A 144,179-nucleotide genomic window follows, 5' to 3' on the forward strand; every position below is an offset into this window, starting at 1 on the left:
ATTAAAAAATGTTTCAATTAATGTTTCAATATTAAAAAAATAAAACCTGCAATTATTTTAGACTTTAATATGGATGTATAGAGCAATTTCATTACTAAGGAACGTTAAGAAATAGATGTCGCGTGCTATGCAGCCAGCACTTTTAGGGAACGGCGCGTTTCCAGGCGGGAGGGTCGGGCCGTGCGTGCGGGGCTGCCGGGGCGGGGGCGGCAGGGAGGCGGCCGGGGGCGGGGGCCGCGGGCGGGGCGGGGCGGCGGCGGCAGCGCCCGCCCGGGGCTTTGCCCGCTCTCTCTCGGCGCTGCCATGGCTCCGCTCCGCTCTGGCCCGGCGTGGTGGCGCGTCCTGTCCCTGGCCGTGCTCGGCCCCGTGCTCTGCGGCCGCCCGGCGCGGGCCGAGCCGGAGCCGGGGCCGGGCCCGGCGGCGGGGGACCCGCACGGGCGGCACCTCTACAGCGCGGAGATGCTGCGGCACGGCGCCGCCGCCGCCCCCCACTTCGTCATGTTCTTCGCCCCGTGGTGGGTACCGAGCGCGGCGCGGCCCGGCCCGGCCCGCGCCCTCCGCCCGCCTCTTCCCCGCTGACGTGGCGGCGGGAGGCGGCGGGCCCGGCCGGCGGGGAGGCCGCGGGGTCGCGCTGCCCCGAGCCCGGCGGGGGGACTGGCGGGGAAGGGCAGCCCCGGGGGCCGGGAAGGGCTGGGACGGGGAGCGGGACCCCCGCGTGTGCCCGGCCGGGCCTCGGCGGCCGCCCCGGGCTCAGTTAGGTTGGAAAAGAGCTCTGAGATCATCAGGTCCGAGCTATCGGCCGGGGCTGCGGGGGAGTCGCTCCGGCGTGCCTCAAAGGAGCGAGAGCAGCCGCGGCTTGGCCGCCGTCACTTACTCGCCCTGGGCCCCCCAGCCCAAGCTCGCAGATGCTTTCGTTGCAGAATCTGTGTTCCCTTTGCATACACGAAATCTAAGGGTAAATGTGCTGTGTTAACCACCGTGCTGTGTCCCCGAGGCCACAGGTTCCGTTGGGGAGCTGGAGAGTTATTAGGTTTGCAAGAGACCCACTGGGCTTTGGTCCTGGACTGGTACTTTTGGCTTGAGAATGGTTGTTGAGATGAATGAGGTGAACAGTGCTTTACTAGATATTCGTAGTCAAGAGCACACACTTCTCATCTCTGTGTCTTTCTCATGGTTGTTCATATTCTTCTCTTTTCTTTGCCTCTTCCCCTACCCTTTTTTATCTTACTGATATCCAGTAGATGTTATTGGGAGTTCTATTGTTAGGATTGTTAGGTTTCTTTTTCTACTTTTTTTTTTTTCCTCCCAAGTTTTCTTTAATCTAGATAAAATAAAGGGAACAATGTGCAAAAGTTATGTTTTGATCCAAAGTTATTCATTGCTATGTGGTGCCATTTAGGCATATGAGAGTCTTTGAAATCCATAGCAGGAAAGCATTTCCTTTGAAAACTTTTTTTGTTATTAATATTGACTTATTTATGCCATGTGAAAATGTTAAGCCAAAGCTTGAAAGGGCAGATGCCTTTGTTCTCTGAAGATCACAACAGCGGAGGACGCCTGACTTGCTGGTGAAGGACTTTTGCCTGAGAGTGCAGTAAGGCCTAAGAAATGCCCGTGCAGAGCAGGAGTGCTTCTGTTCTCTTCTGTGCTCAGGTGATGATATCTGTGTCTGTCCACACTTTGACTGACTCTTTCACAGGCATCCCTAAAACCAGATGAGCTTTCCCTTATCCCACGACACTGTTTTGTAGGAGACCCTCTGCCAGAAGGGCTGTTGCAGAATCCAAAATATGCTGCACATCCTCAGTACAGATCAAAGGGAGCACTGGCCTGGCAGACTTGGATCACACTGTGCCCTTGGGAGGGCTGAGGATCTCTGCCCAACTTAAGTGTGAGGGAACTCTGTTGTGTACCAGATTTGTTGCAGCTCCTCTGGATGTTCTCCTCATCCTTAGCAAATCTCCTCCAGATCTCTGGTTCTTGGCCTCGGGGCCCTTGGTCTGGATGTCTGGCTCCTGACAGGCAGCAATGGGGCAGGTTTCAGGTCCAAGGGAAGAGCAGAACAAAGGGAACATCCAGGTACCTAAGAGAGGTGCTTACACCACTTACACCACTAGTTTAATTGTCAATGGGATCGGGGTGGGCTGCCTGACAGTCCTGGAGTCTATGTTAGAGCCTCTTGCCCTGTTCTGAGGTGATGTGCTAATCTAATGCTTCCCACAGGCTGTGTACCAAGGCAAACAGCAAACAGCCTAACGTTCAGCTGAGATTGTCTTTCAGATTTGTGTGGGTGCTGCTGATGTTGCATCATCAATGCTGCCAGTAAGAGCTGGGTTAGAGCCAGCACCACCCTTCTCTTCAGATTCTTGAAACAAATGTAGCTGAGGGCCTCACTCAGAAACAGTGGTGGTACACATAAGGTCCCGTATTTGTATCAAAGATGACAGGATACTCCAAGCAGAGAGCATTCCAAGTCACTTGCCATCAGATGTCATAAGATTTTTGTTCAGAAGGCTGTCCCACTTGGTAGGTACACCTGGTGACAGAACAGGTTACTCTCTTGGTGGCACTAAGTATTCTTGTTTGCCGTATCAGTTCCATTTCTACAGAGGAGGGAGGTTCCCCGGGTTCCTTAGCAGGAAATCATCTCAACTGAGCAGTTTTACTTCATTATTTTGACTCTTACAGGTCTTTTCAACATATGTTCTTACTTGGTAAACCTGGCAAGTCCACTGAGCTGCAGCAGAATTGATCACCAGGGTTTGTTGCTGTCGAATAGAACTCTGTTGGCTGGATTTTACTTCAGTTAATTTCTTCTGTGCAGAGCAAGAATAGTCCTGGGCTGCTTATACCATGTCTGTGCTTTTAACTGGATAAGGATTTGAGCTGTACCTTACTGTGGAGCTGCTCTTGATAGTTGCAGAGCTCAAGTTCTACTAGTGGCCCCCAGAAATGTCTGTGTTAGTCTCTTTTGGATCTTCATTTGTGCTTGCCAGTGGAGGCTGTGGATGCTTACAACTTTCTAGCCCATGTAGGGATAAAAGAGCAGAACTCATCATTGACACCCAGGTCTCCACTGTCCCCAGCAGCTCCTCCAGCCCCACTGATGTGTTGTAAAGTGGCAGCAGTGAAGGACTGTGTAGGTGCATGGGGTTGAGGGAAGCCTGTGATATTGCTTGGTCTTGCTCTTTGAGTTCACCTTCCTTGATTTTATATATATTTCCTTGAAAACTTCAGAAAAGGTGCTTTCAGGAATGTCATGTATTTCCTTCTACATAACACTGTTTTGGTTTTTTTCAGACTGGGAATGACTAACTAGTCAATGACTGATTCAAATAGAACCATTTTCCTGGTTTATTCTCACTTTTAGCTTCCATAATCCAAAGAAGGAAGGAAAGGGGTGTGTATAGCAGAGATCACAGTGTGAAGTAGGGACAAGGCAGCTGTTGTGCTTAAAAAACAGGAGGTTAATTAATTGGGATTCCCTTACCTAGTTTTCCATGCTCTGTTCTCTAACACCAGCCAATATTCATTTGGTGTTTTGAATCACTGCATCTGCTAGAGGAAGGGATCAGGGTATCCAAAATCCTCCTCTTAATTCAAGCTTTGTTAAGGAGTTGACTATGGAGGGACTTCAATCAGAAGTTAAATATTTAAGGAATATTTGATTTTAATAATAACACATTGTATCCCTTCACCAGGACAATTCAGAATAAGATCACATAGGAGGTTGTATTCAGTTCCATCGTGGGAGCAGGTGTGACCCACTGTGCCTGGCTGTTACAGGACCTTATTAAGATCAGAAAAAATTCTTTATCTCCAAGCAAATCTCGAGGTTTTTGGGGTGTTTTTTGTTGTGGATTTTTGGTTTCCCCCCCTTACATGATCTCAGGATGGAAAGGTGTGAATCCATGCAACATTTCTACAAGTATACTCAAAATCATTTGTATGAGTAAAACTATTCTAAGTCAGAGCAAAGTTCTCTAAAGTCCTAATGGTGATTTAATGGTTACTTACAAAGTAGACGTTGTAGGTGGTGCAATATCTGCTTTCATACTGTCAGTCTGAAAATGTTTTCTGTTACTCCAACTTTGTATTTCTTACATGTCTTGGAGGGTTGGCAAAAGCAGCCATTAAAGAGAAATGAAAATCCATTCCTTAAAACTTTCCATGGTACTTTGAGGAATAGAGTATTGCTATAATGATTTGAAAGACTAGGAAAACAGTGAGAAGGATAATAGCTATTTTTTTGCTTCTGGGGAGGTGCTGTTGTAGGAACTGTATGAGGCCAGTTTTCTGTGTGTATGCAGATATCAAGAGTTGATGGTGTCCTGCTGGGGCAGAGCATAGAATGGGAGGATTTTCACAGAATATTCTGAGCTGGAAGGGACCCACAAGGGTCTTCAAACTTCAGGAAACTGTATTGTGAAATTGGATGTGATGTTTCTTGTGTGTTACAATTCCTCTGAAGCATGGAAATGCAAGTGGCATTACAAAGAGGCTAGAAACTATTATCTTCTTACCTACTTGCTAAAAAAAAAAAAAAAAAAGGAATTTTGAAATATTAGAATGTAAAGAAAGCTGGGTAACCTTGCAGGATTTTTCTAGAAAGCTGGAAGACTGACAGTGTTTTGATTAAAAACCTTACTAAGTTTGGGGGGTATTCATAGGATTTGTACTGTAAAAGGAGAATAGCAACAGGTTTTCAAATCTTTATGATTTTTTACATGAGATGTGTTTGCAGCATGCTGCAGTTCTTAATACCATTTGCTGTTGCTTAGTGTACCAGTGCTTGAGTATGGAAGATTTCTGATGTAACTGATTCAACTTTGGATTTAAATATTTGTTTAAATTTATCAAAATCACCATTCTGCATATGACTTTTCTAAGGGCTCATTCCCCCCTAAGTGTGAGCAGCTATTAAACAGTATCTTGTCCCTTCTGTCACAGGTGTGGACATTGTCAGCGCCTCCAGCCAACTTGGAATGATTTGGGAGATAAATACAACAACATGGAAAACCCACAGGTCTATGTTGTTAAAGTGGATTGTACTGTAGATATTCCACTGTGCTCTGAATTTGGCGTGCGAGGATACCCTACGTAAGTATAGAAAGAAGTCTGCTCCCATTTTTCTTTTTTAGTTTCCATGATCCTCTGCCAATTTCTTGAAGCTGACTTCTAAGATATATTTTTTGCTGGGTTTCTTTGTAGCCCTTTGGATCTGCTATATTCATTTTAAGCCTTTTTGCAATGTTGCCAAGTATCATGTGATACATAGCACTCTTAGGCTTTTTTTTTTCTTTCAAGAAGCTGTTTTGTGTCTTAGAAGGTGGCTGTGTTTAACTGAAGTCCAGAATTTTCCTAGTCTTTTGTGTGGGAGTACCTCTTTCTGAAGCTGCAGTACATTGTGCAGCTGTGATATGCATAACAGAGCTGGTTTTAACTAAAAGTTACTTTTGAAAGTAACTTGCTACAAGTTTGTCAGTACACTGCACCCTTCATAATTGCATTTCAGGTGGTCTCTTAGATTTTTAGTGATCTAAGTGCTAATAAAGCAATAAATGAACAGTATCACTTAGCATAGCAGTGGTGATATTGTGTTGATTTTTTTCTAGATAAATTTGCTTATATTAGTCTAGTATTTTAAGGTTGCTATGTTTATGCTGTTATCAAGGATGTATGTCTTACTACCTCAGCTTTCATAGGCAGAGAATGGTCTAGAGTATATATGAGAAGTCAGTGCCTTTGGTTTAGATGTGTGTCCCCTTTTAGACTGACAGAAAAGGAGCAAAAGGATTTATTTTTCACTCATGTCTTCTTTAAAACTTCTTACAAATATGGATGGGATTCTTTTAACTGCTTTATTAATTATTCATCTTAGTGGAGATTGTATCGATGATTATCTACAGCCCTTCCACAGCCTGTATTTTTCAGTTTCCTTCCCCTTGCTCACTTTGTCTGGTGTTTTTGCCAACCCCAGCAACAGCCTGAACTTTTCATTTGCTCCTGGCTGCACCCACTTGGACGCAGATGAGTGTGACTGAGTAGAAGTTGAGAGTTATAAATAGCATAGTCCTTGATGAGATAGGAATTGTCCTTAAGGGCAGTGTGTGTCTTGCTTCCACTACAAATACCAAGAAAGAATGAATATTACAGTTCTGTTTTCATATCTCCAGAAGTAAGCATTGGTTGTCATTGCCTGTTTGCATAGATTATATTGTGGTGCTCTTCCTCTTAAAATATAATGGCAGAGATTATTGAATAGGAAAAAATCAATGGATGTGTAATTGCTGGAGGGCTTTTTCCCCTCCCTCCTCTTTAAGGTCATTGAATATATAGGAATAGTTAGTGCTTGCTTTTATCTATTTGAAAAGATAAAAATAATATAAGGCAGTCATCTGCTAGGTATAGAAATATAGAAATGAAGTGGAATTCATGGTATCAGTTCTCTTCCTATTTGAGTCAGGTTTGAACTAGCTTGTTTCTAAAAACCTCCAGCAAGGGAAATTTCACAGTTTCCTCAGGCAGAGGTATTGTTGCAAGTCCAGGTTATACTGATCCCTACACTGCTTTCCTAAACACCTGTCAAAGGAAAGGCTGCATCCCCTTTTCATCCCCTCAGAGAAAAAGTGGCAGGTCCCTGCACTTCCTATCACGGTTGTCTCAGGGTTATTTGGTGGTGCAAAATAAATACTTTCTCAATTGAAATAGAGAAAATTTACCCTTGTTTGCAGAAAATAAAGGTGCAGCTAGCTTTTTTTAAGATGTTACTTAAATTTGTTTTGTTATTTTCAAAAAGTATTGCCAGGATGTGTTTTAGATATTCTTCTTTTTTTATTTTTTCCCCTTTCTTATTATTCCGACTTTCTGTCATCGCAAGGAGCATTCAAGAGTACCTTGAAAAGAAAAAACAGTGTGAGCTTCTATCTCTTTTGAATGTATTTGCATTATGTGGTTTTTGAACACTTTCATATGTTTATTTCTTCCAACTGTGGAGCAAGAAGAGAGAGAAAAACATTTCAAGAAATTAAAGAAGCAGTATGAAATGACAGCTTGTCAAGGGGAACTGAGGGCTAGGTGACAGTAGTAATTGAAACTCTGATTTGCTTTAAAAAAATAAGACTAGGTCAGAATGCAGTATCACTGCTTTATTAAATACTTCCAATTTTAATTTAAAATTTAGTTGTAGAAACTTTATGTAGTCTATGAAAAAGTTTTGATGACAATTAATGAATGTTGCAATCATGAAGTCTTGATGCCTACAAGAAGTCACTTATCCTTTTGTCCTATTGACTTGTCTCAATGTGTTTTTAATCAGTTTAATACCACATGACAAACTCTACACTACAACAGCAGTCAGGGAACAAAAGGTGAGAAAGAAATTTCTGGGAAAATAAGTGCTAGATATTTTTCCTTTGGTGACAGAGAGAGGTGAACAAAACAAAATCGATGCTCTTTGACAAACTGAAATAGGATTCATAGAACTGAATGCTGCAATTTTTAAATTGTTTTTTCTGATTTATCAGAATAATATTACACTATGCTGATTTTTAACTTGGTATGTCTTATTTTCTCTTTTAAAAATCTCCTTAAAGCTTACATGGGAAAGAAAAAGGATCCTAAGTTCTAGCCATGACACTTCAGTCTGAAAGGGGTGCCTGATGCTGATGTTAAGTCAAGAGATCTGTTACTGCAGCCTGAGATGCATTGCCATGGATTTGCAAAGCACATTATCTTTCTGAAAATGTTTCCTGTGTGAAAATTTTTGCCTCATCTTCTCTACATTTTGACCCTTTAGGCTAAAGTTGCTTAAACCGGGACAAGAACCTCTGAAATACCAAGGCCCTAGGGACTTCCAGGCACTGGAAAACTGGATGTTGGAGAAACTAAATGAGGAACCATCTGTAAGTGAAAAGGAAATAATCTTTTCTGCAGGCTTACTTATCTATCATTTCTCTAAGTTAGGTTTCAATTTCCAGGAGGAAATCTGCTCCTGAGAATAAAAGTCAGGTTGCAGTATCAATCTGGAGCAGCTTACCTGTAAGTCAGAGTAGTAATTAAAACTGTCATCCTGTGACCTGCTCTCTGTTTCCAGCTTTTAAAATTACAGTACATAATGCAATTTTAATGCTTATGCATTTGACATTTTAGAATACAATCCTTGCTGTCAATTCATTTGACACCTGTAGGCCATAATGTTTCTACAGTAAGAAATAAAATGTAGCTCTAATACATTATAAATTGCATTTTAAATGGATGCCATCTTTAGCTGAGTTACTTTGTAATAATATTGTGGCCTAAAGAAAAGGTTTAAAATTATCAGTTAAATAAGATATGCTAATACCATCACTAGGAAAATCCTTAAGTTTAGGGGTATCATTCACATACAGGAGCCAAGCCTTGCCGAAAATTAAATTTTTGATTGCTGTTTCTAATCGAGAGAAAGCTTCAATGATTTCTGAACCACAGTTAGAATGTGATTATATTTAAACAAACAATGGCCTTTTTAATAATTGAACATTAAATGCTAAATTATTTTAAGAAATACACTTTGAGGTTCTTAAAAAATTCTTTCCAGCTCTAGGGTTAGAGTCTAGAAAGCATTCACTTGCTTTTGCTGAAATGATCATGAGTTTCTAGCAAATTACATGTATTAAGTGTTTGCTCTATTTCCATTGTTGCTGTTTTCATGGAGCCATTAGGCAGACAGCATTCCTTCTGGCACTAGGGGAGCAGAAAACAGCTTTTGCACTATTTTTAAATAGCCCAGAGATCACTGAAATGGGTGTGATGGCAGTTGTGGCTGATGTGTGATGCTCTGGAGGTCCTGTTATATAATTTAAGTGTGTTAATATATGGTGATGCAATGAATGCTACAGCAATTACTGTGCCCTGTGACTGTGCTACAGCACAGTGAAAGACTGCTATTCCACAGACTCTGGTAACTCTCCTTTATGTGGCAGTCCTTTTCACCTTTTGATTTCATGTAGTTGTTTTTTAGGAAACATTAGGTACCTAAATCAAACTAAATAAGGACATTGCTTTAGGAATTTAAAATTTCAGAATCTATGGCACTATTGCACAATGGTGTGATGCAAGAAAAAAAATATTGTGTATTTGATGTAGAAGAGAAATAAAAGTTAATTTTTCTCATTAATAGGACCCTGAATCTGATGTGGAACCACCAAAAGCCCCTGAACCTAAGCAGGGAATGTATGAACTCTCAGCAGACAATTTCAAGATGCACATAGCAGAAGGTAACTGTTTTTCCCAAAGAGAAACTTGGTTACAGAGACATTAGTAGTGGGAAGTCTGCATCAGAAATGCTCGTTTTCAGGATACCTCCTTCCCACTTTTAGTTTCCAGTAATATCTAGTGAAAGAGGTAACTACATAGAAACTATGTAAAAATGCAATGGTTAAATTACATATTGCAGACTATAAGAAAGTTTAAGTACAGCGCTCAGAAGGCAGTAAAGTTATACAGCTCCTAACCCCAGGGAAGAAGCTAGTGGGGCTTGCTCAACTAAACTGTCTCTTTTCCTGAGCTGCTTGCTCAGTCACAGCCTTGCCACTTTGTGTTTTTGCAAGTCCCATTTCCTCCTTCCCTAGGTGCTGGTTTGTTCTTCCTCCCAGGTTGTTATTCTGGATAAGTGTAACCCACCCGCTTCCTCCTTCCAGCCCCCATCCCACTCCAGTCTGGCCCTTTCTTTGATATTGTTTAGCTTCCTTCCTCCAGAATTAATGTGGGCAAAACACTTTGTCTGTTTGGCTATTTTAAAAAATATTTTGTCTGGAAGCTTTAAAATTAATGCCAGGAGGGATACCTAATAAGGGAAATTTCAACGCTCACATGTTTTTTTAGACAATGAGCAAAATCTTAGAATACAAACTTTGGGCTGGCATGACAACAGAGGATCCTACTTTCTCTGTCTGTTATCCAAAAAAGAAAGGCTGGATTAAATTAAATGCTTGCCCATTTGAAATCACTGGGGAGGTCGATCTAGAACTCCTTAAAGTAACCATTAGCTGATTAGAAATATTTTCATGTGTAAAACAACATTTTGTGCAGCTGACTTAAAATTTCCCAGCATGTCTGGCTTAATGTGGAATTCAATTAAAATTCTCAATTAATTTTCCTCTAAGACATCAGTGATATGCTAAGCATTTGTCAGCTTAACTACCTTCTCAGACTGTAAAATTCAGTACATTCTAAATGTTTTAGTGGTTTTATTATGTATCCAGCCTTCATAGAGGAGACATTCTCGTGGTCATATCTGATGGTTAAACAGGTTTATGATCATCTGTAAATCTGTTGTCCTTTCTTGACTTCAGTTATGAGAAGTTCAGTGCTTAAATTTAACATGAGGCCTAGCAGTTACACCAGCAAAGTTGACTTCTGTTCTTAAATAGCCTCCTTTTACCCTTTTGCTGCTCTGGGACAAAAATAAATTATGTTGTCTTCTATTGAGAAAGTATGTCAGAGTACATGGTAAAGAATATGTGATTTTGACTAGTGTTCTTATTAATTCATGGGAAATCTGATTTTGCAGTTTACTTGACCAATACAGAGCATGTCAATCAGTTTGAAAGTCTTCCACATGCAGACCAGTCAAGTTAGAGTACACTATTATTGCAGTTTGTTTCGTGGTTATTTTGTATTGCCTTTCCTCTGACCTTCCTTTGTGGGCAAGCCTTCAAACTAGAAATAATTCAAGTAATACTAGCCCCAAAGCAGTCTTCAAAGGATTATGAATAATTCTGCTAAAAAGAGCTTTTCTCCAGTTGCTGGTGTTTCCTGCAAATTAATTTTTTTGCCTTATTTTAATTAAGTTCATTTTTATTTCATTTAACAGAGCCTTGCCTTGATGTATGCAAAAATGTGCAGCAATTTGAATTAATTAATCTTATTTGAAAGAAATTGCATATTCTGGTACTCTGCAATCAATAATATATCCTTTTAAACTAAACCTTAGTAGGAGATAGTACAGGGACTCTCCCCTGCATAAAATGCCATGAACATCTACTAAAAGCAGAAATTTCTGAGTAGTTGACATTAAAATTCAAAGAGGGCAGAAAAAGAAAAATGGAAAGCTGAACAACATTTTTCAGTTAATTAATGGACTTAATGATTTCTTAGGAAACACCATTGCATGAAGTTGAAGTTTCATACTTCAATTTATGCTGTTATCAACATATGTTTCTTGGTAGTACTTTCTACTCTGTAACAGGGCACCTGGTAAAATTAAACACTAAGGTAAATTGTTAGGTTAAAAGTATCAGTTTTAATACCTCACTTGTTGGCTTGAGATTGTGAAGCTGTTTGAATTTTCAGGAAATTTGGCAACGCTGTGGGACTGCATACAGTATTGAAAATCTAATTGCTGAAGTATTTTGTCCTGGCCTTTGATTCACAGTGTTTCCTATCTTTAACTCAGGAAATACCATGATAAATTTGCAGCCTGAGATTAGTAGCTAGGCTTTAATTGCAGCCAAGTTTATTCCAAATTAGCTAATTTTCTTTTTATTTTTTTCCTTTTTTTAATTTTTTTTATTTTACTTAAAAGGTAATCACTTCATCAAGTTCTTTGCCCCTTGGTGTGGTCACTGCAAGGCTTTGGCCCCAACCTGGGAACAGCTGGCTCAAGCCTTTGAGCATTCGGAAACTGTCAAAATTGGTAAGGTAGGTGAAGCACTCTTACTTTGTAAATATGGTTTGTGTCAACATATGTTTCAGCCAAGAATCATGCCTTTTGTGCTAGGATTTGCCAATCACAATTGTTTTGTTTGTCACCTCTGAAATCCTTTTATAGTCACAGTTTGTATTTTTGTTTTGAGACGGTCATGTTTTTTTCTCACACATCCGCAGTTAACAGGACCTCCCCCATTTTAAGCAAAGCCTTGTTGCAAACAGATCTGCCTCTCTGCATTTCAGAGAGCTGGGAAGAAGTCTGATACTTCAGATGCAGGGAATAATATTTTGAGACTTGTTTTTTATTATTCATTTGCTTTGTCAGAATTTGATAGACTTCAATATTTATTTTGAGTGGGAAAGTGATTCTATTTGTTCTTTGCAGCATTGGATTCTTTAGCAAGTTTTAGCCCTACTGGATATTTATGATGAGTAATTTCTTTGTTGGTTTTGGTTTTTTCCCTCTTTTTCCCCATAAAACTTCTAAAAGGTTTCAGGGGGTCTTACACCTTAGAAATTGATATCTTGTCCTGCTTTACTATTTCCCTTAGGGTTGATAACCAGGTTCTGTGGTGTATTTACCATGGGAGCTTGTTACTTGTACGTGGAGTGACTACTGTGCAGAGGTATGGAGGTGGTCTGGCAATTTACTGGCTTTATTTGCTGACCCATACCTAAGTCCAGGTGGCTCATGATGGGAATCCCTCTGTATCTGCCAACCGTGGAGATCGGACCGGGCTCGACTTCCACATCCCTAAACTTTCACAGTGGTGCCACTTACCTGAAATACTGCATGGCACAGTGTTGTCAGTCCTGCAGAGGGACTCTCTCTCTGCTGTCTCCCCTGCTTCTGCCCTCACACAGCACTTTCAGCTGCAGTAGGAGGGATGAGCTTGACTATTGTTTTTTTTTAATGCTTTTGAAAATCTGTTGATTCAGGTATGCTGTATATGTACAGCACAGGCCAGCAGAGTTGAACTTTAGAAGAGGCAAACATATATATATAAAAGCATAGTTGACCTTCAGAGAAGACACACAAATATATATATATATATATATATATATATATATATATGTTCAGACCTGGTGGATATAAAGTTAGATTCCCTCTGAGAATGGAATGTCAGAAGCTTTTTCTCCTTTGAATCTTTCTGTACTTTTTGGTGACCTTGTTTACTGTCTGATAAAATCATTGCTTAAGTATCTTTATGAAGTTACCGTACTCTGGTACCCAGAGAAAAATAAACAATAAATTTCCAAAATTTCTGTTTTAATCAATTGTCCGTGGTGTTTGCAGTTTGTATTACTGAGAGTTTATTACTGTTTAATACCTCCATTAAGATTTGTCTTAATGCCTAGACAATTTTATGTAACTGTATAGCTTGTGAAGTATCTCTTGAAGCATGTCTTGGCTAAGATTTTAAGTCTGTAAGTAAACAGGAAACACAACTGTTTCTAAGAAGGTTGAACCATGACCTTCATCTAATCTGGGGGAATAGTGTCTTAACACTGTTTAATCTTTAGAATTGATCTTCAGTGAAAAGCTTATAAACAAGTATCTTCACATACTGTATTAGAATTGAATGTTGCTATGCACTTGGAGCTTCCCTTGGAACACAGTTCACTTGCTAACTGTTGACATGCCTTCTGAAGTGGGTGAGCCAGTATGTCTTCACTTTAAAGCTCTCTCACATTAGTGTTTTGTGTCTCGTTGTCCATGTACTGATTTTATTAGCTGAGAATACCAAGTACTTTTTAATTGAAGTATTTAATTATGTCTTCATTGTTCTTTGTAACTGCTACTACTTCCTTCTAGCCATACCTCCCTCCCGGATCCCTCCTTAAAAAATAAATAAATCAAATACACACAGAGCCTCCCAATTATACAACCAAACCACTGTTTGCAATGCAGACATAATAATTCTCAAGACAGTACTTGGTACTGAGTTTTGCCAAGCCTTGTATTGCTTGTTCCTGTATTTTTCTGAGCTTTAAACAAGGGAGGCTGTGGTGCTTGTTTATTTTAGACACTGAATAGTTTTGGGTTTTATTCCCAAAATGTAGGTCGACTGTACCCAGCATTATGAAGTCTGCTCTGAAGCCCAAGTTCGTGGTTACCCCACACTCCTCTGGTTTAGGAATGGTGAAAAGGTGAGTCTGCAAGTTCAACAAAAAATCACATCATTTTTCTCTGAATAATATTTAGACTATGCTTACATTCTGGGGAAAAAAAATCTGTGAGAGAAAAGATGTTGGATGTTCATTTGGGTACTAGAAGAGGTAGACTTTGCCCACAGATAAAGGTTTTTGTTCTCTGTTTTGCACAACAATGTTCATAAATCTGTAAGCAGGATCTCCAGTTATGCTGCTGTGTGAGAGAATTCTGGGTTTACTTTATCATAGTATTTTACTTCATATGGAACACAATAATATAACTGAAATAGAAATAATAATAAAGTATCTAATTTTCACAATGTGTATCAGAAGGTTCTCATCTCTAAGTGGTGCCCGTCTGCTGAGTGATGTCTAGAGTTGCAAATTTTCTTTCTTATATAAACCCAAACATTTCACATGACACTGCAAGTGAGAGTCTTGTGGGCCCAGCTGACATTTTTCCTTGCAGCAATTCAGAGAACTGAAATACTCTGAAATATGGGGAGATAAAATATTTATAAATGCCATATACCTGAACAGCATTAAATAAACATATTATAAGTTGTAGTGTTATTTATACTATATTTACAATTTCACGATTATTTAAATATATTCAATGGATATTCAAAACAGGCCTGCAAGAGAACCCAGAAGCTACACTTCTAGCTCTTACCTGCTAAGTTCTTGGCATGGGGAAGGAAGAGGGGGTTTGCTTCCATTCATCTTGCATTCCTTTTTGAACATTTACAACATTAAGTTTTGTTACTTGAAACAGTTTAGTGGCCACTGCTTGTGGCAATTTTCTGGCACTCTAAAGAGAAAGTGGCTGCAGGTTCATACCATATGAGTTTTGGTATAAGCACCCCTATAAGATCAGACGCTAGGGAATTTAAATGAAGCAGCCCCTGTGTTTTTGAATCCCAGCCAGATTCACGGAAGTGTGCAGCCTTATGACCTCTCAAGCAGCACAACTGGAAGCTGAGGGAGTGCTCAAATCAAGCATGGTGGCATGTCCAAGGCTAGAGGCTTTTAGTTAATTAAACTTTAGTTTAAATGTTGTAATAATTGGAGTTCCTTGGAGTTATTTCAATCAAGAGTGCAGCGAAAGAAAAAACACCATTGCTGTTGTATTTGGTAAAGTTGAACCTTGGCCATTAATCAGAACAAGGTATTTCAGTTGACATCAAACTCTTTCCCCACTGGCAGTGTGGCATTCCTTAGTGGAATACTGCCATCAAAATCACACGTTCCTGCATAGGCTGATACAACATATTTTAAAAAACACTGAACAACCTCAACTATTTTCCAATAATCTGGCCCAGAAATTCCTGAAACTCTCTCTGGCAGCTATGGTACTGATCAGTAAGGGGAAGGAGGAGAACTGATTCAGTCATCCGGCCTTGTCTGCAATACCTTAATCCCCTTTGCCATAACTGAAGTCTGGCATCACGCCACTGCTGTTGGTGAGATGCAGCAGATACCGTGGGAGGAACCCTGACTGCCCTGCTAACAGGGGTACAAACAAACAGGTACTGGCTTCTTGCTCCTTAGGGATTGACTGACACCCAGTGCCAGGAAAGGGGCAGTTGTTACAGGAAACAATTATCAATTACAAAATAAGTTCCAATGATAAAGTTGAAGAGATGTCTGTTCTTCCTTCTAATGTATGGAAGATTCCATGTTGTTTCTTATAGAGTCTTCCTGGTCTGCAAGAGGAAATACATCTTGCAGCCCACACCACATAGGACCACATGTCAATAATTTTATCCAAATTAGATATTTAATGCCTCAAAGATATGATCTCTCTTCTGAAAAGGAAAATTAGTACTAATTTTCACAGACAGCTCTGAGGGCAATCATGTAAAAGCCAAATTGGAGAGGCCGACAGTGGGTTTGAGACTAAAAGCTGCTCACAAGTGCTCTGATTTCTTGTTCTGACAATCTCTTGATTGTCTTGTTCTCTAGATTTGGAAAGTACCTGAAATATGGGGAGGCATCCAAGGTAAACTGTGGCCTGTCAAAGATGTGTCTGGCTGACTGCTTCATGTGCAGGTTAAAAAATAGGATTAAGCTTTTAGGAGAGTGGTGCCATTGGAAATGTCTGCCCTGCAGCAGGCTGCTGTTGTCTCTTGCTCCCAGGTGAACTTAGGTGCCCAGAGTGCAATGCCTTACTTTCTGGGTTTTCCAAGGACTTGTGGCAAGTGTGTAGGCCAGAGGAATAACTGTGTAGCACAAAGACAGGCAATTTAAAGTTTTCAGCTCTGTCAAAGCACTGTGTAGAGCTCACAGGGTAGCAGAGACCACACCCAAAACACAGAGGATATTTTGTTGTTCCTTATAGTAGAGTAGATTAAAAAAAAAGAAAACTTTGAAAAAGCTGACTAGAGTGAGACCAGAAGGTCAAAATGGAAATGTTTAAAAAATTTGCTTCTATGTTTCTAAAATACCTTTCATTTCAAGGGAATGTTAGATTGTTCCCTTTGGGTACTGAAGAATCTATGGCAAAAGCTGAAGGTATGGAGTGAATGGAATGTCATAGAGAAGTTTCAGAACTAGATAATCATATTTATTATTTATTTTCTTATACTTGGCAATCTTATGTTTTGCTAGTAATTATTTATTTGTTATGTCAACTGCATATCAAAGGTTGCACAAACTATTTGCTAATTGTAGGGTGACCAGTACAAAGGGAAGAGGGATTTTGATTCCTTGAAAGAATATGTGGATTCCCAGCTACAGAGCTCTGGGAAAGAGCCACCAGCAGATAAACCTGTTGAAACCCCACAGCCACCTGCAGAGCCCACCCCTGTCGAGGTAAGTGTTCCTGCACTCTGCAGCAATGTAAGGTGTTCAGACTCTTTCAGCTGCCTAAGTCTTCCATGTGTTTCTCTCTCTGATAGCTTGAAAATTTCTGGATGTAAGCTGTAACAAATACTTCCCTGGTTATCTTTTGGGGTAATTCATGAGTGGAATCAGATAATAAATCCTAGAGATACTTTTACTAACCTGATGAATTGGAGAAGGAAATCTGATTTCTGTTTTCTGGTTGCAATAAGTTATTTAGATACAGGCATAAATGTGGTCTTTTTGGCCCATGGAACTGCTGGTACCTGGGTCTGTATGACAGCATATTTCACCACTATAGAGATGAACATTTCTTGCAAGATTATCACTTGAACCCAGGAGTCTCTAAAACAAGCTAGGGTTCTATACTTAGAAATCTATCTGCAGAAACAATGAATAAAGATTATGAAGACCAGTACCAATATGGTAAGGTAATGTGCCCTGTGACAAGAAAACTCCTTGGGGTTTGGAGACTTATTTTTATCTTGGTTGTTGGAGCTACAGGCTTATGTTGTGAAGCAATTGGCAGAAATAACCTTTGTACAATTTTAGTTCATGTAATATAATTTTCTGTCTTTTCTAATCCCTTTGGTGTTTCATCTGCCATTTTTCTTGGAGATGAATGAAAATTTGGTAAGGCTGAGAAATTAGGGATGGATTTCAAACATAATTTTTCATGAAATGTGCAGAATACTTTCTGCCTATAAAATAAGGGACAGGGATTTACACTCCCTGTGATATAGAATGAACTTAAATAATTAGGCAACAATATTCTTAATATAAATACAGTTTCTATGCAGCTTCTTATGGGAAAATATTACCTTTCCCAGCTGACTTTTCCAGCAGCATTACCCATCTTGCATAAAGTGGCTTACCAAACATTACAGACCACATAGATTTGCAATTTTCATAGTCTTCAATTTTTATTTTCTAATTGACCTCATATTTGGAAGATCCCAATGAGCTGGTGTTAGTACAATGCAGAATGTAATTAGTTGTCTTTCTATTTTTATAGAAATAACACAAACCACATGGGACACAAGTTCCCACTTCTGCCTTGCATTCACCAGCACACACACAAGAATTGTTGGGGGATTGTTTTGCCAAATAATAGTAGACATAGTGTAGGACTCAGCTTGTCCATACAACTTTTGTCTTCTGACCCTCTGACTCTTTGTTTTCATGAATTTTGAAACAAGGGGCCAGCCCCTGTAGCCAGCAAACACTGACTGCATTTGCCATCAGTTGACCACAGGCATCAAAACAATGAGTTCCCACTCCAAATTTGTGTCCCAGTGCTGAGTCTCTGCTTGGATTCCCCCATGTCTTATATAGCCCAAGTACTTGCCAGCCCTTTTACAGAAGCTGCACTTTTACATCCATGAGATGTCTCTACTGCCAGACATGGCTAAAATAATTCAAAAAATTATCCTGGTGGATTAAGGCAGTGTGATCAGCAGATGCTCAGGTTATGTGATTGCATTAGATGTCTTTTTTTGAGACACAAAACTAAAATTGAGATTCTGATATTAAATTTATTTTTGTGGTTATATAGTTTACATTGCTATTCTGCTAATAATCTACAGGTCTTTAAAATATATTTTACTGTGCAAATCATGGGGAAGTTGTTACTAATCAGGTTTTCAAATTTTGTATCTTAGATTGTATGTTATGTTTGGAACATCAGTTTTAGATAGCCTTTAGGATATCAGAGTAGAAACATAGTGCTTGCTTTTTGCTTCATTTCATTATTTCTGATCATTTAATAGTTAGAAAGTATAAAAGTATAATTTTTAATTTCTAAATACTTATTTAGAGGTAATAACACTTCAGCATAGTTAAATAAGTCCATGAACTAACAGTAATTTATGGAAATGTTTAAAGGTACTGGATAATTTGGATTTTCAAATTTCTTTTTGGCTTTACAAAACTTACTGGGGTTAATATAGAATTGATAATACTGTCAGCTGTGATCTTGTTTTTCTTTTGCTTTCATTTGATTTTGAAGCTTTTATAGGGATGAGGTACATATATTTGTTTTTAATCCCTCCCACCCTTAAAGGTCTCATGCAAAAAATGAAGTTTCAGCTCCATGCTCTCATGAGAGACTGTAAGCAATGTGCTTTCCTCCCATCATTCCCTTGCTCCTGATATTATCAGGAGTAGAAACATTTCCTGGCATCCATGCAAGTGTGGTGTTGTGATGTCCTCTTCACAGGCAAATCTGTGTTTCTGGTAACAGCTTTTTCTGTGAATGCAGTGCAGGGGAAGAAAGAACAGAGAGAGCAGCTCTTGAGACATCACTTGTGTGCCTTGAATACCTCTAAAATCTCAGATGGCCATTACCTGCTTGAAGCCAACTCCTCTAAGGGCTGTTCCTTGAAACATAGTATATTAAAAGTAAGGTGATTTTTTTACAATTACTGAAAATCTGGATACAGGCAAATCCTTTGAAAATAGGAAAGGTTTGTTTCTCCAGTTATGGATGAGATTCAGTGTAAAACTCTCTTTTCTCTGCATCTCTCTAGGGAAGGAAGGTTGCTGAGAAGTAAAAGGCAGGTCTGCTGCTGCTACTCTTGTTTATATTACTAACAATATTATCTTTTCCAATTCCAGTTTCCCTTTTAGGAATGTAAAAGCTCTGTAGACTGGTGTTGTATATACAAAATGTTTTGACATTTTTTTCTCTTTTTCTTTTTTTCAGGGGCAGGCTGCAGTGCTCTCTCTCTCTGAAAAAGACTTTGATGCAACCATTGCTAGGGGGATCACCTTTATTAAGTTCTACGCTCCATGGTAAGAAAAGAAGTTTGCAGCTGTTGCTGTTCAGGATTATTGCTGGCCTAAGATGTGAGTGCAATAGTTGCTGTAGGTTTTTGAGCTTTAGTACTGTAGTTGTTCTCTTGATCTAAAATGTGAATTAGCTGAAGAATGTGTGTGTTGGCAAGAGTCACAGCAAAAAAAAGCTCAGTCTTGTTTAGCTCCCTTGAGCTGCCTCTCTGTGGAAAGGCTGACACAGAAGCTTTACCGTGTCAACCTCCAGGTACTGCTGGGGTAACAGGGAGAGTGAAGCTTTCTTTGAAGGAGCAACATGCCTGGATTAGGGTAAGATGAGGGGAGTATATCACCATATCTCAGTGCTGAGAAAGGAGAGCATGCTGGCCTTAGGGCACTTTCCAGCCTTCCTTAGAAGCCTCATTGGAGTACCTGAGTTTTCATACAGACTGTTGAGCTATGGATAATTAACTGCTTGTTACTCTTCAAATAACTATCAAAAACCTAATTTGCATAAGTGACAATTTTAAGATGTTTTTAAGAGTGTACGTTCATGCAGTATGTTCTTAGAGGGACCCAAGGTAGAAGTGCCCAGTGCAGATGGTGCAGGTGTAGATATCCAATGGAACATGTTGGAGGGGAAATGAAAGTCACATCTGGCATCTGCCATTCCTACTATATCCAGGGATATCTGGGATCCCAGATGGGTTAAGACCTCAGTATTACAAACTTGTAGAAGTATTTCCTCCTTTTTGTTACTATTCCCTTTCTGAGACAAAAAGAAAGTTTCATGCTTCTCTCTCTGGTTTATAGAATTCATCTTATTTGTGTCTCTACAGAATTTAATGAAACTTGCATGCCATCTTGCTTATCCATTCCTGGTCTTTTAGCCAACAGAAGGAAGCCTAATGTAGGGGGAGACATTAAGCTGTATTCCACTGTGTGAAAGATAACGCATCTCTGATTTAATCACTAGCATTCCATTAACACAGTGTATAAAATATAAAAAGATCTTTTGTTTAGGTTACAAAAGACCCCATTACAAAGAAACACAAGCAAATGCCACCCATATTTAGATGTGCTGAGGCATCTCAAAATATTGCCATTTAACTTCAACAATAGGCATGAATGTGTTTCTTAGTGTAGGCAAGAATTACCTGGGAATGTTTCATTTCACTTAAGCTCAATTCTGCAGGCTTTTCCAGTGTTGTCACCCTTTGCTGCTTGAGAACCACTGCTATGCTCTCTTCCATCTGTAAGATCTGCTTTTGGATGTGAGCAACTATCTACCACCCCTGGGTTAAGAAATGCCCTGCCCATAGCATGCACACCCCTCATTTTTTACTGCTCTTTCCTCACTGCCTTTATCCCCTCTGTACTCTGGAAGGGCCTTAGATTGAATCTGTGCCTGTGCTGCTTCTGCCTCACCTGCAGAACTGGCTGGGAAATTCAGTTCACACCTGTGCTCAAGAGCAGCTTCCCGTCTGATTTCTGAACCCAGGGCTTGTTGGCATATCTACTAGCTCAGTACCTGGGAGACCTGCCTTTTACTTCATCCAACTTTTTCTAGGAGAGTTTGAGATGAAGAAATTCTCCCCTTTTGATTATCTTTTATTAACAATACCATGTCCTCATCTCATGAGATTCTCGTGGGGTGCTGCTGGATGTTACAGATAGGATCAGTGTGGGATGGCAGGCTGAGAAACAGTGGTTTCAGGATGTAGAGTCACAGTGTGTGCTGCCTGGCTGCAATGCTCAGAAAGCCACCATTTAGGAAAATGCTTCCTATATTTATGTAGCTCGTATGCTGGCTTTGGCTCTGAAAGTCAGGCTTGTGACTGCCTGTAGTGCTCTGCATATAAATGACCATATTCTCTTCCAAGTCGACAAACTTATGTAGGGCTCAGCAAACACTATTATGTTGCTTTCTAGTTCTGCCCTTCAGTTAGTTTTGGATAAATATTAATGTTAACTTGCATCGTAAGCACAAAATCGTCCTGTTCTAGTAGTTTTTGTGCATGGTCAGAAATGCTTTTATACTGTCACTGTGTATTAACAAGTTAATTTAAATATACACTGGCTTGCATTAAGAAAGCTTCTGCCGAGACATCTTTCATTATTTTTAAAAATGCCCTGATCCAGCCTCAAGGCAATTATGGGTCTGTTTTAATAACCCAATTAAGGTGCAGCTGGGTTAGAATAGTATGAGCAATGCAGATTTAAAGTCTAAAGTGCTTTGGGAATTCTTCTTAAAGGCAGTAAGAATTTCACATTAGGAACTTGACTAAGCCAAGTTAAAAATATAAACAGAATGAATGCTAATGGTCAAGGAGGCCATTAGGAACTGAAAGAAATTTAATAGGGAAATTAAAATCTCATTTAACTAATTAAAACTCAGGCTATGTAGCTTTAGCAAGACTGGCATATGCTACCTGAAAAATTAATTCATACTACAGACATTTAGTGTCTTCCTAAAAGCATTTTTGTTTCTAAGAGATCTTTTTTTCCCATTTAAATATTCTCTGTGCTTGTCTTTATTTGGCTTCATAATCCTCTGTGGGGTAAAATGTTAATGTACCGAGATCTAGAATACCATTCTAGGCAAAAGTAACAAAGGCCAGAAAGTATTTCAGTGCTTAACTTAAATAAAATCACTTGTTTTCTTAGCTCATTTACTGACATAATAGTGCAAGGGAGTCGAAGAGCCAAATCATTAGGGGATAGGAAAGGCTGCTAGTTAAACTTACAGCAATTGCAGCAAGACAGTAGAGATAAAGTATAAAGTGTATCTGCTAAACAAATCTCCCTCTTTTGTTTCTAGGTGTGGTCACTGTAAGAACTTGGCTCCAACCTGGGAGAACCTTGCCAAAGAGCAATTTCCAGGTTTGACTGATGTCAAAATAGCAGAAGTGGACTGCACTGTGGAACGCAACGTCTGCAACAGATTTTCTGTAAGTGTGAAAGCTCTGAAGTGAAGGGGACAGTATTGTGTACCAGATGCTGGAGGCTCCAGTGTGCAGCCCAACTGGCTGCTGCACTCCAGGTGCCTGGTGACAGTACAGCTGTGGTCTCTGTTAGCCAAGAAGAGGCACCTGGTGACACCATTTCATTCCTGAACTGTTTGTTTGGGCTTGGTCATTTACATTATTGGACAAAGCTGAAGAAGTCCCTACTTAAGGAAACCTCTCTCTCTGAAAGCACTAAAGCTGTCTTGCAGTATCCAATGCCAAATTCTGTTCCTAGGAAAAAAATGGCTTTCAGAGCTGTTAGGCAGACAATTGAAGACAGAGCTGGGGCTGTCATTCCAAGAGCCTAGAGGAACATGTATTACCCCATTCTCTTAAAAATGTTCAGAAATTGCAGGTTGGCATTGAAAGTTCTGCTGTGGAGTTTTTTTTTTTGAGATTAATATGGCTTACTGTTTTAGAGGGGTTTGATGGCTTTTCAGAATCAGGTAAATATAAGTGATGGATACAAGTCTGAAGATTAATAGCAAATTTCTTTTTTTGTGTGTGTCTTTTGAAGGTACGTGGTTATCCTACACTTCTGCTTTTCCGAGGTGGAAAGAAAGTCAGTGAACACAATGGAACGAGAGACCTTGAATCACTGCATAACTTTGTCTTGCGTCAGGCAAGGGATGAACTGTAATAAAAGTCTGGATGCTCTGTCCCTGGCTGTCTCTGTACAGTAGCTGAGGGATTTCTATCTTGGCTAATTTTCAAATAGTGTATTTGGGGGGTGGGGCTTTTTTTGTTTCTTTGTTTCTAGGAAATTGAATGTACTAAACTTTGGTATCTTCCACTTGTGTGTGTGTTAGAGACATGTCTCTGTGTGTGTGAAGGAAAGCTAACAAATAGTTACTGTGCAAATCAAGAGTATTTTCAGCATTGGTAGTTGCACTGCATTTCTGCATTCCTGCAATGAAGTGTAAATGGTTTCCTTTGAGACCAAAATATGTTAAGAAAACCAAATGAAGGGCAGCAGTAGAATATTTTTGTCTTCAGGTTAGATCTGATTAAAAAGTAATCCTTACAAACTGCTTACCATTACTAGAAAGGCAAAAGCAACAGCTGTGTTGAGTCACTTTTGCCTCTGGAATTGTACTTAGTCCTTATTTGTCTTAATATAGCTGCTGAAAGGTTGAAAACACACACACCTTTGGAAGATACCAGGCCACCATGAGCTGGTTGTTTCCTGTAATTCCTCTCAGCATGGGAAGTCTAGCCATAATGAAAGTGATGGTACTGTAACATGTGCCTGAACGTTACTGATGCCATAGTGTACATCTGTCAGGTGCATTTCCATAGGCTGCTGCCATCCAGCTCCAGAGGCACAACTGTGCTCTACTTCTCTAGAGCCAGAGTGAAAAATAGGTGCTGTTATAACTGCCCTGTTCATGGTAAATGATCAGTCAGACTCCAGAGCTAATGATGTGTTTCCTACCCCAGCCTGAATCCAGACATTGTGCTGACCTGCTCCTTAGTCAGAGTACCTAGAACAACAAGTAATGCAATGTTTAATATTTTTTTCTTCCATTCAGCTCTTCTGCAGTAGTGTAAAATAGTTCCCCCCCCCTCTTCTCGAGCCTTAACGTTTTTCCAAGCTGTAAGCATTGATAAGTTTGAATGCTAGGACCACACACTTTGTGGTGTCTTGGATTATAATATGAATCTATTCTTTGGTGCATAAAATGTTCCATGTTAGACTTAACTGAAAGCCAAAGGATTTATATTGCAGAGACTGTCATGATACAAAGGCAACAGCAAATCAAGGACTGAATTCTGCTGTCTCATGTGCACAGAAACTCATGAGGAATGAGGATTGCTACAGGCTAATTTGACTAATGTCAAGATGCTGGGTTTTGTCCATCATATGGAGTAAGTTGGGTTGCTTTTCTTTTTTATTAAAAAAAAAAAGGCAAAACATCAATGAACTTTTAAACCAGTGAATTTCTCCTGGTTCTTCACTTCACTGTCTGTCCAGAACTTTTGATTCTGTTCAGTCTGAAAACGCGTGATGGTGAAAAAGCCACAGTGAAAGCTAAGTGTTGTACTGGCAGATGTATTGGATCAATGTGTGTACTTCTGCCTTTCAGGAAGCCTTTATTATGTTTTTAACAACTTTCTAGTGAAGCACAATCTCATGAGTTTCTTGTATAAAATCAAAGTGGTACAATTGTTTACACTGAGATTTTTTTCTAAATAAAAACTTTTTAAAAAAGCAGTCTTTCTATAAATGATACAGCACAATGAATATACAGTGACAAGTGCAATAAATTATAGCTTGTATTTACAAGAAGCCTTTTAAATGCAAGTAGAGGTAAGTGCATTTAATACAAGTTTAATATTGATCAAAACAATTTGCTATTAGCTTCTGCTAGACAAATCATGGCTCTACGCTGCCTATCCTTTATACCAGTTTGTTAGTTGCATGAGTTGAAAGGGAAAGATTGCAAATGTTGTTGACATTCTGTCTTCCTGTAAACAAACTGTCCAGCTAGAGAATGAATGGCCCCTAAGCTTTTACGTCTGAATTATAGCTGAAAAGTGTCCTGACTTCCTTCCTGGGCAAGTGGTAGTAGATGAGGCAGCTCCACGTGAGAAGTGGAAGGAAGTTGCATAAGAGCAAGTGTATAAATTTGTATTGCTCAGTCAGATGGGAAGACTCAGTCAGGGTCTGAGTTCATGGTAGTGTTTCTAACACAGGGTGCAGCCATGTCATCTTACACTTGGAAGATCAGAGTTAAACAGTGCTGGGAGCATAACAGAACTGAAACATCTGCTTTGGCACAATTTTAGATGCTTACTGTCATGACAGATGGCAGAAGACTAACAGTCTAGGTGCAGTAACTGGTCCTTCTGGCCACAAGGATCTTGCATGAGATGTACACTATATCTGAAGTGCTAACAACACTTTCTTTAGCTTCTCTGCCTCTTCCCCTTATCTTCCCTCCCCACCCCCAAAGAAAGACCTCACTTGTTTTGAGTGTTGAGTCCTCATCTGGTAAAACTGCAGCACATATCCAAGCACCTGCTACAGGTCAAGCTTCTCTGTGAGATTAAGACCATCCCAGCCAAATAAAGTGTGTGGGCATTTTGCTGCTGCTGAGCTGAGCTGGGCAGCCACCGTGGCGTAGGGTCAGTCTGTAAGAAGTCCAGCAGTTTGCTCCCACCCTGGGGGGTGGTCCCCACACCCCTTCCTCCCACAAGGCACATACATGGTGTTCTGAAGGGTGGTTCATCACGTGCTTTTTTTTTTCCCAAGGTGAAAACAGGGAGGGTTGTATCCAAGTTCATGGCAGCATCACAGAGTCCATGTGAAGACTGTTTGTCAGTGACATCCACAAGCTCTTACTACCATATTCCTGTATTTCTTCAAGATTACATTAGAATTATCATCAAAGTAAAGGACAGATATGGCATTTAGTTTGGTAGGTGCACAGCATGGTTTGGGAACGTAATCAGGATTCATTAGATGAACCTGTTGCCAAGAAAGAAAACACAACTGAGACACTGGTATATTGTTCACAAATTCACCTGGTGCTTTGGCATTGAGCTGCCTGGGGACTTACCAGAGTTTGTACAATGGCATGATTGGTTGCGTTCATATGGGCGTTGAGTGGGAACGAGCACTCCCCATCACAGTAGTTGGCTGCGTAGCCTTTTGGAGCGATTATCCAGTCCTTTTTAGGGAAACAAACAGAACGTGGTTCAACAGACAACTGCACACAATTAAGAGCAGCTGAAAATTTTCCACTAACTTCTTCATTGAGGGTGAAAATGTGTTTTCACTGAAACTCCTCGGGTTTTAGTTGGGTTTTTTAAATTTCTTTTTGTGTATCACTTTTCCATGGACACACTGATTTTAATGTCGAAAGAATGATGCACATCTATGTACAGCTCAGCTACCATTAACTAAGAGGGCTTTACCCCCAAAAGTCTCCTTGGGTTGCCTTGTGGGGATAGTGATTTGGAGGCCTTTATTTCCAACATTTCCTGCAGGCCCTCTGGCTGAAATACCTTTCCTAGGTTGAGTCACAGCCACAGCTCATGTTCCTCAGAGACAGCCTAGCTTATACACTCTTATAGAGGGATACTACTCTGTTAAGGACACTGTGGAAATCCTAGCTGCCTAACATCTTCTCCACATCTGCCAGACTCCTAAAGGAGGGGCAGGACAGTCCCCCATGAGCAAGCAGGTAGCCCCACTGGCAATCTGAGTGCCATGCTAGGCAAAAAGGGGACTCTTCACCAAAGGAAGCTTGTCTGCTGCTGACACAAAAGAGCCAAAGGAAAATTAAAAGCAGCACCACGGAACAGGAGACACTTGGCCTCCCTTGGTGTTGGGCTCTGCAGGTCCCCCTTCAGAAGGGTGTACCAGTATGTTTCACGTGCATGTATCTCTTGGGCAATTTCCACTCTACCTGATAATCACCTGAGTTTGCCTGAATTTTGCTTCAGCAGGGCTGAACAGCCACACACATTGTTGCTGTAGCTTTGCTAACCAAATTTGTTCTGAAGGAAACAGCAGTGCCCAACAACTGCAGAGGGCCTGCAGTCCTTGCCTTGTCTTGATCATCTTCCTACAAAAAGTAGGACATGGATTCCAGCTCTTAAAATGAGCCCTGCTGGTCTGTGGCCTTCCTTTGGCATCATCTTACCTTTCTGCAACTAGAATGGTGAAGGCAGAGCCTTCAAGATCATGAACTTCCCAACTGGAATCCACTTCCTATCCAAAAGCAGGGCAAGTAAGATTAAGGAAGAGGTGTAATGTCTCTGTGCAAGGGAAAAGTCACCCATAAGAAATGGGGAATGGAGTCACCACACAAGCACAGCTGCAGCTACTGGGCTGGAGCTGACACAGGAGCTACAAAAAATGCTGCTATCCCATTAGCTGAGAGAGAATTTGCATGTGTTGGGTACAGAAGGAGCAGGGACAGCGCTGGCATCCTGAATTATAACCTGGTAAAAATATTAGCTGATAGAAATGGGACCTCCCTCACGAGTGCTGGATGAAAGAATGAAAAAAAATTTTGAAAAAGAGAAGGTGAGGGCATTCTTTGAAATATGATGTTTGTTTGCACTATAGCCTGGTCCTAAGTAACTTACTCTAAACAACTTTCTGGCCTCATGGTGTTGCAACTAAACTCAGTCTTCAGTCTACCTACCGCAGGCAGTGCTAATTGTGGGCATTGTGGAGGGATTGTGGAGGATTTCAAACAATGGCCAAGGTTAAAATCAGGGTGAACACTAGAAAAAAATTTAGTTAAAATCACTGCTTAACATCAGATTGTTTTCCTTATCATTAGCGGTACATAGATATAAGCCCTTGCCCATACCATGACTCCCATGAGGGACAGAGAATGACTGTATACTTGAATCCCATAAAGTATCAAGCTTTCTCTGGGTCTTATCAAATGTCACAACTATCAATATTTATTTGCCTTCTCTGTGACTGGTTTTAGTGAGGAGGCACAAGGGACATTTTAAAGCATAATGCCAGACTCGAGTGGAATTACCGTGACACTGTTTAGATAACATTTCATAACAAAATGTCTGGTTTACCCAGAGAGAAACATCACACACCTGCCATCCCAAGTCTTGGAAGCTAACGTAAAGCTCATGCTTTCTGCACGCTGTTTTTAAGTCACTGCTGTTGTAATCTGTTAAAAGAAAAAGAGCAAAACAAGAATTTAGAAAGTAAAACAGGCCGAGCATTGCTGGAGGGCACATCTGGCCAGATGTGTGCATGCTGTGGGCTCAGAAGTGAGAAGTGATGAGCTCCCTCAGCAGCTAAAAGGATAAGGGGTGATGAGGGACATCCAAAGCAGGGCTGAAGCTTTTAAGATGCCTGTGGGAATGGAGAAACCCAAATAACAGTGACTCAGTTCTAGTTACTTCAGCTGTCTTGAAAGTACTTGGAAAACACCCCCAGTAAAACAACTTCTTAAAAATAAATCTACTTCAACCCTGCATAGGCTGCATCCCCACCGGTGCTCACACTCATCCCACTTTCTCGGCTCCCATTTCTGACATGTGCTGCCCCAGGTGGGAAGCTCACTGAGAGAGAGAATTACAGCCCCAGGAAGGTTAATCATCACCTTGTGCCCCTGCACCAGTCTGCAGAAGTCCTCAAACAGCTAAGGTGTCCCATAGGCAGGGAAGCCACGTCCTTGTTCCTTTCTGTACCTTACCCCAGCTTGTCCCACACATCTCATGGCACCACCTCTGCCCTTGGACCTTTACAAACCATGCTCTGAAAAACAAATTTCTCCTGTCCATAAACTGCTTATCTGCAGATGACACAGCACTTGACATGCTCTCACCATTCACTTGCTCCTTATTGTCAATAAAGTGGGGACACAGGATGCAAAGCCCTGACCAAGACCTTATCCCTTGCCACGGCACAATGTACGGGGACATTTCAACCATGCAGGAGCTGCTCCTGATGATCCCACAAAGCATAGCTATTGATAGTGAGTGGAATTTCCCATTTATATTTGGAAAGAGAGGCAGCTCTCCATGTGAACACCTGAAACCACAGTGAGCAGAGGAGCTGAGCTGTGACAGAGGGGCCTTTCACCTCCAGGTGGCTGCACAGATCCACCCTGATGGGTGGTTGCTGATTTTGTCACACCTCAGGTGCTGCTGGACCTCAGCAGAGCAGCCACAGAAACCACCCTTGCAGCGAGGTGACTTGGACACCACCTACAGCTGCTGATCTGTGCTTTGCACCCAATGCTAGGCACGAGAGAAAGAGATGGCAACAAATCCAGCCAAGCAGCTTGGGAGCCAGGTCATCATCCATGTTTTCCTCTCATGCCTTTCCACAGGGGCCTTCTCCTCCCTCACAGCTCCCATTTGTGAGTAAAGGCGCTCCTGTCAGCAGGCAGATGCCACAGGCTGATGCCCCTGCCCCCTGCTGCCCTAGATCTTTTTGCTTACCAGCCCCCTGGTGCCCCTAACACGGCTTGAAAGGGCACCCTCCCAGTGCAGCTTTCCCCAGATGCAGCAGCTGGGATAGAAAAATATTTTTAGTGATTTTTTCTTTGGCTCTGAATAAGCCTTTCTTTTTCTTCCCTCCAGCACCATTCCCCCCGCCCCCCCGAAGTTTGGGAACTACAAATGCAAATATTTATTCAGAAGAAAAACTATAATACTAAAAGCACATCCAACTGACATTAAGGGCAGCACAGCAGTACAGCTGGGTACAGTTAACACTGAGGGCTGAAAAAAACTCTACACCTCAAACCCAGCTTCCCAACCACCAAAGATTAGAGAGTTGTTTTTAGAAGCAGTTGGGTTTTAAACTCTGAGGATTGCATTTCAGCCTTTGAATAGCTTCGCTTCAATCACGGATTTAATCAGGTGAGCAGAGCTGGTTAACAGCCTGCTGCAGCATAAACATTCGCTCTTCCAGGAGCACGCGGTAGCAAGAACGGAGGCGAGTCCCTCTATTCAAGCTTTCCATTTTCAAACCAGACATACCCAGCAGAAACCAGGGTGTGGTGGTTTATTTCGGATGAAGCTTCCCAGTCCCTGGCTCAGCCCAGGAGCAAATTTCTAGCATGAGATGTTTCTAAATGATTTTGTCATAATGAAGGGAAAAAAAATATGAGAAGATGCTTTTAGTGATCAACAGCTTTCATTGAAACACCTGAGAACACAACTTCATTGTTCTTCAATGGGATATATAGATTGTTTAGAGGGAAACCGTCTGTGTTTGACAGTGGAGTTGATCTGTTCACAACTGAGTGGGTAAAATGGTGCCATGTTCCAAATCCAGCTACAATTTACCCAGATCTGCTACAGGAAAAGGGAGAAGGCAAGGGAGGCAGAGAAAACAGGAGTGGGAAGGAAGGCTGCAAGCAATCACAAGTTTAAGAAAACACAGGGGTGGAAAAAAAGAGCTGCTTAACAAGGTACACCAAGCAGAACAAGTTATGAACGTGCCCTCTCTCACACTACCTCAAAAACTCGCCTCAGCTCACTGGTCAGTCACCTGATTCACACTCTGCATGGAGCCCTGGCTGCTCTCCATCCAGGGCAGATGCAGACAGCTCTACCTCCTCACTTGCCCAGCCTCAGCCTTTGCTTTTCTAAATGTCAACACATTAAACATCCCCTCTCCCTAGCTTTACACTCTTCGCTGTTTAACCCTCACCCCAAGATCCTCTGCCCTCATTTCTTGTTATGTGTTTGCCTACCATGCTTGCTTTATGGAAGCTATTTTAGTCCAACTTTAGGTAAGCTACAAACCTTTAAGCAACCCTTAGCAGTGGCTTTCTGAATTGGGGAAAAAGATGCAGAGGTACAGATGCATATAACCATGACCCATTCCCCACAGTTAGGGGCTCAGCATATGCCCTTCATGGGGCATACATCCTGAAACCCCATCAGTTATGGGCCTGAAAAGAAGAGGAATACACACAGTCACAGGGTTTTGGCAGTGAGCTAAAGCTCACTGAGCTACTGAAGTTGGCTTCCACAACACATTTTCTGCACAGCCTGGAAAGCAGCATCAGCCACCCCAGGCCAGCGTGCTCAGCTGTTTTAGCCCAAATTGCTACTTGGCGTGGTTTGCATGGCAAGATCCAATTGCCAAGAGGCAACGGGGTTTGTGTCCCTTCCCGCCAGCCTTGCAGCAGGGAGCCAGGAGGGCCACGAGCAGGCAGCCTGCAGAGGGGAGGTGCTGCAAACAGCCACCACAGGGCTGGCCCACACTGCCACGGCACAACTGGCAGGGATTGCTCACCAGGGACCTTCAGCATCTCTGAGAGTTTAGGGAGCTGCTTTGGGAGCTCCTGTAGGCTCATTGTGGGTTTAGCAAAACTGTCTCTATTTTTGCCCCCGAACATACCAATTCAGAAACACTAACTTGGCACTTACAAGGCACTGCATTTAATCACGCTGCAAACAATTTTGTCTAAAACAGAGATTCAAAAAAAGCTCAAACCCCTAGTTCTGCACATAAAAATAACTCCCGGAGCAGCACAGTTAAAACAGCACAGCTAAGATGTCTTGTCTCTCTGGTGTTGTCTGCCTTCACCAGGACCCAAGTCTGACTTTCTGCAGGCACAGATGTTTCTCTTAAGGCTGGACACTGGCATGTGTATTACTGAAAAGGGTGAGAGAACAGCCTGACCCTAATGGTCTTCCTCCTACAGATACTTAGGCACCCACCTTAGATTTCCTATAACCTCTCCCACGTTAAGTGCTGGCAAAGAACATATAAATATTTACTGCGGTCGATCCATCTGAGAACACCCTCGCTGCTCCCAAGGTGCCAGTTTACCAAATTCCACACAGTTATTAATTGCTTCTGTGATTCCAAATACCTTTGACAGAGGTCTCCAAGGCCAGCCCCTTCTTCTTGGTGTTTGACTTTGGTGATTTGTCCGGATAAAGCTGGTGTAAACTGATCACACAGTTAATAACAGCCCACTTCACATGAAAGTGATCTGCCTGGGTGGGAAGAAGGGGAGATGTCGGGCTGACATGAACCCGCATGTGAAGGCACATAGAGAAATGCTGGCCATGCTGCTCCAGTCTGCATCCAAACACTGCACTGAGGGGAAAACTATACTGGAGGGAAGATTGGCTGCCAGATAACAAAGTTTATTAACAAGGACTTTGCCATCACAAAAGCATTTGGCCGTATTTGCCTTCAGTGTTTGTGCATGTTGCCCTTTGCAATATCTGATTCCCGTACACATGGGGAAATCTGCCTGGTGCAGTGCATGTCTGCTGGAAGGAAAGGCCACTTGAAGGGCCTCTCCATTTCTCATAGAGCACCTCACTTCAGTCCAGGGGGCATTAAAGAGAAGGACCTGAAAAGCAACTTGGCTTGAGTTTCATTCTGGGCAGCAAGTGCGGCCCAAAGTCAGGCATTTAAATTCTCTCCATGAGGAGGGGCTGACAGGAACGGATGTGCCTGGAGGCTGACCTGCAGAAGAGAAGGATTATTGCCACTGGAGAAAGAGATAGCCCTGTGCAAAATCCATAAATTATGGAGTTGGCTGAAGGGCAGAGGTTCACCGCCTGTTCTGCTGGACAGTCCCATCTCTTTGGTCAGCTGGAGGGTCAGCATGAGTCTGAGAGCACGACTTCAAGCCACTGCAAGCCAGCTGAGCCAGGGCCTCCTGGCCCTGCAGACAACAGCAAAGAAACACCTACAGGCTCCTCCCTCCCACCATGTCCCTCCATGTCCGGGGCCAGACCTGGCGTGTGACTTCCTGCCTCAGCAGATGAAAATACTCCCTTTTCTTCCTGCTCATCCTCCTTCTGCAGAAGAATTTTGAGGCTCCAGGAATGCATTGACGCAGGACTTAAAGCAGTTTATAACCATGGGGGTTGCTCAGTTCTGCTTTATATAAGCCAGTGATAATTATGTGTTTATAATACATGGAAATAAGCATTCTTGGCAAAAAAAAAAATACAGACTATTGAGAACCTTGCGCCACAGACACAGCCTTAGCATCTGAACTCCTGGTACTGACTGCAGGACAACTGCACACCAAAGGGAGCACAGTGGGGTCCCTTTCCACACAGAGCAGCATGCCCTCACCTAACTCCCTGCCTCCCCAGGTCCAATACCAGCCCCACAGCATACTTCATGCACTCCAAACTGATTGAAACACTTGTCTAGACAGTAATTGGGGCTTTTTAAAACATACTGCCCCCAAACAACTCACAGCATCTTCTGGGAAAGGGGTTCTTTTTTTGGATTGAAAAAATAAAACCCTTTGTATTGATTACCACAAAGGAAGGAAGTTGGAGTCTACAAAAAAACCCCATCAAAACTAAAAACTGTCTTGCTCTGCAGAAGAGAAACTGCTCTCAAGTCCTGGTAGGGAGCTGCAATCCCACCTTGGGGAAGAGCACCAACCAAAAATTTGACAAGACATGAGACACAACAGGTGAGGAGAGGCACAGAAGGGAACTGCAGCATCCCAGTTCTGCACCCACTTTGGGTCCAGATGCATCAGGGCACCCCCAGAAGAGCTAGACAGCCTTCAGGATAATCCCTGGGCTTGCCTTCTGCTTCATCCTGGGGCAAATGCCTCCTCAGCCCCACTATGCATCAGGATTTTTTTATCCTCCCAGGTTAAAAAAAAAAGAAAAAAGCTCTGTGATCTCTAATGCTAAAAACACTTTTTGGTCATTGGTGCCTCTTGGGCTGTTAAATCAACCACTTCTTAAAGAGAACAGAGTCTGAGAGTGTCACACTTACAAAGGAAAATAAGATGATGTAGTCTCTCTTTTCTAAACACAGAAACCAACCAAACATACATCTTAACTTTAAATTCCCCTCCTTTCCCCTGCTTTAAATCCACAGTCTAAACTATACCTTGTTGACTACTGTGCTGCCAAATTCCAGGTTTTAAATTAAAGCTGGCCCAAAAAAAACCCTTGAGACCACAGAATGCCAGCTATTTTCCCTTTTTGTCATTTTAGAATTTTATGACCTGATGTGTGGTGTAGTCAGGAAAGCAGCAAAGTACAAATAGCCCTTTTTGCCCAACATATTTGCTCCCTCTGGGGCTTTGAGTCACATCACCTGATTTAATAGTGTGAAAATTTTGTTTCAGCACTGTGAAGTTTGCAGAGCCAGGGAGAGAAATCTGGAGCTTATCCTGACTCCAAGTGCCACTAGCACCACAAAACAGCAATGCAGCACGTAACTTTCCCAAAGCACCGTGAATGCATTACAAAAATTGGCTCTTGTGAAGGGAGCACAGAAGCTGAGCCTACCTAAGTGGGAGAACTGCCTGCATAACAGCTGGGCTTACAACACCCAGCTGAATAAACCACCTGTGCTCTTGGCAAGCTCATCATGCAGGAAAGTAAGTCAGCAAGCAGCTACGATGCCTAGCTTTAAAACTGCAGCGCAGAAACCTGCAGGAGGACCAAAGGAGGTCTCAGCAACTTAGATCCACAGAAGGTGTTCCTATGGCAGATTAGATGATAACTCCTCCAGAAATGCCACACTGGCATTGGCCAGCCTCCCCCAGAGAGCTTGGGCTGCAGAACCGAGTTGTTCCTCCTGCCCTTAAAATCCACAAAGGATATCTCACACCAAGCTGTGTCTGGCACTAGCATGGCACGGCACTGGAACCCACAGCCACCCTGCAGCGTGCACCACAAGGACATGCAGAGGCCAAATGCTGCTGGCACACACCAGCCCAGAGGGCAAGTCCATCACCACAGGGGGCTGGAGCAATTGAGCTGAGTCAACACACGGCCGTGCACAAACCCTGGCTGCCAGCCCTGGAAGGGCTCCCAGCCTGGCTCTGCTCCCTGCAGCATGGAGCCACCTTGGGTGCAAGCAATGGCTCACCCACAACCCAAGCATGCAAGCGCAGGGAACAGCCTACATATTCCCACCAGCTAAGCACCAGGAATGCTGGCTCATCTCCCTCTGCTGTGTTTGGACATAGACTAAAAAAATACAGCTGCCCCTCTTCCTTGGGGCATAGTCATTTCTAGACATGGGAAAAGCAGGGATCCTATTGGAAACGAAGGGGGCAGCATAAGCAAATTAATCAAGCAACTTGGAATAGGCTGAAATGTTTGAGAGGAAAGAAGGTACTCAATGAATGAAGGGCTTGTAGCACTGTGGTGATGGAAAACAGACAAGACTTAGAAGACAGAAAACTCTCAATTGCTGCCAAAATGTAATTGTTACTCTATTGCACCACCAGCCCACAAAAGCACCAACAAGGCTTCTGTACAAAACCTGCAACATGCAACTTGTCCACAGCAAAAAGGCAAACTTCTTTGCCTGCCTGGAAAGGTACTTCACCATGTGTACACGGATGTTCTCACAAGACTAAAAAAATACAGCATCTCATGCTGTTCTTCCATGTTTTTTCCAAAGAAAACTGAAAGAGGACTCTGTTGGGAATGCATACATGCAACACCATAAATTTCAGTGTATACAGAGATAGGCTTTGAAATACCGGATTTCACAGGGCACAATTCTAGACAAATACTGCATAGCAAACAACCTGCAAGCACAAGAGTTGTGGTTAAAATACCTCACCACCTTGAATTCAATGGATGCTACTTCACATGGGGGTCTGGACTCTATGCTGGATTCAAGAGGACTCCTGTAAGTTTCATTATGTGAGTCCTTCTCTCCTACAATCTTGCAGATGTAACCTATTCCCCCAAGGAAGAGCATCCCACCTCACGACCCCCTTCTTGCTTCTGCCCTCCAAAGCATCCAGAGCCAATACAAGACATCATCCCAGCTCGTGCTGCATGATTGATTGCCCCTGTTCCATGATTACCTGTGACACTGGACACCCTGGAAACGTCCTGAGTCTGGGTGGAGCGGTTCCGGCTCTGCTGCCTGCGCCTGCTGCTCGCTGACCTCGTGGTGCGTAGGTGAACCTCGCTCACTTTGAAGAAGGCCACCATGAAAGGCTGCTTGTCATAGGGGCCATCTCGCCCTACCAGCCCTGCTTCTCTAGGGTTTACACTGAAACCTTCAAGCCAAACAGAAAAGGGAGAAAAGTTAGAGAAACGGTGCAGTTGCATTGCTCCTTTCAGCAACCAGCGTTTCTTCTCTTCTTGCTCATACTCTTCTTTAAACACCAAACATTTCTTTCTTGACACTACGACCTATGGATGTTTTTATGACAGCTCTCCACCCATGCTGGACAAGACTTCACTGCAGCATCTGCTTCCTTGGTGCCCCTTTGGCATCTCTAGTTCCATTTGGTAGTAAAGTTATATAGACAGATATGTAAAACACTAAACTTGATGCGTCATGACATCAGTCCTGCTGCCTGTGAAACACAAGAAGCAGACATGAGATTAGGAGATGTCTAGGGACAGCAGAGGGCAAAGAGATGGTGTGCTTTTGCCAGGAGCACAGTGATGGGTTCTCAGCCCAGCTGGAGAGGTAGAGTTTGGCACTAACATTTCCTCATGGAGAAGTGGACGGGCCCTCCAGTCTAACTTGACATCACAGGTGTACTAAACTGCAGCATGAAGCAATAGAAAAAAAAACAAGGTTGGAGATTGGTTCCTGTAAAGACAGATGTCACTGTCACCTTCTGCTCATTTAGATCCTCTCCACTGCTTATCTTCCAACACTCAATTTCATGCTCTTTTGCAGTCTCTTATTTTCTTTTCTACCCTTCAAAGTTTCTGTAAGTTGTGAAATGCTGCTATTACAGCTGCCCCACACAGCAACCACATAGTTTCTCCAGCAGTGCTCCCACATCATCTTTGATGAGATCAACAGCAGTCACAGCAGCCAGGACAGCTGACATAAACCCACACAGCACATACCTCTGCCTTTTCTTCTCATCCCCAAACCTCAACCCACATGGCATCCCAGTTCCATGCCCCATCCCACCTCCAACCCAGAAACTGAGGCCCTACCCAAACCCACCTCCACCAGCTGGCCTGGTACGGTCTAGGGACAGCCGACCTCACTTATGGGGAAAGACATGTCCATGATGGGACAGCCAGGAACCAACAGCCCACCACCTGTGCCCTCAGACATCTTGCTCGTGGTGTTGGCTGCAGCTGCCTTAGGAATGCAGAGCGCTCAGCCTGCCTCATCCCAGCAGAGTTCTTTTAGCACCTCTTCTAGATCCAAGAGACTGAGGGGTGACCTGTGCTACCTGGCCCATAACCTACCATCCCGGGTCACCACGCTGAGCTGCAGTCCCATGTTGTGCTGGGGGTTCATCACCCACATGTTGCTGGTGGCGGTGACGTCGAACTCCAGCCAGCCCTCCTCCGACGCCCACACCGCCCGCGTGTCCAGCAGAAACAGGTCAGAGGCCCTGCAGAGAAGGGTAGTGACAAGACTGTGAGGTTGGGGATTCTCTCTCCTGGCTTTTGCTATTACAGAAACAAAATCTGAAATAGTTCTAAGTTATGTTAATGTCTAAAACAAAACAATGGCTCAAATCTGCCCACTTGTATCCAGAGTTTTGCCATGAAAGGCATGTACTTCCACATGTGAAATTCAGGATTATAAAGGTTTTCACCATTTTCTAAGACAGAGGAAAGCAATCCTTCTCCTCAGGGCTGTCCATTTCTTCACCAGCAAGGGATTAGTAAGGCACTCTTCTTCCTGAAAAGTGTACTGCTAGCTCTGACATTACTTCATTCATACATTTAGTACATTAATAGCCAGTGGAACCACCAGCATGACCAGGCATTCTATGGCTTTTGCCACAGGGGTATCATGGTTTAAGCTCCCCATACATAAATACAGGCTTACCTTAACTGACCAAAATAAAGACCCAAATAAACAACTGGCCAAGCATCAAAAAGTGAAGGAAAATGAACCTCTAAAGGCCTCTAATGACATTTTTTCTGAGGCTTATTAACAACAATTGCATGCCTTGCTCCAAGGCTGCTGGTCTTGCACCACCTTCATGAGCTTCAGCTTCAAATGCTTTTAAGTCAACAACTTTTTTGTAGCACCAAGTACTCAACCAAACTCTATTCAATGAAATCAGCTGCAGAAACACCCAGAGAAATCCCATGTACATTTTCTTACTGTATTACAGATGTAACTTTCCTGTGCAAGAAAGCTACAATTCCTACCCTCTACCTGTGGCCATCATCACAAAATGGATACCAGGTGTCAATCCCATCTACATCTCTTTTCCCCACTGGATTTTTTTTCCTAACAACGCAAATGAGGAAACGAGGTACCCATCTCTCCTACCCACCAAAGGTTAAATTCAGAAAAAAAAATTGATGGTTTTATTTTTGGCCAACTGCTATGTCATACTGCCCAGCAGCTTGGTTTGCGTGAGATCACACATGGAAAAGTAAGCACTTAAGTGTACTAGAGCTCTAGTGCAGCTATTTTTACAGCATGGAGGCTTTCCTCCACCTCACTGGTAGCTGCACACTGTGGTTGACTCAGCAGCCTTTCCCACAGGAGTCTTTGCCACCATTCCTCCAGCAGGAAGAGGGCTCAGGAGCAACTCTGACCTTCACCTCCAACAGCAGCACGCAGCTACGGCTGGTCAGCTGCTACGTGTTTTTGAAACTCTAAGGTTGAGAGATTTGGGCTTTCCCAGGCAGGGTATTTAAACTGAAATGTTGCTTAAAGGCAACTGCAAACAGCAGCTGCAGCTGTGACCACTCTTTCCCTCTCCAGTTTTAAGAGAGGAATGAACTTCTACATCATTCCCACCTCTGAATATGACTTAAACATCGGGCCTCTCCAATGCCTGAAGTCAAATATATCTGAAAAGGGGTTTTCCTAGCACCTGTTCTGACCTTCCTCCTCACACCAACTGCTTCCTGATCTCTGTAACTCCTCTACACAAGGAACTCTGTCAGAGCAAACCCTCTGAACATTGAAACACACACACAGGAGTAGTCAGGTCTAAAAAAACCACAAAGAGGAGGTCAAAAGTTTACATTTCCACTGTCTTGACCTTTGGGAAGGCACCTGGACACCGGAGAGCTGTAAAGCCAAAATGTTCCACATGGCATCATTTAGCCCACTCCCCTGAACTCCAGGCAGGATCACCTACTACCATGTTGTTCCTGAGAGATGTTTGCCTGACCTGATCTCACATATCTCCAGCCTCAAGAACTCTCTCAACTTTCCAGGAAACTGAATGGGCTTCATGTGACCGTTCTCCCCCTTCTTTTATCTAACTTAAATGCCACAACAATGTCCCCTTTTTATTATAATAATATCTTCAGTCTCTCCTTAACAAGCCCTGTTTCATAGACTTTGACTTCTCTCATTGCTTCTTATTGACCCAGCTCAGATCAAGACCTCACTGATGCTGAGTACAGTGGAAAGATAATCTTGATACATCTCACAGACTGTGTCTCTACTCCCACACCTCAGAATATGATTTTGGCTTCTTCACAAAACTCACACTGTTAACTCATGTGTTCACCTTGTGATCTGCTATAATCCTTGGATTCATGCTGCTGAAGCAAAAAGGACACAGTAATTCCCTAGTCATTCAAATTTCAATGATTTTTCATGTCCAAATACAACTGTCCTTTCCACCAAATCAAATTTTCCCCCATGCCACCTCAGACTGAACCTCCACAATTATTAGATTACTTAAAATACAGACTTGCCCCCCAGTGGGTATCCCTCATTTTAGTATCCTCCACAAATATAGTAAGAAAACTGCCTGACCAAAGAACAATTCTACCAAAGAAGAACGAGCCACTTTATCCCACTGTCACTCTCCCTTTGGGGAAAGATTTTGATTCCTTTGTAAAATGAAGAAAAGTGGACCATTGAGCTTTCCAGTCAAGTCTCTGCAAAAAGTCCCATACAGGACAGGTTTTCAATCAGCTCTGCTATTCAGATGACTTTGCATTGTTCACCGGATGAAGATTCACCCCACAAGTATTTTAGGGCATAGTGGATGTGTAGGCAACACATCTGAGTACCTTTTCTTTAAGCCTCTTTTCAATCAATATTTGTTGCCCAAGCCTCAGCAACTGTGTATCATTACTAGTTTCCATTTTGGCATGAAGGTTTTAAAAAAATATCCAGTCACCTATTTCCAAAGACAAAATTAAGGAGGAAGAAGAGGGAGGGAGGAAATTTACTCACATATAAAACCCTCCCAACTATTTAACTCTGTGCCTTTAACCATGCCTTTATATATAAATATATTTATATGTCACAGAAATCTTACATTCCCCCCCACACACCTTAAGAAAATCAAATTTGGCCAAGCAGTAAGTACTTGAAAATTGCTGCCCACAAAGGCTCAACAGAGATTCAGCTCTCAGCAACAAAATTTTCTGGACTTTTTGCATGCAGGGAACATACATTCCCCTCCTTTCCCCCAAATACCAAACACCATGAATCACCTGAGGGGAATCTGCTCTTTCCTACAGCTGTGTGGCTAAGAGATACCCCTGCTACTCCTGCAAAAAAAGCCATATGATGTCTGATCTTGAAATGGACACTGGGAAATCTCCCAGACTAGCCTCTGGTCAAAGAGAAATAGGAAGGAAGGTTAAAGGAAAAGAACATGCCATCTCAGCCCCTTGTCAAAGAGAAATAATACCTCTGTAGATAGGGAAAGGTGGAGGGTTTTTTATAGTCGTGGGGGATGCAGACATGCAAGGACTAGAGGGAGAGACCTTGGATTAAAAACTGGCAGAGAAAAAGGGATTACAAAGATTTTCATCTGCACAACAAGAATGAGGCCTTATAGCCATGTCCAAAAGAGAAATAGTTCAGGAAGCAGTCAAACACCATGCTGAAGAGCACTACACATAAGTAGCTGCAAACCCACAGTTGAAGCAAAATTTAAGAGTGAACAAGAAATTGAGAAATATACTGAACAAGTGACACAAAATAAAGTATTGAATTTCTAGTCATTAAATGACAGCACTGATCCTGTGCAGTGAGGCAGGCAGTGGCCTTCCAAGAGGAAGCAGCAGCTCTGTATGTGGTCACATTCATGGAAGGGTGTCTGAAAGCTTCAGCTTTTCAGAACAACAGAGGCAAGATGGAACCTGAGTGAAACAGGAAGAGAGTGTGAGGAACAAGAAAAACTAGAAAAATAAAGGTTGGAAGACATTTTTTGAGCCAGCAGCACTGAAGAGAGAGGAAGAAGTATCTGCTCTTAACATTGGCAGAAGAAAGCGGAGTCAGTCCAAATGTTTCATGCCCAAGCAAACCCAGATGTCAAGGACATCAAAGAACCTCTGGCACCTCCTTTAAAATTCAGTATACAGAAGATACATTTCATCACCAAAACAGGCAGCTTCTTCATACTCTCTGTCTAAACCCGCCTCTGGGTTTCTACACAGCTACTGCCACCTCACTGTCACTAATGAGCCCAACTTTCTCATCTTTATTTTCAGTGTGCTTGACCATCTGGATGAGTCCAGTTATTGATTTCCATAGAAAGGCTGCTGCAGGCATATTATGTATTAACCTTTTATTATTATAGGGAAGCAAGTGAATGGGAGAAACTGAGGTGATGAGCTGAAACAACTTTCCTGATAAAAGAGAGGATATTAAATAGGAAGATGCAAATTAGAGACTCCCAGCTCAAAACAGGAGGTCTTTGAGGTCTTTGCTCTTCATCAAGGCCCTGAAATATGGCTCAAGTCTCAAGAAATAAAAGGCAGTGTTTCCATGGCCTTCAGAAGACTTTGGAGAAGGACAGAAAAGCAAAGGTCAACAAAGCAATCACAAGTGGCTGCAATAAACAGAACGGAGTACACAGTTTACTGGAGGAAATATGGCCTGTGTAATTCAGAAGGCAGGATTTAGCTTCAGTGTCCTCAGAGAGCAGATTTGTCAGATATAAATATCAAATATAACTACTATTCTTAATGCCAGCATCCCAACCATGTGCTCAGGGCATTTATAGGAGAAACAGCTTGCATTTAGCTTCAGTGCTTTCCCTCTCTAAGATAAATATTTTTTTAACTGAAACCTCTGTGTAAACCTTTCAACAGAACGTCTCTAGGTGTTAATTCTTTTTAATTGAACACTAATTAAATTAGAATTCAGTCAAATTAGTAACCAGGTCAAGTGGTTTCTCTTAGTTGCTATACTTAGTGAAATGTTCACATTAAAATAATTTCTCTGTTCTGGATACACATTACAACATGGAACTTTGCTACAGGAAAAACACCAAAGCTATAAAAAGCTAAATTTAAAGAAGCATCTGTTGAACTAGTTTTTTTACTTTCCCACCCTCCCTGGCCTTCTTTCCCTGAGCAGACAGAAGGTTTACCAGGGAGACAGTGAGAACAAACAGAAATCTCACCTTCAAAATGACCAAGTTAAAGGTCTTGTATTTTAATTACATGTCTTGGAACAACATTTTTGGCCCAACTTCAAAGCTTGCAATTACCCAGGTGTTTAAAGGATTGTTACGCATCAACAGCCATTTACCAAAACATTAATTACTATAAGTCTCTAAAACTTTCCTCAGCTCAACCTTTTTGTTTACTTTTCTTCAAAGACAAGTTGACATAATAGTCTAGACTGCCTAGCAGCAATTTCTCAAAAGGGAATTTTGCACAGAAGTGTGTGGAATCTACATTTTAATTAATACACTTTCTAAATATTCTTCTGCATACCTCAGGATCAGTGTCTTTAGTTGGTGGTGACATCAACTTTCTGTAAAAATTGTATTCTATTCTATATATAGCAAACCAGCAAGATTATTTGCTCTTATCTACTTGCAATGGGCAAATAACCCTTACCCACAACTGACTTGGTCTTGCAGAGTTGGATGGAGCTCCACATAGATAAAACTTTGAAACTGCAGCCTCTTCAGACCTGTAGATCCCCCATCCTGCAGTAGATGTAAGCACTGCTTCAAATTTAAAAGTGTTTATTACTTATAGAATGGACCTTATGTGGAGCTCCCATGGCACGAGGTACTGCCAAGAGATGCAATACAAAACCTTAACAACTTAGTGTATCTAAATGACCAGCACTCCAAAGACTTAACAGCAGCATTTAACAACAGTGGGACCTAACAACAGCAGGGAATTTAATCTACCAGTGCTCCCCTGTACAGAGAGCCTCAGGCAGGGGAATGCCAGCACCTGGAGTGAGCTGCCATGGAAAGCACAGGCAGTCTCTATTGCTTCATGAGAAGTCAGGCTCAGTTTAACTGTCCTGAAGAAGCAATGCCACCTGTGGGCAGAAGGCCAGGAGAGAGGTACACAGCCTGTAAGAGTTTCGCAGAAACAAGGAAGGAAATATGAAGAAATGTCAACCTACAAATGAAGTTGCTTCCAAGGTGGAAGAGAAGACCAGCAGCTGGGCACTGATTTGCAAGGAATGAGAGCCAACAGAGGAAAAAAGCATGGAATGGAGATTTTGGAACATTCTAGAGGAGGTCTGCAATTCAGCATAGGTAGGAGAAAGCCATCCTGGATGCGTCCAGACATGAAAAAGAACAAGAAGGAATGAACAATCTCAGCGTGGCACCTCCATGGCTCTTGTGTAAAAAATAACACATTGCTGAAAAGGCTGTGCTGTAACACTGTGTCCATTGCCTCTGGCAGTAAAGTCTCCAAGGGCAGAGGGTTAAGTCTTCCAGACCCACCAGAGAGCAGCAAGGTGAAGCCCAGGTTTCAGAGCTGCCTCTGGCAAAGGGTGGAAAATCAGAGCCTAGAACTAGAAGACACCAAGACTATGGCAAGTTCAACCTACAGACCCATGATAATGCTCAGTAAAATCAACACAAATATCTGGGTGCCAACCCATTCAGCTTAAGGTCTTGAGCTTTACAGATATGAGGAATGAATATTTTACCAACTGGAAGTAAAAAAAAAGTTGGTAAAAAAAGACAAGGAAAAAAATCATCCCAAGTCATAGGACTAAGAAATGTATCTAGTTTGTTTTTTTTTTTTACTTTTTACTACAATTCTATAAGGAGAAGGGGCACTCCAGCTGTAGTGACAGCTATAGTACTACAATTCAGAGTTTAAATGCAGTTTGAGGCACGAAGATGGGGGAGAGGACAAAGGGGTAATATTTATCTTTGTCCATTAAGTAAAAAATAAGGCACTGATATGGATATGGCATTCTTCAGTTTAGATAGAAAATGCCAGCTGGTTACGGAACCAGTATGTTTCACCCAGAATAACTCTGACTTTCAAACTACTCTAAACCAACCAGCCTAAAACACAACAAATCACATACCCGCAGTGGGAGCTGAACTGAGATGCGGACAGATGCCTCTCTATAGCATCATGGAAACAGCTCCATCATATACAAATATATGCACACTATATACAAATCTGACCCCAACTTGAAACAGATTGATGCTAGCTTTGTCATTTGTATTACACAACCCATTCCAAAACCCAGTCGAGGAGGATTATTTATTTTGTAAGCTATAAACACTGCAGTTGAATCAATTTGCCCTTTAGATTAGAAGCTCGGATCACATTTGTATAAATATCCTGTTGCAAAGAGGAAGACTTTATTACCACTATAACTGGCAGCTAAAACCAACAAGCGCCTTAACCCTTAAGGAATTGTGTTCAGTGGAACAGGAACATGGTCCCTAGACAGTTGCTCTGCAGGGCACATTAATGTCCACACATGTTTTTTCATGTAGGAGGAATCTTCCTGACCATCAAGTTCCCATATTTCATTCTGGGTGCAAACGAAACTGTTTAATAAACTGACCATTAATGTACCGTATCTTCCTTTGATCACTAACACAGGCCACTGTGTTTTTCATAGATCAGTTGTTTGGACAGTGTGGGAGTGTTTTGAGGTCTGCATTAGCAGGATATTTACACTTGAAAACATACTGATGGTCCAAACCAAGGACTAACATCTTTGATCAACCATAAACTGCCTTCCCTAGTCCTGACCTGACACCTCTCTGGGTGAGGGCATGGAAGTTTCGAGAAAGAAACTGTTTAAATAATGATCGGCTTTCAGGGACAAACTCATTTCTTCCTTCCCCTTGTAAAGGTCTTGTTTACATGGAATTCTGCTCCCAAGAGGTACCAGAAATCACAGAGGGTTTTGCTGGCTCTTCCACCAAATCAGTCCTGCACTTTAGACTCAAGTCCAGGTGCCAGGTTTAGCTGTGCACAAGGCAGGAAACTTGAGGCTGTGTAAAATTAAGCAGTCTGTCAGATACAGCCAAGGTGGGACAAGCATCTGGAAGCTAACACCACTTGCCCTCCTAAACTGGTGCTTTGGCAAACATCCCTGTTTTCTGCATATTCCAAAGTAGGGGAAAAAAAAAAAAAAAAAGAAGAAGAAGAAAAAAAATCCCACCCTAGTGTTGAAACAGCCCAGTCTCTTAAAACTCTGGGGGGTCAGAAGCTGAAGGGCAGCAACATCCGCCAGATGTGTCACCCATTCCCTCTCCCAGCATCAGCCCCTACAGCCCACAGCCTGCTCCAAAACCCAGCCATCCCCCTCAAAGCAAACCAGATGTCACCTCAGCCCTGCCTGGTGAAGCCTCTTCTCCACACAATCCAGAATGCATACCACTGATGGCTGGCCACAAGCTTGACCCATCCATCCTGAGGATTTCATTAATCTCTTCGCAGCATCCCACTGACAGCTCCAGCAGTTTGTGTTATGACAAAACGTGGCTGTTAACCACGGTTTGGTTAAAAAACAAAAGCTTCGTTTCTAGGCACTATTTTTCTTACCTTATGAAAGGGTGGATGGAATGGGGAGATGAAAATATTACTGACACAAGCGAGTCAGTATTAAAAATGTTTTCTTTTTTGAGAGAGAATGTACATAAGACCACATTATCCTCAATGTGAGTTTAACTGCCTGGAGACCCTACAAGTATGTTTTTCACATTTCTGCCCAGAGGTTTTATGCTATTTCAATCAGCACGGATCTCTGATCATTCATGCTCTCTTTCCACACACGTCTGTCTAGAAGACAGCCTCAAATGGGCCCATATAGTCCCTGATATTAGCCTTGTCTACAGTGGCAAAAATCAGTTTGGTAATTCAGTAACTGGCAGAAATTTTAGCCTCAGGCTTGGTTCCATTTTTAGCCATCAGGGAGCAGCCAGCAAGGCCTCCCGAATCCGTGCAGCAGCGCACATCTGGGCTGGAGTCACACGCTCACGCTGTTACTGTCCAGATGAGCTTTTTTTTCCCCTTGCTCAAGTAATACTGAATTAAGCCACTTCATTACACTTAATTGGAGCCAAGGGATACTTCCAGGCTCTGAGCTTTGGTGAAGATCTGTATTTACTGAACATTTCTCTTATCTCCTGCCCTGCCAAAGTTGTTTCTTTGACAGAAGCCGGCAGGATCCTTTTTCTTTATATTTTTCCCCCAGAGGTGCGTGTTGCCTTCCTCTTGTAGACTCCTGGCTTAAATCCATACATGCCAGCTACCCTCTTAAGAATCATTTGTACCCAAAAGTATTTTAGGAGCTACCAATAATTGCCCCAGACAACTGTTAACCTCATAAACACCAAGATTAACATGGTGTCTGAACTTTCTCTGAAGACTGCAAATGTTAACTGAACAGGCACCTTCTGCAGCCCTTAGAGATTAATTGTCTGGACCAGAAGGAATATATGTCAGCACGAAAAGATGAAAAAGATGTGACATCAACTTCTCTCTCTCACCTGCTAGTTCACCAGCTAGACTTCAAGATCTGTACAGACTACTCCTCATGCAATAAAATGTCATAAAATGTCAGGAAATATCAGGCTGTCATTCAAAACCATTAATCTAAAGGAAGTGTGACACAACTTTTTTTAGTAGTTTTTGGTTTTTTAAGTCAAAAGCAGCTGTTATTTTCTGGCTCATAAGATGTTTTCTAAAATTCAATAGAAGCCTTACAAATATTTAACAAGTTCCTTCGAAACCCAGTGCTTTGTTTTCCTTTTAATTTAACCTTCCAGTGCTCTGATCTGGAAAAGAGAACACTGTATTCCAAATTAATGCACTGATACAAGAGGGGAGAAAAAGACATTTTGGACTTTTTTCTCCCCAGTAAAAGCAAGTAAGTGAATGGATGATCAAAACCCATAATCTCTCAAATAGTATAGTTTCTTCAGGCATACCAGAATAATCTGAGGCATTTTCCCTCCTCCATGCAGAGATATTAGCAAACAGCTAAATACAATTTTTTAGTATTTGTTTTCAAGAATGTTTAGAGGCAAAAGTCCACCCAGGTCACCAGTGAGGGTGAATGTTTGAACCTATGGCAGCTGTAGCCAATGGAGTCAAATGTTAACAGACTATAACACTGAATATGCAATATGCAGCTTCTACTATCTTAACTCTTTTAACATCTGCATATTTTTAATATAAAGGGGACAATTAATAAATATATATAAATACTTTTATATACACATAATATACAGAAAATAGAAGCCTATCCATGTATTAATAAAGAAGTACACATTTTCAAATATGATTTTCTATTTCACACATATATGAAAGAGTCCTTTAAGCTGAAAGGAAAAAAGAATAGAAAAGGGCATGTCCTTTCTACAGCTGCAGGAATCTGTGAGCCACATCTTGCCCACCTCTGTGAGGATGATGTGGCAAGTCCCACAGACTCATCTGAACTACAAAATGCTTCAGCCAAACGTCTCCCTCCTTCCCACCAGTAAAAGTAAATAAATAAAGCAGAAAAAGAAACAAAAAGGGAGCCTTGAGGGACTGGATGAGTCAGAGGTTAGTAATGAACTACAGACACTCATCCCTGGGTCAGTGGTTCACGCCTAGCCCCTGTCAGGAGGGACAGGGAATTGCTGGCAGCCGGGGACTGCAGGAAGCTCCGTTAGGATTCCCAGTCCCAGTGGCGGGATCCCCTCAGCATGGCCGCCAGCAGCGGCAGAAGGAACGCGGCAGAAGGGAATGGAAAGACCCAAAATACTCGCCAGCTCTTGGACAGAGACCACCCTGGTGATCCCCACCAGGTGCTCCTGTCTCTGTCTGTAGGGATGCCTCTAGCACCCAGGGATGCCCAGGACACGCAGATGCCAAAGGACATGTCACAGCTTTGCAGTGCAATCCCACTTTGGCATGCTTCTGGTATGGTGTGTGAAACAGAGATGCAAGGTCCCAGCATCATTGTTGCACACTGCCACTTCCAGAACAGAGTTTGTGAATTTGTTAGGAACAGGTTATACTAGGGGCCATATCCCGTACTTTATCCAATACTTTATTCTCTTTCCCACATTGCATTGCTTGCTCAGATTACTCTGAAAAAATGTTATATACACATAAAAGTTGACAGTTCTCCTACTCTGCGCTCTGCTTTGGTGACTGTCACAGAGCAGCGTATCAATTTCTTCCACAAACACTTGGCAGAGGTTTCCTTCCTGCTCCAGAGGTGGGATCTCTACTTCTGGAATATGAAGCAGACCAACACTCGCCATTTTTTCTGTAATGTGTCTCCAAATGAACAATATATCTAACATCTATGAACTCTGCATGACTGTCTGGACCAGTTCTTGAGCTGGGCACTGATGTAACATCCTCACCAGCATGCACATCACCCCAGGAGGCACTCCAACAATCTGCAAGTTCAAGCACAAAGGGAACACTGATCTCCCAAAATCCACACCTTCTTCCCCATCACCTATTTACCCAAGTATTTCTCTCTTTTCCCCAGAAGCCATACCCTGCAGAACAACCACAAGATATTTGATGTTGCCCTAAGACTGCCAATCATCAAAAGCTGATCCCTCCAAATGGTACCAGTGGAAAGGCTGGAGAAAGAAGCAGCAGAAAGGAAAACGCCCATGAAGCCTTCAAAGAGAAAACAAATGGAACTTTTTTAAACACTGCTGGTTTTGATTTCTTTTTTTTTAATGCCTGCAGCAGAGGAACAGTTACAGTCCTGACAAGTTTCGGTAGAAGTAATGAAACACTTTTGTACCACAGCATTACTCTAACATTTAATTGACCATATATTTCCATCTTTTAGCCTTACATGATTCCTCCATCTGAAACATTACTCTTTTAAAATTAATCACTCCATTTACACTTGTTTGGATTTTTGTGTCACAGTTTCTGCCCTGCCTCACTCACTTTTCCTCTCTCATTGCCGCTGAAAGACCAGAAATTATTTTGTACCTGCGGTCAGCATGTTGAATTTTCTTCTGCTTTATTTACTTTAATATAAGTCCAGCTGAGAGCAGATCAAGTCTGAACTAATTACCAGTATTTTTCAAACAGGCTGCTAGTATTAATTTGAAAGAGGATATGTGAATTTCAGTACACAGCAGCAATGCCAGCAGTGCCTTAAAAATCCACTGCTTCTCAGCAGATTCTTTCTTTATTTAAAGACAAAGCTTGCAGCTAAGTCACACCCTCATTCATACCCTACCATGCCCATTTCCCATAAGGAAAGGACCATGCAATAATATAACCCTGCTAACATGAACAAACCTGATATTTATTTTCAGCCTTATCAATATTATTGCATAAGCTCAGCCTTCTCCAGGACAGCAGCTGGTGGCACAGAGCAAGCCTCCTCTTGCATACCTGTTCTGATGTTCCTGCAGCACCTGGTAGATGCTGATAAGGAAGGTTTGGTTTTTAAAGCTTCCCAAAACGCAGTCCTTGTAGATCCGAAACTCAGCAGCTGTGACGGCCTCGCCCTCAGGAATCTGAGACAAATTAAATTTGAATTCCTTGTGGTGCCGCTGGTGAGGCGTGAACTCCTTGTCATACTCAACTGCAGATGGGAAAAGGAAAGAAAAGGGAAAAAAAAGGAACCATGACTAAAATTTAATAACAAAAGGTTGCTACATGCTGCCACCTGTTCCTTCAAAAAAACCAAGAATCTTGTTTTTTTGCTCCAAAGATAACCCTGGTGAGTGTCAGGAAAACTTATGCAATTAAAGTTTTTCAAATACAGTACTAAGTGAGATGAATGTTCCTCCTCTCTAGCCAATTTGTTTTGGATTTCCTACTTTTTAAAGAAAAGCCAGCTTTGGCAGGTGAAATATGACCATGCATTTTGCTCCTGTGTAAAACTCTGCAGTTTGTGATCACTCCCAGCATTTTCCACCTGTGGCTCTCCATGTTCTTTACAGCATTTCCCTAAGTCTCACAGCTCTCTTCCAAACAAGGAGACAAGTAGTTCCATTTTGCTTTAGCACACACAGGCACAGGCAGAACCAAGTGATAGCACCAGGTTAATCAAGTTAATTCCCTAAGTGCCCTAACACATCCTGTTTTCTTGTTCCCAGGTTTGTACTAGCCATTGGATCACATTGTGAGTGAATACAATTAACATGATATTTATTTTGAGGGTTAAAGTCAATCAGAGCTCCCCCTCCTTTGCAGATGCTTATTTTAGAAGGAGAGAGCTGAAGAGTGATCACTTTTGGTTTTTGGTCTTATACCTCCTTGGGTACTCTCAAGAATAGGATTTAAGTCAAGACACAAAGCAGAATTCCTCCTTCTTTAGGTCTCAGGATTTGCATTTTCTCTGTTTGAGGCTCCCTTTGCAAACTCTGCTCCAGTCCCACTCTTGTATTACTTGATTACATCTCAGTTTAGTCTGACTATGATTAATTGTTTGTTATTTTTTCTAATTTTCTAATAGAAATTGCTTAAAACATTAACATTATATAAACATACAAAATTACATCTTTACAAGCCTGAGGGGACAAATAGTAAAAACAAAAAGCCATTCCCACCAATGGAACTGAAGGAGTGTATGTCAGTGATGAATAAGTCACCATTACATTATCATTAGGGACATGATTACATGTGCACAGGCGGCAAAGGAAGAACAGATCCCTTTTAATGTTTGTCTTTGTGGTCACTTTTTGTTGTTCCCCCCCCCCACATTTAATACATCAGACTGCCAAGGCGTCCACGAGCCTACTCTCACAACATCCCCATGAGGTAAGCAGCAATGCCTGTTCTCCAGCTGGGATACTGAGTCACCAGGAGAGTGGCTTGTCCAAGGACAGGCGGCGGAGGCTTGCGGCAGAGCCAGGAATGACAGCCAGCGTGCCTGAGGTTCGGCACTTCACCCACAGGTTACCTCCCTGAAGAACAGACATCTCCCAGCTGCTGGAAACAGCCCATGGAGACTTTCCCCTCTACCTTGCCCAATTGCCTGTTCCTCCTCACTCTCTAGTCACAGTTTCATCCGTCCTCTCCTTTTCTTTTGGCAGCCCTTCCATGTGAGCTGCCTCATCTGGCTGCGTCCACATCCTGGCTCCCTGTGAGACAGTTAGTCAGATCCTTCTCTTTGAAGTTCACCTGGAAATCTTTTCACCTCTGCGTGACTGCTGCCAAGCGTTCTGTGGGACACCACACTGGGGAATGCTGTGTTAAGGGCTGCCACAAGGCAAGCAGGCAAATTCTCAAACTGCTGTCAGAGTCAGCACTGCCGATTTTGTTAGTCTTGCACTGCATCTGTCTGAGCAGCTCATGTCAAACAACAGACGAATGAGGGTGATTGGGCTCTATGGCTTCCAGAAATGAGGTTGTGACACCCAGCATCTTCATCAGAGATTGCACCGAGGCAAATGATGGTAACAGATTCAATTCCAGTGCCACCAGGAATTACCTCTCTGGCTGTTGGTTATGGGTGATCTGGGCTTCCCTTTGGAGCACCTGACCCTGTATTTAATGGGGATCAACTCTGGCAATACTGGACTGGTTGGTGTCACCTGCCTGTGTGCCCTCCGAGACAGGATCTGAGCTGCCCAATCACTCCCCATCCTGAGGAGAGTCCCACAGGATGCACTTCCCAAAAGAGAGGAGACACTTTGAGAAACTTGTAAGCAGCCAACCAATGAGAAACAGCATTGGGCTGCTTGGAGCATGACGTGCCCAGCTTGGCCCGTTTACTTGCTGCTAAAAGATGAGAGGATGCAATTAATGGTGAGGGAATGTCTAAATCCAGGGGTTTGGAGAGGCACACAAATGAAGCAACAGCTCTCAATTTAGAACTCGCTACATCCTCGCTCATGGGTGCAGTGACCAGCTGAAACCCACACCCCCTTCCGGGCTGTCACAGGGATGAGCTGACCTACAGGCGAGGTGCAGTGAGGCGGCTTTTCCCCAGGCTAGTGGCTGAGGATGATAAAAGAGAAGCAGGAAGAGCAAGGGGAAGAACACGACCAGGATAAGCAACAGAACTCCATCAGGGTGTCAGAAAGCTAAAATTACACCAGAGACAGCAAAGGAGTCATTGATGCTTCCTGCCAGCTCTTACCTCACATCAAGATGTGATATGGTCTCCCCTTGTGCACAAGAGAGCCTGAAGTTGTCCTGCACAGCACAGAGCTCAAAATGAGCCCAAACATCGCTTTTTGTTGTCCCTTTCTGACCTCAAGCCAGCTACAGTGGCCTGACATCCACTCATCACCACAAGGTGTGCAGTTTAAAAGTGATATAACCAAACTCTAGTACTTTAAATCAGTATTTTCCCATACTTCTCTCCTAAAACGTCAAACACAAGTCACAAGAGGAAGAAAAGCTCACCAAAACAACTACCACGGAGCATGACAAGTAGCAGCAGGTATGATGCTTGACTCCAATTACCCTTTCCTAGTTTATAACTTGCCTGATATATTCACAATAGTATTTTCCTGTTTTTTTCAAACTTTCTTCCTTTATCCCTGTCCTTGCCCAAATACGCCACACAATCATAGAAGCTGACTAAACTTATTACAGGGGAAACATTCAGACTGATTTCGTTATCAGGCTTGGCAGAATAAACAACCCAAAACACACAAACAAGGAAATCTTTTTTTAATTCTTCAGATTAAGCAATTCAGCTCATTCTGTTATGAGAAAGGCAGGTCTGTGTTACAGGAAAGAAGTAGTGCTAAGCTGATGGCATCCTCCTCCACTGGGATCAGTTCAGAAGCAGCCCAACAACATCACAGGATGGAAAAAAGCCTACATTAAGCTTGTATGAAGCAAGTATAAAAGTTTAATGAGTTGGAAAGTTTTTCTGGCTATGTATCTTCCCATGATACAATGGAGGGTGGATTTTTTTTTCTTTGTGGGAGTGGTGAGATATTTAAGTTCTATATACTCATTGTCACCCCATCAAGCTAATAATCAACTGTTTTCATTCAGCAAGACAGTTTAAAAATATAAAATGCCAACAGTGCTTCTCTGGGGGCTTTTTGCCCCCTGGAAACACTTCATTTTTAACAAAGAAGTCAAGTTTTAGAACAGTAAAATTTGGAAAGGCAAGATTCAAGCTGCTGGTTCCCAGGATTACCCAGTCTGGATTGCTATTGCGTTACAATGCATTGGATGAGCTTGTATTCAAAATACAGACAGTATACACCAAAATGCAAGGCAACAGCAAAAAGCAGAAATCATTTCTCAAACTGCTTTGCCATTATTATTTTTTCCACATGAATACATTTGGGTCAGTCTGACCAGAGATGTGAAATCCAAAGTTAATTTCCATCTGACGATGGACATAAGAATGTCCCAACTGTGCAAAGCCCCTGCAGGGAAAATCAGGCAGCTCACAGCTGGGGCAGGTTGGAAGGTAGAAGCCCTGAGTGGTGTTGGGACCCCATAATCTTTTCCCAGAGTGCTGGCTGGAACGCTAGGACCAAGCCAGGCAGAACCAGTCTTTGTGAGGTCATGGCATGAACGACAGCCTATACAACTCATCTTCATGGTCAGACTGTATTATCCCAAACATTACTATTCTTTTGCTGAAGTAAGTCCTTGGAGGTTACAAATCCAGGCCTGCACACAGCAGGGTGAGTTGGGAAAGGAGATGTCAAATAGATTTTAGCCCATCACGAGCCAGAGGGACTGCCCACTCCACCGTGGGGGTCTGTCCCCATCCTGGCTGGTGGCTGCTCCTTTGCTTGCAATAAAAAAGAAGGTATGAGCTCTGGACATAGGACTCACCCCTGAATTTTCACTAGAGCCCATTTCTGAGCAGACTGCCAGAGTGTGCAGAAAGAGTTAACAGAGAAGCCTGCCAGTAGCTCTTTACATTCCCCTTAACAAATATTTTTAAATACTATACAAACACAGCACCATTGTTGAGCAGTTAAAAAGGCAAGAATGGCAAAATTAGGGTTACTGTGGTTTTGAATTTTGTGTATTCTAATTCTAACCCAGTGTTGCAATGGCCAATTTCAGCACAAAATGTCCCTGGTTTAAAAATAGTGTGCTGCTTACAATACTTGTTACTTTAAAAACACTGCACAGAATTAAAAAAATAATTGAGAAATTAACACATCTATTTTGGCAACTATACCATCCTACTTCCATTTGACTGTGTAGCACACACCTTGGACCAAAGGAAGCATAAGTCTAATGACAGGCATGGAAATAAATTCTCCTTCTGCACTGGAATTTTAAGCATTTCTTTTTGGATCTAAATCAAACCATTATGCAGAAATAACAGGTCAAGAGCCTTTCCTGAGGAAACACAATTTTCACTTAGAACAGCAGCACCAAGTATTATGATATCTGGTGATTTTCTCCAGTTCTCAGCTCCTGAGAAAAGTGTTAGGTCAAGTGCTCAAGTGAGAATTAAAATACTGGCTTAAGAAAGTTTTTAGTTCAAACTCCAATAAAGCAAAGCCAAAAATACTAACCTAGAGCTCCAGAAGTAATTTTTAAAAATAAATTTCCTATATAAATAATTATTATTTCCATGACAATATGCCTTGGAGGGCAGAAGGAAAGAGTGGGGTTGCAAATTAATACGACAGAACTATTTAGGACATTCTGCATCTGTCCTGACCCCAGCAAAGCTGAAACTACTGAAGAATCTTTTGCACATCATGATCTTTAATGGTGGCTTGGTTTTGCAGGGCCACATGCTCCAGGGAAAGTAGCCAGGATTCACAACCTGCTTATGCAAAGTGAGTTTTGCATAAGTGTTCCTGAATTCAGTTTGGGAACAAATCTAAGTAGTTCCTATTTATTTCATCTCAGCCTTCACACGTGACCCACTCCCAAATAAAATGAGAAAACATCTGAAAACTAGAATTGCTAACAGGAGATTCACCACCACATCTACATAATCAGCACAAAGGCAATTCCTCTGTATTACATCACCAATTGCTGCTCTAAGTCAATAGCATTTATCACATCTGGAGCAATGAAGCAGTTTGTTATGCCTCAAATGCTTTAAGCATTACTAAAGCTCCAACAGTCCCCTCTAATAAATGGACCATGTACATATGTGACTGATCTACTGCTGTGAACTTACAGTGGCACCACCAGAATTTCTTCAATACTGGCAGACAATGGCTTGCACAGAACAAAATTCATGTAAGTTTAAATCCTCCCTTCTTGATCTTGGTCCACAGTTGCTAGTTATTTCTTTTGAAGCAAAAGAGAGTAAGAATGTGGGGGTTTGTACACCCAATCTGAGGCATGTCCAGCTTTAGAGCAATACTCAGTCTTCATTTGGGTCTTACAATTTGCCTTCTGTTTCACAGTGGATCCACATGGATGGGGTCTGAGCGCATTCTTTTTACTCTGAAGAGATACCCACAATATGCCTGAAGGCTTGTTTGTGTTTTCCAAATCCATCAGGTCAATCTAAAAAAAGACACCAAGTCTCCCAAACAGTCCCACATCTCTGACAGATGATCACAACTGCAGAAGCATTGTTACTGTTAAATATTGAGGCTGACATTTCTTCCTAAAATAAGCAGCATTTCCTAAACACAGTTTTAAAAACTGCAGAGTACAACCCAAAGAGCACAATGTACCAGTTTAATATTTTCAAATAGGAAGGAGAGAAGACTAAAAGGCTTTACAGGTACTTCCTGCTGTTTAACAAGGAAACAGAAATTACGTTGCCCTAGGTGGACCTGCAGGCTCAAGGCAGGTCAGCAGCAAAAACAGATGACTCCAGAAAGTAGTGAGGATGCCTCAGAAAAGGATCACTGCTGCCTGTTTTTCACACTTCCATACATACAATGTGTGCACTGTCACTTGGGCACCAAGATAAAGAGATTAGTGGTCCATCCCACTGCAGCGACATCCTAAATCCACTCCTGCTTATGGACAGGACTGATCACTTTCTCTTTATTGTAAAGACCCAAAAGAAAGCAAAACCTTCTCCTTCTCAAAACTATGACTTATTAACAAGCCATTTCACAGGTGTTGAAGGACAATTCTTTAAAAGTGAAGAAACTCAGATGAGACATTAAAATACAAGGTCTGAAAGCAAACCCTTCCCTGCCCAACATGCACAAGAGGTGGGGAGATAATTTCTTCCCACCTTGGTCTCAGCCCAGCAACTTCAACTACCTTCTGTGTTCACAGCAGCTCTACACAGCCTTCCAGAATCTCCTGAAAATGACTGTTTCTTTATTTTAGCCCAATCATGATGAGGGATTCATAATCTACATCAAGTCCGCTGCCTAGAGCTCCTGCTGCTGCTCGTCTACATTCCAGATCTTCCCAAATTCCCCACCTCCTTCACCCATTTCTGAAAAGCAGAATGAGCAAAAATAACTAATTCCAAAAAGAAGCAGTCCCTCTAGTCCTTCTGCTTCTCAGACATTTCCCCTGGATTTTCAGTATTGTATCCCAAACAAACTGACCAAGGCTTGCTGTCATGGATAAGAGCATGTAAAAGTTTGCTGGACCTCCCTGATGAACTTGTCCCATATCCACAGGGATAAAAGGCAGTTTTTAAACATATAAAAAAGTCAAGATGCCTATGGTTCAGTGTGGCATTGCACCATTTGCTGATCCTTCTGGGTCCAGCTGAGGTAGGTTAGACACAACAACCAGCTGTGCAACCATAAATTTAATGCAGTTTTAAGTTAATGCCTAGACACTTTTACAATAATACGAAGATTCAAGGCCAACAAACTCCAAAAGGATGCTTTCTTCAAAACAGCTCTGATATCACATCTGGGCCAACACAATATAAAGTGGAATTATTCCATTGGCTTTGGTGGAGTGATACCAGCTTACAGCCGATGAAGACCCAGCATTATGCTCAACAGCTGTGTGTGCCAGAAAATAATGACTCAGAAAATAACCCATCATTAATCCAACCCCAATGTAATTATGGAGATTAAATTTAAACAATAGCAAATCTCTCTCTAAACATAACACTCTACTTTGAAGAGCTTCAAAGGAGGAGGGGTTTTTACTTTTGGATGAAAAATGCAACTGAGCTCTTCTTTGTTTCTTTGTGCTGGGAATCAAGCTGGAATCGGCTTGTAAAATCAGATTGAAATAGTTGCACAACAGCTTCTTTTCAGGATTCTTGAACCAAAGGCAGTCTAAAAATCAAAATAATGCCCTAATGAAATACATAATACCCATGGGACTCCAGAAAGTACTAAAAAGGCATTTTCACATTTTCACAAAGATGCCTACTGTATGGCCAGTAAAGCTTTTCCACTCTGCAGTGGGAAGAGGCAGCACAGGGACAGCCTTGCTCTAGCACGTTATGGGAAAAGCTGAAGCAAAACTGAGGAAAAGGAGAGCCCTTGGCAAAGTGCTCGGGGGGCAGCTAAGCCAGGAGGCTGAGGGCAGGCCACCAGCTCCTCTGCCACCAACACTCACTTTTGGGCTTCCTGGGCTGTCCCCTTGCAATAACAGAGATCGCTTTGCAACTGCTTCCACAGCCGCCTCCTTCGTTCCTTCCCCACAGCTTCCCAACACAAATGTTAACAAAGCGGGTGTTTTCTTTCCATATGCTGGCACATATGGCAGGTCCCTGCACTGCAAACAGTGCTGTATCTTAGGAAAACAAAACATCTTTTTGCTTAAGAGATGCCAAACTGCTTTATCAAAGGCACTACTGTTTGCATTTTTGTGGCAATATTAATGCAGTTCCCACTGAGAAGCTGATAAAGACTCTGACTGCAGAAACACCCCTCTGGAAGAAGTGATCTGAAGCTATTTCTGTATTGCGTTTCCAAATAATTTGTGATTAAAATAATATTATGCTTTTCAAAAAGCATTTCTATTTCACAGCCAGGCTTCATGCGTGCACAGCCAGCTTGCAGGAGGGGAGAAGCCGATGCTGTCAGCCCATGGGCACAGAGACACGATCAGAAGTGCTCTGCAGCTGTGCACACGGTGGGAAGAGAATTCTCCTACTGCTCCTGCTTGCTTCCTTGGCTTAGCGTTGGCTCTTGTGTCCATACCCACACAGAAACTGCCTGGGACACTCAGAGCTGCCCATAGAAATCTTCTCGCAGTCTTTCCCACCCTCCAGGTTCGCCACAGGTCACGCTGCATTTCCTGCTGGCACGGACACTGGCACGCAGCTCCCTGGAAGTGCAGCTGCCCTGGGTGCACCGACTGGGTCTGGAAATATTTTCAGAATTTTTTAAATGGCATAGCCATCTCACACCATCTCTCAAAATTATCTGTCCTTCTGCAGGAATTTAAGGCAGGACAGACCAATTCAGTCGCAAGTTTGAGCTAAATTTCAAAATACAGGTTGCGCAAAGTGGGGAAGTTTTTTTTGATTTATGGGCATTACCCTCTCTGCTTTTCTGGCAGGTGAGGTTTTGTTTATTGGTATGACTGTGAATCAACCAGCAGCAAGTAGGAAAGCAGGCAACAGGTGAATATTTGCAATTTAAGTTGCAAGCTTTCATTTTGTTGAGACTCATTTCTTGGCACCACAGGCAGGTTGCAGCTTTTCATTTAATAGCCCAGCTGAGAAAGATATCTCCTGAGCACAGTGCAATCACTCCCCATAAAAATACTGTCCAGAGCACTTACGGTTTTATAAATTTTTGGAAAAAGTTTAATCCTGGACTCAAGACTCAGCTACACAGAAGAATTCAGCCCTGCTCTAGAAGCTGTCAGGCTGTCCTGGAGACTACACCACCACCATAAGGGCATGGCCATTGCTGACATGACTTGTGACTCCAGCTGATACCACAAAATGCTGTTGCTTCACTTATTGTTCAGTGTTTAGTATTTTACGCAGGGCTCCAATTTCAAATGACTGAATTAAGCAGCATCCAGCCAAAAGACCAGCAAAGAGCATGGGCTTTGGGAACGGGCAGGGCACCCTGTGAGACAGCATGAAGGACACCAGACTTGGCATGAGTCAGAGAACAGAAGATACAAGAAAGGAGGAAGCACTGCTCCTAAGAAGGGCAGAAAGTGGCCGCAAGGATAAAAAGAGTAAAATCATGGTCTGGAGACCCCACAAATTCCCAACCTTTAACATGACTACAAAGCAAACACTCTTTGTGACAGTCAAAGCAAGAAGATGCTACAGCTCTGAAGACTGAGGAGAGCAAATGCATGAAGTGCCTGAAGAAACAATGAAGTGTTTTAAAGACTACTACTCCTGGCTATGTACATTTGTCCAAGGAACAGCACAGCTTGTAAGTGAACCTCCCCTCAGTGCATCCATTCACAATGTACTGGCTTTGCACACTAATCCAGAGGAAGGGGTTCCAAGATGTCACTGGGATGGGAAATTCTCAATCACCACTGGGGCTGAACACCACCACAGTGTTAGGACAACTCCCTGTGCCAACTGGAAGAAACACTGCCTTGGAAGACATTGATCTACACAGAAATACCAGAGTACCTTTGCTAAACCCATTTCTCTTGCCACCCTTCTTATTTATCACTCCTTCCTCCCTGTCCTTCTGTCCTGGTCATCCTGACAGGTTCCCTAAAGGTTCCGGCGAGACTCTTTCAGGCCTAGGAAGCTGGCAAAGAGAGAGGATGGGCAAAGGATGGAGGAAGACAAAGGAAAGTCTCACCACTTCCACAGCCTTCTCCAGGAAAGGCAGGAGGGCCCTGAAGCCGCTCACTGTGCAACCCTAACACATCTGGGAAGTGCTCAAGAGCAGCAACCATGAAAACTGAAAAAAAACCCCCAGAAATCCCAGAATATTTTACAGCCCTTACAGCAATGTGAAGTATGTGTTCCTCTTTCTGAGGCAATAACATCTTGCAAAGCACTCTCCCCACACTAGCCCTGTGCCATGGGTTGCCCCCACCAAGCACGTAGTCATACAGAACCAGAGGGAGCCCTTGGCATGCTTTGCTCATAAAAACCGAGATGTCCTGTCCTACCATGCCACTGAACTCCCATTTTTAATCTGTCTACTGGCCATGCCAGCAGGGTGCAATTTGGGAAGTGACTTTTTTACCTCTGAAACCTCATCTGCTGTCAACCAACATAATGATGCTGCGGAGAGCCAAGCAGCCATCAGACGTTTAAAAATTTGCAGCCACTGTGGGCGGTTGGAGCAGAGGTCAAAAAATGGTCATTAATAGTTTTACCTAACCTGCAGCTTTCAGCTGCTCAAAACACAGCCTTAATAAGAAAAGAAAATGACATCACACAGCTTTAACAATCTGCTTAGGGGTAAAGAATTTCACCCTTTAAGAAAAGAAATTAAGAAAAAAAAAAAAGCCTTGACAAAAACGCCTGGTTTGACTAACAGCTTTGGTCTAAGCTTTCCTTTTTCATTATTTTTTATATTCCCATATCCCACAGTGACCAGAAGCATACTTGGAATGTCTCTGTCCATCTGATAAAGCCATCAGCGGCAGCAGTCCTGCGCCGGGCCTGCGGGGGACACAGCTCCTATTCCCAGCTGCACAGCACAGTACCCAGCCCGGGTGAAAGCCAGGGAGATGCAATGCTTTGGGAATGATGGGAGACTCCCAGTCAGGGTAGGAAATCCTAGGGAAAAAGTAAGACTTGAGGAAAAGCACCATTAAAAGAACTATTAAAAGGGGATTTGTGGAATAATCCTTAGTTCCACATAGTTGGCCTGACTTACATACAGTAGCATAGCTGGGTAGTTCACCTGAAAAACATCCAGCAGGAAAAGGGATAGACTCTGCCAAGTACTACTTTTTTTTTTTCCTCCCCTTTCTCCCCTCCCTTCACTTTCACCAAACACCAAAGCAATTCTTGGGCTCTAGGCATTTAAAAATCAAAAGTTGTCTACAAATGTTCTTAAAGTAATAACACACAAATTGACTCCAAAAGATCTCAAGTTAACAAAGAGGAAATTAATAAACTTAAATTAATAAACTGGTTTAAAAAACAACCTGGTATGTTGGCATTTCTGGCTTTCAGTTTATCTTGCCCTTTTTCTGTAAGTTATCAGGCTCCTGGAGACAGAACTTACAATGAAAAAAAAGAGAGTGTGTTAAAATTTTCAGCAGAGCTGCTTGCCCACAAATTAATTTTTAGACATTTGGCTTCTGCATCTTCACTCCTTGCAATCATGTCCTGGCTGTTTGGCTATCCCAGCATTTCACTGCCCCACCCAACCCAGCCTTGTCATCACTGATTTTATTTTTCCGCTCTTCTCTCTTAGTAATGCCCTCCTCTCTTGCCTTCACTGGTCACACGCCAACCTCGGAGAAAAACATCAAAACTCTTTCAAATTTGAGTATACATAAATATATATATATAGATAAATCAATTTAAATAAATGCCTACAACAAGTTTCTCCTTTAAATACATCTTTTATCTTTTGTTGTGCCTGAAGTGTTTTTAATGTTGTCAACAACTAAATTACCCAGACACAGATTTTAGTTTATGACTCAGTTTATGATTTAGTTTGTGACTATTTATTTTACTTTATGACTTTAGGCACATTGGTTTAAAAAATTACTTTTCTTTTCCTTAAGTCCTTTAAAGATTTTTTTTTAAGTTACAGCAGGAGGGTAATGCTATGTATCTGACAGTATTAACAAGACTCCATGGAGACAGCTGCCATACCTACTCAGTTTTTATTTGTATTTTAATAAGAAAACCATCAACCATAAGAAAGTTTAGATCAGGTTAGCACATCAAAGCACACTTTTTACAAACATATAGACAGTGGGGAGAGTTGAAAAGCACCAGACTTTTTAAATGCAAATTTACTGAATCTTTTTCACTCCTGCACACTAAGCCATCCTAACAAGTGGGGCTGTGGCTTCACCAAGTGAATCTTTTTATGGCTATTCTCTCATAGACACAGCAAGACTAAAGCTTTTATAATGTTTGCATGCAGAGAAAAATACAATCAATTATATGGCATGTCCTAGTGAAGAACTTCCTCCAGTCAAAATAGGAGAACAGGAACCTCAGTGTTACATAATTGATGTTATTAGCTGCAGCTGCTATCATACTTGGAGAAATCTCCAACTCGGAGACAGCAGTGATGAAGTGCTCCAAGATGAGTAATAATATGCTTGATATTAAGGGAGGGGGATGAAAAGGATTCTAAAAAATGTGCTGTCTGGGTCTCAGATAATTGCCAAGCAGAAAACACTGAGAGATACCAAAAGAAAAATGCAACACATTTAAAGTATTCTCTCCATGAAACTGAAATTGAGGAGGGGAGAAGTGGGTAGAGAGGAAACCCCTTATGTTTGTCTAACCTATAGGAATGCTAATGTTCACACATGTGTTGTAACAAGATTGGGGGCTTTGAAAGCTCTAATCAGTAGGTGCATGAGCAAATATTTATTCTGATCCATTCCAACTCTCTGTGGTTTTTTTCCCTAAGAAAAAAAAAATTGCAGAACAAACCAGTCTAGACCACAGAATTTGGCTACTGTATGCTAGTTAGAAAATTACAGGAAATAGACCAACTCAAGAAGGGATTATTTGGTGGACTTTTTTGTTGGTTTTCTGAAGACCTGTGACTACCTGATATATGTGCACTTGTTCGAGTAGCTGAGGAGAATTCTTTTGAGCATTATTTCAAGCATAATCACTGCAATATTGAATTCCACATGCTTGATGTCTTGGTGAGGTGTTGATGTATATAACCTTCCAGATTCTTTCTGACCCACACTTTTCATCTGAAGACATTACAAAAAAACCAAAAAAACCAACCCTAACCTGAACAATATCGCCTTTATATTTCAAGATCCTGAAGAGCTTGTAGCAACATTATCTTTCACCCTGGTACTCAAATGCATGGAAAAAATCACTCAATATCTTTCCATCAGAGTAAAATCTGAGATGGAAAATATTTTAGATAGAAGTTTATCTTACTGGGGATAACATCCATTCAAAGTGTTAGAAGATCTTTCCAGCCAGTATTAGAAAACCTTTTCTATGGGATGAAAAGACAAATTTCTGCCTTTATCATGTGGAAAATATCAATAGCTTCAGCAACTCTGTGTTACACTGAGCCAGAAAGAGGCTGAGTGAAACAGAGCTCTCAGCTTCTACTGTACGCACTGAGATAAGGCTGGGGACCTAAAAAATCCTGGCAAAGACAAAATATTTTCTAATAAGTATTTCCATAAGAAATGCTTTACTCATAATTATGCTCTTAATATTTTGGAATATGAAATATATATATATATATATTTTCTACTAGGGAAAACAAAATAAAATAACAGTAAATTTTTTTCAATGGAAGAAATGTTTTTCAAAGACAAGCTTTTATTCTCTATACAAAAAAACCTGACACTCAACAACAGCAAAAATTATACAAACCTTTCTGAGTGACTATTTTAGCCCCATATGTCTAGCTCAATTTTATGAAAAGTTTCTTTCCTCTGCCATTGCCTTTCTGCTGTTTCTTCAGCAGAGCAGCAGCAGCTGGGATGGCTGCCCTGCATCCAGTGCATTGTTTGTCATAGGACCAACCCAAGCCGCATCTCACCCAAAACAGCTCAGAGCAAGGGCAGTGACCTGATAACTAACTTTGAGATAAGGTTATTGCCCCCTGTGATTTGCTACACTCAAATGTTTAGTTTGGCTCAGTGTGCCACAGACCAGTCCTGTTTGGGTACTGCGGGATTACAAAGCACAAACATCAAGGTCTTTAGTCAGGTATCTGAAGCAGTAGGGCTATTTAGTATTTTCAAAAGGAGTCAACTGTACTCTGCACAAAGAAAGTATGATTGAAAGGCTTTGAAGAGACAGTCAAGTGTGAATTCTGCTTTCAGAATGGATCGAAGGGTGAAATATTATCTAGTCTATCCATAAATAAATGCAAGTTTAGCTGGATTTGCTAAGGTTTTTAGTTTTGGTTACATTGCTAACAGCAAAATGTGCACTGATAAACTTTCCCAACTAGTACATATATAAGTGTGGAATCAAGCACATGCGGATTTACTTTGAATTAAAAAAAAGTTTTGCTGTTTTAAAATAAAGAGAAACATGAATGCAATAGTTCAATGCCTTAACACTTAAGGCGTGCTGTTAGATACAAGTAGCCAATGCTCAAGTTAACATTCTGCACTCCATCTTCATGATGTCCTGCATGCAGAACAGCAGTAGAGGTTAAAGCTGCACTTCTGTACAGCTCAGGTAAAGCTGTGGGATGTATTTTCACTATATTCTTCTTCAAAGACTTGCATTTCTTCTATATGCAGTTTTAATGTTTTATTTTCTGACATGGTACAGTTTTCTTCTTAAAGGCTGCACACTTAAATAAGCAGCACGGGCTGAATCAAAAGTCTTTTGGACTGACATGCCATATTCAGAATACAACAAATATTCCTTCTATCCCTACCTTTCATTCCTTGTCCAAGGAGATACAGCATACAAGTTCAAATATTACAAGTTCACGCATTAAGCAACAGCATGAAACTGCCCCTCAGAACCCCTTTTGAATGCAGCCACATTTGGTAGGAAAGTTATGGTCTTGCTTGAATTCCACGTGACTGGAAAACAGAGCTTCAACAGGGAATGTTACTGAATGAGGAGCAAATATTTCTTATTTATATTCCAATTTGAAATACTTTACAAACTTTATGGCTACCATCACAGCTCAGATGCCTTACAGGGAAGCATTGAATGATGAATGTCATAGGAACACACCCAAGGGTCTTGGGATTCTAGAGTTATCACAGGGCTAGAAATGGAGCTTCCATTTCCAGAACGTCAACACTTCCAAATGGATGCTGTCTCTTTAATGCCAGACTGGAACCAAAAACATCCCAAAGTGAACCAAAACCACTGAAATCATATTTCACTGAAGCAAAGGGTTTCATGCTAACAGTACATAAAAACTCCATAAACAGTACATAAAAACACAAATCGCTAGATGGAAATACACAAATGGCCTAATTTCACCTCAACAGAGGGCAGAGCAAGCTAAGAGAAAGGTCAAGGAAACCTGACCCAGTTTCATCAGAAGTGCTTTATAGTAGAATCCAAAAGTACACTTAAGCCATTCCTGGTAATTCACAAAGAACTCAGCTGAGCTGAAACAATTATCAGAAACACAGATGGCCTTGGCCCTTCTGGTTTGAGCAAGAAGGCTCAGCCAAAACCATGCCTGACCCTCCCGAGTTGTTTGAAGCACTGCAATCAAAACTGTACCCCAAATGAAAGCTCTTCAGGATACATTATTTAAGTGATGGAATAGCCACACCTTTCACAAAACTGCAAGGGGTAGGTAAATACTGATGAAAACACCTTTCCATTCTTAAGCTGTTGTTAAGAGTCTTGTGAAAACCCCTTCCCACAAAAAAAAACCACCAAAAAAAAAAAACACCCAACCAAAAAAACCCCCCAAAAAACCCCCAAAAAAACCCCAACAAAAAAACCCAAAAACCTCTCTCAAAGTTATTTTACCAACTACATTTTGCTTTTTTGCCTTTTTTCCCCAATAAAGACCTTGGAAAGACCTTAGAAAACCAGAATGTAAATTATTTTGCAGCTTCCCTTACAATGCTCTGCTTTCTACAAGATGAAATATTTTGCTGGCACCCATAGCAAATCTATATTTTTAATACCAGTAGCATGATGGAGAAGCAAGGCAATTTAACGGTGGAAAATATTCTACTTGATTTTCCTCATTTCCCAATAAAATTGGCTGAACTTTATTTGGCTGTTCACCTCCACCAACTCAAGACTAACATCTGCTTTTTGGTCTATGTAGGTAATAGAAAGTTTCCATATATATGGAGTTCATTTCGCATTCCTATAGACAGCAGAACACTCTAACAAAAGTTTGCATTTGCAGAAAATAGCATCCACATCACAAGGTACAGGGGCAGACATTCAAAAATACTAGAAAATACGCGATCAAATGCTGTACAATCTACTTTGCTCAACAGCTATTTTAACTCCTAAAAATCTACTCTCCATTGCTCATTTAGTATACATGTAGGCACTTGCTAAACTTTTATCCAGGTTACAAATGTTACAGTGTAAAAAATTTGTTTTCAGGCCATTTCCTAATTTTTTCTGTAGATGTAACTGTGTTTTGCAGCTGGGAAAGGGCTCTGAGGCAGATGGTATCACCAAGTACAAGTGTAGGTGCATTAATAAAGGAATGAAATTCTCCCTCTCATTTGATCAGCATATGTAACAGCATAATCACAGATGAGCTGCAGCTCTTATAGTTCTTTCTCCTACCCACTGGCTGCACCTTCGCCATGACTCATGAAACATTGTTGGCATGTGGGTTTTCCACCCTCTGCTTCCTTCCAAGTGTGTGATCCCTTGCTCTCTCACACACACTCACTAAACCAGCAGTAGTGGAACAGGGTATAAATGCTGGCCTTCATTTAGGTGATGAGAGACTGGCAGTAAATAGGTCTACACAGATGTTCAAATTCACTATTTTCTTGTCTGTCGAGTTTGCACCCACATCATGAAGGCCTCAGCTCCTCCATGCCACCAGTTACCATCTAGGGAGGGCTTTGTGTCCACACAAAGTGCTACATTATCTCCAGCAACAGACGCTTGCCTACATCGGGAAGGGAGGAGGACATACACCCCATCCATTTCTCTCGCCTCTCAAATCAGAGGTCAAGACAATTGTTAGAGAACTAAATTTGCATTAAGTTCTCCCTTTGTTCTGGCTACATGGACCAGGGTATTTGCATACTGCATCGTCAGAGACCACTGGTGAGACACTGGGAGGAGAGGATGTGTGCTTCCCTCTCAGGAACCTGAAAAGTCAGAGAGGGAAACAAGTTACTGGCTCCCCAGTCACCCCCAGCACATTCACCAGGAAAGCAGTGGCAAGGACCCGTTTTTTTCTTATCAAGCACAGTGGTTCATCAAGGGAGTAAGAATTTTGGAAATAAGAATTTCCTCTGCATGTTAGATTTAGCTTTGATTAACTGGACAAGGGGAAAAAGTCTTTTACGATATATACAAACCCAGCTGGAAAGCACATCAAATGGAATTTATAAAGCTGACTAAAACCTCTGAGTGTGAAAATGTGAACTTTAGCCTCTTTTACATGTGATCAAGTCTAATGAGAGGACTGCTGCTAGAGTCTGTTTACAGAAGTTTGACTGGCCACAGCAGTGTTCATGCAAGCTCAGGGTGATTGGGAGGTGCCAGTGCTCTGCCAACTCAGTGCCACCCCTTGGCATGCTGGAGTGTCAGGACATGGGCTGGAAGCACCGGCTCAGATCCCAGGAGGGTAGAGCTTAACTTCTAACTGCAAGTTTTAAGTGAGTTAGAAACATATGATGTGTTGGAGTTGAATGGGGTTAAGCCACTTGTCTAGACTTAGCCAACCACACATTGAAATAAAGCCTTTTAAGACTGAGACTATTCAGTGCAGTATTTTGAAAGCTTTATGCTACTGTACTCAAAATGCTGGGGATGGAGTGAAAACAGAGAAGACAAATCCCCTTCCACAGGGCAGCTGAATCCAAGGTTTAGATCTACAAACAGTTTAAATCCCCAGGAAAAACTTGCAAATGCCCAGAATAAACTCCCTATTCTTTGTCTATGGAACCTTTCCCACCCCCTCCCAGCCTAGATAAAGCCTCAAGTTCAGATATAAACCAAATTTGCCAGCTGCAAAAGCTTAGAGGAGATACTCATAATAAACTGCCCCTCATAAAAAAAGAAAGGAAAAAAAAAACCCAAAGAAAGAAAAACTATAGAAGTCTCTTCCATTGGCTTGCTTGTAGACCCTGAAAATCCCTAATGGGTGGTGAGTGGGATGTGGTCAGTGGTCAACAATGTCTCCTGCACACACACACTTTCTATGCAGTCCTCCAAGGAAAACAGAGGTTGTCTGCATTTGATTTCTGAACCACATTTTCATCCTTTTCTGCCTGCACCCAACCACAAAGAAAAAACAGTATCCACACAGTGCATGCTTTTCCCAGTTTGAGAGCTGCTCTTCCACTTTTCCTTGGGACAGCTCATTTGCTAAAAAGTGCTTCATCTCACAGCAAGGTAATCTGGGATGCAAAAACCAAGACCATAAGCTTTACTTTTTGGGGACTGCCAGCCAAATTAGCTCTTGCAGGGATGTAGATCTATTTCTGTCTGCAAAGGACTATACACTGAAACCACTTCTGACAGTCCAAGTTAAACTGTAAAGAGGAGGAGGGTGGGGATGGGGTAGGGGGTGAGGCCCCTCCCAATGTATGGATCAAAGACAAGAGTGTATATCCTGTCATTGCTTGAAAGCACTGGAATTTTTGCCAGATTATATGTGGTTTTCAAATTAAAAAAAAAAAAAAGAAGACGACTCTATGCTTTCCTTACAGTCTCAAGATTTCAGAAGTTTAAGGAAGCATCAGAAATAATAAGAAGCGGGTGATGCTGGTTACTGTGGTTCAGCCAATTGTCCAATTTCCCCTGCCTCTCAAAGTAAATAAAAATAGACAACTCCAGTGTTGGCAGGGAGGGGGAAATATCAACATCTTTCAAAGCCTGTTTCCTAAGAACAAATGTTCAAATAAAAAAAATAAAATTCAAAACCAGGATCTCATCTGAGCTATTTGTTCCACTGAGTCCAGAGTACCAGATTGTGACACACCGGCTTAATGTTCCAGACTGTGGAAAAGGCTCCTAAAGAAAGATTTACAAGATTCATAATCCTGTTCTAGAAAGATCCCTCCATTAGGCCTTGCTGATCAGAATATTTCCTTTGACATTCAACAACAGAAGCTGTGAGAGGACCTTAAGAGATGATACACCTAGAAGAACAACATTGATCTTTAATTTAGAAACATTTAATTGATTGTGCTTCCTTTTGCTAAATCATATAAAAAGTAAGCCACAAAGCAATATACACTAATTTAACTCATCTTCCCACTGTTTTACACAGCCACAAAATCAACACTGACATAATCTATGCCTTTCTGAAATAAATGTGCCAGTAGTCTAGGTTTAAAGGAAAGATCTGAATGAAGAATGTTACCACCATAGAAATATGTTCCTCTTAAGATTTTAGACTGTAGAGACTATTGCATTCCTTTAAAGTTATGACTAAGGCAAATTGTCCACATGCCACTCCAAAAAAGGCAGTATATTAAGCAGTTTCTTCGCCAGTCTTTACTGAATTATTTAGACTTAACAAGGAATGATAAACCATCACCAAAAGTGATATTCCTGACAAGGTAGAAGAAGACACCAGTTTCTTTTAGCTACTCATTTTAGACATCTACCACTACAGTAACAATGCCAAAAGTCACCAGAGATACTGTGTGGTATGTTGGAAAAGCTCATGGAAGGTTTTTAAACTGTGGGCATTAGGAGGGCACTCCATCACCTATTCTTTTGCCACTAAAATGGCAATAGAAACTGCAACTTTCACCCTTCTGGGTAAGGGTTTTGGGGGCTTCAGTTTTGTTTATTGGGGGGGGGGGGGTTTGTTGTTGTTTTCCCTTTTTTTTTGTTGTTTTGTCTGGTTTGGTTTTGGTTTTGTTCGATTCGGTTTTTGGTTTTTTTCAGTTTCAGTATATGACAGAAGGAATGTAGAAGGTAAAGTCAGAAATGGGAAACTCCCAGTTGAAAAGCAGCAACACTTTCTTGCTTGACTTATGTTGGACACTTGCTCTCCTCTCATAGCCCAAGACTGATGTGTTTGTGTAACATAATGCATCCTGGAAACCTTGGAGGATGCAAGAGAATAGAGACTGCCAGGACCACTCAGTAAAGAACAATAGGGTTTGAAAAAAATATGCTCTTCTGGTTTTATTTCAGCCCTCCACTGCCAGCAGTAATAGCACACTATACTCCTTGAAGCAGTTGAATACCAAGAAGTCCCAATCACAGACGTTCACAGGGTTAATTTTGTATTCTCAAGGACTTCAGTTTAAAATGTATTAAACATTAATCGTTTGAAATGTTTTGAGCCATAGCATTGACCTGACCCATTAAAACAGAGCAGTCCCTAGGGGTGAAAAGCGTGTAGTCTTTTTAACCTGACACTTCACACTTCAGCAGTAATGAGACTAAAACCCAAATGAAGTCATGTGTCGCTTTGACTGGAGATAAACAGAGCTAGCTCTGCTTTACTTGATGACCTCCCATAGTGTGGGAAGGCTCAGCCTGAAATTTTTCACATACATATCTAAGGCATTGAAGCTCTTGTGACATTTTTCATTGTACAGTATTTTATGCTCTCATTTGAACCCTTTGATGCTTCTCTCTGGGATTCTATTTTGCCTTAAATGGTTCTGCAAGTTCCTTTTTGAAACAAAGGCTGCTAAACTCTCTGTTGATGCCATGTTTGTTTTGTTTCGTCATAATGAAGTCCTAAGTAATTGATTCATAGTCATTCTCGTTACATGAAAACTTCAGCATGACCCTCCCTGGGAAAGATCTGGTTTCATTCCAAAGTATCTGATCCATCTGTATAATTAAAATGCCATCTATTTTGAACTATTTAAAACAGAGATAAGCTGTGAGAAGAAAAGCAACCTGGGTAATGCAAAAAAAATACAAAAACCAACATCAGCATCTTAATGCCTGAATGGTGTAAAGTTATCATAGTGAAACAGTTAAGTCCAGTCTCCTATTCAAGCTAATCACTGTCTAGATAATAATCTCACCTGTACTGAATGGACCCAGAGCCTTTCTCACATCTGTATATCAGTATATAATTTCATAATTCAAAAAACAATAGGCATGAACTACACATTGTTAAGACATTTACAACGAGCCCATTTGTGGCAGTCCAACTCACCAAGTGAGTCAACATCTGACAAAGGCCAGTTTGTTGTAAAGGAAAATATACATTTCTCCATTCCTGCTTGCAAAGCAGGAAAACAATAGGGCACTAAATATCACAGATGGTTTAAGAAACATCAAGTTTTTATAATCATCACAGAAAGAAAAAAATAAAGGCAAGCCCTCAGTGACAGTTTCCACTAACACAACCACCAAAGCATCCTTCATAGAAATGATGGAGGAAGCAAAGCACAGTTGAAGTGGTGCTGGTTACTGTATTTCTGATCAATTAATGGGAAACCACAAGGGTTTTTTAAAAAACAATGCTTTTGAATGGTACAAATATGTGCATGCAGCATAGTACAGAGCGTGTGCGAAAAGTATTTTTGTTTCTTTCAAACAAAGTGAGCGAGGCAGCTGCTCTGCTCTTCTCCTGATATAGAGAAGAGTTTCAGGATGCTCAGTGAGTGATAAGAGGCTCCCTTGCCCAAAACATCACATGTCTTCAGGATTCAGGAAAACAATATCAATCCTCCCTCCATTACTCCAAAATGTTCTGTTCTTCATGTGACATTAGCTAGTCAGGACTTTAACTGCAATTCTGACTTTGTACCAGCAAGGCAGACCAAAAAACTCAGGAAGGCAAAAACTTTGTTGTGACAGAAACCAGCTTCCAGATGAATGAACGACTCTTCTCCCATTGCTCTGCGAAGAAAGACACAGCAGTCAGTTCCCCAACCTGACAGCAAACAAGAATGGCTTCCAGGAGTTGAACAGGAAAGCCAGAAAAGGGATGAGCCAAGAACCACAGGTTCAAAGGGCAAGGTCCCTTATGTTTCTTAGGGGAAATTACATGATTTACACAAGGTCAGGAGGGAGCCAAGGTCTGAGCCGTGATCCAAATTCAGATGGTTTTGGAAGCTTCATTTTTGACACAGTTTAGAGTGTTTCATCTTATCAGAAGAGAGTCTGAGAGTCTGCCTGGATGTTCCCAAATTATTAAGTGCTCAACTAACCACAAGTCCTGCAATTCCTCTTTTCTTGCTCCCTTCAGGACTTTCAGGGACAAGTATTTCCCAGGATCCTCAATCCCAGCTGGCAACAAACAAAGCAGGAGTGGTACCAATCTCCTGCACCCTGGGAAAGAACAGAGTAACCAACTGTTGGGGTAGTGTGTAGCCCACATCATGGCCCTCAGCTTCCCCCAGCACCAGCCAAGCATTAGCACACTCTGGCTCTGCCATAAACCTCCCAGTGCAGCTCTTGATGCCAAGAGGGGAAGGTTGCAACAACAGACACCCATGGTTGCAGCATCATGGGCGAACGCATCAGCATGGGAAACACAGTGTGGAGGAACTTCTCCTGCCTTTCTGAAATGTAATCTTAGCATGTCCAAGCAAAGACTGTGTGCTATGGCTCTGCAAAGCAATGAAGATCCAGTCCATGGGAGCAGAGAAGTCACCCATGCACTCAGGGCTTGCTGCCTTTTTACAACCCTGAGGTATTGAACATTGGAAAGATTTCTTTTTTTCCTCGGGACTTTTTTTTTGTGTGGGAGGAGGAAAGAGTGCTTGTTCTTAGGAAAAAATCTGTAACAGATTTTTGATGTAAAAGACTCTCAAGCATTTAATAAAGTGGAAAGTTAGTCTTTTTTTGGGAAAAAATCACAACATTTACAGCCTTCATGCATCTATGCCAAAGTTAGACCTCTTCAGAAGTAAACTTGGTGTTCATCAGGCAAGTATTAGGAGATCACAGAGAAAAGTGGGGCAAAGATTCTTCATTGCTCCTCTTGATTACTATGCATTACTATTGCAGTTCAGTGCTTACTAGCAGTATTTTTAGAGGTCATGCCTGAGTACAGCAGAAGACACAAGTGTCATTCTCCAGCATGGGGCCAGGACACAGGAGAGGGGTGATCACAGTTTCTTGTAGCATTCTCTCCTTCTCAGCCCACAGAATATAATCTGCAAGTGGAGATAACTTTCCCCCTGTTTAGTCTGCATTCTGCCCCACCATGTCAGTGGAAAAACTCCCTGGGAGGTGGTCTTAACCATCACGAGGCAGGGGAAGGTACAGCTGATGCCTGAAGAGAGCACCACATGGGGTATGAGGACATACCATGCCAGAAACCCAGAGACAAGACCCAAAATTCTTGTCTCAAAATGCTCCACATGACACATAAACAGACTAAAAGCTACTTCAGCTCTCAGCTAGATCAAAAGCAAGAAAAACTTTTTGGCACAATGAAAGAGAAAGCAAGCAAGGCTTTATCATATGATTCCAATCACAGACAAGAGGCCTTTCAGCCCTCCAGAGATTAGCTTGAATGAGCACCGTAGGTTTGGGGCAGAATAACTCTCCATTTCTTAGGAAGTTAATCTTTCTAATTTTGGAAGGGGCTGGTGAGGGGGCTCTCCTCCTCAGGAGATAAGCTGCTTTTATAGACTTGGCAATTCTTACAGCTGCCAGGGGCATTAGCAAGGCTCATACACACAGCGTGATCCCCTCTGCTTTCAGTAAGAGCAAAGCTAAAGCTGCTGGCAGCCCACTTTACAGCCATCGGGTCACACCACTGACAAACAGGTTCCCAAGCATTACCAGATTGTTTGCATTAGTTTACAGGAGACTTCCATTTGTGGTTTTGTTGTTTTGGTTTTTGTTTTTTTTTTTTTTAAATAGGAGGCAAGGAAAGTATCAGCATTTCCCTCAAGCATAACTACATTTCTGACATGTTAATTGCTACTCAGAAAGCCTGCAATTAGCCAAGCCTAACTTCATTGCTCTCCATGTCTATCACCAAAATCATAATTTCAGACCAATTAAAGCAGCCCCTCACCCACCTGATGAATTGGGTCAGGCTCCTTTGACACAAAATCCCTTTTGTGGTGGATACAATTACTCCAGGGATGATGCCGGCCCTGTCACCAGTTGGAACAAGGCTCTTTCTTCAATAAAATTTTACTGACAGAGAAGGTCTGCTTCCTGCTCCTGACAGAAAGAATACAAAACTACTTCGAGACCATCTTTGAATGCCATCCATCCCACCTAGTGACTGGCTATGCTTTGTGAGCAAAACCCCCTAGTTCGTACTAGCTAATGCGAAAGGCTACTCGCATTCAAACCTCCCCATATCATTTGTGTCTTGCCATCCTCCTCATAATCAACTTTCATTTACTAGTGATCTAATATTTTAGCCATATCCTCGTGATAGGATCTCTGAATGGTGGAGGTTAGAGAAAGCAGCAACACAGAAGTCTCTGAACAGATCCACTACCTTCCCATGCCTCCTCTGAACAAGAACAACACCTCACAATATAATATAACATAACTGCACACCCAGGTGCTTCTTCCCTGTTGTTTCTGTCAGTTTTCTCTCCCCAGGTGTGTGGCAGAGTGCTGCCAGGATGACCATCAGACAGAAGAGAGACCCTGTTAGCAATATCCATTCGTGTCACAGGATTAAATACACAGTCTGAGCACGGCATCTACCCTTACTCGTTTTGGATACTCACTGTAATTAGGATATCAGCAAAATTTGTCCATGAATACTCTTTAGCTGCCTGAAGTACATAAAACACCCCTAAATACATTTGCCTCCTACAAATTCTCATCTGTATCTCTTGATCCAGATTAAGATAATCCTCGAACTGGGTAGGGGGTTTCAGAAACTGTCAAAATAAAAGGGATTATTTTCAGTGACACATCATTTCATAAACGTGGTTACAGTATCTGCCATAGAGAAAATAAGTTTCCTGAACAATACACCCCCCATAAATTCTGCTTGCAAATTAGAAACCACTCCGGGGAGGTGACTGTCTTTCTTTGTGTTATTACTTCATTACTGCAGTTGATATACAGAGCAACTGTGGAAGGGTAGTGAGGTACAAAGTTCTACTACTTATTTTATCTCTTTCAAAATTAATGCAGTGTTTTGCTTTCAATTGACTGAACAACAGTAGTATAACAATAAACTTACATTCTGGACCTTTTCAGCCATTTCGTAAAACTACTGATGAGTATATTAGAAAAATAAATATACAAGCAACATGTGACTAGGAAAAATCCATTTGAACCTTGTCTCATAGCAGATCAGAGCATCAAAGCCTAAATTTTGTCTCCTTTTGCCATGGGAGTAATTGCAACACAGGTGCAGCTGAAGGTGAAATTTACTCCTAAAACATGGTAAAGAGGAAACAATTTTCCCTTCATCTGGATGGGAAAAGCACTCACACCCAACCAGGCAAAAAACAGCTTCACTGTGCAAATTCTCACAGGTTTTTCTCCTCACATTTCAACAGCTCAAAAGACAATGACAAAGAGCTCAACTTTGGTCTAGCAACATAACAATCAAAAATGAAGCTTTTAAATTAAACAGAAACAAAGCCTTCCACAGCAACTGCAGCCTAGGTTTTAAAAGCAGAAGTATGTGGCCATTTTGATATAGGGAAAAGCAAGAAGGGTGCCAAGGTGCAGCCTTAATCAAGGTACACACCTTCCCTCTGCAAGCGGGGGCAGTCTGACATGTGAGAAAAACTGCTGCTAAAACAAGGTCCTGCTATGGTTAAGTAAAAATGACCCCAGTAACTACAGCATCACTCTGGAAACCCACATTTGGCTCCTGGCTCACCAGCAGTCAGGAACAAACATAGCATGGCAAGCACAGACACAGAAGAGCAACAGGAGGAGAAGACCTTCCCACCTGCTCTGGGTGGTACCAAGAGCAGCAAGATGAAACTTCTCCTCTTCACAGCACCTTCCTCAGACAAGGGTGCTTAGATTCCCAGCCACCATGGGGGTGGCAAAACTCAGCAAGAAAAAACAACAATTTCAAGAAGAAAGACACAGAAAGCCTTTAGCTAAAAAAGGACAAAAGAATTATAGCATAACTATATTTACTGAGAATTCAAGAATTTTTTTTTTTCTCCTCCTCCTAAGGCTTACAAGCAGAAAGGAGAAAACTTCCCATGGGTAAGTTAAAGCAGCATGGTTCTGTAGAAAATGCAGGTGTTAGCCTGGGGGGTATTCCTGTCTCTGAGCCTCACAGCTGAACCACAGGGGATGCTGTGCTGAGGATGACTCCTCCAGTTCCCTGGAGAAGCCTAAGCAGAAAATACCACTGTTCAATCACGCTCTTTCCTACATATGACACACCTGCTTCCTCCTGTGACTAATCCCCTTTTCTGTTGTGGAAACATCTGGTTATGAAGACAGCGTGGGCACAGAGAGGCGGCACTTGCTGACAGTCCATAAACATGGGTAATGGGAAGACTGTGAAGAACAAATAGGCTGTCCTGCAGTGACAGCATGATTAAGTACAGCCTGCCAAACACAGGGTCTAACCCAAAGGCAAACAAAATGAACGGGAGCTTTTCTGGACAAAGATGCAAATGACAGCCTTAGCAAGGGCTCAGTTACACATACCTGGAGCAGCAGTGCCACTTGCAAACCCCACTGCCACCAAGGATGGCCACAGGAACCCATCACCTCCTTAAGTCAAGCCATGTGGGCTCAGCTTCTGGTGCTCTTAAATCTCACTCTACACAGAGTCTCATTTGAAGTCTGGGCAAGTGAAGCAAATCAGAGCAGCAACCATCTGCCTGCAAGCTGCTGCTGTCACAGAGTCTGGGACTGAAACAGCTCCATGACAAATCGCACCACTTCCTAGATTTGTGACAGACAGAGGGAAGAGGTATTTTGGAGGATATTTCATGGGTGGGATTTTAAGAACACCTGAAGGCTTTTCAAGGAGTTCCCTACAATCCCAGTCGACAGAGGCATTCATTAGTTCTCATCTGTGCATGTTCCACATCAAAAATCTTAATTCAAATCCTACCTTACTTGGGACCCAAGATACTGTCCTCATTGTTCATGAAAGCACATGTGAACATTTAACACACAATGCAACACAAAGAGTAAAAAAAGAATTTATACTCCAACTTGCTCTGCCTAATGAATAAAACGTTCTCTGACCAGACAGTCAGGATGATAACAAAAGCTCACTTAATATGCTAACAAAAAACACCATGAATTTTGCCTTTGGTTTCTTTCAGTATTGTTAAAACGTGCTTAGGCCAGTCTTCAAATACTTTTTCTGATCTTCATTTACTGCCTGAAGGCATCACTCCAAATAGCATTCTTTCCTCCCCATCTCCAGTAATTGTCTATATTAAAAATACTGGAGGTTTAACTATAAAAACAGAATATAAGATTTATTTCATACATCCAGAGTTACAAGAAACTTCTTACTTTTATTAGTGACAGCAGGTTTGTTATGATGCAGGTGCTTCCACAAAGATTTCTCCTTACTGGTCTTGCTGTGCTGAAGTGTGCCCTGAACAATTCTTGGTGAAACGTTTGTAACCTTTCTAGAGGGGGACAGGGATGGGAAGGGCAGTGTTTTTTCCCAGTTCAGGTTCTAGAAGAAATGGCAATGGAAAGCCATCTCAGAAGGATTCCTCCCTGCCAATCCCTGTGGAAAAGCTCCTTAACAGACAAGAGGGATGCAGCCACCATATCCCCAGGTGGAGGAGGGAGGACACCAGTGGAACAGCACAGCAGAGTGTGTATTGCTGCTGCTCATTCCAAACCTGTCCACAGGACTCCTAAGGAGGACCAGGTAGTGGTTTAACCCTCCTGTTTTACAAGGCAACACCTGCATTTTTCCAGCAGGGCTCACTCCTACCAGCAACATGGGTTGCAACTTGCTTGTAATCAGAGGCAGAGAGAGGACTAGGAGCAACCTGGAATCATGAACAGGTCAAGGCACGTACTAAATGTCTGGTCAAGGGTGCCCAGAGGCAGACTTCTATTAGTTTTCTGCCTTGTTTCTTTGCAGACTGAGCTGCTGACAGTTGAGGCTGCAGCACTTGGGTCCAAGACTCCAGCAGATGTGCCTCCATGAGCTGTGCACTTGTCCAGGCTCCCACCAGGAGATCTTTCTACCACTGCAACCTTCAAACCTTCATCTGAACACAGCTGTAGAAATCCAACTGTGAAAAAATGCAAAGTACACCAGCAAAACAATGAGTTTCATAACTTAAAATACTGCTTTCACAATTTCCTATGAATTTGGGGGCTTTTAAACGTGACTCCAGAGACAACAAAAACCACCGTGCTTTACCATTTCCCTCTTCCCATTCCCTTTTGAATTTTTGGCAAATCTACTCACTGAATCTAGTTTTAATTAGACTGTGAACTCTCCTAGACAAGGACTGATCCTTATGTACAGTGCCTTGCACAACAGGAGAACGCCAGTTCAGATCAAGGCTTCCAGATGTCAGCATAAACCAAACAAAACAGTATGTTCATAAATTTCAATGCTTGGAGTACCTCTTAAGGCATAAAAGACCAGTCTTGTATGCGTTTCCTTCACTTATTTCACCAGGAAAACTGCCTTTCCAGTTTTAAGCTCCACAAAAGCAAAGGCAGTCCCTGAGAATTGCTCAAAGACTCAGGAGTGGCAAGATACAGAATCATAATTTTACAGCCATCAATTGACATTTTCTTAGCTAATTAATATGCCTGCTACCAACATAAATGAAAGATACTAGAGCATACATCAAAGTGTAATAAGCTTTCACTATCAAACTGTTTGGAAATGTAGCTCCCAAGTTAATATTTAATATGCTATAATGTTTCCAAGAGGGAACAATATTTTCTACTCTAATTCTATTATGTAAAAATATGTTTTCCCTGCCAGTTCAGCATATGGGACAGTTTTTCTGTTGTTAATAAATGAAGTCATTCAGTACAGATTTTCACATTTAGTATTCTGAAACTAAGCCCTTTTTGGTAAAAAAAGTTGGCCAAAAATAATCCTAAACAGAAGTGAAATTAAGTGCTTTCCCATAATCTTCTCTAAAGGGTGAACTTCTACACAGTGTTTTAAAATAGTCATTGAAATGCAATGATCATGGGTGACAAAGCTTCTCAGCGTGGATCTTTCACTGAAGTCAGCTGGTATCTACTCTGTAAGAGGTGGGGGTTGCAGAAAGAGGCTCTCAGGAAGATGCATGGTTATGCTTCTCAAGCTACACAGAAAAAAGCAGTGCTCTCATTCACTTGAACCCAAATGCTTCATCAGTCCTCCAAAATGCACAGCTTTTCAAGTTGTCTTCATTCCACTCAAATTTTAATGAGTCTTTTCTGAGTACACAGGTTGAAGTATCAGCATAAGCTTTTGTGGTGCTCAAACCTAAATCAGAAGCAAGTAAATTTCAAAGGGGAGCTGTCTATCTAAGCTAGAATCTGGGCAGGACTGATAAACCCACATAAACTGAAAAAAGAAATCAGATCTCTTATTTATTAGGAATACAGGTGCCTCACTTCAGGATATAAAAAAATCCCAACTCTTACTGTTTCATTAACCTTAAAAAGTGGTTTTGCCCTAAAGAACACCTTCAAAAATATGAAAGCCAAATACACCTTTCTAGCCTTATAATATTTTTCATAGCACATTTCCTAATACTGCAAATGCTGTAATAATGATAAAATCATAGGAAAAACTTGCTGCATAACTTTTTTGCTGATACCAAACTGCATCTCACCACACTAACTCTGAAGAGTTTACTTCAGCAGCAGATAAGCTCTGAAACAAATCAACTGCTACAACAGAAAGATAAAAGAACTCAAATCTGCCAAATACTCAAAGTATGGAAATGACTTAACTAGCAAATGCCATCCCTGTTCTTGGCCCTCCTGACTCAGCAGGCAAAGAAATGGCATTTAATTTTGCACGACACCACACGAGTCTGGCATGTTCAGCTTTAACCCACTTAATCTGGCATGGGAGATGCAGAACAGTGACAGTGATGTAGAAAGGGCAGCATTGAAAGGACTGACACAACTCAAATGCCAACAAAAAGCAACTTTCTCTTTCAAAAGCTAAGTTGGAAGGTGCTTCAAATGGGAAATCACCTCCAACCACTTGCAGAACAGTAGTCTGCTCAAGTGAAAGAGAGGCAAGGGTCCGTCTCTGATCCAGCTGTGTGAGGATACTAGGCAACAGGCATGAAGGACAGACATGGTGATGTCTCCACAATGATTACTTACACGTCACTCTCTTTCATGGGCACTCTGACTCCAGCCCAGAGGGTCAGTGCCACCAGATTCCTGCCTTGACCCTCTTCTCAGGTATCCTTGCAACCTTCTGGCTTCCCTGGTGCACAAGCACATACATATTGAATAGGAGTCCAAGCCAATTCACCCAGCCTCATGCATTTCCCCTCTGCCCCTGGACAGGAAGGACGCCAAGCAGTGGTGGTGCCCTCTGACCCTGCTGCTCCTCTGCCACAGGCAAGCTCCACTTCACCCTCTGCTGAGCATCCCCAGAAATCAGCTCAAGCACACAACTTTCCTTCAGACGCCCTGTCATGCCTCTCCAGGACACAAAGCTCCCTGCCAGCCTGCATAAAAATCTACTCTATTTGGATTTGATTTCTCAGTGCTTCTTCCTTCCATGCCAGAGCTGCCTCCACTCCCCATGCTCTGCAAGCAGCCAGAGCACGATGGCCATTTGTTAAAAGAGAATGGCAGTGTCTTGCACTTCCTTTTGCAAGACCACACAGCCGATTTAACTTGTCGTTAGGGGTGGCCAGCCGAGCTCTTTTACAAAAGAATCGCAAAATGCAAAATCATTTTACCACTTGTCTCTTTATCCAGCAAACCCTTTGGTTCGGCATCCAACCTTCCAGCTGCTGCTCTGAGAGTCTGAACTTAAAAAAAAATTAAATCTTATTTCTCAGAGTTGTGAAGATGTCACAAGTAATTATCTGCCCAGCCCAGACTTGACAAAATAATGACAAAAGAGCTGACAGGCCTTCGAGTTAACAACGCTGGACTGGACCGTCAACCAACCCATTCCATCAGCATCCTCCAGTCATGAGACATCTGAAAGCTGCTGTTATAAAACTTGAAACCTTGTTGGGAAAAAGCAGCCTCAGATTTACTGGCCCACACAACAGAAGCAAACATGGCTGTAACAACCATGGAGCCTTCCAACAGCATTCACTTTTCCTGCACTCCGATGAAAAAAGGAACCACCATAAAGAAAAATTAAAAGAAAAAGCAGCAGATGAAATATATTCGTGATTTTGCAAACAAGTTAAGAAACAAACATCTTTGTTAGAAGGCAAGTGCAGAAAGGATTCATCTTTGGACTTCTTCCCCCAAAACAATCCACAGAAATCTGCCTGCTGAAAGGGAATACGAATGGGAAAAAATCCATCTCATGAGCCAAGGACTGGTCGCGAACGCCTGGGGATTTTTGTCAGCTGGCCAAATAGGGCCCTCTGGCTTGTTTTCATTCTTCCTTCTGCCCACTACCTGCCATCAAAACTTTTTGTTTCAGTAGAGGACAAATCTCTGCTGAAGGCACATGAGGGAACACTGTGGGTGGATGACAGCAGCAGGTGAGCAAGCATGCACTCCTTGCCAGGATGACAGATAGGGCATGTGCCATGATGTTTTAAGCCACGGAGCTCATTTAAGGACCTGCAGCTGGACAAAAGCTATTCAGATGGTGTGCCCTCAAGGCAGAGGACAGCTCCAGCCACCACAGACGCACCCTGGCATGACCAACCCTTGTCTCAAGTGCTTTTCCATCTTTTCCCCAGACCATTTTAGGAGAAGCTGCAGGTACATTTGCCTGTCTGCCCATGGCTGAGCCTGCAGAGCCCCATCCCTGGGCTCACTGCAACCTGCTGAAGTGACCCCCCCCAGCAGTAGCAGGTGCTGCTGGGGGTCTGCCCCCGGGCTCCGTGCTACGGCTCTTACGGAGGGACCCCTGCCAGGGCTGTGAGCAGTCAGCCTCCCTCAGGGAGTTGATAAATAAAGGAAAAACAGACGAAAGAAGGAAAAAGCAGCTGTTCGGAAACGAACTGTAAAAACATCTGTAGTGCACCACCAACTGCTTCTGGCTGTGGCTACAGAGCGTTTTAAAGGGCCATGAAGTTCCAGCAGAGAACTGGAACCTGAGCACCCTGGCTAGAAGGACACCAGGACCAAATGACACCCCCAAACAAACAAAAACAGAGCAAAACTGAGTCATGCCACCGTAGCGAACCCCTCTGCTTTTGGGGGCCAGGCAAAAGAAGGAAAGAAAAATAAAATTATAAACAAGAAAAAGTCCTTAATAACACTGTCGTTCACCTCCCACAGCACCTCACAGGTGATGATCTTTTCAGCAAGTGGCAGCAAGGGGAGATTTAAAAAGGGCTTTGTTTTAGTTTATTGCTGGAAGGCTGGCGGCGGCACCACTGGAAGTGGTTAGTTCACACACAGATGAACTCCATCGCTGCCTGCGCTTCACTAGCTGACAACATACCAAAGAAACATTAAAATCAATCTATCTGGCTTCAGTGCATATCATTCCAGCACAATTTTATGCATTTGCTTCAGACCCAGCAGGAGGGGGAGAAAAAAAAAGAGAAGGTTCAAGGGTCTAAGTAGCTCAATTTATTTTTCAGTAACTAAGTTACCAGAGACTTGTAGGGCGATTGTATTTACTTTCTGAAGGAGGCTCCAAGTTGGCAGAGAGGTCTTTGGAAGTACATATTTCTTCACGTTCTCTTGATCTCAGTGTGTGGAGATTCACTTAACAGCTGTTTTATGTGCAAATATTTTTTCAGGCATGTCCTCCCCAACCATAAACAGATTTTTAAAGGAAACCCTCTTAAAAGAAGTTAAGAGACAACAAATCTCTGAGCCTGTTCTCACTCAGACCTGGAGAAGAGATTTGAGAAAAGCCCAGAGGGTCTTCACACCACAGAATGTTGAGGGGATTTGGGAGGGTGTTTGAGTTTTTTGTTTGGGATTTGGGTTTTTTTTCTTTTTTCCCCTTTGTTTTAATGTATCAATACTGATACAGAAAAAAAAAAAAAAAAAACAAAACAAGGTTCTGCCTTCTGCACAGCTCTACTTCATTCCTTTTTCTACATCTACATGCATTTACATGGATTGATATGGGCAATATCTATGTTAGGTCTACCTATATTTAACCTAAAAATTACAAAAGCAACAAGGTTTTCTGGCAATGCAGAAGCAAGAGAGACAGTCACCTTACAAGAGCTGCAATGAAATCACGTACACATTTAGCTGCCACACAAGCTAGGCACATCAGTATATCTGTACACATGTGTGCCTACAATCAGGAATGAAGAATTCTGGAAAGACTGAGGCCAACCCACCCTACCATTTTCTGGGGACTTAATAAAGAATATTTGGGGTAACTGTTTATGAACACATCTAAGAGCTTACAAAAAACACTTGAAAGTTCTTACCTCATACTACAAAATTGCTTATATTAACTTCTTCAGGTTCATTAGAACAAAAAAGGATCTGTAGACAGGGCTTCTAAACAAATATATAATTTGTAATTCTAATTATAAACTGCCAAGAATTTCAGCATGAAAAAAAGGGCAAAATTGGTTTTAAGCATCAGAAAAGGAAAAAAAAAACCCACCAAATTAAAAAAAAAAAAAAAAAAAAAAAACAAAAACAAAAAAACCCCAAAAATCTCAAGAACAGAAGAAGAAGAAAGACAATGTATTTTAAAAGGAATAACATTCAGGACTAAAAGAAGCACCTCTGAAGATGCTGGAAAGCTAGGATGGTAGATTCTAGCTCTGAGAGAGGAGTTTCACAACCTACATCCCTTGGTGGCAGAGACAATTTAGAGGTTTCTGTCTGCCTTTCTACTTCCAGGATGCCATTCTCGACATCACATCCTCAGTGCTCTTGTAGGCCCCTTGTGGTGCTGAGTGAAGTGTGTGTGAATCCAAGCTCCAGGTCAGATCTGCAAAACACCTAGCTAAACGAAGCAGAAGGAAAGGGGATGAAAACCAGTATTAATGCTCATGCTGTGGTTTACTGGTATGGTGAATCCAGTTTCAAAACTCCCACTACCAAATAAAAAAAAAATGTGATAAAGAATCAAGATACAGGAAAAATTTCCTCTGGTGGTTGAAGCCTGCTGCACTCCTTGCTACGTATTTGACTTTGTATTGGCAGGCTCCTGGCCAAGTCATCTGTCAGTCTGTGCCTCCACAAGCAACATAAGGCAAACATAAAAGCACCGAAGTAGCATTATATCCCATGTCATCTGTTCACAGCTGATGCAGATCACATCCATACTGCAGAGTGATCCAGTCCGAGACAGGGACCTGGGGCCAGACCACAGATCCACAGTGGAGTCATTGCCTCACATCAATGAGTAGGCAGAGCAGTTGACAAAGCCTTGATGAAATCTCCTTCCTGCATTTAGCAGTGCCATTACCTCTTCTGTCCCAAGCTGTCAGCCAGTTATTAGGATCTTGCAGGTTGTTTCCATTAGGAGATGAAATTGGAGCCAGGTATAGAGCTGGCAGAAAAACAGCATTTCCAGTTGTCAAGAAATTTTCATTTCTTTTGAGTATGGTTTTGGGCTAGATTTTCTTTTTCTGCAGCTGAGGATCATGGTTGAGATCCTCCTGTAATACCTGTGCTGGAACTGGGGACCCCAACAGTCCCAGCACCTCCTCCCACATGAGAGGGCTGCCACATGCAACACTTTTCTCCTGGACTCTAGATTCAGCAGCAGCTCAGCAGCCCAAGGTATTTCAAGTGAAACAATGTAGGGTCAGCTACTGGCATGTCCTCCTTAATCCTTGCAAGTATTTCCTCGAGGTAATACACCTGATCAACAGAGAAGTTATCTCTGTGCATAGCCCTGCTGTCCTGAGCAGACCAGAGGGCCCTGCTGAGTTCTCCAAAGTGCCTTTCACATGCCCCAAACTGCAATCCAAACCTGTATCATCTGTATTCTGAACTCACAAAAGTAATGGACAGTCAAAACAAAATTCAGCGTCTGAGATAAAGTGTCAGAAACATCTCAGAGAAGTGGGCATGGAAGAAGTAAATCCTCCATCTTGGAAACCCATCAGCCCAGTGAGTAAAGAGGAAAGATACATTTCAGATGGCTCACAGGTGAACCAGAGAATCACAGAATATGCTGAGTTGGATGGGACTCATCGGGATCATTGAATCCTACACCTGGCCCTGCACAGCACTTCCTACAAGAACCACATCACATGCCCAAAAGAACTGCCCAAACACTTATTGATCGCTGCCAGGCTTGGAGCTGTGACCACTTCCCTGGGGAGCCTGTTCCAGTGCCCAACCACCCTCTGGGTGAAAATATCCAACTTAAACCTCTCCTGACACAGCTTCAGGCCATTCCCTTGGGTCCTGCCACTGGTCACCACAGGAAAGAGATCAGCATCTGCCCCCCTCTTCCCCTCACAAGGAAGCTGTAGACTGTTATGAGGTCTCCCCTGAACACACCAAGAGACCTCAGTCACACCTCGTAAGGTTTTCCCTCCAGACCCTTCACCATCCTCAAGGCCCTCTTTGGATGCTCTCTAGTAGCTTTCTGTCCTTCTTATATTGTGGCACCCAGAACTGCCCCCAGCACTGGAGGTGAGGCTGCCCCAGCCCAGAGCAGAGCAGGACAATCCCCTCCCTTGCCCGCTGGCCATGCTGTGCCTGATACCCCCAGGACAGGGTTGGCCCTCCTGGCTGCCAGGGCACTGCTGGCTCATGTTCAGCTTGTCACTGACCAGGACCCCCAGGTCCCTTTCCATGGGGCTGCTTTCCAGCCTCTCATTCCCCTGTCTGTCTGTACATCCAGGGCTGTCCCATCCCAGCACTTTCCCTTGTTGAATTTCATACAGTTGGGGATTGCCTCCATATCTCTGATTTGTCTCTCTGCAGGGCCTCTCCGCCTCTGAGGGAGTCAACAACTCCTCTCAGTTTTGTATCCATTTTGCTCAGTGTCCCTTCCAGTCCTGCATCCAAGTCATTTATGGAGATTTTGAAGAGCACAAGGCTGATGACAGGGCCCTGTAGAGCCCCACTAGTGACAGGTCATCATCTGATGTCACCCCATTCACTGTAACCCTTTGTGCCTGACCGTGAGCCATTTGTTCACCCATCATGATGTGTTGTTTGTCCAGGAAGATTCTGTGACAGACAGTATCCAAATCTTCACTGAAATCCAGAACGGTTACATCAGCTGGCTTCCCTTGATCTGCAGGGTGGGTTACCTTGCCATACAAGGAAATCAGATTTGATAAGCAGGACTCTCCTCTGATGAAGCCATGCTGGCTGTGACTGATTGACTGTTTTGTCTTTCATGTGTTTTTCCATACCTCCCAGAATAATTTTCTCCATAACTTTACCAGGCACTGAAGTGAGACTGACAGGCCTGTAATTTCTGGCATCCTCTTTCTTGCCCTTTAAAATCAGTACATGACCTCTCAAAATCAAGAGACATTTTGAGACTGACAGCAGCCAGCTCTTTGAGGATTCTCAAGGGGATGAGGGCAATTCATATCACACTCACTTTTCCTGACAGTTGCTGTAAAAGGTATCTTTCCAAACTTCAACTTATGAAAGGAAAAAAAGCAACAAAAACTCCTGAACTAGTTTTTTTATTTATTTGAAGCAGTCTTCCCACCCATCAAGCACTACTGTTCTCAAGGTTAATAATTCTGCAGGGATTCAACCAGCCAAAATATCTTATTCCATTTTCCAGTTGTCAATGAGTAGCTTGTGAACAACCCAGATCTGTTAGTCAGAATAATTCATTCCACTCTTTTTTACAGCTAATTTGCAGGGTCTGTCAGCTGAAAACAGGCCATTCACTGCCATCCCATTGACTTGTTCCATGGACACTAAATCTGCAGTTCCTTTTCATTCACATATACAACCCTACTAAAATCTTATGCCAGCAACAGATTTCTAATTTCTCCGCTCACTTGACTGCAAAAAAACCCCAAAACAACAAAATTCTTGCAGGATCCAAAAAGCAACAGACACACAGCATTGCCTCCCAGAACATAATGCACAGCCCATAGACCAGGATCAGTGAAAGCAGCCCCACTGCAGGAATTCTACTTGGCAGGAGTTCAGCTTCCCTGTCCATTCTGAATCTGTAGGTCATTGTTGTCCATGGGTATCACTACAATTTATGCTGGTGCTCACTTTTTGAGTCATTTCAGGGCTTTCTAAGTCAGTCGCAAGATCTCCCACCTGCTTTGAACCAGAACTTGGCCTAAAAAAACCCCGAGCTAGGACTGGATACTTTAATTCAAAACAAAACAAAACCTCGAAACATCTGTTTGCACATTTTTGTTTTTCTAATTGTAGGTATGTCCAAACCAAACAATCTTGCCTCCAAAGCCCTGTTTGTGCTCTCACAACTTGAGGTCCTTATTGATAACAGGTTTACTTTTTTCCTAGGTCTCTAGTTCACCACTTGGGTATCTGCTCAAGGACCTCTAATGAACAGGTCTAGAACTGAAATAGCTGCTACTGGTACCAACTGTTTCTGATCAATGTAACACATCTTGCCTGGTGCACAATCTGTCCAGCAGACCAACAGCAAGGGGTTTCCTGCAGCCACAGTACAGCTGATGCCCTTGTACCATCAATATTGCTCTTCATCCCATTCCCATATTGAGAAGCTTTATCATGAGTCTTATATTATACACTTACATTTTTATGTCATATATTCAAAACCCTTGAGTCAGCCACTAAACTAAACACAACTCCTTCTGGTATTAAATGACACATATAAAAGTAAATTTCTAGACTTCTACAGGAGAATTCAGAACTAAAGGCTGAAAAGCAAAGAACGAAGATTTTAACCAGCAAATTCTTTTCAGTCAAGACAGCAGCCTGAGGAGCTCATTTCTGCTCTAGGAATGCACAAAAAAGAAATCCACACCCTACAGTTCTCATGTGGGAAAAGGCTGATGGGGGCAAAAAGTCGTTGTGGGTCCCTGGTGGACTGCCCACAAGCTCATGCTCAGGAGGCAGGTGCTGTAAGCCAATACATGATCAAAGCTTCCCAGAAAAGAAAATCAGCAACACACAAGCAAAGGGACAATTTCCAATAAAGTCTCTTGATACTGCTCCATGACAAGCTCAAAAACTGAAGTATCTTCCTCCTTTTCATTTGCTCAACCAAAACAACAGCCAACAAAGGCAGATGGAGGGCTGAGGCTGACCCTTCTGTCTGTGATGTGGCACTAAGCAAGTCACACTTATTTACAGCCCTAACCAGACAGAGTCAGATTGATGAGATCACAGAAAGAGCTTTGATAGACCAGACCAAGAACTCAGGAAGCCCAGAGCCTTCTTTCCAAAAGTGGTCAGTATGAAATGTTCAGGGACAAAAGCAAGACAATACAGGAGGATCAGCACCCCATCACACTCTTCCAACCATCAGAAAGCTTAGCACTACAAAGAGAGTCATGGAGGGGAAACGGGGGGAGGAAGGGAAGGAGAAGAAATCATGCTCGTAGGACAAACTGAACTGGAATGATAATAAGACACGCACAGATAGACTATAAGCCAACAAAAAATTGGTAAAACAATGAAGGTATAAGAATGAAATTAATGACAAAAACACATGTTCTGAGATAAAATCAGAGAAAAACAGTAAAGGAATTTTTGAAGAGCTGTGCAAGAAAAAGTTATGAAAAGGCAAGGTCAACACTAAAATACTTATGCATGACTGTATGAAAATAACTGATTTTTCAATTATTTCAAAAGGGAAGCAAAAAATTTGCTCCAAAGTGCTGCAATCTGGTTATTTTATTTGCACTCTACAAGCTAACCTTCAGAAGATACTTTTTACCCCTGCTGTTTTTCACCATGCATGAGATGTGTGTTTTCTGCATAATTCATCTGGGCTAACAGTTCAATCTATGCGCATCCTCTATCTTTTGGCTGATTCTTTCATTCTAATCCTACTCTGGCAAAAAAAATAAGAGGGGAAACTGTTATGCAGTGATCCACTGACAAAAACAGATTCAAGAGACCAACTAGGTAGCTCCAGCTGGTAAACTGAGCTCACAGCAAAAAAACCCTCAAAAATTAAGTTAATGAAAAATCAAGTTAATGAAAAATGATGTTTTCCATATTTAAAACATTTCCTCAAGAAAAAAAGGCTCTTAAAAATATGAAAGAAACTTTTGCAAATAGCCATCACATATGCCAGTAAAAGGATGGAAAAAAGAATCTTTCTCAATGGAAAAGACACTATTTTTTTTAATTTTTCTTCCCTTTTTCATTTCTATTTCAATAGAAAGAAGAATAATGTCCTTAAAAAGTCCAAGCCATAACACTTTAGCTCTTTTGTTAAAAAAGCTAAAATGTTAATTTTTTAAAAAAGACTGACCAACAATAATGCTGAAACCCAGCAATGTAACTCATGACAAGTCTTTTTTACATAATACCAAAATTGCTATTTACTGGAACTAATCAAAAATACAAGAGAAGGGTTACTTTCAAGCCAAATTGCATCTGCTCACTGTTGGCACCTGTGGGCTAACTCAGACTCCAAAATAACTGCAAGCTGGTGGCCTCCAATACTTCCAGAAGAAGAGGCAAGCAAAGGTCATGCCCACCCCTCCCGCTCAATCACGTATGCTGCAGCTACAACAAGGTTTGGAATAATTTTATATCCGTGGCAGGGATGCTCAGACTGGTCCCAGGAAGTGGAGGGGACCATGCTGGTACCCAGCTCATCCCCAAGGAAGACTGGCCACAGGCAGGACAAAAGATGACCTGGAGTAGGAACTCTGGCACCCAGTGCTCAAGAGCCTTTTCCTCCTTCTTGCAGATGTGGTTGAGATTAGGTTAGAGCACCACTAAAAGTCAACAGTAGCAAAATTACTCCAACTTTCTTTGCAAACTTGTCCACTCCCTCGAAATATCACTTGAAGGGCAATTCAGCATCTCAAACTCTTAAGAACACTCTTTCAATTTCTTTAGTGCTGCATTCACAAACAGCACTGCATTTCTGCAGCGCTGTGCCAGCTACAACCAGAAGCTCAGCAGCAGCCTTAGACCCCAGCTTGCATCAGTAATCCACCTCACTCCCTCCTCCATCCAGGAATCTGTGCAGAACCATTCCTGCCTGACTCATCTATTTCACCAGTCCCACATTTCTCTCCCCTCCAGCACTGCCCAATGCAGAGTCCTGGCCCCAGCCTCCGGCTGCTTTTTCCACTTCAGCCTGACTTACTACCCATCTGTTCTCACCACCATCAACCAGGAATGTGATTTAGCATCCAAATTCTTCACTGCCACATATTTCAGAGGAGTCCACAAGTGTCCAACCTCACCCTGGCACGAGCCACCTCTCACCCATGAGGTCAGTGCAAACCACAGAGTCTATGAAGCCAACCCAGAAGTCACATTGTGAACACTGGCTGGTCTGTGGTGGAGTTTGCTGTTTTCTTCAAAGTTAAGAACAGGAAGATCCACAAATTAAGCTCTAAGACTGAAACCTCAGCATTTACGTAATCAGTGAACAGGAGGCTTAAATGGTAAAATCCAAGACAGCAAGGGTGAGATGTGGCACACACTTTCCACATTCATCCACAAAAATGCGACCACCTCAGAATTATTCTATCAAATTACGAGCCCTTGCACAGCTGAACAGACAATATTCCTCCACCAAGGCATGGGCTGTCTTCAATCACTGCAGAAAGCCCACAGCAAACAAACTGAGAGCTGAGACCAATATCCACATTACTCTAAGAAATGGGAAAGCATTTGCATTTCCAGACTTCTCAGGCAACTTCTGTCCATTGTTCAACCCACTTGGTCTCTGTGATTTCACAGTATGGACTCAAAATGGCCAGAAAGCCCATTTAGCAGACACAGGAAGAATGTGCTCCTCTCACCTCCAGGGAGTCCATAACCTCCCCTGCAGAATATACCATGAAATACAAAGCTATGCCTACAAGCCTCTCAAAGCCACAGCAAACAATGTGGGCAGCAAATGACAGGTTGCCTTTACCTCAGTTACTGCTTTGTGTCACAAACCCTATACAAACTCTTGCCATCCTCCAAAAAAAATACCTTTAAGGGGAAAGATTCCTTTCTGTCTATCTTTGGGCTTTGCACCGAAATAGAAATTTGCTTGCTTTTCTCCTCTTCAGTTAACTGACTCAATTCACTGTTCTCCAAAATGCCAAGTGATTCTGAATATTCTGCTGACACCAACCATCAATACAGGTCAGTCACTCAAAACGAGAAATGATCCCTCTGCTCCCCACCAAGCAGAGAGTTCAAAACATCCATTTATGAGCAGATATCCAAGTTAAAAACCCAGACACCACCAATGTCTCATTTTCTGTTTCAGCTGCACCAGCCTAAAAATGATTTCCATGTACACACACCTCCCAGGGACATGGAAGCAAGATTAGGTACAGAAGACTATTCTGCCTGTACAGAAATAAACTTTGTACAATCCTTAGCTTTCCTTAAAGATTAAAAAACCACGTAAATCTCTAAATGTGATACGAAATACTGTAAAATGCATATTCCTGCATATTGATACATAACACATTGTATTTCAAATAATTTATTTAATGCGGGCAAACACATACTTTTCTGTTCATCTCTGAGCATTTTGCTACTCTGTCCTCCACCCCTTTTGTTATTCCTGTCATCCCGTCATGTCCTCTTAGCAGTCAAGGGCAGAGCTGCCTTCTCTGTTATGTATTGGTACAACGCCCAGCACAGACTTCTCATTACGAACTCCAAGCCCTGCTGTAAAAGAAATAGCAATTAAACCCATGAATAAATAGATAAATTTCTGAAGAGAATGTACAACTTACATAATGACACAAATTCACAAAAATGCTGGTTTCGTGTCAGTCAGTGCTGCAGACGCCAACTCCCTCAAGAACCTCCATATTTTATAGGGCTTTTTATGGCACACTGGGACAGAAGTGAGAAGACGACAGCCTAAAGCCAGCTCTTAATCAAATGCAGATTTACCTATGGAGAACAGACCAATTATTAGCAAGTTGCATTAGGAAACAGCTGGGGAACCAGAATGACTCTTGGTGGTAATGAAAACTCAGGTCACCTGAATTTAAAATAAAACCCTTCAAGAAAAGACTTCAGTTAGCCATCATTTTTTATTACCGGTATGTGGGACACTCCCTGCTAAAAATTCCTGCTTCTCTGGGTGGAGACTGATCACTTCTGAGCCATTTCTTCACTGAGTCTGAACCACCCACATCTACCAGGAACATTTATTGTGATGAATAGACCTATTAATACCAGCTTCACCCCACCCTATACTGCTTGAGAGTATGGAAACTCAATGGATGTATCTGGTTTTGGTTAATATGCCATGACTCTCAAGTTTTACAATGGGAAGAGGCAGAGGAAACACATTATGTATTTTGTTGTAGTATTCTGGCACATTCTCCATCAAGTGGAAAATTCGACCTATCAGGGATGCAATTTTCAGTCTTTGTTTACCAAATCTTACATCCTTCTTCACCTTTTTGCAGAAAAAAAATATTTTCTCCTTTGTTCTTTGTCTCTTTGTCAGGAAGAGCCAAGAGCAAGCTTTAGATCCTCCCAAGCTCAAGTTGAAACCACATCCAAAAGGACAAGAAAGGGACCACTTCGTGTGAGGCTTAGTGTGGGAAAATCTTTCAGGAGCATTTTGAATGTGGCCTGGATTTGCTTCCACCTCACCTTTTAAATCCTCCCCACATCTAACATCCCTGGACATCAGAAATTAAATGCTGATGTAAAAATCAAGGTTACTGCAAAGGATGAAAACCCTATGTAGGTTTTTTCACTCAGAAGAACCACATTACAAAAAAGCAACAGCTTGCCTTTTGCTGTGAGCTATCCCACAATTACAGATCACAAATTTGGAGCAAATATAAAAATAAGTGAGACAGGGCAACCATCATAACAAGAGTCAACTCAAAAGGACAGCAGAAGTGGGGAAGACACTGAACTGCTTTAGTTATGAGCTAGAGGGCAGGCATACCGAGCCTAAGATGAGGGAAAGAAAATGCAACAAGCTTTCAAACCATACACACTTTAAATATCAAGTCCAACTCCTCAGGAAAACCAAAGGGTGAATTTCCTCATTCATAGGACAGATGAGGCTGTTACAAAGCAGGAATCCAAAACCACTTCCAGCACTTCACCAAAAGGGCTTCTGGACAGGGATGTCCCAAGTACAGGACCTGAGGTGAGCTCTGTATGGAAATCAAAGTCACTTGTCTGCCTCCAAGGCAGTAGAATAAAACCCTTACTTCTCTGTGTTTCCTGGCACTGCAGGAGATGCTTGAAGGCCACCTCCTTGGGGAACAAGGACTCCTTGACAACATGGTCCAGAAAAACTTCATTTTCACGATTACTAGTGTGACCAGCTCACATCTGTCTTTCCCAGCAAGCCAACTTCTTAACTGCTTCAGCAACTCTTGCTCCTCCAGGTGGGAAGCACCGACGACCCAAGGCGGGGAAGGGCAGGAGGAGCCACCAGTGCTTCATCTACATTTCAGAGCCAACCAGGACCCTGGATCGGGAGGAGCAGCATTGCAACGACTCCACTTTCCCCAGCACATCTGATAGTGCCATTAGCACAACTGGCTCCCAGCCACCTGAGTGAGAGAACGAACAACTGGATGCTTGTGAGGAATGATCAAATAAAAATTTACCATCTGAATAAACAGAACAGAACACCTGGCAGAGCGAGCGAGGTCCAGCCACAAGCACTGGCAGCAGCAGCAAGAGCTCCAGTGCTGCTCAGCACTGCTGTGGTGGGGAGAAGCCTTGAGCTCAGGCTGATTCCACTGCAGACCCTGTAAACAGTTTTGGGCCACTTCTTGGCAGAGTTCTTCAATTTATTTTAGATTTCCAGCACTTGCCAGAGGGAACTATTGGGAGGCCCATAAAAATTGAGTTTCCTCTCACAGTGTCAACTGGTGAAGTAGTCTTTTCTTCCTGGCCTCAGTCACTGTCGAGCGCTACCGCCTGCTGCTACGGAAAGTTGCTGTGTGACAGTAAGCAAGCTGACACCTAATTGTTACATTTGACCAAGTGTTTTAATTAAGGGCAGAGTGTCTTTAAAATAAACTCTTGGGAGGCTTTGGCCCACATTCAGGAAAGCACTTAAGTATAAGCCTTAGACTGTCCCTATTCAGGAAAGCATGTGCTTAAGTGCTTTCCTGAATGCAGATATATTCCCATCCTGGGGCATTAAAAGTGCACTAAATAATAACATTTATTGCAATTTGACTTCACTGTTTTCTTGAAATATTTATTTAGCTGTTTCTTTATTAAGAGTAAAGTCACTTGAATTTTTTATCTATTTAACAACGCTTACTGCTTGCTGATTGCATTCCAAGAGACAATCTGTAAATGCTGTTCATTTAAACTCCAGGGCTTTTTCCCCCACTAGCATGAAGCTGTCTCATTTTCTTGACACACCAGTTACTCTCACACAGGGTACCTACTGGCCACATACCACTCAAAATAATTTTGCATAGAGTTGGAAATCTTTGAGGCTCTTCTCCACCAAATACCCAAGAAGAATAAAAAGTCAATCTTTATCTAAACCAACGCTCATGCCTGGGGCATTCACTGAACAGTGCGCAGTCCCTACTCCTACCAATAGTAATGCCTGTATTGTTTCACCAATATAGATGTCACAAGTCAGAACAAAAAGCCAAATTTCAACTAGCAGATCCCTCCCCCAACAGCCAACATGCAGTACCTGTGGTTTCACATCTCTCACAAGCCACCTCCAACACCTTTGCACCACAAACTTTAGATTTTCCTGACAGAAAGCTGACAGTGTTGAGCAGGAGGGGAAGAGCACGTGAGTACAGCACGCACACGTCCACATGAAAAACTGGGAAAAGAGATGGGGTGTGCTTTGTCCTACTTAACCACTGCTCCTCCAGCTTCTGAAATTGAAGCTTGGGAAATGAGAACAGAGGTGTCAAATTTGTCAGTGATGCTAGAGCACAATAAAGCAAGAGGAGCTCATTCTTCTTCCCATGCCCATCTGGCCCATAGTTACACTGAATCAGTCCCACATTTCATGACCCACATCAACAGTCTGAGCCTTTTCCTGCAGTCCTGTGAAGAAGCATCAGGTATTGATTGACCCAGGCTAGAGAGCTTCAGCGTCTCCTGTGGGCCAAGGGCCTGCTCAGGCCCCATTACTAAATTACTGACAATCTCTCACATGCTCAGGCTAGGACCAGTGATGAAATTTTCCTCGAATCAAAGCAGCAGGAGGAGTTTGCATGTTAGGTATTTTCTCTTCCCTCTGTAACACTGGGAAGGGTTCACATCCACCTGGGAACATCACCTAACAGCTGCTGCACTGCTGTGAGGACATAGGACACCAGTGACACTGCTGATCTCTCCTGCTCCCAGCACATCTTCCCCAGCAGCTTACAGCTGCAGGTGCTGGTTTTCACTTTTTCACTCCTACTTTGTTTTTTTTTTTTTTCCAGGGCAGCTGGCAGGGGTCCTGTGACCTGTGAGACATGGAGGAAAACTGGAATGGATTTCTGTGGAGCTTGCTGGACAAAATGCCTACAACATCCTTGTTTTCAATAGCTCTGAGGGTCCTTGCTAGTCCTAACATGAATTTACCTTTCTAGCTCAGACTTGGGCTTTTTGTGTACACCACCACTGCTAATGAAAGTACCAACTGCTTTACTCTAGCTTACTACCTCTGCACTCCAAGCACATACAGAAATGCCAAAGTGATGGAAAAAGAACACATTAAAGTGATTTAACATAATCTGCACAATACACCAAAAAAGTTTTTAAAGGCTGGGAAAAAAACCTGCAGCATTAATTGTCTCTGGCTACAGAAAGAAGCAGATGCAAATATAGGTGTCCCAACTGTGACCAGCAGGTACTTAATTAAGGGAACACCACATGAAGACACGTGCTTAATTTGTTCAGGTGGCAAGGTTAACAAAATAAACTCAGGGAGTGAATGCAACACAAGCAGAATGACTAAAAAAATAAGAAAAAGCCAGGCAAGATGAATCACACATCTCAGTCAAATAAAGGAACAGCCTGCTTGCTTTAAACTTGATCATAATTGGTTTCCCCTCACCTTCCAAAAACATGTTTAAAAAGGAAAATAGTATTTACAGCTCAAGTTAAACCACAACCACTTTACTCATCTGTTGTTTCAATTTTTCCTTAAGGTTTGTGTTTAAAGACAACCCGAAGCACCTCAGCAGCCTTTTTACATACACTGCATTTAACAAGAAACACCAAAAGTCATTGCGATGAAGTTTTGTAGAAGACGACATTGCAAGAAGAGAAAGCAGCATCATTTTCCTCAGACTTCTCTTCTGGGCACCACCAAACAGAGATATCTGACCCCTCACTCCAGCAGCTCTTGAGGCTGCACAGGGGATCCCTTGGACAAAAGGCTTTCAGGACAGGTCTCCTGCCCCGTGAGCCTTGTCTGTTTCACACAGCGCTGCTCTCACCGCAGTGGGGGACCCTTACTAGTGTTTACATAAGTCTGAATCATGCAAACTAGGAAAGATAGAATAAGAGGTAAAATAATCAAAAGCTGCACCAGCAAGAGCTGTGGTTTCAGTCAGTGGAAAGCATTATTTTTAGAAAACCAGAATCTCTTAGTCACCATCCTTCAAATTCACTCGCCTGCACAGGCAAGAGCCACGACCCTCTCTTTGGTCCAGTTCATTCCTCCTTCTCCAGAGTTTCTTCACTCCTCCATGCCCATGAAATCAGGCATGTGTGGCCAGCATGATCTGCTGGACATGACCCACCCATGACCAGCAGCTGCATTTACTACCACTCTGGTAAATACCATATTTTGCTTGTGATTGTATCCAACATCCCAATGGCTGACTTTTTTCAGGGGTCTTCCCCAGTTGTTCTTCACATGTACTCCAGCCTCAGATAACCAAAGGAGCTTCCACAGCTCAGCTGCCCCAGAAAACACTCCAACATTTTTTTTCTCCTCAAGTACAGCTTGGGTTTATTCAACAAGAAAGGGCAGAAGTAGCAATGTGTGCCCTTCATGCCACACACAGTGGCAGGAAAATACCCTGCAACCCAGCCAGAAATTATCTGAATTGCTGGATAATTGACTTAAAAGCTTGAATTGAAATCTAGAATGGCAGATCACACGCAATTCTGCTGAGGATTCCCCTTTTCTTCTCTCTTGCTTCTTTGCATCCCAGTTATCCTGAACTTTCCCACATGCTCATGGAATTCCTGCTGCAGCAGAGGGCAAGGCAAAACCAGTGGAGACCTCTGCTACAGCAGCTCTGACAGTGAGCATGTGGAGGGAGCAGTGAGACAGCAACAAGCTGGATCTCCCCAGGACACTGTGGCAGAGCACTGCCCATGTATTCTCCAGCACCAAGCTCTTGTCTGCATGACTTCCTGATGTGACTTTTCCCACCTTGTCTTCGGCATCCAGAACCAATCTCAAGTAACTTCCCACAGGCAAGAGGGCAGGGGGGCAAGAAAATCCATGACATGGAGGCAAACCATGAAACCCACAAAGGACAGCAAGCATCTCCTTCCAGGCCACTATGACCTGGGCTTAGTACACAATCCCTAACCTCAGCTGAGGTTTTGTATGTACTGAGGGCAAGTTTTGCTGTCCTTACTCCTCAAATAGCAACAGGGAAATCTTTTCTCTGGGTAACTACTGCCTCTGACTCTGGCAAAAGGCTACACTTCCAGCAGGAGAAGCACATTAGAAAACCACTGTTTGATATCAAAGCCTCCACAGCTTCTTAATAGTCCTTCATATTTTTTGTAGCTTCATACAGTTTTAGAACATTTTAATTTTAAAATAATGAGTTTATTTAACGATGATATTTCTCTCTTCTTGATTGCTGAGAGGATCTGTAGTACATATCCAGGTTTTCTTCCATCTCAAATTGGTACAGTGCAAAGCCAAGAATACATATGTTGCTAGCTGGAAAATAAAGTGCCCTTGATTCCTAACTTTATTTTGGACAGTTCACTCCAAGTTATTAAAAGCCAAATTCAGTAGTGAGAAAATATATATAGCTTCAACTGTTTTGTGTGGGTTTAAAGTACTATTTGCTTTATGAGTAAGAGATTCAATAATGCATATATTTACATAAAAATAGTTTTGACATTTAAGTTAACTTCTTGCCAAGGTGGTGCAAAAATGGAAATGTAAAAAGCATAAGCGCAGAAATAAGCCCCTATGCTGTAAGTCTGCTATTTACAGGTAATTTTTTTTTCCTTGGCAATAATACCTGAACGGTATGTTTTATAGCACTAAAGCTAGCCACTTTGAGTCAATTTAGTGTTTATGGAACGTGCCAGACTGACAGTTTGAGATTTAAATGCTCCATGCCAGCCTGTAGTTGAGCTGGGGTAGGGGCTAGGAGAGTTTCCAGAACCCAGGCCACTGATGGACCCCAGTCGTGCTCTGCAGACATGACAAAATCCATGATGGCACGAGTCCAGAACACAGCAACGCGAACACCCAATTATTCCTCAAGCCCCAGGAGGCTTCTGAAGAGGGTGGCACCAACCTGTGCTGTGCAAAAGCATGAGATGACACACCTACCACGAGTCAAAGCCCCAAAATGGCTATAAAAAGCACAAAACTTTAAAACAGATGCTGTTCTCTGCTAGCTCTGGGGATGACCACGCAGCACTTCCTAGATAATGGATTTGATCGACAGAAGAGTTCGGAAACTTCTCTACTACAGTAACCAAGATTTTTTTTTTCCCCCAGAGCAATTAGTCAGCTCAGGGATGTCAAAACATATAACTAGGCCGTGAGACAAATTACAGTGTAAGTGCTGCTACTTTGCCAATGACCTAGCAGGCTTGACCCTGAGATTTCTAATGTTTGAAATCTCACGTTCCTTGTTCAGTATTGCAGTACTTCTAAAGACATTTTAATTAAGATGAAGTGGCAGGCAAAGCTACCTGCATGGATCCTTCATATATATAAACAAATAACAACAAATCCCAGATGACCAAAGGGGTGATATATTCATATAAAAGAGAGAAGTATAAAATAAATACATATAAATTCGTCAAGTCTTTGGTTGCCAATTCACGCTTTTGCAAAAGTTCACGACAACTGGCTCATCAATACTTGATACTCTGTCCCAGATGAACGGTCTGACAGTCAACAGTAATCTTCACATTCTAAGCATCATAAATAGATGAACAGAAACAATTATTCAGAGCTAAGGATAGTCTGGATCCTTACTGCAGCCTCATGTGTTACATATTTTTTTCTGCTGTGATCTCACTAGCAATGCATCACTGTTTTTAACCACTCTGAGCACTGATTCTACGTTCAGCAGCTGTGTTTGTTTACAGGGCTAGAAATTAGCACAGGACAAATGGACTTCATCCAACTGAAATTTTATTTTGGCATTTTCCACTACACTTCACAATATATTGGTCCTCATAGACCAATTATGTATTTGCCACTGACGCTGGCCAAGGAGAGTGCATAAGCAATGATGGTGCTCACTAATACTACACAGGGATGCTTTTATTGCTCCTAATGTGGGCTCCCTAATTACTAACCACAGCCTAGTCACCTGTAGCCAGGAAAGTCCACTACTGCATTGTCCATACTTTTTTTTTTTCACTAGGAACATAAAGAATGTCAGCATAATCCATCCTGCACTTTTCACTCTGCCAGCTCAGAAAGAGCAGTGAAATGCAACAATATTTTATATTTAAAGGGACCTGCCTGTGCCTTTCACAGTTATAACTGAGCTCCCAAAGCCAATTTGAAAAGACTGTAAACCAAATTCAGACAAGTCAGCCCTAACATCATTTTCTATTTGAACATTCATGTACTTTTTCATGGACATGTATTTCAAAAAAAGCAAAAGAGCAGCCCTTTGCCCCTATGCCCTTTTCATCTCCTTGACCATTACCCTAGCACAGAGCTGGGGGGTACTTCAGTTTTCCCCATCCTGCTCTAGAATAAACTGTTCAAGAAGAGTTACTGAAATCACTGGAACATGGTGGCAAACACACCTGCCAAGTCCTCACACACCTGAGGTGTAATTTTAAATGTTCGCCCTAATAATTCAGAACACATTTGTAACCAATTCCTACTTATGTTAGAACTCACATGAGACAAACGTAAAGTGCATTAAACTGTAGTTTAGGGACTTCAGACTGGTAAAAATACTTTGCTTCTATCTTCAAAAATGTATTTTAGAGAAACTACCAAACAGTCCCACAGGCACCAAACAGTTTCTTCAGACAAATGTCCACAGCTAATCTGTCAATTAAACCAATAAGTCCTGATCAAGTACCTCTATGGAGAGAATAAAGTTAAAAGTACTGTGCAAGCTCTTGAAATGTTTTTTTGGGGACTGAAAATGCCAGGAATATTTGCACAGCATTTTACTTCTGAGGAACTGCCTCTCACTATTTTTAACTTTGTTTCATGCAACAAACTGATAATTTAAAATAATAGCAATGATGATGTTCTGACATCACAAGATGCATGAAGAACCCTGTCAAAGTAATATATTGCACTCTGCCGTGTAATTATGTTATGTTGGAGCAGAGTGTTGGAAAACTTCATATAATCATTAGCCGAGCGCTGAATGTTTTGATTGTCAGACAGGTTGTATATGATGCAAATATATGACTCAGAAATGATTTCACATAAACATTTTGGTAACAGTATTCTGACTCATAACCTCCAACACAGAAAATAACAAGCTGCACAAAACATCTGTGCGCTCTGAGCAACCCCAGCTTGCAGTAACCTTCACAAGCCTCCCAGCACAGAGAGACCAGAGGTCCCATCCCTGAGGACCTGCAGCTGAGATGCTGACACCTACCTTCCCAAAACAAGTCAAAGACGGAGCAAAAAGTGCTGTCATTCCCAACATGGATCCCTGGCAGAGAGCTGTGACAGTTTATGCCATCTGAGAGCCTGCCCAGTGGGCATTGCTTGGTTTCAGTCCACAATTAACAGGGCTAAGAAGGGAGGAAAGGTTTGTTGTTATTCCACCCTGAAGCTTCACTACGTCAAGTACGACACAATGCACAGTTCTTCTTCTATTTATTTTTTCATTCATTAGGAGATGGACAGCTTCTTTCACAGCTCCCTTCTGAAGACAAATGTGCAGTCTTGAGTGACAAGGAGGATTTACCGTCTGTTATTTCAGAGGAGGTTTGCCATGTTTATTCTGGAAAGTGCCATGAATTAATGAACTATCTCTTCAAGCCTCAGTGCATCGGAGCTGCCAGCTCTCCGGCTGCCAGAAGCAACAGACTGTTTTGGGACCCCATAAAACTGCTTTTGCTGAGACTAGAGATAGCAACAGTATCAGGCAGACCCAATCCCAATAGCTTCTGAAACATAAAGGAGTCATTATACCAACTTCAGCTGTTACACTGCATTTTTATGGGAAGTTTCTCAAAAAAACTCTCAGCTAACTCAGAAGAAGATTTACTATTAGCTTCCCTGCAGCGTGGGCTTTATCAAAAGTCAATCAAACCTTTTTCAGGCTCTCCAATAGTTTCAAATTAAACATGTGCTAGCCTGTGACCTCTTTCATCTCTCCTATGTTCAGCTGTTGGCAAGCATGTCTGAAGAGCCATATTCCTAATGGAGTATGGCTGCAGAAGGCACAGACTGTGCAACATTGATGAGCAAGGTTCACAAGCAGGAAGACAAATCCTAAGCCAAGTGAGAACCTGTAGGCTCCAGGTGATTCACAGTGCCACCTGAAAAAAGCCAGGTGTCACCAGATAAGACTCTCTTGTTTCACTGGCTCCATGAGCCACTGGAGGACTGGCCAGGTCAGTAAAATAGGTGAGATTACAGGACCAGAAGTAAGAATTTCAGGGATCTCATCACAGTCCTGGTCCAGTCATAATCCCTGAGCCTCAGCTTAGTTATTTGGAAAATCAGTATAAGAGTGATTTGCATTTTTCAGAGCACACTTTGAGAGTTAAATGCTTATGAAGTGTTTTGAGGTTCTGAATAAGAGACAGAGTAGTATCTTGATGTTGTCTAGCAAGTAACGAGCATTACATATCCTGCAGAATGGAACATTTTTGGACAGGACAGCTGCTACAATCATTAAAATGTAAAAACTATCACATGCAAGAGACAAGACACAGACATCTCAAAGAGAAAATCTATTGGAGTACATTAAACAAATGTATTTTCTCTCCAGCTATCTTCCACAGCATAATAAGTTGGAACTTCCTTAAATATGAGAACTCTTTTTTTTTTTTAAAGTCTCCCTTCATTTCTCTTCATTCCGTTCCCCCTCTGCCTTTTTTCTTTGTGGGTTTAAAAAAAATTTAAAAAAAAAAAATTAAAGAGCAAGCCAAGAGATTCACAATCACCAAAGCCTGCAGAACATACAGTGAATTTTGGCAGGACATGCATGTTTATCCTTTTCATATGTTGTTTAAATTATTTTTATAAACAAGTCATTATCTTGCATAGCCACTGCTTGGTCCCTTTCATGTCAAAGATGTTTGATGTTACAATAATTAAGCAAAAAGGTCTGCATGCTTGAAATGCTGTCTCAGGATGACGGTTTGTGGGCAAGAGAGGCTGCTGTTTTTCTAAAATGAAGGGTTTCTTTGCCAAACTTCATCATTTAAGTTGAGCACCTGGATTTTGTACTTGTGAATCAAATCTTTGTGTAGATATTAAAACATGAATTTCAAACTAAGCTTAAATTTTAAAACCATCCTCCTACTTTTTTGCATGAAATTGTGCACATGTCAAGGCTTGCAGAGAAGCTTCTCCCTTGCACATGAATGTTTTGAAGAACCAAGCCTGACATCATTACAAAGGCTCAGGTACATTAAAAGTGTGTAAGGCCTCTCCCTGCATCACACCACCAGTGTGGCCAAAAGTAGTGAAGAAACGTGAACGGGAAGACAAGGTAAGTGACATAGGAAATGCCTCTCCTCCTTTTTTCCTGCAGAGCTTCTGGCGATTAAAGAGTGTTGCCTCTACCTCTGCTCATCTGAATTTGGACAGAGGGAGCTTGCGCCTCTGTGCCATGAGGAATTCAAGCTGTGACCATTTCTTTAATCCCTGATACAGAACACCTTTATCCAAATATCTTAAAGCAGTTTGAAAATATGGATGTTAGGCTGCAGTAATGTTCATGTTCAAACAACTCTTTATTATTACAGAGTTTACAAAGGCAAAAGTAGACAAGTCTGCATCTTGTATGCATTAGTTACAGTTAAACCTTATTTTCCAACTTATTTGGATAATTTTATTCCTTGTAAAAAGACTGGAATTGACTGCTAAGAGCTTTACTCTTCTGAATTTCTCTCTCAAGTGGTCTGGAAAGCCCAGGAGAGACAAGGATGCAAGGAGGCACATCTGTTTCACACCATAGCTGTTGACCCTTTCCTCCCTCCAACACCTCTTGGCTTATGTGTGTAACTATCAGACCCTGCTCACGAGCTCTAATCTGTTCTCATTTTTTAAGTGCTCTTTGTTGCCTGGTGTGGAGCCTAATGCTTGTGCTTCAATAGACATTATGTCACCCTTTAGCCCTTGTGCAAACAGAGTGTCTAATACCTTGACCATACACGCCACGCGAACACGATGAGGTGAGCGACAAGATAAGAAAGCTGCAGCAGTACACTTCAACATAAACATCTCTGTGCATGCTTTAAGCATGGCACATTTTACAGCCTGCACTGTAGATCTCCATTTGACAAGATTTTGGGTTGAATAAATACATGTTCGTTAGAAGAGTGTTTCAAATAGCCAATTCATACATTTCTCACACTGCAAACAACCATTAACATACATGGAATAACACATCTTTGGAATACTGTTTGAAAACACTCCCTCATTTACTATCAGGAAATTTGACTCTTCAGAACAAGTGTTAACACTGTCTTGTTTAATTTGTAAAGCTATTCAAGCCATGAAGTACATCTGCACATTCAGTATATTTCCAATACTGTGCTTCTGTTTTCATTTTAAAATGTTTTTATTTATACACTAATATTTGACCTATGAATGTTCCAAGTTTATATGGAGCCAGCTGTTCTAAATTCTGGTTATACTGAGCATTAGTGCAAAACATCAGGTGATATCATTGGATATTTTTAAGGGGAAAGTTCACAGGAAAGCAGTTATGTATTCTTGTGATTAACACCACATTGGATCAAAACAGTCATGTCTAGCTCTCTGAAAAATACAGCTACTGTTTTAGTTAGCAGAACACTTCGGCTCTGTCTACATTATCCTTTTTTGCCAAAAGTTCCCACTGTTGCTAGCACTGATTCAATTCTGTCATTGTGCTGTGATGAACACTGCTACGTAAAATAAAAAGAGCTGAAAGCAGGGCTGTCAAAATCTTTGTGCCCTTAACAACAAAACAAAAAAATAATAATCTCATTACATCACCAAAAAAACCCAACCAACCCAAAACGCAAACAAACAAAAAAATGCATTCCAAAACTCTACCCAACACTACAAGACTGTTTCTTAAGTAACTGAAAGTTCAGGAAATGCCAGCCCCAATCCACAGCAGTTTTTAGGAATCAAAGTCCATTACGAGGTATTAAACACCCCTGCAATCCACAGGGACTCAGCTTCTTTAATTAAGCTTTTTTCCTCCTGCAACAGCCTTGCAGCAGCTGCAGCCACATGCCCTTCCCAAAGCCCCTGGGTGGGAGCCTGCTCTGGGTGCAAAGCACCAGGCCATTTAGTGTGCTGCTGCCAGCCACCGCTGCTGCAAGGGCTGCAGTTCTGCAGAAGGCACCACTCCTCATCCTCTGCCAGCCATGACTGAAAAAAAGGTGGAAAGAAACGACTCACTGAATGTTTTCAGGCATGTCTCCTCATCTTCAGCATATCATGGCTACAGAATCCCAATTCCCACTTAGAATTCTAGGCAGTTTGGGCTGGAATGGATCTTCAAAAGTCATCCAGATCAGTCCCTGTCTTGGGCAGGAACACTGCTCAGAAAAACAGATTGCTCAAAGCCCTGTCCAACCTGACTTTGAACAGCTCCAAGGACGGGGCATCCAACAGCTCCTCTGGAGAACCTGTTTCAGTGTCTCACTACTGCTGTTTGAAAAATTTCTGCCTTCTATCCACTCTAAAACTACCCTCTTTGAGTTCAAAACTGCTGCTCCATCGAACAGGGAATCGAGGTGTGACCCAACACCAGGCTCCAAGAATCAGGTGGGCAGAAGACAGTTTTCCAGGCCTGAACCTCCTTCTCCCAGGCTCTGAGGTCTGAGAGTTGCTGTAACAAATGGGAATCTCTCACCCATTAACCATTTTTCTATTTGGGCAATAGTGCTTCACACTGCTATATAAATGGTCAAGTGGAATGTTAAATGATTAGGAGGTGGGCTGTACTTTACAGCATAGCTGTGCATCTGCTGGGATACAGCAGAAACACACAATGGGACTGTTTACGTCCCAAGTAAATCATACCTTCCTCTAACCCCCTACAAGTCAGCAATGAGGCAAGATGACCTAAAAAGAATCGTGACTCCATGGCATGGAAAGTCTAAACACCACCTTCCTTCCTCCTAAATCACAAACACCACTTAGAAGTTTATATTTAAAACTACAAGAGAGAGTGTAACCACTGCAATGCACCGGGCTAAACCCAGCAAGGATCCACAGCTCCTTGGCAGAGGTACAAGCCTGCAGCAAGCAGTCCCAGCAGGAGCTCAGCACAAGACATCCATGACAGCTGCCCAAGTGATTTTCTGCTAAAGCCATGTTGAGCTGGAAAAAAATTGCCAAAAAAGAAACCTTTTTATAAGATGTGGTTTAGCTTCAATTTTTTTCTGAGGGAAAGAATTAGGAAGTTTTGCTTTTATTTAAAAAAAAAAAAATTAAAAAACCCACCAGTCCCACACCTGGGTTTTTAATTCAAAATGCAACTTTTCATTTATTTACAGATAAAAAATTTGGCTTGAAGTAATCAAGACTGGTTTGGCAATACTAGCTTTTTAAATTACAATAAATTGCTGTTGTTATTGTTGTTGCTGGAAGAAAAATTTGTGTGAAATGTTGAAGTCTAAGACTGTAAATTTTGTAGCTCTGAAAAGCTTTCACAAGACAGAAAATAATCCTACTAATGTCATACTGTCTGCTTCCAGTAGCTTAGTCCAGATGACAGTCAGACTTGGATAAACTGCTTACAAGAACATGACCCTCCACTCATTTCAACAGTACAGGTTTTGAAGAGCAGCATTTCCAGGAGCCACATATCTTCCAAGGCTCCTAGCCAAAGACAGAAGAATGACAGTTCCTCAAATTCCAAGTCCAGAGGAGATAAGGACTTCTAAAAGACCATTTGCCCTTTCTTTAACCATGTTGTTAGGCAGCTTCCCACTAGCAGGCAGTTCACAAGCAGCAGCTACTTCAAGGAGATTACATAAATGAGGATCTCGAGCTGCATCAGTTGCACAGCAAATATAAGGCTGCTCTTTGGCACTTGGGGATCTGTCTTGGCATCAAAGCCCACTATACAAGGCTTGGCAGAAGTCATTAAACTCATTCCCATCATCAGCTTCATGATTTCTAATATTGGCCTGCTCTGGACACACGTGGAGGACACTGCTCACGTGCCGAGCAAGTGAGGCTGTACACAGCCAGCTGGCAGCACAGCCAGATCTGCAGCATCACACACTCCAGTTATTCCCTCTGAGTAGATGTCTTGACCTTTACAACACGTGGCCAAGAGTATAAACAGATGGGATGACAGTATGAATGGTACAGTCCCATCAATCCAATCACGCAACAACCCTGATACATCTTGGTTGCCTAATTTCATATCTCCCAACAGCAAGCATGGTACTGGGAAAAAGGCAGGTGGGCTGATCAAATCCTTCAGATGAAAAAATTCACCTGCTTTAGAAACACATGTAAGGATGTTGGAGCACTGCTTCCCTCCTGTGAAAAGCTGTGCAGAACAAAGGCATATTGCTTGCACCTAAGGTGCTACGGATCATTGTGCGAGATCACTCCTAGAAGGAAATCTGGTAGGTCACCACTGCCAAAAAGAAGAAAAGCCTGTTTGTAAGACATCACATCCATAAGGTGCAGCTTTATAGGCAAGGGGAGAGAGAGAGAAAGAGAGAGAGTGTATTTGTCCAACAAGTCTTACATCTACCTCCAGGCAATTTCCTTGCACTGAAAGGAAGCATCCTTGCCCCAGCTGACACTTGAAGTCTTTCAGGGAAGATGGGGATTGCCTGGAGTTTGGGGATTCAAAAATAGAAGAGTCTTTCCACCACAATCCCAATTCAAATAGTGTTGAAGCTTCAGGGCTGTTTGCAGGACCGGCTGGCAAAAGGTGAGCTTCCCCTCAACCTTTTGCATGGAGCCCTCCCAAGGGACCTGTGGGTCTTATGATAAAAGGGAAAACCCTTTCTCCAAAAGTAGATGCACACTGAATCAGTGCTGTTAGTCTGCTACAAAAAGCCACAGTGCTGAATAACCAGGTACCGCACCCCAAAGCACACTTTTTATGATCCTTATCTCTGGCAGGTTTGATGGGTTCAGACTTTTCCTGCATGTCTATCAACAGCCCCAGATGCAGGTCATGGCAGAAATTCAGACTGCCACTGAATTCCTTGGGTTTGATTTTAGGAAGCGCATGGCTGTTTTTCCTCTCAGTGTGGGTGCCTGGATAGGAAGATATGGGGGAAGACCATGTTCTGACACAGGATTGCTTCATAGCACCCTCTACGATACAAAAATAATTCTGGATGCCGTTAAAGCAGCAAAGTTTTGAGAGCCCTGTTTTCTGCTGCTTCACACATCATGCACTACTCTGAAGACAGCAGCTGGTGAGGAAGAGGATGCAGTGCAGATCCCCTTCACATCAGCACTGATGTGCCTGAGAACATGGGACGAAGCTGTCAATCCAGCATCACTGCCTCCAGAGGTATCTCCATACCAACCCCAGGCTGTTCTGCCAAGAGGAGATAACCTTATCTCGTGCCATGAGGAAGGTACCTTTTCCAGATAGGAAACATTAATAGATGTTATTCTCCCAACAGTACTATGTCAAGACATGCCACGTATTTATATCAAGGCTGTTCCTACAAGGAGAGCTGAACAGTTTCACAAAGATGCCTGGCCCACAATGCACTCCACCCCAAGCCCACAACCCTGCTGTACAGCCATTTCCACAGCACAGAAGTTTGGTACCCTGCTTCCTCAGTGAATCCATGCAGATGTTTCCATCTGTGCTAGCTATCCAGACTTCCTAGGTGTGAAATGAAAAGAAACAGGCACGTCTTGGACACTTCATCCTAATGAAAACACCCAAACAGACACTTCTCGGATCGTCTCCCAAAAAAAGGGACCAGATTTATCAAGGACAGGTTATGTTTTCTGTCAAATTATGTTTTGTTATTTAACCTGATAAATTAAATTTATTATCTAAATTACCTGAACTGGTTTATATCTCATGTGATTTTGCTTGTAATGGGAACAAAAAATCTTTTCTCCTCCCTGATACTGCTCTCCAGGTGCAGTTTTTTTTTCATAAAACTAAGTGCTTAGCATCTCCCAGAAACCCTGGACACACTAAGCTCCCCTATAATCAGCCCCTCTGGGAATCATTGCCCACACCATGATACAGACATCACCAGGTAAGCAAGATAAATTCCAGATTCTCCATTTCAAAGACTGATATTTCCTGTCCTCCCTGTAAGACAGCAACTCCCTGTGTGTGAAGAACCTTCACACTTCTGTGACCTTCCTGTTTCACTTTAAAAAAAAAAAGCCCAAAATGAAATAGAAACCATCTCCAAGAGCACCATCACCTTTGAGGCTGATACAAGCCTGCATTGGTGAGGTATCGGATTATTCAGGCAAAGTCCCTCAGCTTTGCAAGATCTTTGCAAAGAGGACTCATACCCCGAGCACATATGGAAACATATCCCCAGACAGAAAACACATCTGCTGTGTCCCTGGACTAAAGGATGTAGGTTGGTCAGGAAGGGCTGGAGCCCTGCATGTTTAAAATCAGCAGTGACTACAAGCTAGTGACCCTTTTCGGGCTACAGGGCTGGAAAAATTAATGCACTTTTATACATAACACCTGCAAACTTTCATGACAAAGTAGGACTCCTCTGCACAGCTGACCTGGATGATGGCTTTCCAGCACAACGAGATGCATCAAACTTTTATCTGGTTCTGAGCTGCAGCAGAAGCAGCATCAGCACCTGCAGGCAGGTCACCCACACTGACTTGACTTCCACACAGCCACATTCACCTACATTTCCAGGTGACACCATACACTCCTCACCCTGAGAGAGCAGCAGGGGCCCCTCGCATCTCTTTGTTAGTTGCCTCTTCAGTAATGGAATGGGAAGTCTTTATGGTTGAACACAAAGTTCTTCAGAAGTCAGTTTTAATGGAACAGAAGTAACTGTATATATATGGCCGCATGCAGAAAGCCCCAAATGAAATAATTCTGGCAGTGTCCACTTATAAGCAGACTCCAGCTGCGAGTTTTCAGGGTTGTTTGACATGTACTTCATTGGATTAGTCAGTGTGCTTGAAATCAAGAATTCTTCCCTTTCTGCTGTGATCCCACTCTCTTTTGCTGCATTTCTGACTTCATCTAATAAGCTACTTTGACAGATCACAAGCTGGCTTTCTCCCATCAAACCTTGGTTTCTATATTGGAACATAACCTTAGGCTTCCTGTAGTTTTCCGACCTGAATTACTGTTAAATGGAAAAGTAAATGTCAATACACAGGTGAAAGACCCCAAAAAATCCCTGGTATGTCAGAGAAGCCACAGAAAACAGCCAAACAGCTGTTCAGTTCCAGCCCATCGATTCATCAACACTCCGGTAACAAACAATCACGTTAAATGACATTATGGTTTATGACTCGGGATTTGGAAGTTGATGAGAAATTTCTACAGTTGATTCATGCTTCCTGAGACGCCTAACTAGCATTTCAATTGCACTATTTTACTACATTACATGAATAATTTTCTTCTTTGTTACATAAGTGTCTAGATCCAAATTATCAGAAGTGATTTGAATCATATGAGTGGGAGGGGTTATTTCCAAAAGAAACACATACTTTCAGATTATACCATCTAATAATACCCTCCTGGTGCTTTACAAACAGCTAATTACCTTCTTAAACACCACATGCTCACACTTATTCCTGAAATCAGCTCTTTAGGGAACTGCCTAGCCCCTTGCAGGCATCTTGTTTCACATCCCTCAAGTACAGTGTGATATGGGGGTTGCTTATAGACAGCCACAGTCAGCACCACACTTCTTAAAATCACAGCCCCAAGGACAGGTCCTGAAAGTCCCCAAGGCAAAGGAACAGGGACAGCAGCAGCAGCTCTGTGTATTCAAAGGACAGAGAGGTTTGGGGAGGCTGGGAGGGAAGAAAAACAGCTGTCCTTTGGATTTAAAACCTGTACAGTATTTCCCAGATCTCAGCTTCTGAGCTGAGACCACAGACCATGCTAGTTTCATTAATGGACAATTTCAGGATGTCTCAATCAAATACATCCAAGCTCTGAGATGGCAACACCACTAAACATCCCCGAACTGACTCAAAACAGGGCAGATGAGACCCTGAGAGGTACACACCTGCAGTACAAGGAGACAACAGGGCTCCAGGCTCAGGAAGGTCTGAGCGCCTAAGGCAGCTCAGCTGTAACCCTTACGAGTTGTGGCCACCTCGGTTTCAATGTAGACAAATCCTTCAACTACTTGCAATCCAACCATTTACAACTCTTCTCACTTACCACATGATTTCCATCAGCTACAAAAATTAATCTGCTCTTATTCTAGATGCACACATCATGGCACAAAGCTGTTGAACACCTGTACCAGCACTGGGAGCTCCGAGAAATTTCCTGCTGCAGTGACATACCCCTGCTCCAAACAAGTAAACACACAACAAATTCGGTTTGGTTTGTTTGTTTGTTTTTAAACAAGACAAGCTGTTGTCGTTCTGGCACACAGCTCTGGCAGCACAAGCAAAAAGGCAAAGTCTTCAGCTGACCGGCTAAGACACTTGAGCTTCACAGGAATTCCCTAAAAAAAGGAACTGCTATTTGCCAACTGAAATATTTTCATTCTCCACATTAGGCTGAATCTAATTACACTGTTTCCTTACAATTGCATAGTACTAAGAGCTCCTTTAAGTAAAAAACTTAATGACTTTCCCACTGCAATGCCCGCCTCAGAGCCCTTCACATCGCTGACAGGATGATTTGTTTGAAGAGCAGGTTGACATCTAACAAAACTTAATTCAAGATTTCCACATGATACAGATTTTTATTACGTTCCCGTGCTCAATCACCAAAATAACCTACACAGAGTAGTACACATATTCACCACCGCACTAGCTCTGATCCCTTAAAACAAAAACAAATAAAAAATATTTTAAAAGGAGAAGACGAGGACACCGTGAAGTAGCGTGGCTGTACTTTGTTCAAGCCCAAAATGCATCTCTGCTGCTGGACCTTGGATAGAGTGAGTGCAACTTGTACTCTGGCATGACCCCAGCTCGGCTGCCCAAGAAGCAGAGGAGGGTGTGCTTAATTCTGAACTACAGGCTCGGACCACTACCATCAGAACAAGTACTACTAAAAAGATAATTATTCTTTTTTTTTCTTCCTTCCTCTCACTCCCTCCCCCCAACGTTTTGAATGCCAGGGTATATTCTTTTTTTACTGTTTGCGAGAGGTTTTGCCCTTCCCCGAAGTGAGCTGCCCTCCTGGCCGAAACCCGCGCACACCAAGGTGGGTCCCAGCCAGCAAAGCCCCGACCCCGTCGCGCCGCACCGGGGAGCGCCCGCCCGTCCGTGCCCACCGCCCGGCCAGGGGTGTCGGCGGGACGGACGGACGGACGGGCTCCGCGCAGCCCAGGACTCCCTCCCTGCTTCCCTCACTCACCCAGGTTGACGAAGCTCATCACCATGTCGGCGTCGTTGAGGAAGGCGCTATCCTGCGGGCTGGGCAGCGGCGGGGCAGGGGTCGGCGGGCGGCCCCCGCTCTCCGCGCCCGCGCTGCCCTCCGCGCCCTCGGCCAGGGAGTGGTAGAGGTCCAGCATGAAGCGCGGTGCCGCCCTCAGCCGTCCCGGCGGCGGGGCCGGCGGCTCCCGCGGCAGCGGCCGGGGGCGGTGGGGCAACCCGAGCACCGAGAGGATCTCCCGCTGCATCTCCCGCTTCTCGTGCGACTTCAGCCGCCGGTAGAGGAAGCCCGAGCCGGCGGCGGCGGGCGGCGGCTCCCCGCCCTCGGCGGGCAGCGCGGGCTCGGCGGGGCGGCAGGCTCCGCTCAGCAGCGCCCAGCAGCAGCACAGCCAGGCCAGCCGGCGCGGCATGGCGCTCGGCCGGGCGCGGGCGGGCGACGGCCCCGCTCCGCGCTGTCCCCGCGGGCTGCCCGCCGCCCTCCAGCCCTGCCTCCCCGCGGCGGGATCGGCCCGGGCCGGCGGGGGGCGGCCGGGCCGGGCGGGCTCAGCGCTCGCCCCCGCCGCGCATGGCCCCCCGCGCCCGCCGCCGCTCAGGTGCGGCGGGGCCGCCCCCGGCCCGCTCCGGCCGCTCAGCTCGCCATGCCCCTGCCCGGGGGATCCGCGCCGGGCCGCGGGGGCTGCGGACGGGGGGAGAAGGAGCAGCGTGAAGAGCAGCAAACTTTTCTCGCTGCCAGGGAGCGAGCGAGCGAAGGAGAGAGAGAGCGAGCGAGCGGCTCCTGCGGCTGCAGCCCCGGTCCCCGCGGGCTGGCCGGAGCGCGGCCGCTGACAGCGAAGGCAAATGAGCAGCGCGCCCGCCTCCCGGCGGGGCGGGCGGCCGCTCCTCCGGGGCGGGGAGCGGGCGCAGGTAGCGCGGCCCCGCGGGGGCGGGCGGGGAGCGGGAGCGGTAGCAGGAGCAGGAGCAGGAGCAGGAGCAGGAGCAGGTTGAGAAGCGCCGGCCCCGTCGGGTGTGGCGGGCTCGCTGCGCTGGAGCGGCGCTCCGCCGAGCTGCGGCTCCTGCCGCCTCTGCCTCTGGACTCTGCCGGCTTGTTCCTTGTTAAAGGAAGGGTTTCGGCCATCCTTCCTGCCCCCAGCGGGTGTTGGCTATTTGTCCTGAAAATAGGTGGAGTTTTCTTAATCTGAATAAGCGTTGGGGTTTATTTTAGCAGTTTACGACATACTACACAGCTTTTTAGCCCTTTTTTTTTTTTTTTTTTCCTGGAGTATCTTGGAGAACTGAACATGAAACTCTGGCTGAGACTACCCAGGTACCCCTGATTGATGGAATACCGGTCTGCATCCTGTGCAGCAGGCTATACTGCCAGAAAAGGACATACCCCCTCCTACAGTAATGCTGCAGCTCTGATTTTATCACTGTCATCAAAGAGTGAAAAAAAAATCCCAAACATCATCTAACACTCCAATAACAGCAGTTTGGTTGAGTGAGAGGCAGCTCTTCCATACCCTGATCTCTGACTTCATGGATCTTGCTTGGACTGGATGAGTAAAGCCAGTCTAGTCTCACTGAAATCAGTGCAATTGCTCTGGGTTTGAACTGGGATAATTTCATAGGAGTTGGCCAGAGAATAATATCTGGACCATTTGAAGTCACTGGCAAAATTTCCATTAACTTTATTAGAATCAGAATCTGGCAATAAGCTCATATTCAGCTTCCCAGAGACACAGCTGAGAATATTCAGGACAGAATACAGTATTTTCAGAAGTGGAGACTACACTGAGCCCTCACGTCTCTGAAAGCAAGGTTACAGATGTGTGCTTTAACTGCACCAGTCAAAGAACCCTGTAATGCTGGATACTTAAAACTTGTTTTGATAGGAAAAAGGGCACCAATTAGGAGATTTGAGCATAGCAGTCATGAGGGTGAGAGGGACTGCAAGTTGCTTTTACAACTTTTTTTTCCCCCGATTGTGAAGACACTCAAAATCTGAAAATGGGGATGCATGTGACAGCACAGACCCAGCATGTTCCTTTTAGTGTGGTGGATCCCAGTACCTTCATGAAAGAGGTCTCTGTTTCCCAGGAAGGACTCAAGAAGGCAATGTCCAGGGAAAATTTTGTACTGCTGGTTCATTTATTCACTTTTCTCAACACAGAGCAGTAGGGCTGCTTTTATTACATGAGACTACGGCTCACTCCCAGACAGGTGGTGAGCAACACACATTCCCTCTGTAAGGCAGTGTGGGACCCTGCTGGGAAAACCCAGGTTCCCAGGAGTAGAGGTCGGTGCACAAGCTGTCTCCCTTGTGAGATGAGAGGGATGCAGAACATTTTGTAACCCCTTAGGAAGGGAATCTGGAGGTTGGGAGGAGGTGCAGGAGCCCTTAGGTGAGTGAGGGACGTTTCCTAGGCAGGTACTTTTCCCGCAGATGGTGGGGGAGGAGAGCGGCCACTTCCCACAGACATTCACTTCCCGGTCCCTGAGCTTGTTTGGGTGTAGCTCCTGTCGCTGTGTCCAGAAGAGCTTTGTAGCCTCTGCTTCCTGTTTTGACAATGAGAGAGGGAAGTGTCCCATTACACGGTTATTGCTGAATAATGAGCCCTTCCATCCGAGGTGTCCCCTGCTTCTCTCGAAGATAGGAAGAGACGGTGCACATTTAGCAATAGACAGTGCCAAACTCTGGAGCAGCTCTTGTGTATTTCTGCTCCTCTCATTCTCAAACATGTATCAAACCTGTATGGTTTTAATCTGAAATACTGATTACTGCAATAAACAGCAGCTCTTATAACAGCTGGAAGCATTTGGGCATCTGAGTTTACAGAACTCTGAGGACAGGGACACACAGCAAACCTTACAGTAGTTCCCTCTTAAGATACTTTATTCTGGAGGTAAATTCCCTCATGTAGGTGGGAAGCTAATGCCCCCCTTAAGAAGGCGCTGCACCTTATTAAGTTTAAGTGTTCCAATTTTTTTTCCAGAAGAGCTTTCCAGAGTTGTATGTTACTTATGCCTGGAAACACCTCTTGCTTGTGGATGTGAATGCTTTACTGTGGGATTCAGTTCATGCTGTCAGACCTACAAAACCTACAGCATCACTCAGCAACTCTATGAGGCTGAAAAGGGCTAGGTCTCCTTCCAGAGGTCACATGCAGTGACCCTCTCAAATATTCCTGCCATCTGAAAGGGCAAGTTTCCCAAAAATATTTTAGGACTTTTTATGAGAGCTGTATACCTAATTCTCTGGAGGAGTGCACAGGCTCTGTATTCTACAGCTGCTGCAGGCTGAGACACACACATTCTAAGAGTTAAACATATACTTTCGAGCTACCGGCAGGACTTTAGATTTTTCGGAGCCAAAAAGCCTTCGCAGCATCCCTGTTGTCCAAAACTCTACGGTAACATGTAACTTCATTCGACTTTTCACTGTCAGATCTTCAAAAGTGCTGCGAATCCAGGATTTTGGGTTTCGTGCAAGTCACCAGCTTTCCCTGCTCATGACGGACATCTGGTGGCAAAGTGGAGAAACCCGGAATGTCTGTTCCTCGAAGTTTCTGTCTTTGGCAAGTTAGCAATAAGACATTTCTTTTTCTTTGTCTCTCAAACAAACAAACAAAACCAAAATCAAACCAAAATAAAAGAAACAAACAAAAGAAACCAACTACCCCCAACCAAAATAAGCAACACCCCCTCTATATAATACAAAGAGTCCCAGACCAATCCTTATGTAATTTTCTGTCCTTAAGCCAAACTTTAGTCTATATTCAATCCCACACCTGCTCAGTGCTTCATGAAGAAAGTTGTTTCTACATGACCATGAACAGAGCCTGTACCCCACATAATACTCATCCCAAGTTGTGGCATGGGGCCAGCAAGGATTAACAACAGCAGTTAATTTCTTCTGATAGTGACAGTGTTTAATTATACGCAATTAAAAGCTGGACTACCTGTTTCTAGTCAAAGAGGATTTACTGAATTTTCATTTGTCTACTTTTATCAAATCATTCCTTGCTCTTATTTAAGCAAATAAGGTTTCCTCATTATTGTATGCATAAGTTGTGTGGAGCAGTTCAAGTCACTTGAAGCACTGAAGGGCTAAAGAGGTAGTACACTTTAGTTGGAAGCCTTCAGAATGGAAAGAAACAAAAAAATAAAAAAACCCAAACAAATAAAGAAACAAAAAATAGAGTTTTCATCACAATGTCTTAAAATACACTACCTCATCTGTACTCATGAGGAGAATTATGTAAATTCTCCATCAATTGTCCCAGGTACCAGGATTACACAACCCTAGCAGAATGATACACAGTAAATTAACTTTTTTTCAAGATTAATAAAATACTGTTGAATAGAGTGGAGAACTTATTATTCTAGTGATCCCTTCTCCATCTCCTGAGCACAGAAAAGACACAACTTTGCATTCACACCTTCCCTCCAGATGAGCCACTGGTTACCAAAGTGCCTGTGACAAACGCAGGCCCATATGCTCGTGGGGTCAGCAAGGACACTGCAGTAAGGGCAGCTTCAGTCCCCACACTCATTTTGCCAAACAAAGTGGGTATTTTTTTAAAGCAATGTGGAAGAGATGGAAGTAATGACATTTGCTTTCTAAAAAAAAAACCCCAAACCCTATGTTGTACAGTAATGACATGGCTGGAATGAACTATTTGCAGCACTGTACTTGGAGAGGTTGAAAATGCAAACATGCCTCCTAATTTTAGTGTATCGGTTTCCAAAGTCTGCTTGTGCAATGAGAAAGAGTGGTTGAGTATAATCTTAGTTCAAAGATTGAAGCAGGCTAAAAACAGCATTTGCTATGAAGGCTCAATTTTTTTCTTTTTGCTTGCTGAACGAACTTTCTCCACTGCAAGTAGAGGCAGTTGAAAAATAGTAACATCATCTTATTTGCACATAGCAAACCACTACTCTCTTTACTCAGAAATCTGATCTAAAAATATGTAATGGTAATTTCCCAGATCAGAACAGTTTAAAAAATGGTTATTAATATCAATTCAATAACATGAGTGGGCTGCTCTCCTTGCAAAAGCAAACAGTTGAAAGTGAAATAAGTCCCAGTATGAGGTTCAAAACCAATTCCAACTCTGTTCCAATACTGGCCACCATATTCACCCTACCAAGGATGTACTTATGTATGAACAATTGTACCTTAAATTTTATTTGAAGTTAACAGTATCAAGGGAATCTGATCTGAAACTGCAACAAATAAGTGAATATGAATATATTGTATCATTGATATAATTTTTTCTGGGTACTTTCACGGTATTTGCTTTTACTTTTATTTTTTATTAGTGGTATCTCAGAGAAAAAAACTTAATTTCTTCTGAACAATGAAAACTAGAGAGGTACCTGACTGCAAGAACCTGAATGCTGCAAAAAGAGATGACAAGAGGAGGAGAGGCCCTCACTCCCTCCTCTGCTGGTGTCAGCTGGTGAGCCATCAGCCAGTGTCCCTCCATGAGCATTGTTTGGCATACTGACTAGAAAAAATGAACACCAGGGGTGGTAGCTCACAGCATGAGAATGAGCTGTAAGACTCTGGTTTTAGCAAGTGGCACTTTGCAGCACTCTGCATTAGCCAGTTACTAGAATCAGTGCATAATCTCTACCTCAAGGTGGTAAGGAAAGGATCCAGCTGTATTTCCCACATCATGGTGCTTGGGTCCTCGCTGTTCATCCCTCTGGCTATCCAGCTCCCTGACAACAGAAGAGGGGGATTGAGCAGTGTGCTTTGCTGGAACAATTCCCATCCACTTCTGCCTCATCCTGCTGCCAGCTTTAAGCACACACATCCCTCTGTGGCTGGTGTGCTGCAGAGAGGCACCTACAATTGCTTCCCAGGGCTGAACATCTGAGCTCACTCACCTGCAGAGGTGCACATTTCTATACAGACAACAGAAAAAGCACTGGAGATGCAAGGGCCTGGCCATCACCTTCTGACTCGGATCAAAAAAGAAAAAAAAAACCAAGACCAATGACAATGGTTAAGGAAAGAACAGCTGTTGAAATTGCTCACAAACACTGCAGAATGGGGCTGGAAAATATCCTGGAGAGAAAAAAAAGAAAGGTTCTGAAATCTTAAAGGAACTCAGATGAGGTCTGCTCTTACCAGTGTGCAAAATATGTCTTTTCAACAACACTTTTCAATAAAATTGGGATAGACCCAAGTAGCATGGGGCCACAGTGGGGACTGCCAGATTATTAAAGTTTGAAAATAAAAATGCCATTCCCAGCAGTATCCTATTGTAAAGTCCACTGTACTCAGACTGCCTTTCCCTTATCTATTTGCACACAGGGGCAAGTTTTCAAAGACAAAAGGTCCCAGACATCCTCCAAAAACAAATGTCAGAGACTGTTCGCAGCTTCTTTAGGCTCAGTTGCTGTTTTGTACCAGACAACCAAGTGGTCTTACATCCATCCCACCCTGGGCTTGGTGGACATCTCCTTCCTGGGTGGGGCAGCTGCAGGAAGCCTGACAAGCAGCTTGGTGCCTTTTCCCATCCTCAGCCATCTCCAAGTTTTCCCCACTGCCACCATTACCCTTTCTTGCAGCAGAGCTGCCACCAAGGGGTTTTCTGCCTTGTGGTCTCCTCAAGCTCTGGGGAATAAAACGCATTTCCTATAGTTCTTTGCCACTTACTGACATTCAGTAGACACTGCTAGCTTCCATTCACTTTTGCTTTAAAAGGCACCTCATACAGTGCCAATTCAAACATGGTATTTTAGGAAAAAGCAGGGTCCCAGAAGACACTGCACAGGGCAGCAAGTCTACAAAGGCATTTTTAGACATCAAGAACTGTAGCAGCTTAAAAAAAACTTTTAAACCCCTGTTGTGTTATAGCTGAGTCTTTTCTTTCATACACTTTTATTTCAAACACTCCCTCATCCCCCAAAGAGAATATTTTTCATTACCTGTACTTACTGTGACAGCTAATAACATTATGGATTAGTTCCTTAAGGGAACTGATTCAGCTAATAAGAAAGAGGGCATGAATTGTTCCCAAACACCATTTAACATTTAAATTTAAGAGGTGCACATTGCAATAATAATTTTGTTAACAATTTGGGAGAAGAGCTGAGGTAAGCAGCAGCCATATAGCAATTTTAGCTTAAAAGATGCAGCTGCAATTGTGCACTAAACAAGTTTCCATGCCAGCTCAAGATGAGGTAACTCAGAAAAAAAGAATGATCTTTTTTCTGTCTAAAGGAAATGTTTAGAGACTGATAAAAGAAATTTTATTTACAGATTTTGCCTTCTGGAGGTAGGCAGAAAACACAGAGAAACGTGGTTTCTTTAGAGGTTATTAGAAGGAAGCCTTGTAAAAGAAAAAGCCCCAATTTTTCTGTGTCCTTAGTGTTCTCTAAATTAATAAATTTCCTCCTTGGTGAGGCAGAAGTGATAAGCAGCTAGTAATTGCATTGCTTTTGAGAGGCTTCAAGTTTCCAGAGCAACAGCACGCCTCTAATGCAGGGCTTGTCTTTGTTGCACTGTTGGCCCAAAGAAGAGCTCAAATTTTCTGTCTCAGCCAGCTTGCACACAAGCTCTGAAGCCTCTATCCCTCCTGCTGGATGCCAGCAGCCCAGACCTTGCTGGGTCCTCAGGGGATGCAGGCTGAGAAGCCATCGCTCCTTCTCAGGGTGGGAAAAACCAGTTGGGACATGGCCACGCAGTGTCATTGGGCAGCATGGATGCTGCCTGGAGCCAGAACATCCATACAGATCAGCATGGCTGTGGGCACAGGCTCACTGGCACTGAAAAGCAGGAAAAACTTTCCCTTGCCAGACCCAGCCGCTGCAAGCCGTTCAGAAGGGACTTGGGCAGCTGATCTGCTCCAGGTTCACAGAGGTCTTTGTTCCTATGTAAAAGGATGACTCACTTGGGGTGGAAAGAGTAGCCCCTAACGTATTCTTACTGTTTTCATATTTGACAAGTACAGTACTATAATAAATAATGTAAAACAATGAATAAATAATGTCAACAAGAAGATATGATTAGCTTAAAACTCAGTACCTCCAGTGTGTGGGATGCCAGAGGTCAGACACCAGAAGCTGCAGAGTTGTGTGGACGTGGTGCTCTGCTCAGACTTTCTAGATGGATGGAGCACTGTGACCACCCTCTGTCTCACTGAGCAGGGGTGGTGGGACAGCCTCTGAAGGCATACCAGTACCTTCTCACTCTGTTCTGAAATTAAGTGTTGTTAGGACTGCTCTATGGGACTGACCTCCCACCAGACAAGGGAGAATCATGACCACAGCACTCCTCCCTCACTCCCCAGGACTGCCTGTGGTCAGGCCCAGCATCCACCCACTTTGGGAGCCACTTGAAGTGGCATTGCCTGGCCCAAGCTGAAATAATGCTCAAGACCACTGTGCTCAACCACAAGGACAGTCCTGTCCCAGGACCCAGCTTAATGTATGGGAGCAGATGTAGTGTGACTTGTCTGGGATGCAGGCTGGATGCTTCCTGAGCATCCTTCATGGCAGCCTTAGGAAGGGCACTGCTCTTGGCCCTGGGCAAGAAGCAACGTTTTGTGCTGATGTGAATTAAAAACACTATCCATTTCAAAATGCTACCTGAGGTTTGGGGCAGTTATTTGGAAACTGCTGAGCAGAGCTCCCAGTAGAAATACAGCATCTGGCTCGGGAAGGAAGCATTTCTAAACTAACTTCTGGCTTAGAGTAATTCTATTCTCTTACGACGTCTTTATTTCACTCGGCTTTGAAGAGATAGAGGAGTCAGATAATTAATTATAAAAGACAGTTAAAAAAAATAAAAAACCAGTCATTCCAGAGTCTTGAAGTCCCAAGACAAAACTGATACATCAGTGACAGCATATGGGCCCTTGTTAGTGTGGAACCAAATGCCTGCATCTGATCTCCATTAGAGAAGCCTCTGTTCACTTCCCTCACCCAAAACGATAGGGAAATCCATTTAATCTTCTTCAAACCATACAACAGCACTTGGTGAGTTTTGTTTCTTCCCATGTAAAATAAAATAAAGCAGTAAAATATTATAGCAGTCCATCAAGTGATGTTCCAGTTTCATTTATGTGATGTTCAGAACAGTTTGTGGCAATAAAAGGAATGGGTACTCAAATGAGGTATTATGGTCAGCAGCCTGTGGGAAGATATATTTAGTTTGAATACTAATAATAGCCTAATAGCATCAAAGCAAGATAATGGAATGTGACAGATGTTGGATGTTCTCTCTTTGCAGTGTGCCAGATGTATATTTTAAATTACTTTTTGCATGACAAAAGGGCCAAGAGGCCTCACTTTTGGATTCAAGGCCCTCTGAGGCTGGGCTCTGCAGACAAGAATGCAATCCCCTTCTCGTGGTTTAACCCCAGCCAGAAACTCAGACCCACACAGCCACTTACTCACTCTGCCCTGGTAGGATGGGGAAGAGAATCAGGAGGGTAAAAGTGAGAAAACTTGTGGGTTGAGATGAACACTATTTAACAAGCAAAGAGAAACAAAGAATTATCAGCTACTTCTTATTTTCAGGCGGGTGTTTGGTCATCTCCAAAAAAGTATGGCTGCATCATGGGTAACACTTACTTGGGAAGACAAATTCCGTGACTCCAAATATTTCTCCCTCCTCCTCCTTTCCTGGGCTTTTATATGCTGAGCACAATGCCATATGCTCTGGGACATCCCTTTGTCAGCGGGGGTCAGTTGTCCCAGCTCTGTTACTCCACAACTTCTTGTGCACCCCCAGCCTACTTCTTGACAGGGTGAGGTTGAGAAGCAGAAAAAGTCCTGTCCCTGTACAAGCACAGCTCAGCAATAATGAGAAACATCTCTGTGTTGCTGACACTGTTTCCCGCACATACTCAAAACACAGCTCCATGCTAATTACTGTGAAAAAAGAATTATCGCACACAAAACCAGCACACTCTCTCTAAAAATAAAAATGGCAAGTTATTTTTATCGTGTATATCAATGTTTTTGCATAGCCTAGAGCATCCTTAAAGGTGGCATTGTCAAAATATTCACATGAAACCCATTTATTTCCCTGTGCAGGTCATGCAGCAGTGAGCCTGGCTGTGTGGAGCAGTGCTGGGCAAGGTGCTGACTCCAGGCTGGCTGCCTGGACTGAGATCCAAAGCTCCTGGGGGATCACTTCATTTGGGCAGTCAGACAGTGCCACCAGCAACTGGAGGAACCCTTTCCAAGAACAAATGCATACATATACTACAGACAGTTTCTTGGAATTACATCACTGTTGGGAATGCTCTGCACAATTGAGCACTATCATTAAGAAGCTTTTTTAGTATTTGCCCTTTAGTTTTACATTTTAAGAGGCAAAAAGTTATGCATAATGTCAATTGCAGGTTCACGTTATAGAAATAACTCTGAAAAGGAGTTTTGACCTCTGTGTTTTACTCCCACCAGTGATATCTGATACTCATTTCCATGTAATTTGTCTGTTGTATGAACTAAGACAGGCTTTCTAAACTCAGACAAAGCCCTTCACAGACTTTCACAAATATTTATCATTGATCCATATTATGCCCTGCAATATATTTTTTGTAGACTTGATGCCATCAACAAAATTTTACAGAAGCTGTAAATTAGTAAAATATGGGATCAGTGCTATAGACTGGGAGTTTCCAGCTCACATCCTCTTCAACTTGTTGGCACTGTGAAACTGTCAGAAGGAAAATACAGAGCCCTGCTGTAAGTCTCTGTAATCTATGCAGTAAAACTTGCCTTTCCACAAAAAACTCTCCAGGCTGGAGCTGTATTAGAATTAGATGCTGAGATGAGATGATGTTGTTGGGAATTACTCCAAGGGGCCAACGTGATCTTCCATACAGCTACTCTGTGATTTGTTAAATGACTGTGCTCTTTGCTCTGACATCAAAGTTCCCAGGAGCTGCAAATAGTAAGCACATAGCTACACCTCTGTCCAGCATAACATCATTTGGGGCTGAGTCACTCTCATACCAGAAGACAACCCCTTTAGGCCTTCAACTGCACCCATCTGAACTCCTGCCATTGTCAGAGTGCTCAGATGTTCCAGCACTTAATGAAGTCATTCTTACAAACCTCTGCAGGGAAAAAAAAAAAAAAAACCAACAAAAAAACCCAACACCTATTTTCATTCAGAGAACTAAGGAACAAGGAGAATGGAACATCTATTCCATGGTTAGATGGGAAAATGAGAGCTGAATCCTGTTTTTCTGGTTCCCAAACAGTTCCCTAAACATTAGCCTCTTTTTCCTCCAATAACAGATTCAAGATGTTACAGGATTTTTGACATATGGATTTGCTCCTACAGCCAAAGGTTTTTGAGCGTTTGGGGTTTGATCAGCCACTGTCATCACCACGTTTCTTCAAAGAGATGTCCTGAAGTGTTCTAACGAGCAGCTGCAACCCAAAACAGGGAGAAAGAGAAATGGCTCACAGATCCCCAGAGCTACTACGTAGATATGTGGTTGGGATCAAAGGGGACTGCAGATGACAAGAGCAGTGCTTAAAAGATGATCTTGAGAGTTGCATTTTCTTGCGCAAAGTTTTGTATAACCACACCACTTTGTTCTCAAATACTTGAGCAGGTTAGTGACAATGAATAAACTGTAATCATTATAACATGACAACACACTGAAGCCAGTGTGGTGAAAGTGCTTTGTATTCCCAGGCATCCTCCAGTCATCATCATCTTCAATATCTGACCATAACTGAGATCCAAGAAAGTATTAGAATGAACTAGACTGCCAACAATTGAATAATTAAATACCTCCTTGATCAACTACTTCCTTTACACAGAGGCCCGTATGGTTGTTATATTACACTGTCATCATTAAAATCTTTGGCTGTGTAAGGCAGAGCGTACAACCCTCTGTGCTATGAAGTACAATCAGAGCAATCCACCACCAGAAAATGTGGATTTTTCTGTTCAAATCATATGTGAATTTAAGAAAATTCAGCTAAGATACACTAAGCAAATAATAGTAACAACTAAGGAAAACTTCCCCTGCCATCAAAGCACTTCCCAAATATCAAGGGAGCAATTTCCATAGGAGACAGACTATAGTTCTCCCCTTCTTGCTCTCAGGCAATTTTTATTTTTTTTTTTTTTTACTTTCTTAAGACATCTCAGCATGGTGTAGACTCTATGAAATTTCCTGCTAAAGATCATTAAGGTACAAATAAATATAGGTTTGGTAAGAAGCTCTGAAGTTCTCTGACAATTAGTAGATAGTGCTGTCCATTTGCTGGCGAGCGTGGTTCAATGAGAGACAGTGTGAGCTCTGGATGTGTGACCCAGTGGGAAACTCAAGGATATACAATGAGAAAGATTCATCAATTCCCAGATCCCAAATAATTTCCAGCAGTTGTTATACATCTATTTATTTCTCATCCCAGATTTCTTCCAAAAATGACATGGGCTTTACTGCTTAAAATAACAGAACTGAGTATTGCTGCACAAGTCTGTGAGACTGAGACTTTCTGCCCTCTCCTTGAGCCCTGCCTCTTCCCAGCACCCTGTTCCTCAAACCGGCCTTTGCTTCTGTAATTCCTGCCTGAGACTCCATAATCTTAAAACTCCAACCCTTCCATACCAAATTTCATACAAAGACAATAAAAGAAAATACATCAATAATTTGTTTTCATGCACTCTGCTTCCACAGGATTTCCCATATATCTCTGTCCTTCAAGGATGTGGTAAGGAAAACTCTGGGACTTGGGGTTTGCTTTGCTGAATTATTAAAATGGCAAATGACCTTTAGTTTCTGTTGTGAATAAGCTGTCATAATCCTTTGTGCCTCACCTTTCATCAAACTCATATAACAATTTTTATTTCTATTTTCATTGTCCGTGCCCAACTGAAAAAAAAAAAAAAACTTGACAGAATTTTAGTTCCAGGACATTTGTTAGTTGTGGCTACAATTGCTAGGCATGTCTTTAGAGGAATTTGAATTAATGGTTGATCAATTTAAATTAGCAGCCACTGCACCAATGAAACATCCCAAGCCATGGTAACACTGTAGTAAACTATGTACTTTTGAATTTTTTCCAGGGTAGAGAAAATGGGAAGAATTGCGGAAGAATAATGACATATAAGGAGTGCAAGAGCTGGAGGGACTGGATCCGGAGGGAAAACTGAGTGTAGATATCACCAGAGATGCACCGGAGTTCAACAAAAAAAACCCAAGTTCAAGAAAGTAAGCTACTGAAATCACTTCTTGTCTCAAAATTGATATGTTCAAACTACAAGCTTAAAGACTTTCAGCATTATATTCAAAGTAATTGAGTTTAACTCACTTAATAACCAATTTCCATTCGTGCCACTTTTAATGTATTTGTCCTTTTCAGCAGCATTTTGGAAACTGCAGAGTGGACGTAATGATAGACCTTTCTCACATCCCTTCCCAAACTCAGCATAATAGCATTTGAAAATTCTTTCTTTCTTTCTTTCTTTCTTTCTTTCTTTCTTTCTTTCTTTCTTTCTTTCTTTCTTTCTTTCTTTCTTTCTTTCTTTCTTTCTTTCTTTCTTTCTTTCTTTCTTTCTTTCTTTCTTTCTTTCTTTCTTTCTTTCTTTCTTTCTTTCTTTCTTTCTTTCTTTCTTTCTTTCTTTCTTTCTTTCCCTGTTGATGGCTCTGACAGATTAGAAGTCATTTTCGATTACTATATATTAACAAAATCCCTTGCTAACACTGACAACACATGATCAAGATCCACTCAAATTCAGCCTCTTTGCACTTTTCGCTGTACTAACAGAAGTCATTGTGAGGTTTCTTAATTTTCAAGACTAAATTTAAAAGCTGACAAAAAAAAAAGAGTAAGGGTGGCAAATCATGAGGGCTTAGGTCTTATCCTCAAATGGGTTTGCAATCTTAAGTTTTGCAAACTTAGATTACATCCAGACCAGACACTGATAAGTTTAAGAATGGGATTTACCACAAGATAGAGGCTTTAGCAATGTAAAATCTGTGTATGTGCATTTGTACATAGAAGTGGCTGCAAGCCTAAGAGCATTTTCACATACTTAGCATGTGCCCTTTCTAGAGAAACTTTCTCCAAAGTGCACTGAGATGACACAGAGGACTCCAAAGGGTTCTTTTCTCCAAAACATATCAGTTAGGAAGAAAATCTACTTTCAGTCCACCAGCACTGCCCACTTGCCTCTTTCAACAGCCCCATGCTTAGGAAAAATTTCATGAGGAAGAATGCCATTGAAATGTTCTAAACCCCCATACACATATATACATTAATATACTATTTTGGTATAGTGCACAAGAGGAATCTAATTTTAGAGAAACACAATTCAGTGGATAAACAGAATGGAATGGAGGATGCAAAGATTTCTTCTAAGACCTCAGACCTGTGCCTGACCTGAAGTATTTTCAGCAAACTTGACCTTTGCAGTTATTCTGTTTACAAGTAATTTGCATGGTGATCCTGGGTTTGGTTTGACCGGTTTCCATTTTTATTAGTAGAGTTTGATTAGCTTATTGGCAACTGCTGCACTGTGCCACATCCCAAACAACTGCCAATGCAATAAAACTCAACAGTCCCATTTAATCAGACCTGGATGGGAGAGTAAGGGTTAAGATTAAATGGGAGTAAGGACTGTTACTGCTTGTCATAGAGTTAGCAGAGAGAACCCTCTTTGACTGTTCACAGCCCAGTTTAAGGTATAATGAACTAGCAGTTAGGAAAAAATAATTTAATTGTAAGCTGAGAAAGAAAGTGAAGATTTTCTTGCTGCCTTTCTATTGATTCACTCTTCAGAATCAAACTGAGCTTTGAATTAATGCACAAATCTGACAAAGGACAAAACAACATTTAAATTAGCATTGATAAATGCCCAGCCAAAAGTAATTACTTGTTCGACTGTGGCTCATTAAGAAACTGTTCCATTAAAGTAGAGTTAAATAATAAAGGAGATGAGAGAGTTAAGGTTAAGGGAGCTACTGTGCAAATGTGAAAATGCTTGTAAAATGCTCAGATTGGACTTTTAAAAGGCATGATTTTTCTCCCTGTTTCCAACCCACCTTAGCTCTCTCTAATATCTCCTCACTGATGAAATGAATTTTGCCATTTTTCCCTGTCTGCACTTGGAAGGAATCAGGCAAGGGGTTGCAGGGAGATGGTAAAGGGAGAGGGAGAAATGGATTTCAGAGGACTTAAACTGAGCACAACCATGGCTAGTCCAGCTGAGCTCAGAGAGCAAGAATATGTGGAGACAATGGACTTGAGCTGGGAGTGTCAGAGGGGGGTGGATATTGAGCTGCAGAAGGACCTCAGTGCCATTATAAAAAATAGGAATGCTAGAATAGGGTGACAATCTAAAACTGCTGGGTGGCACAGACTGTATTCACATAATTAGGTGTTATTCTGCATTATGGTTTTGGCTGAATACCCCAGCCCTATAATCCTGTTGCTACCATAACGAAAGACAAAAATAATTGATAGAAATCATCTCACTTAACAGCTTGGCTTGATTTCTCCTGTTATGCTCCAATTTCACATTGCAATATCTCTGCAATAATTAGACATAAATGGATAGTGTTGAGCACCAAGAATCACTAACAATTTAATAGAGAAATAACCCATGTGATCATATCCCATGGCCAGACCACTGAGTTTTCCACTTCTGCCATCCTCATTTCAAGCAGTCTGTTCATTAATATAGCTAACTACTTGAAATATGAATAATTATATTTTTAAGAGGGAAGAAACAGAAGTGTGACACTGTTTGCAGTGATCCATGCACACCTTTAAACAGCCCAGATACTTTGCTCAGTGGAAGTATGTTGAGGCTAGGACTCTTAGGATAACATGAATAAAGCATCTGGAAAACTAACTTTGAAGAAGCAAACCCTCTGTATTAGTTACATAGCTTTGTCTGTCAAAAACCAAGAGTGATCTCCAAATGAGAGGAGCTGCTACAAATTTCAGATGATACAACTGCCCTGTTTCCATTTCAACTGGAAAAGCCAACTGACCTGGCTGGCTCTAACATTACCGGAGGTGAGACCAGAAGAGATACAGTGTTGGGTCAATAGATACTGATACCTGTGAATCCAATACTGATACCTGTGTATCTAATTCAAGAGTTTGCTTTCTGAAACTGTATCCACCTGTATTGCTTTTTATGAACAGCCCATTATGAATGTGCCTCTGGCAGATTCACAGCTGATGGAAATGTAGCATGTCCCTTGATACTGTCCAAAACGATTTATAAAGAATGGATAATGGGACATATGCCAGTGAAGAGGTCAGGAGCAGTGTAAAAATCACTTGCCCAACATTCCTTGTCAGTAACAGTCTGGTTTGTCCCAGACTTCTTTGGTAAAACAGGAGTCTTTCCAAAGCCATTTCTGAAAGCACAGGCCACTGTTTTTAGGAGCATTTGGCTCTTCAATTAGCCTTTATCTCACTGTGATGGACAGCTCTCCTGACATCTTTGCAGGAGACACAGTGGAAGGTTCTCCACCCATAAGTGCAGAAGAGTGAATTATGTCTTTTCACACACGAGACAAGCTCTGCACCCTTGCTTACCACCAACACTGCAAAAACCCCTAAAAATGTCATCTGAAGAATTGGCTCAGGAGCTCTTGCTGCAAGCTTTCTCTTTCTTGCCCTTGCTAAAATCAATGTCAAGTATTTTTCTGGGCTTCAGTCTAACTCTGAGTCCCAGGAAAACAGGACATATTCATCCTCAAAATCTTTAGGTGGCACTGCATATAGACAATGGTAATTACTTCACATTTGCAGTGGAAAGGTTCATCTAAGTGGGAAGTTGTGTGCAGAGGAAGCTTTTTTGGAGCTGAAATAAGACACAGACTACCCAAAGCTTGTAAAGCTTCTGGAAAAACTAAGGAAATTGGGGAGGGGAGGGTAGACAGAGACATGACACTAGACATGACACAGATGGCATGACACAGATTCGGAACAAAACTTTTTGTCTACAAGGCAATAGTCATGATGTTCCTACTTTGTAAGCATCATATTTGGACTGCCCAAAGCTACTAAGTTTGGGATTTTGTCTAAGTATCCTCTGAGAATTTGCAAGAAGACACAAGGCAGTAGAAAGTAAAATCCAAGGATGTAATCAAAAAGAGCAAAAATGTAACTGAATGCCCTATAGTGAAATTAAATTTGATAAACCCTCAGCTTAAAATATAGAAGGACACCCAGTTAGAAATATGTCTTTCTGCTGACATACAGAAACATGATTTTATGAGAGAGAAAAAACCCAAGTATTTCAGAAGGCAATTTATTTATGGCTTAACAACAATTAAACCAACTATTATTAAGTTAGCTGAAATGAAAAAGAAATCACTGGCAAATTGGAAAAGAACAACCCTTAGGTCAATATCACAAATTTGTTATCCTGCGTGTGGGAAAACATCCCTTACAAAATTTGAACTTCACAGCTGGATGAGAACACATAAGCAAATTTAATGCAGAGCATGAACTGTTGGTTGTCACCATCCACAACAATGTACAATCAGAGCACCCTACATAAATGAGAGACAATCAGCCCCTCTCCATTTAAAGCTGCATAGAAATCTGGATTTACCATCAAAACTAGGAGGTCTCCTTGTAATGCCAGGCCAAAGCTTTCTTGCAGATCTACTCAAAGCCACTGAATATTTGAAAAGGGTTAAATGGCAGATCTGAGAATCCCCTCGATCTCTCCACAGCCTCTGCCTAGCAGCATTGCATTTCCATTTGAACTACAAATGACCCTGTACACACAATCATGTAATTCATATTTATATAAACAGAGGGTACAGTATGTATAATTTGAAAGATTTCTGGGAGGGGATGCATCATAACTAAACTCCTACTTTTCCCTTGAGGAAACAATCCCATTTGGTTTTAGTTAACTTCAAAGGACAAAAGTATTTTTCCTTCTGTGTCAATAATTTAACAGAAATTTGTCATTTCTGTCCACAAATCCAGCTTTCAGAGTTGCCCTATCTCAGTGACACACACACCCACAAGCAAGCCTGCAATGTCTCCCACACCCCCCCCCCCACAAACACACAGAGCACAGCAACTGCAGCACAATGAAATGCTCCTGCAGCAATTTCTAGCCATGGAAATTGAGTTTAGTTTCACTGACTTGCCAGAAACCTCTCTGCACTGGGGAGTTGTATTTCCAAGCACATACCATGGGACCAGGACCTTTGGTGACATGTTGTTCCAATTTGATTGAGGTTGGGTTGCAGGCCAGGCTTTTCAAATCATAACCAGCACAGAAATTACCTCCTACAAAACACTGCAGAAAAGTGAGACTGCAGCAGCAAATCTGGGAAAGCTTCATTTGGGGGTCAATGCAGCTTTAAGCATCGATAATATTTTTTCTCCTCAGAATTTGTCCAAGAACTGTTTTGGAGGAGGCTGAAAGGACACTGTTCGCTTTCATTTGGAAATTTATGTGCTCTGATTGCCTAATTCAGAATTTGGGGGAGGAAAAAATTAAGTATGAACATTTAAAGGAACAGATTTGGATTAGAGAACATTGCATATAAATCTTAGACAATCATCGCTTTTTTTCCAACCCATTCACTGTCTTCAGCACAGAGCTAGAAAGGCATTCTTTTCAAAACAAATTAATAAAAAAGTGCAATGATGACTATTGTCTATAATAAAGCTGCAGTTTAATTCATAGCAAGTCAAATTGTCCCAGTCTTAAACATCTGCAAATACATTAGCCAGAGATGCAGCTGTGCCTCAACAGGACCAGCCTTAGCTCTGGGTGATGCCAGGTTGATACTCCCATGGTTTCAGACCCATGGCAGTCAAAGCCTCAGCATGGTCACTGTCCATCTTCTCCAGCTGAGCCCTGCTCAGGCTCCAGGACTAATTCCCCAAGTGTTTGCTTCTCTGCAGAAGCAATTTCCTCACTTTGAAAGGGATTTTAGGTTAGACTACAGCATTTCATAATGAATTATGATGTTTGATAGAGCTGTTAAAACATAGTAGGAAATGTTAACAGTGACAAACATGTTCTTAAGTGTATCCTAATCATGCTTTCAAGTGCTTTAGTTCAATTTAGAAATTATTTGAATTCTCAAATTCCACGGGGCTTTGGGCTGTATAAATAAGTCATATTTAGAGATATAGGGCCAGTACATGGGAGTAGTTTCTTTGACATATCATTGAGATTACACTCATTCAAACTCTCTGGAAATCTGACTCATAAAGTAGAGGTATTAAATTGGAAGCAACACTTTTAATATGGCTCATTCTGTCAGCTGTATAAAGTGTAAGCAGGAGAAAGAAAAGTACTCCATTCTTACTTACACTAAGTATTTACACCACCATGGAAGCACAAAGGTCCTTATAAAAGTATGTTATATCTAAAGACTACAGGGAAAAGTCATAGACTATTTTGAGCAGCTTGCCACATTACTCCATTTCTCACTAACAGCATGGCATGCCCAATAACATCCATTTCCTTAAGACTCTAATACATTAAGTATTTGGGTAAGGGATTTTTTTTTTTACATCTATTAAATAGCTAGTTGGAAAACTAGTAAGAGGTAATGAAGCAAGCTCTAAACACTAATGGATATACAAAAGGGCAGAGGAGAAAGCTGCACAGGCAGTCTTAATTCCTCATTCTCATAGCCTAATAGTTCCTCTTTCCAGTCTTTATTTCAGTGCTCTCTAACCCAAGGCAGCAATGAGGGGGACAAGCCTCTTCCCTATTGTGGGTTTGCCAGATGTTCTCCACCACCTGAGGGCCTCTTTGGTTGGACAAACATATGCCTCAGCATTTGTTACAGGAGTCATGAATCACCATTCCTAAACTTTTAAATTAACAGCGCTGCCTTTGCCCCACACAAACAGCTCTGTGCATGGAGCTAACTACAGCGCTTGTAGGAGGCTCTGCCCTGGCAGCAGCCACAACACCCCCTCCACAGGGATGGGACAAGGCATAACAAGACAAAACCTGACCCACTGCTTTGCAAGCAGACAAGTCAGAATCCATTATCTCCACAATGAAGGATGGATGATGGATGACAAAAAACATATCTCTCCAGGGAACGGTAAACCCATCCAAACTTCATTCACAGACAAATGGTGTTCTTCCTCTTTGTCAGGATCCCTATTGCTTAGCTACTTCTCCTATGGGACAAAAGTGAGAGAAGAGAGTGGGTACTTCATCTTCCCCCAGGGAAGAAAAAATCTGTCCCAGGTATAGATGCATAAAGGAAAGATGAAAAAAAGAAGCCCGCATGGGCTGCTGTCTTACAGGCCATCTAAAGCCAGGTTACAAACATAGATAAAAACAACTGATTCAGTCTTTTAAAATCCTTTTTTTAAAGTGTATATATTGAGCTGAAGCATTGTCATTCTAGGTATAACATCAAGAAGAGAAGATTAAAGAGAGCTTGCTTTTCTGCACCATGACCAATGCAAAGCCATGTTGCTCCTTAATGAACAGTGTGGGATGTTCTGCTCCAGGACAGGAACTCCTGAAAACACAGTTTGTTGATTGTCAGTGAACTGGTTTTCCTGCCAATAGGTTAAGAATAAATTCACACCTTTGGGCTCTCTTGTGAGCTATTCTTAGGCATGTTGGGAAAGATGAGAATATATTTCCTTGAGACCTTATATTGAAAGTGGAAAACCACATATAAACATGTTGTGCTGATTCTTTATCCTTGAGATGATCAGAACAGAGTTCAAAAACATCCTCAAGAGAAGAGAAAAATATATCAGCACATGAGTTCATTCCAGTACTGTGTCAGATCAATAAATGCATATGCAAATCTCTCATGGAATTTTGGAAGACATTAAAAAGGAGCACATCATTAACATGGTGCTGAGAGTCACCAACAGCTGTATAAACCTAAACATTGGCTTGCATTCCAAATTGAGAACGGATTTAAAGATAATCAATTTTTTTTTTCATCTCTGAATGTCAAAAAGAAGCTGACATAAAATTAAGTTTTTATTCACATTTACAGCAGGAATGAGGTAAAGATCATAAGGGACATAAAAACCTGAAAAAAGGAAGGATATGGGGGAGAAAAAGAAGAAATAAGGCATGTTCTGACCGAGTCTCCAAAAATTACTGTTCAAGAGTATCAAATCTGTTACTGTGAAAATGCCACAATAGTGTTCAAATAAGAACCTGGTTGAGCAGGTTTTTTAAATTACTGTGTCTGAAGGAGGTTCTTGGGCTATAAAACCACTCACTGTGGACCAGATCTAGTAATGTGCAAATGTATGTCCTCGACAGGGCCTTTAAACTTAGAAGATTCCTAGGGACATACAGGATCAGCAAACCACACAGTTTTAGATACACACACACACATATATATATATATATTTTATCCATGTAATGAAATACAGTGTACGGTAACATGCAGGAAGGGAATGATTCACTTTCCAGTACTGCATCCAATGAACCATGGAATATAACATTTTTTATTTCTTGGTGGTAGCTGTCAAAATGCATTTACTTTGGGGAGATGAAGAGGGAACGCACAAAGAAGTGTAGAATAATTATGTGTTGAAAATTAAACCCAGTTGTCTGAACTGGGAAGAACAATATAATGTACCAAAGGAGGTCTAAAGTGTTTTGGCCAACAAACTTAGAGGTCATCCAAGACAACATACTTTGTAAATGAAAGGCAAAGGCAGTTTTCTGTAGTGTACTCTTTACCTCTGTTTTTGAGAGTTTAGGTCTACATTTAACACCAAAAAAAAATCATAGTTTAGTTGATTCATATTATAGGGCTGTTTCTCTTATGCCTACCCAAAAAACTGTGGGTTATGTCGAAGGATACAGAGTCAGGCCCACATTCTTTGTTCATGTGTGTTTGTATGTGCAGGACTGCAGAAAGAACAAATTCCCGACCAGGAGTGGCATGAAAAAAGGCACTTTCTGCTTCAGAACAACAGCAGTAACAGGGTTAGAAGAATTATGAAACTCTGACTTTCCAGGATGTCTGTGGAACCAGGGATTTACTGGCCAAACTTTTAATTCCCAGTTTGTGTCCTGGATAAACCCACAGGACAGACTCTCTAAGACCCAAAGGGTTTGTGCCAACCATATGGAACACCTGAATTACAGTCTGCTCTGCCAGAAATTCCTGCTAAGAAAGCCATGGGAAACATGATTGTCACTGTGGAGCATCCATACAAAAACCACAGCTCCCTGAAAGGTCCAGAAGTTGCCAAAAGTCTCAGTGCTTCAATGACCAGTGCTGTGACAAGACCAGAGAGGTATAGCAGGGGCTCACTGTGATTAAGCCATTGCTTCCCAAAAAGCAAATCTAGCAATTAAATAAGTTGCTTGCTCTGCTGATGGGGGAGATTCTTGCCTATCAGCAAGTTATCAGCATTGCAGTGATTTTTCTGTTAATCTGTCCCGTGTTCTTTCCTTGCACCCTGACTGATTATGCCCTGAAGAGATACTACATTCCACAAAGATGTTGAAAAGAGAACAAACACGGAGCCAAAGCAAGCCTTGCAGTGGCTCGTGCCAAGATGAAGGGGCACCCAAAGGGAGGTGAGGCAAATGGTGTAATCTGAGCGTTCTGGACCACAGGGGAGGATGGTATGCACTCCTCACAGCTGTCCATATACCACAAAATATAAAGAGAGACTGCAGGCAGGGAACAGCCATGGTCCCTGCATTTTAAGGATGGATACACAGAATGAAAACTGAATACTTTTCCCCAGTCTTTTGGCAGGGTAAACCAGAATTACACCCCCTCCTAATCTGCAGCCATATTTCCTCATCACTGGGGATATATATCCTCTGTCTATGTAACCAGGCCAGACAGGAGACTAAATTCATTTTTGGGTGACTAAGGAATCATTATTTTTAGGTTCTGCAAGAACATTCAGCTGCTGACTAAACTCAGTGATAGAAATCAGAACACACAATATACTTTAATACCAGATTGTATGACAACACAAATTCTCCAAAACATACATGGAAAGCAGGAATTTACTTGCACAGTTTAACAGACAGAATCATTGTAATGGTCTTCAAAATTCAATGTTACAATTTTCTCATTTTAGATAGTTTCTGTGCTATATATAATTCATATATATGCCCTGAGAAAATAAGCTGCAAATCACACACAAGATCCTCTTTTTCCACTTTTTTTTAAAAAGTTTTTTACACTAAATTACATTGATTTTAGGGCTTGCCATAACAGTATTTTCAAATTCCTTTCTTTTATCTCTTTTCCTCCTGGATAAAAAGTGGCATCGTTTTTGAATAGGCACTAACACATTAGTATTGTGATCGTGTCAAAAGTATTGTAAGATATAATAAGCAATATCCTGGAAAATGAGGAAAAAAGTGAATAGTTAAGCTCAGGAGGAAGTTTTCAAAAACTACATGACATTCCCAGTGTTTTTGTTCCAGAATGTTCAAGTTGAGATGCATTAGAAAGGTTTTTGGTTTTGGTTTTTTGGTGTGTTAGAAATGTTTGTGGTTTTTTCTAGTTAGATGGTCAGTACTCCTTTGCATTTCATGTGTATGTGCAAGGTATCTCAGGCCACACTCACCCAGACACTGCAAAGAGTTAAAGGCTTTCTCTACCTCTCTCCAAGGATGACAGCAACTGCCCCAAAGACATGCAGACAGAAGCTCTCCCTGAGCCAAAAGATCACAATGACAGACTAGTCCAAAGCAGAAGCAGAGAAATTTTGCATTTGTTGACATCAAATTGTTTTGGGCTTACCATCAGGATCCAAAACCTAAGAAAAAATTTCCCACAAAATAAAATGAAAATAAACAATCTTGTAACTTATCAAGGTAGCAACATCAGGAATACACATATTTTTGAAATTAATTTGAAGTCACTCTAAATTATAGGAGTATCTGTGTTTTTTACAAGATTTTGGAGTTAGCTAGCTTTTCAGGAAACAAAACCAGATATTGTGAATATCACTACAGGAACCATGAGACATGAGGAAAGAGGAAAACAGCTAAATTCACAGAGTCTATTACTCCATGGAGGTAAATTAAGATACTGTCTACAGATATTTGGCCCATCATAATTTTCTTGAAGTAAGGGGAGCTATGAGGGGAGCTGTTCTTCCTGAAGTTCCACACTGTCTCCTCTGATATTCACGTGATGACAAACCCAAAGGCTGACGCACTAACATTTTTGTGTGTCTTTGAGAAGAAGGGTAACATAGTGAACGACCCACCTAGCCAATGTGGAAAAGCCAGTTGATGTAATCTTTTTGGACTTCAGCAAAGCTTCTGACACTGTCTCCCACAGGATCCTTCTGGACAAAACTTCCAGCCTGCAGCTGGAAACAAAACACGTGATGGATGAACAAATGGCTCACGGGTCAGGCACAAAGGGTTACAGTGAAGGGGGTGACATCAGATGGTGACCTGTCACTAGTGGGGTTCCACAGGGTCCCATCCTCAGCCTTGTGCTCTTCAAAATCTCCATAAATGACTTGGATGCAGGACTGGAAGGGACACTGAGCAAGTTCACAGATGATACAAAACTGAGAGGAGTTGTTGACTCCCTTGAAGGCAGAGAGGCCCTGCAGAGAGACTGTGACAGATTAGAGATGGGCAACCCCCAACAAGGCAAAGTTGAAATTCAGCAAGGCAAAGAGCTGGATTCTCACTGGGATGGGACAGCCCTGGTTATATATAAAGATTGGTGAATGAGATGCTGGAAAGAAGTGCTGCTGAATGGGACCTGAGAGTCCTGGTCAATGGCAAATTAAATATGAGCCAGCAGTGCCCTGGCAGCCAGGAGAGTCACCTGTGTTGTGGTGTGCATCAGGCACAGCATGGCCAGGCAGGCAAGGGAGGGGATTGTCCTGCTCTGCTCCATGCTGGGGCAGCCTCACCTCGAGAGCTGGGGGCAGATTTGGGTGCCACAACACAAAAAAGACATGGAGCTATTAGAGGCCATCCAAAGGAGGATAGGAAGAACCTTGAGGGGAAGTTGTATGAGGTTTATTCAGCCTGGAGAGGAGGAGGCTGAGGCGAAAACTTGTTGCAGTCTACAACTTCTTCCCAAGGGGCAGAGGAGGGCCAGGTACCAATCTCTTAACTCCTATGACCAGTGACAGGATTCAAGGCTGAGTCTCTGATTCAAGGTGTTCTCTCCTTGATTCTCCCCCTGAGTCAGGAGAGGTTTAGGTTGGATATCAGGAGAAAGGTTTTTCACCCAGAGTGTGTGTGGGCACTGGACCAGGCTTCCCAGGGCAGTGGTCACAGCACCAAGCCTGAAAGAGTTCAAGAAATGTTTGGACAATGCTCTCAGATACATAGTGTGACCCTTGGGGTGTCCTGTGCAGGGCCAGGTGTTGGACTCAATGATCCTAGTGAGTACCTTCCCACTCAATATATTCTATGATATATATATATATATATTCAATGATTTACATGACAAATGTGTCCCTTGTTAGTTGCTATACTGCCACATATATGACTTCAATTCCAATAAAAATCCTAGAAAAGCTAAGATACCAGCAGGCTGCAACCAGCAGGGTATATCTATCTGCAGTAACCAGGTAAAAAGCTATTATACAGTTGGCTACATTTCTTTTCAGTATAAACCAAAGTAAAGACAGATTCAAGTTTTCATTTGCTTTTTCATTTGATTCACTAAATTTAGCAAAACGAACTTCACTGGAGAGCACTGGTTTGCAAAAGCCTGGCCACCTCCAAACTTAGAACTGTAATGTTAGGTTGGGTGTTTGATCTGCTACTTTCCTGAAGCAGATCTGTTTTCTCTCAAAACTGACATGAAGATAGGATTTAGACTTTTATTGTTCAGAAACACCGAGTTTCACTCATTAAATTTGTGTATTTAAAGTCTGTTGAAAATTCACCATATAAAAATGAATTCCTCTGTTTTTATTCACGATATTTCAAAAGCTAATAATCACTGTTTAATACTCTAAAGTGCAGATCTTATGAGTATGTACTGATGCATTTCTTTCATAGTATTTTAAATTATAAAAATTAAATTCAAATGCTAACTCAGTTAATTTGGGGGCACAGTATGCCTTCAATTTACTCTCTGTGCATTTACAGCAGCAATATAATCAGGTCTGAGGCTACTTTCTAAGGTAAACCAGAAGACAAGAGCATACATGTAAAAACAAAGAAGTTAATATAATAATAAGGACAATTACTTGTATGTGTTGGTCCATGAAAGGTGTCATTACTAAGATTTTAACCTTAAATGTAAACAATTACCTTTGAACTAACACTGCAGGGACTTCAGTAAGCATCCTTAATACTTTAGTAGTGAGCAATGGATACAAATATCTCCTATCTAAACAACATCAGGGCACTTAGCTACAACTAGCAATTAATAATGGCCCTCCCTGATTTGCTGTCTTTGCTTGACAAAACACAAATATTCTTTGCTATATTCTCTGAAATGGGGTGCAAGGCTGCAGTTTCCAGACCTAGGGTTTATGTATTCCCTGTCCACTATTCCTCTCCTAAATTTTCAAGCTAACAAATATAGTATGAAAAATGTAGACATTAAACAACACACACACACACACACTCTTCCCCTATTTTGGCTTTTGTATTTCATGAGCCCCAGGTTATGGCTGCACTAACAAGTGTAGCAGCCCAGAATTGTTGGGGCTGAGCATGAGATGTCTGCTCTAAACACACTTCAAGGCAGCTTACTTGCTTTTAGTTCTCATGTGCTCCCATGGATGAACCACTGGTTAGCAGGTGGAACACAGCCACCGGAGAGCATCTTCCAGTTCTGTGTGGTGTGGAAGCAACCTTCTAAGTTGTAGACATGAAAGCAAACCCAGTGAGAGAGGACATTCAGGACCTGGGCTTCAGAAACACGCCCCTGCTGCAAAAGTAATTTGCTATTTGAGATGCAACCTGTGTTTCATGTTCACAAATGTGAGCAATGTGTGAAAAAGAAGTTGTCACCAGAGTTTTCTGCCATGTCACATGAGGAGTGCCTCTGTGCAAGGACAAAGAACACTCTCAGAAGTTGTACAGTTCCCTAATCACTGTAAATAAAAGAATTTCCAGATCAGACTCTCTATGAGAGACAATATAGGAAACCACACTGTTTTACAGTGGATGAGGCTCAGATACCGAATTTCTGATTAATGTGCTACTCCACATGTTTAAAGAGAACAAAAATAAGGCTTATTAGTTAAAAAAAATTAAAAGGTTAATTTTACTGCAAACACCAAAGAAAACCAGTATGGCATTTAGAAGTGTTTCACATAACCTCAACTTTAACATATCATTTTCAATATTTAAGTGACTTCTAACAAAAATGTTGAGTATTTCACAACCTAAGATTTTCACATGCCCATTATCATCCAGTTATTGAAAAATATACAGGATTGAGAACTTTTTGCCTCAAATAGATGCAAACCACATTTGATCACTCATTTATGAGTCACATTTTAGGAAGGGCTAGGAGACAGTAGAAGTGTAAGAAAACCCCTCATTTGGGCACCTTTATTTACTAATGCACAAGCATTTTAGCATCTTCAGTGATGGGGAGATCAGAGGGTTGTTTTGTTCTTTTGGGTTTTTATATTGGAAAATCCAAATTTCAATTGCCTTAAGAAAAAAATAAAAAACAAACACAAAAAAAAAAAAGAAAAAAAAAGAAAGAAAAAATTAGTCTCACAGTGTTTCTTTAATGTTTTTTTAATTTTTTTTTGTTGTTGTTCCTGGAGAAATACCATTCACTGTGTGCTAAAGCCTCCCCTTGACAGCTAACTGTGTTAAAGTAAAACCAAACCATTTCTGGCAATTGCCAGATGAATGGCTCTGCCAAGGTGGAAGGCAAGGATTCAGCACTGTAAGGATCCAACTCTCTGCCCAGCTATCCCTACGGAAGAACTGTTTCAGTAAAAACTCCACAACAGAAAATAAGAAAGAGAAGTGGCATTCACAAATAAACACCTTTAAGTGCAGATGCAACCTAAGGATGAGAGCTGGACTGGGGCTGGACAGAAATCAACAATCTGGGGATGCAGGGCTCAAGGGCAGCTCAGCATATTTTCCTCAGTGATGATTTTCCTCATAGTGGTGAAAGCCCTCAGAAGCTTTAGGAGTTGTAAGGTGAAGGCTGTGAGACTTCATTCTCCTGCAACTCACTCTTTAACTCTTTTACATGGCTTATGAGAAAAGCCTGTGTTTTTACTAAGTTCTTTTGCAAAGCATTGCACTTTCTGCTTTAACTGTGATTTGTTCTTGACCAGCAGGATGATAAATTAGAGTACTCAAGTAATTGGAATTTTGTTCATTCCCAGCCAAGCACCAGCTGGGAATGAACTAGGAGAAAATTAGTGTCTACTTCAAGGCCTCAGACACGCAAACTAAGAGGACCCCCACGGCAACACTGACAGCCAGGCACAGTCCCTGCAGCTGGAGACTATGCACTGCAGCAAGAGAGAAGCTGGAACTGGGTTTTAGCCAGACCTACCTGGCTAGAAAGCACAGAGGACCCTAATGAGCTCTTCATTGTAATTATCTGCTGATTATTCATTGTCAGAGTTGGCACCTTTTCATGAAACACATGTAGAGCAATCCACTTCAAAGTTTTGAACATGAGTAAAAACAAAGCATTAGTTTCCTGAGTTTTGGCATCATTAACATTAAATGTCTTCTGGACTGCTAATTCAATAGTCATAATGCTCAGTGCTTTTCTCTGCTGCCATCTCTCTTCCCACATAAAGTAAAAAAACATCAGCCAGAAAAAAAAAGGCATTTGGGCTCATGAAGGAGTGTACCTGGGATGCTCATGATGTCTCATTACATTTACCACAATACTTCAAAATAAACACCAGAGCTGAACCTGGGATATTACTTCTTTACCCCCACAAAAGTTACTTCTTCACAAATGTGGTCCACCACAAAATATGATTTCAATTTTTCCACTATTGTGTTTCAATGAATTTTGCTCAGTTTGTATTTAAAAATCACCAAATTAGAACATAGGCTATTTCCTGGGGACTAATAAGAAGGGCCAGCTGTGAAGAATGGATGGTCTCAGGCACAGCTGGGGACCACTAATCTCCCTGCACAAAATGAAAAATACTAAACTTTTCCTTAATGCCTTAGAGAGATCTAGTGGGGTCTGCAGGCATGCACCATCTGTAGAGACTTAGTTGAAAACTCTGCATGCTTCACATTGCTTGAAAACTCTCTTGGTAGTCCCCCTTCAAAAAAACATTAACTTCTAATTAGGCAATAACTGGGATTAAATGAGAACAGAGAAAAATTAAGTTTTCTTGAGATTCAAGAACTCAAATGTACCAAGAAATGAAATCCAGGAATTAAATTCTATTCTCAGTAAAGAGCTAGCCTGAAAACCTTCTGGGGAGGGATTGTCCCGTAATACATGTTTGAGCAGCATCTAGCAAACACAGTTCAGATTTCTAGGCACTATTGTAACACAAAACAATAAAAATAGCTGCAGGAATTTACACAGAACTACTCCAAACAACTCAAGCATAATGGTGAGTACCAAAGATGAAGGTATGTTCCTTGTAAATGCTTTTACCATGTACAACAAAAAATAAAATTTTTAAATAGAACCGCAGAGAGAGATGATGGTTGAAATTCAAAACAAACCGTATGGCTGATTTGCATTCTGTTTTGTCCTACTTTCCTCAACACAGCCAGTTGCATTGACAGTAACTAAAGTTCTGTCCTTATTGCTCATTTCTGGGGGACTCCTGGACAGACTCATCTCTTTCTCTGCCTCGTACTGATACAAATGTTAATGCCAAAAACTCTTCCACTAAAGAAAGGGTAGGGAGCCCAAATGGCAGGACAGTGAAGTGGTCTGTCAATCCTGCCCAGCTATCTATTTGAACACTTGGGGATAGAAAGGATAATTGTTGTGGGAACAGGGTATTTTGTCATATATTATTATTCTGGATGGAGAGTGAGGAAAAACTGCTGGCTCTCCTTGTAAAGTTATTGTATTTTCAATTGCTCACAAGGTCTCCCAGAGCTCAGAGAGGTATTCTGTTAAACACTGAAATAAATAAAAACTGCTGTCTGATTGGCCAGACATGAATAATTTCTACTACCCCCAGATGTATCCATCTAGGATGTGCTTATTTGCATGATATGTGAACTAATTGTTTAACACTAGCCCAGAACATAGCATTGTTCACTCAGAGAAAGCTACACAATAGAAATTTATTGACTCATCACACTACTATTTTTTAGCCAATTATGTGCCAGGATTTTTCCTTCAGATACATAACAATAGCAGAAAGACGCTTCATTTCTTTGGGACTATTACTCTCCTGGGTGGCAAAATTAAAATCAGCCTCTATAAAGCACACTTGTGACAGCCTACAGCAACCCCAAATGGCACGAAGGGTGTATTTTATGCTTATACACTGTAGGCAGCGATCTGGAAAACTTCTGGGAGAGCAGAGGGAGTGTCATACAAAACCCAGTGAGGTGTGGACCAGCACAAAACCTTTTCATCTCCTCTACCCCACCAAGTGCTTCCACCGCGGGAACCCATCACAAAAATACGGGGTCCAGAGTGGATGGGATGGCGACAATCGCCTCAATTATTTACTAATCAGATGCTCGGTAGAAAATTCCTTTAAAAATATTAGAACGGGCGTATTCGTTTTAGTTCTTTGGAGACAGCTGCCAGGTGGGAGGAATGATAAAGCCTTTCCCTGCGGAGGATGGGGGCGGCTGTAAAAAGGGCAAGAGGGCACCAGGTCCCAGCGCGCTCTTGCCCTCCCGCCCAGTCCTGGACGAAGGAGGAGGAACTCTCGCCACCTCTGTACCCCGTTAAACAGAGCAAACCCCAGAATCTTAGCAGAAAAAGGTATGTAAAGTGTGTGCAAACACACGTGCGTGCAGCAGGTGCCGGCCGCCGCCGCATCAGCGGCATCAGCGCTCTCTGCCGGGCGCCCGGAGCCGCCGGGACCGGCCCCGGGACAGGGATGCGTGCCCGGCCCACGATGTCCCTGCCTGCCCCTGGCATCTCTGCACCGGCAGGCTGTTGCTGGCTTCTCTGACTGACAGAGGCGCTCCGAGAAGCAGCTGAGATTATAAAAAGAATACAAATACTTAGAGACAGACGGAGACACACACATCACCCCCATCACACCGTCAGGCAAATCCCAGTTCCCTGGGATACGCCGCGACACGTGCGGGGTGGAGCAGCAGATAGATTATGTAATTGAGTAGATAATAAAATGTCACTGGGAAACTAAGCTGGTGAAGAGTCTGGGGCCCAAGTTTTTTGAGGAGTGGCTGAGGGAGCTGGGGTTGTTCAATCTGGAGAAAAGGAGGCTCAAAAGTGACCTTATCCTCTCTCCAGCTGTGTGAAAAGAGGGTACAGTCAGGGGAGGATCAGCCTCTTCTTCCAGGTAACCAGTGACAGGACAAGAGGACACAGTCTTAACCTGCACCAGGGAAGGTTTAGGCTGTACATTAGGAAGAGTTTCTTCACAGAAAGGGTGGTTAGACATTGGAATGGGCTGCCCAGAGAGGTGGTGGAGTCACCATCCCTGGAGATGTATATGGAAAGACTGGATGTGGCACTCAGTGCCATGGTCTAGTTGACAACGTGGTGTTGGGTCACAGGTGGACTTGATGATCTCAGAAGTCTTTTCCAACCAAGCTGACTCTACGATTCAGTGTGATGGTGATACCCTCTGGGCTAAGGCAGCACAGTTTGTCATCAAACGGATCCACTTGCACAGCTAATGAGATATGAAAGAGTGAGGTGGGACAACTTTTCATAACAGCACCTCAGTGACTGAATAGCACAGCAGCCCAGTCTCAGACAGCACTGGCAGCAACCTCCAAAAGCAGTCTAGACAGCTGTTTTGGCTTCTTTCTAAAATTTCTATCAAATATATACAGCAGGCAGCCTGTGCATTCCCTCACAGCAGCCAGAGCTGCTACATCCACTAATCCAGGGACAATGGGTTCAGCAAGCACACAAGTGCAGTTCTATGGAAACATCCTGGGCTACCTCATGCTAAACTCGTGCTGCAGCACAGAGGCAGTGCTGTGGCTGAATTATCCATTTGGATAACCTGGAGGCTGAGCTGTCTGCACAGGATCCTGCTGCTCGGGGTTTAGTGCTTTTATGGTCCTGGCCTGACAGCCTAGGCAGATAACCTACAACTCAGCCAGCCCAGCAGGACTGTATCCACAGCTGCAGACATCACATAATAGCATGTCTCTGAAAGGGGAACTTTTATGCCTTCTACAGATATTCCACATTTGATTTTTCCAAATTCCTCTCCTTCTTAAGAGAGACCCTGTTGAAAATACATTTCATTCCAAAAACATCCTCTTTACTTTTGGATGCTGCTAGTTTCAGTTCATATGAGCAAAGCCAACTTTGCTCTTAACTGTTGCAGAAGTTTGCAAAGTTGGTGCTTTGAGCATTTTCCTTTATGAAATCTCAAGCTTTTGCTGGTTGATGGTCTTCTTCTGGCCATTTGGGAGTATTCCTGTTTGCTTTTTCTCCATAGCTTCTTACGAGATAAAAGAAACACTTCCAAAATAAAATAAACATTGTAGGTCAAAACAGACGTATCTGAACACCATTATAAAGTGGCTCCCCAAGTCTTGTAACCCAGCTCTGGTTTGAGACATGAGTTCTTTACTCCAGTTTAGAGTAGAGTAGTGCTTTGGAGTCTGACACAGGCCTGT

General features: G+C 42.3%; 2 protein-coding genes and 2 long non-coding RNA genes across 5 annotated transcripts; 3 read left to right on the forward strand and 1 right to left on the reverse strand.

Annotated features, from left to right (window-relative positions):
• The first annotated feature begins 252 nt into the window (after positions 1-252).
• On the forward strand, positions 253-24,684 carry TXNDC5 (thioredoxin domain containing 5). Of its 2 annotated transcripts, none has more exons than XM_064425194.1 (10): positions 253-515; positions 4,951-5,100; positions 7,799-7,904; positions 9,161-9,257; positions 11,567-11,682; positions 13,756-13,842; positions 16,519-16,659; positions 19,394-19,482; positions 22,283-22,412; positions 22,987-24,684. In XM_064425194.1, exons 1-10 carry the CDS (start codon positions 304-306, stop codon positions 23,107-23,109), a joined length of 1,251 nt encoding a protein of 416 aa, XP_064281264.1. In that variant the 5' UTR covers positions 253-303; the 3' UTR covers positions 23,110-24,684. The 2 variants fall into 2 exon arrangements, with proteins under 2 accessions (XP_064281264.1, XP_064281274.1); XM_064425204.1 differs by lacking the exon at positions 253-515 and adding an exon at positions 938-955.
• Positions 22,987-112,501, reverse strand: BMP6 (bone morphogenetic protein 6). Its single transcript, XM_064425182.1, has 7 exons — positions 111,510-112,501; positions 49,428-49,620; positions 37,119-37,267; positions 35,756-35,953; positions 28,047-28,123; positions 26,033-26,143; positions 22,987-25,941 (listed from the first exon to the last, which is right to left on the reverse strand). The coding sequence occupies exons 1-7, from the start codon at positions 111,934-111,936 to the stop codon at positions 25,792-25,794; spliced, it is 1,305 nt and encodes a 434-aa protein (XP_064281252.1). The 5' UTR covers positions 111,937-112,501; the 3' UTR covers positions 22,987-25,791.
• On the forward strand, positions 53,429-60,864 carry LOC135303411 (uncharacterized). The gene is made up of 6 exons (XR_010364905.1): positions 53,429-53,644; positions 55,119-55,178; positions 56,238-57,962; positions 58,816-59,233; positions 59,525-59,779; positions 60,364-60,864. It is a non-coding gene; the product is annotated as an uncharacterized LOC135303411 (long non-coding RNA).
• On the forward strand, positions 90,738-91,618 carry LOC135303415 (uncharacterized). The gene is made up of 3 exons (XR_010364906.1): positions 90,738-90,792; positions 90,920-90,983; positions 91,485-91,618. It is a non-coding gene; the product is annotated as an uncharacterized LOC135303415 (long non-coding RNA).
• Positions 112,502-144,179: the final 31,678 nt, after the last annotated feature.

The sequence above is a fragment of the Passer domesticus genome, chromosome 1 (genome assembly GCF_036417665.1).
Source record: "Passer domesticus isolate bPasDom1 chromosome 1, bPasDom1.hap1, whole genome shotgun sequence".
Lineage (NCBI taxonomy): Eukaryota > Metazoa > Chordata > Aves > Passeriformes > Passeridae > Passer > Passer domesticus.

Excerpts from the sequence above, each read along its gene's own strand:
- TXNDC5 (XM_064425194.1), top strand. The coding sequence starts at position 304 with ATGGCTCCGCTCCGCTCTGGCCCGGCGTGGTGGCGCGTCCTGTCCCTG. Across the intron at positions 516-4,950 it reads GTCATGTTCTTCGCCCCGTG|GTGTGGACATTGTCAGCGCC; the intron begins GTGGGTACCGAG and ends CTTCTGTCACAG. Across the intron at positions 16,660-19,393 it reads CAGAGCCCACCCCTGTCGAG|GGGCAGGCTGCAGTGCTCTC; the intron begins GTAAGTGTTCCT and ends TCTTTTTTTCAG.
- BMP6 (XM_064425182.1), bottom strand. The coding sequence starts at position 111,936 with ATGCCGCGCCGGCTGGCCTGGCTGTGCTGCTGCTGGGCGCTGCTGAGC. Across the intron at positions 28,124-35,755 it reads CAGGGTGTCCAGTGTCACAG|ATTACAACAGCAGTGACTTA; the intron begins GTAATCATGGAA and ends TTCTTTTAACAG. Across the intron at positions 26,144-28,046 it reads TCCAAGACTTGGGATGGCAG|GACTGGATAATCGCTCCAAA; the intron begins GTGTGTGATGTT and ends TTCCCTAAAAAG.